Genomic DNA, 133,481 nt, shown 5'->3' with positions numbered 1-133,481 from the left:
GTATTTAACCTGAGGGCCTCTGTGAACTTACACAGTGCCTTTGTCTTGTGCAGCTTCATTTGTTTTCCTCTGAATGGCTGTACCGGAACTGATCTCTTTCCTTAAACTTTCATATTGCCTTATTACAGCATAAATAGCCAGAGGTTTGAAAAGAAACATGACACACATGCAGTTTCAAAATGAAATGAGAATTTCTTTCACTGAAAAAGATTTTGTATATAAAAATTGCTGTGGAATTTGAACTGCATGGCTAATATATTTGTTTTAATGTTTATTTGGCAAATGAGCATCGGGTAATATGAATTTTTGCAATATCTTTAATTAACAAGTAAAACAACTGCCCAAAAAGTAGTCATTGCTTAAGGTCCTTGACAAATTCACAGTTCTAACAAATAGAGGCAGCATATTCATTCAGTAACATGGTTACCTTGCTGAGAACAGTGGGTAGGAAAAGGCGAAAGAGTGTGAGAGAAGATTAATTAAATCTCAAATAAAGATAACTCCTGCAAAACCCAATATTCAGCAATGTTTTGCAGGGGTGTACATGTCCAATAGTGAACTCCAGCGGGGTTAAAAGACAAATGACTCTCTGTTGCCAGCCTGCAGACTGCAGTCTTCCTGAGTAATGTGAGCTTTTCTTCTTTTCCTCTCCCCAGGAACACGCTATTAATTTGATGGAGAATGACGTTATTTTTACAGGCCAAAGTGGGCAAATCAGTCACTGCTGTGGTCCATTCCTACTTCTCAGCTTGACTGCTGATATTTGATAGCATATCCCATTGATTCGGTGTAACAGAACCATAAAGTGCAAATAGTACCTTTTTAATTACAATCATGACAACATTTTATAAATCTTAAACAATGACAGCTCTAGTATATACTCCAGAACCATCAATTATTGCCAAATCCTTGGTGAGAAAATTTTCAGTCATGAATTAGCCATCTACCTTGTGCCAAAAACATGAAAATGGTTAAAAGCAGTCAAATGGATTTTAGTTTAACCAATCTCAAGAACAAGACTGTCAACACTTTAATCTCTAGATATAATCTATATCTCTGCTGTACATTTGAGTCAAGCCAGATAACAATTATGTATTGTTTTGCTGCACTTACCATTTTTCCTTTTTTTTTAGTTGGTTAATTAAAGATGACGGAGAACATTGAATCATCCTCATTACAAGCTGTGCACAACTTTACAATAACTTCACTCCTACCCCTAAGATTTATGTCATATAATTTCAGTTTGAAAAGGGTTGAAGAATACTTTGAAAAGTTAGATTAAACTTCTTGTTTTGTAAATTCATCAAAATGCATGTTTTTCAGGGAATTAGCATCATGCCCAAGCCGAAGTATGGAATTTGTTTGTGGAGTCCTACAGAGAGAAAAATAGCCCATTAATGCAAATTCTGCTTTGTTCTCTACCTTCCCTAGCTCCAATGGCCCTCCCTGACTCAGTCTGATGGAGGGTCTCAACCCGAAATCTCACCTATTCCTTTTCTCAGCGATGCTGCCTGACCCGCTGAGTTACTCTAGCATTTTGTATCTATCTTCGGTGTAAACCAGCATCTGCAGTTCCATCCTACACATTGAGGTTTCTGCAGGTTTAAAGAAGAAACACCCATGATATAACATTGGATACCTATGAGGAAGAAGACCTATTTATGATGAAAAGTTCAAAGATCTAGGAAATGAACGCAACGCAGCCACAGATCCATTCTAGCGTTAGTGTGTGCTAAAATTAATGAAGAAATAGATGCATAACATATTTATACACTGCAAGGGTAAAAATTGTAAATCATATATTTACCACTTCCCACATCTGCAATAGTGTAATCTTTTGTGCAATGACCTGGAGCATTACAGTTACAAATCATGTTGCTAACATATTTATGCAGGGTCATTGACATTACCCCCTGTGATAATCCATAACAGGCATTGGATTGGGCAAAGGCTGGTGCTCTGAAGGTGATGGTGAAGTCTTTGTTATTAGGTACCTCCTGATATATGGGGTGTAATTGACATTTTCCAGTTTTGTTGTAGACTCTTGCTGTGAGGGCAGCATTACAGAGAGGGGCCAGGTATTCAGAGAATCTAAGAGAGAAACAAGGAACTGTAGATGCTGGGTTATGAAAATGGACACAAAGTGCTGGAGTAATTCAGCAGCTCAGGCAGCATCTATGGAGAACATAGATAGATGACCGTTCTTTAGGACCCTTCTTCAGAAATAGGTAGAGAACCTTCATGGATGTTTAATGTATGCCCCATTCTTTTGTATGTTTCACTGAACAAGTGGACGATGACTGGCATCTGTTCCCAATGCACAAGTAAGAACACTGTGCTCTGCAGCTTAATGATTAAAGTTGAAGAGAGTTTGGTTCTGGAGTAGGGATGATGTATGTTCAACTTGTTCCCATTTCACCCCCTGTAGATTAACTTCACTCCACCTGGAAGCTTGTTGGGGGTGAGGTGCAGTATTGTGGAAAGAAATATTGAAAATGTATGGGCAAAGATGCGACCTTGGTTGGGATCCTTCATCTGGAGTGAAAGGGAAAAGATAGTGAGTATAAGGGGATGAATGGTAAGGGTGGGTTATGTGCTGCCAAGCCATAAGTGGATCCAGGTGAGAAGGGGTTGATTAACAGAGTAAGATGGGGGGGGGGGGGGGGGGGGGAGGGGATGCACATAATAGAATCCGTTAGAAAAGGAAGCATGGAATCAAATCAGGAAGGTCAGATGGGTAGGTAGGATCAGTAAGGATAAGGGATCCCAGTTAGGAGAGTGCATGGGTGATTGACTAAGTGGGTGGAGGAGGGGGAAAAAAATTGGGTGATAGGAGACAGGGGAAGAAGTAAAAAAGAAGGGTGTATGAGGACCTGGGTAGACCAGAGGGGCAGAGGAGAAATACGTTACTTGAAATTATTGAGAAAGGACACTTGTCTATGATAGCGAATCTGGGTGAGGATGTGATTTGAAGAGCAATAGAAATCACAGAGGCGGAGCAGTGAGAGAGGGGGGAAGAGAGGAGGAGAACGTCAAAGTGAACATGCCTTACAGAATAACTGCTGGGGTTTTATGCCCAAAACCTATTCCCCATTTGTTGTGTAAACTCATCTATTAGACTACAACAAAAGCAACATTCCTTCAGAAGGTGTAGCTCCTTTCTTAGAGGTTTGTGTTAAATATAAGGAATTTATTAAACTAAAAGTGCCATGGAGATTATTGCAATTATTGAAGATTGCTGCAAAAAGAATATCACTGAAAATCCAAATGAATATTTGCAAGAATCAACATAATTGTATCAAGGAATTTTCAATCACTGGGGCTTCCGCCATCAATCAAAGATGTCGATTTTAACTTTCTAACACCTAAAGTAAAAGTCAACGACAAAGAACAATAGGAACATTCGGAAGGTAAGGGTAATAATTAAAATTTGTAAGAAATACAAAAAATAATATTTTCATGATTGTATAGAATATCTTAATGTTAAAGATATATTATTAGAGTGGAGGTCACCAGTTATTGATACAAATTATATTAATTAAAAGTATCAAGTCTAATATTCAGCTCACTCACCTCATATGGGTGTGTCCCCTTGTTTGCATGTTTAACACTTGATTCCCAAATCAGGCATTCTATTCCGAGCTCAACCCCAACAAGAGATTATTAGGAGAACAGAGAAAATATGTAAGGGATGTTTTCAAAACTCCTTTGAAGAAATTGTAAAGTGCCATTTACTCTTGGGAATCCTGGCCCATGACTGATCAAAACAAAGAAGTTCTTGTGATGACAATATTCATACAAAGCCAGATCAATGAAAGATACAAAATAAATCAACTAGAGGAGCTAACAATTGCTGCATAAGTTAAAACAAAACTATGAAAAGACTGTAGGAGGTAGATGAACCATGATATTCACCTTGAGGACTGATTAACTTTATAATAACCAGGATGAAAGGACAGAGCAACTTGTCTAAGTTTGCGCCCCATGTTGGGCAGCAGAGTGAAAACGTCCATCCGAGAACAAAGTTCTCTTTGGATCTTGAGGGAAAAACAGCTTAAAATATTTTCTAAAAACTGGTGATTTCCCGTTACTGGAGGGTGTGGTGGGTTGCATTCCTAGAAAACAGTCGTATCGTGATTTTTTGTAACAGGAGCCACCTTATTTCTGCATATGCCAAGAAATGTGAGGTTGAGAATTTTTTAAAAACTTTTTTCACACAAAGTTCGTAAGGAAGAATTTCTATTCTGTGTCCCTTATATTAGCAGACTTTGCGAATTCCAGAAAGGTGAATTTCCATTACCTGAACTACAGTAATGTGGGGGTCACCTTGAGTACAAAGCTGGAAAAGATGGAGTAGCAGAATGTTTGAAGGTTTCAAATATCCAGAGCAGTGTACAGATGAAACTTCATAATTAATTAGGAAGCTAATAGTGAACTGATAATACAAAAGGTTAGGCTGGATACGGATGTGATCAGACCCACCTGGAACATGGGATATAGTTCTGGGCATTAAATGTTCGAGTGGATATTATCCACTTTATTATTTCGCCCCATCGTGGAGTTTTACTCATGTTCATTCCTTCTCCCCTTTCACCACCTCTGTTTTGTTAAAATCTGTTAAATTTGTACTATTTTCCAATTTTGACAAATAAATCCAGGCAAGAAATATTAATGCAAGCTAACGTATCATCACCAGAATAGGCAAAATTAGAAAATAAGCACATATTCAATTGCAGAAAAGGAGGGGTGAACAGAACAATGTCAGTGTAAGAGTGGACATTAAGAAACACTGATGGTAAACAGTGGTGATGAGGGCTGCTTCACATGGGAGGGTGTTTGGATTGCTAGAGGTGGGAGGTTGAGGTGAGAAAGGCAGGTGTTGCAGCTTGTTTCAGTTTCATGCCAAGCAAGCAGAATTGAAAGAGTGAGTCAGGGAGTTGCAGAGGAACAGTTCTTTCAGAAAAAGGAGAAGATGTGCCTGATGGTGACCATGCAGAAGATAGCAGAAATAACAAAAGTTGTTGAATGTGAAACTCATGAATTGGAAGGTGAGGACAAGAGGAACTCGGTCCTTTGGATGGGAGGAGAATGAGCGAGAATATAAACAAATGGGATTCATTGCAGAACCCGGCCCTTTGGTCCATCAGTTGCATGCTGGCCATTAACCACACACTTAACACTAATATATTCCCATTTTTAAAATTTCTGTACATTCTCACCAACTTTCCGCAGTAGTAAGGAAATGAATCCAATTAAGAGTCTTGTCAACAATGTGGAAGGAAAGCCATCATGCTGGAAAAATACATCTCCGAAGCATTGCTATGGAAAGGGTCATCATCAACAGAAATGTGACGATCTGGAGAAATGGAAAATGGAATGGAGTCCTTACAGCAAGCAGGCGAGAGGAATATGGTAAGAGAGGCGCAGGAATATGTTGTAATTGACAGTGATGATTAACTTATACCCTGAATGAGAAATTGGGAAGTTGCGAAAGGAAAGGGAAAGGTCAGAGGTGGTGATGCACAGACTCCAGATGGTTCTGAGTTTGGTTCAGCTGAATTGGAAAGGAAAGGCGATTTAGTTTAGAGATACAGCGTGGAACCAGGTCCTTCAGCCCACCGAATCCGCACCGACCAGCGATCTCCGCATACTAACGCTATCCTACACACACTAGGGACAATTTTACATTGATACCAAGCCAATTAACCTACAAACCTGTACGTCTTTGGAGTGTGGGAGGAAACCGGAGATCTCAGAGAAAACCCATGCCAGTCACAGGGAGAATGTATAAACTCCGTACAGATAGCACCCGCAGTTGGGAACAAACCCAAGTTTCTGGTGCTGTAAGGCAGTAGCTCTACTGCTACGCCACCATGCTGTTGAAACATGTTCCAAACAGAAGATTGAATGAATAATAAAATGTGTGGCTCATATCATCTGAAGTGAGAAAATGCTACATTGTGGAGATATGCAATTTTAAGAATCATCTCGTCGATGTATCTGAGTAATTCAATAAGTTTCACCTAGCACTTGACCTTACCACGAAATAACCAAGAGATTAGTGAAGAAGACTGAGTTGGCATATTCTGAAGTGGGACCCTCCATCACACCATCTGAAGAAAGGACCCGACTCAAATGTCACTTCTCAATGTTCTCCAGAGATGCTGCCTGATCCACGAGTTACAGTCTTACAGCATGGAAAAAGGCCCTTCGGCCCAACTTGCCGACACCAGCCAACATCTCCCATCTACACTAGTCCCACCTGCCTGCGTTTGGCCCATACCCCTCTAAATCTGTCCTATCCAATACCTATCTAAATGTTTCTTAAACATTGCAATAGTCCCTGCCTCAACTACTTCTGCTGGAAGCTCGTTCCATACACCCACCACTGTAGCACTTGGGGTGCACTTACTTTCGCACTTTTTATTTCTACTATTCTTAAAATAAATTGACACAGAACTTGATACAAGAAAGTCCAGAGGTGATACCTTCAATGAACTTGTGAAATGAATTAACAATGATGTTAAGTTTCCAAGATCAACACAAGCAACTCCAACAAAACACTTAAGTGCTGGAGGAACTCAATGGGTCGGGCAGCATCTGTGGAGGGAATGGACAGGTGACATTTTGGTTTGGCACTCTTCTCCAGTCTGAAAAAGGGTTCCGACCTGAAACGTCACCTGTCCATTTCCTCCACAGACACCTGACCCACTGAGTTCCTCCAACACTGTGTTTTGTTCAAGATTCCAGCATCTGCATTTCCTTGCATCAATTTGCAACTCCATTTCTGTTATAAAGAATAAGGAAAATTCAAGGCCCAATCAATTGGTTAAATATGTAGATTTGTGAGGAATATTGAACTGGTATCACCTTTCCTCTTTCAAATAATGTGTAAATAATTGCACTTTACATGATATCTTCATCACATATATTTCATTATATTAATATGCACAGTCTGAGGAAACACAAATAAACCAGATCCACATAGTTTCCTATATGTTACTCGACAAACAACCCACTTACTGTATTCAAGCCCAGGAACTCACATAGGTGTGTATCCCATAGAGCCCAAACACCAGCCGGTAACAGTCTTCCTTTTTTGATCTTGTCTTCAATATAATAATAGTGGAATAGGATGAAAACAATGAAGCATAAATTAAGCCTTTTATAATGTGCTGACAGCCTAATTTTTTTTGTGGTCTCCATATCAATGATTTTCACGTCTGATCAAATTTCTATGGTCACATCACTCCACGACGATTAATGCCCGTCTGAGAAAGCTGCAGGTACAACAATGGAAAAATCTTATTGGTCTTTTCACAATGTTCAAAGCTGGTTTATCCATAAATTGATGAGTAACTAAAAAAACCAGAGCACTGATTGACACACACCCAAAGTCACACTCTTGTCTGCAAGAACACACATAATGCACATCAATGTACTTACAGTATAAGAAAATAACTGCAGATGCTGGTACAAATCGAAGGTATTTATTCACAAAAGAGAAGCCCATTCCTTCTCTCCTGAGGTGCTGCCTGACCTGCTGAGTTACTCCAGCATTTTGTGAATAAATACCTTCAATGTACTTACATGTACACACGTGTATGTCTATTTCGAAGATAGGCACAAAAAGCTGGAGTAACTCAGCGGACAGGCAGCATCTCTGGAGAAAAGGAATGGGTGACGTTTCGGGTCGAGACCCCTCTTGCAATCAGCTCTGTAATAATTTGGCTACAATCATTTTTCATCAGGACTTTAATTATTACTTTCCACTGAAAAAAATGTTTTGTGAAAATCTTAAAAGAAAGCTAAGCATTTTAAGCCAGAACCCACAGGGTTTTCATTCACCAGAATGTTGGAAATTACTATTAAATCATAGTTATTGACAATGTAAAATCTGCTAATGTACTTTATGAAAATGCAATTTAAGTTCTAAGCATCAGTTCTTTAAATTCCTGTGATTTTAAAATGGATCACTTGCTGGCAAATGAAGATGTTTACCAGCTTCCAGCTGTAAGAACAGAGTGCAGTGGCTAGCACAGTGGCTATTAACTTCAGCATCTGCAGTTATTTTCCTACACAACTTGTCAGTCTACGGGCAGTGAATATACACCAATAAGCCAAAACATTATGACCACTGACAGGTGAAGTGAATAACATTGATTATCTTGTTACAATGGCACCAGTCAAGGGATGGGATATATTAGGCAGCAAGTCAACAGTCAGTTCTTGAAGTTGATGTGTTGGATGCAGGAGAAATGGGCAGGAGTAAAGACCTGAGCAACTTTGACAAGGGCCAAATTGTTATGGCCAGACGACTGGGTCAGAGCATCTCTGAAACGGCAAGGCTTGTGGGGTGCTCCCAGTCAGCAGTGGTGAGTACCTACCGACAGTGGTCCGAGGAGGGACAAACCACAAACCGGCGACAGGGTGTTGGGCGCCCAAGGCTCATCGATTCTCTAGGGCAACGAAGGCTATCCCGTCTGGTCCGAACCGACAGAAGGTCTACTGTGGCACAAGTCACAGAAAATGTTAATGGTGGTCACGGGAGGAATGTGTCACAATACACAGTGCATCGCACCTGCTGCATATGGGGCTGCGTAGCCACAGACCGGTCAGAGTGCCCATGATGAAATAATGTTTTGGCTCATCAGTGTAGATCAGTAGGTATTTATTTCACAAAATGCTGGAGTAACTCAGCAGGTCAGGCAGCATCTCAGGAAAGGAATGGGTGACGTTTCGGGTCGAGACCCTTCTTCAGACTTCTTCAGTGTAGATCAGTAAATGGGTTAGAGATGCCACTCAGAACAGTAGCATGGTGGCAAGGGGAACAGGAACAAGATACCATAGCACATATGTCAAGGGAATGGCAGCTTCCATTATACCTCCGCTTGATACATTTCAACACACTGAGAGCCTACATATTAAAAAAAATGATTTGACAGCGAGACCCTCAGTGCACTTGGCAGGCTACATTCCAGTTGCAGAGCTCCAACTTGGGTACTGTCAATTTGCTTGGGTCCAAGACCACACTGTCGACTATGGAGAATGGTTTGCACTTTGGGGACTCCAGGGATAACTGCTTTGATGGACGATTGGACTGTTACTGTTGCATCTCTAGGATTTGCATCGTCCCAGCCCGGAGAATGCGGATGGAACCTTTAGCCTGTACATAATCCCCTATGTTCCTCCTTCCTACTTCACAGCATCCATAGAGAATGTGATGAACATCTTGCACACACACACTCTGCACAGAAAACTGACACATTGTTTCTGTTACCAGGGTAGCTTGGTTGGGACCAACAGTCATACCAGGTCTGCTCCGATATTAACTCCATTACTTATTTCATAGGTAATAGACTACATTTCCATTAAAACACAGTCTCAGCAACTCTGTAAAGATCAGGTCTGTCGTAGTTTTGAACGTCCACATGCTGTGTACTCTCCATCTTCTCACAGCCTGAGCAGTGTTTTGCTGCCTTCCTTTTTAATGCTATTCAGCATTGATTCAGGAGCTGCAGTGCCCACCTCACCCCCCCCCCCCCCTTCAGCAATTAATAGATAAAAGTTCAGTGAAACATTTATTGCACCCCCCCACCCCACCCCCAAACTGCTTCATACTGCCGTTATTTAACAGAAAGCAGTTGGAAAACAGCCAAAAAAGCCCCCAAAATGCAATGAAAAGCATGAAGGAAATGGAGAAATGTGAGACATCAGAGTGAGGGAAGATGCAAGTTTGCTGCAGAAAGGTACAGCTTTAATAGGAGTGGATACCACCAATTATCAGGAGCTATAACACAGTATTTTCTTCTTCATGACTTCACCTAACTTCAAACATTTAGATTCCACCCATCCACTATCCAAACTATAGCATTCCTTTTAATTTTCTTTCTTAACTTTCATTCTGGGATGCACTTTGATTTGGGGTGCTGTGGAATTTAGATATGGCTCAGTAAATAGCACTATTGCCCCAAAAGATTTTAATTTCATCTCTCGCTCCTGAGAGCTGTGCACAGAAACCTGGGCTGGTGCCATGGGAAATACTGGGGCAGGAGTCCAGCACTGTCCAACCTACTGTCTTACAAATGGGGCATTAAACTGAGGCCCTGTCTGCCCTCATAGATACAAAAGACCATAGATATCAAAGAACAGCAGGAGTGCTATTCTGGTGTCCTGGCCATTATTTATCCCACAATCATTTTTTAAAAGAATGGTTTAGCAGTTATTTATGCAGGTTTAGTTTGTGCAAATTAGCTGCCACATTTTCTCCATTGCAACATGGCTATGCTTATGTCCTTTGTTTCCATTAACATTTTGTGATATTGTCAAAAAGTTATGAACGGTACTGAATGGTATACTATAAACAAAACAATTTTTTCTATGACCTGCACAGAATTTGACCATTCAGTAAGGATGGAAAATACTGACTATTCCAAGGCTGATAGTGGCAACACATGTGAAGACTTCCAAGCGGCAAAAAGATCATTCTAACCAAACGCGTTAAGTGTGAGGGCAGAGGAGAGCTCCTGTCAAAGAGACATGACTTTGGAGCTTTCCCCAACCAAGGCATGATGAATATATCTCTAGCAGCTTTTGTTTTGGCGACTGTTGACTTTTCCTTGTTAAAAAGTTCTGAATCTTTTCCTGTAAGCCTCTGATTTCAATGCGTTTGCCACATGGATTTCCGAACAATATATAGCATCAGAAGTTGGATGTTATCCATGGAAAATAAAAGAAAGCTATTAATCTAAACTGCTGTAGAATTCCCATTAAATGAGGAGAAAAAACAGAAGTCAGTGCAAGTGAATAAGTCAGAACCGTGTGCATGGAGATTCACTGTACAAGTGTTAAATATCAGGCAAAAACTAAATATGGCAAGAACTGATGTTGGTTATAGACTTTCTCAGCAGGTTTTTGTTTCTCTAGGTTTGATGAATTGCATCGCTGTAAAAAAAAGTCATTGGGAGAGCAAGTGTACAGTGTCTGATATGGCTGATATAACAGAAATTAGTCAAGTAAACAAAATGATTAATTGCATGGTTGCTGAAGCAAAAAAGATTTTTGTTTCATTCAACTTGGCAGCTGGTGAAAATAAAAAGCATTACAGGGTAATAGGAAATTGGTATTGCTCAAAAAAGGTAATTTCCCCACAAGTGCCATATGTCTGTATGTCCAGTCAAGTACATGGATTAGAAAATATATAGTGTCAAGCCCAAGGAGTTTTGTAATAAATCCAGCAAGTGTAATTCATGCAGTTTCACAGCACAGTAGGGAGCAGTCCCATTCATAAGTACTAAATCCCACTGTGCAGGGGAAATGGACATTTTTGCAATTGTATGTTATTTTAGCAAGAAACACATATACCAAAAGGAAATGATCCCAAGCTGGCCAAGAGAAATATTTCTGGATATACTGTATATTAGCTCTTTTTTTTGGAAATGATTACAATTTGTTTGAAAATATCATGAGTGGCAAACTAATTTTAACTCCTGTCAGTACACTGACACAAATGTTGAAATGTCATAGATCTAATGACAAAGACAAGTCATTGATCAGCACATAGGATTATGATATTATTGCGACCACCGAGACATGGGTCACACAAAAAACTGCAGATGCTGGAATCTTGTGCAAAATATGAAGTGCTGGAGGAATTCAGCGGGTCAGGCGGCATCTGTGGAGGGAATGAACATTATGTTTCAAGTCGAGATTCTTCTTCAGACTGATGGAGTAAGAGAGTAAGCAGTGAAAGAGTGGGGCTCATTGGGGAGCAAAGGAACAATTAGGAACAAACACCAATTTTACACTAATCTCTGAAGCTGCTAGTGTAGCCCACTGTTGCAATTTCACTTTGGATTTCACTAACAACTCCCCATCTTCCGCTATCTAAATGCTGGCATATACATTTCTTGTTCACGCAGGGTCATTTGCCAAGAGATTGTATCACGTGAATTGGTTTGCACAGTGATATGCATCCAATATCCACGTAATACAAGGTAAATTACATTGTTGATCATTTCCAAGTAAAATCTTGTCAGCTGCAAAACCGGGGCAATCACTCCTGCCCGTCTGTGTCATTTCTGTAGGTCCCACATTGCCTTCTTCAATCACATCAGGCCCCACAGATCTAGAGTAGAAGCAAATTATCCTTAATCTCGGGGGCATGCCTGAGAAGAGAACACACGTCATGATTTAACACATCTTAGGAAGAAACACATTGACAGCAACTAATTTTTGTGATTTATCTGGTACCGCATGTAATGATGTTTCAGCACATCAAAATACAATGACATCTAACTTCTAGGCATATGAGTTACAGGCATCAATAGACACTACCATCTTTTGTTTCCTTTCCAGAACATACGAACCTTGGAAATTGGAACAGAACGAAGTAATTTGGTCCTTCTCTGCTATTCTATGAAAACATTGATGATCTTCTGCCTCACGTCCATTTTCCCATGCAACCCCAAGATCTCATAATTCCCTCGTAAATTGTTGATTTGTTCTTTTCATACACACAGTGCCTCTTGTAGACATAGCTTCTGATACGTGCCCGATATATATGAGTGTTGATGATGGCCCAATGTGATGGATGCAGCCCTGGGTTCCAAAGGATTCAGTGGCGAATGGCTCCTGCCATGGTTCACTTCCTTTTGGTTAGAAAAATCAGCCCCTAAATCAGATTTGTGTGCTTGCTAAATGGAGACACTCCATGCAGAGCATGGCCAAGTGAGAATTACTTAACATTTACAAAAGAGGAAATTTATAAATATAATCCTGTGTTTAAGTGAGTTTCCCAACCGAATGTTGCTCAATGTTTCAAATTGAAATTATTAAAATTGCAGCTAAATAAGCAAAAAACACAAACTAATACTGTATCAAGAATTTATTATGTAGAAAGAATGAAGCTCAAAAGAAGTGAAGATGTCCATATAAATCTTCCCAGAACAGAAGGGGGGCAAAGAGGAATTTTCCAGGTTCAATCCACATTACCGGAAATAATGATGATGACTTTACTACACTATTACACAGTGCTGTTTTTGCAACGGTGAATATCAAAGTTTTAGAATTTTAATTTGATTTTTATACTTTTTAGAAATTATTTTATTAAATTAGTTGATTTGTCCCAAATCAAAACAGAAGAGGGCGGTATATTGATGAAAAAAAATTGTTGATTGAGCTTAATTTTTAATTGATATGCGTGTCAGCACCTTATTGACAACAAAAATAGCACTGGTGTTACACATCACAAGCTCCAGAGAAAGATTCACCCAATGTAGTGCAGCTAATGCTTCTATTAGCCAATAACAATTAGAAGTATGTACAGATGGATTTTTTGCACTTTAACTTTCACATTTTGGAACCCCCATCTTGGGATAATTCATCCAGCTTCTCGCAGCATTTCTCTTGTTTCCCAGTTGTCCTACTCTAAATGCAGACGAAAAAACAGTATTTCAGAGACCAAAGATGAAACATTTTCAATTAAAGCATCATCCAATATCAGAAGCTTGTCAACTGTTTAATGGAAATAGACTTGACTGATCAGACTTGGCTGGAGCCTTCACAAACGTTTCCAAACCAGTGTCAATGTGGTGTATGGTGGCCATCACTTCTGTTTGGACATCATAAAACAGCAGCAGCCATGCCCAGATTAAATGCTAGCAGTGCTCCAGACAGAGAAATGCCTGAAACCCCTCCACACTCCTCTGCGTTTTCCTGTTGAGACAAAGTGACCAGTCCTTAACTCACACATTTAAGTTACTTTCTCTTTTCCTCCCAATATTCTTCTGCATACTGCTGAAAAATGTAGTCCATACTTAGATAGTACTATGAATAATTGCAGCCCACCACGACCTCATCCAAATAGGTGTTCTCAATGTTTCAGCCAAAGCAGCCAAAATGCTCAGACTATGTGACTGGATTGTAAAGGGTGTGGGTGGATGGAGGAAGATGGGCGGCATGGTGGCGTGGCGGTAGATTTGCTGCCTTTCAGAGCCAGAGATCCGGGTTCGATCCTGACAATGGGTGCTTGTCTGTACGGAGTTTGTATATTCTCCCCGTGACCTGCCTGGGTTTTCTCCGGGATCTTCAGTTTCCTTCCACATTCTAAAGACGTACCGGTTTGTAGGCTAATTGGCTTGGTAAAATTAGAAATTGTCCCTAGTGTGTGTAAGATAGTGTTAGTGTGTGTGGGGATCGCTGGTCGGCGTGGACTCGGTGGGCCGAAGGGCCTGTTTCCATGCTATATCTCTAAACTAAACTAAAACTAAACTGGGCAGTGAGCACTATAAGAAGATACCGCCCCAAGATAGTCATGCAAAAGTGGGGAAAAAAAGGGAAGGGAATTATCACAGATGCAGCTGGTAGTAACTACTTCTTTGGCATGGAATACATCATTTGACCTCCAGTCTTCATGCTGATACATCACAGTCCCTTTGTGCATTTATCTTGGTCAACAGACATTAAAAAGGAACATCTTTGTATTTGTTTGGTGACACTGTTGAAATGGCACCATCTAAATTGTTCTTCTTCTAACAGATGCATATTTGACTTCTTAAAAAATGCAAGGTTAACGTGCTAGGGAATTTAAGGTAGTCAGAAAATTACTTCATAGCATTGCACAGTGGACAAATCAGTGTATCGCATGTTGTTTGCATAGATATCATCAGATATCATCTTAAATAAAATGTATATAATATTCACTAGTTTTTGTCATGAGATTATGGGATTCAGCTACTGAAGCATAATTATTGTATTTAACAGAGCCAATAAGAATAGGTACAACAAACAGATTGTAATAATCTATTTTACTTTGTTACACACTACATGTGTGTTCCACCTTTTTGTTGTAGAACATTTAGTCCTGAATTGCACCTTACCTCAGGATGAAAAGCATGACATGTATCAGGTCGACGTCTTAACTTCTGTGATCGCATACGCTGGCATTTAACAGATGCATTATTTACATTGGAGTTAAGGAAGTAGATTGGGACTAAAGAGATTATTGAGATAAAACATTTAACAGCAATGAGACTTCCAGTTAGTCTGTCTACATACACACCATGTAGGTGCATTAGGAGATGCAGAGATATCTTATGTTAATACATGGCATCATCCCCAAGAGGTTCACATTAAACCAGAAAGAGGCAGAGATCATAAGGTCTTAACTGATAGGAGCAGAATTAGGCCATTCGGCCCATCAAGTCTACTTTGCCATTCAATCATGGCTGATCTATCTCTTCCTCCTAACCCCATTCTCCTACCTTTTCCACAAAACCCTTGACACCCTTACTAATCAAGAATTGATTTATCTCTGCCTTAAAAATATCCATTGACCTGGCCATCACAGCCTTCTGTGGCAAAAAAATCCAGATTCACTGCCCTCTGACTAAAGAAATTCCTCCCCATCTCCTTCCTAAAGAAACATCCTTTAATTCTGAGGCTATGACCTCTGGTCCTAAACTCTCCCACTACTGGAAACATCCTCTCCGCATCCACTCTATCCAAGCCTTTCACTATTTGGCATGTTTCAATGAGGTCCCCTCATTCTTCTAAACTCCAGCCTAGTGCCGTCAAACGCTCATCATATGTTAACCTACTCATTCCTGGAATCATTCTTGTAAACCTCCTCTGGACCCTCTCCAGTGCCAGCACATCCTTCCTCATATATGGTGCCCAAATGTGTCTCGATCACCCATTAGTTACACAGAATTAGCGGGGAGGATTTCAATAAAAAATCTTTGGGTACCAATAATGCAGCTGTCGAAGGGAAGCAACAATAATAAAATGAGCATGGTACAAAGGCGCATGAAACCTAAGTGTAAGCAGAAAATAAAATACTGAAATAGCCTTAGAATTTAGGATGAATCTTCTTACTTGGCTTTTAACAATTGACTCGTACAGCCCACTACAGAGCAACCACAGACAAACAGTATTTTCAGATGGAATTTGGATCTTTTGTTCACCGCATTGATCTAATAATAGTATCACTGCTGTTACAATATTCTGGGCAGTTTCAGCAGGACTTTCCAGCATTTATTCCCTCAGTTTCCAAGCCTTTGGAAATGAAGGGGTGCAAACAGCAAGTGGAAAGTCTATCATCCCATCCTTTTCTATTACCTGTATACTCCAAGGTATTTGTGTCAAGGCATTTGATACAGCATCTGATATATCTGAAATCTGTAGGAAATATGTATTGTGCATGAAATTACTTTAATTTCTAAATGTCATGGTTTATGGAGTAAATTATTAAAGGATTGGACATGCTGGATGCAGGAAACATATTCCCGATGTTGGGGGAGGTCCAGAGCCAGGGGCCACAGTTCAGAATAAGGGGTAGGCCATTTAGAATTGAGATGAGGAAAAACTTTTTCACATAGAGAGTTGTGAATTTGTGGAATTCTCTGCCACAGAAGGCAGTGGAGGCCGATTCACTGGATGCATTCAAAAGAGAGTTAGATAGAGCTCTTGGGGCTAGCAGAATCAAGGGGTATGGGGAGAAGGCAGGAACGGGGTACTGATTGTGGATGATCAGCCATGATCATATTGAATGGCAGTGCTGGCTCGAAGGGCCGAATGGCCTACTCCTGCACCTATTATGTATCTATGTAAGTATAATTTGATTATGAAATGCAAGAGTAACAAATAAACTATTACATCTTTTCACATTTTTGGACCATTGTTGCCTTCTCGATACAATAGATGATTAGGTGGGTGACGGGGCTGATGGAACTCTGTAATTGATTTAACAAACCGACAAACAAATAATTATAAATCCACAAAATTAAAGATTTCCAATGCAGGGGAGAGGGAGGGGTGAAGGGGATGGGGAGGGGGGGATGGGTGAATGGGAGGGGGGATGGGGGGGAGGGGTGAAGGGGATGTGGAGGTGAGGGGGGAGGGATGGGGGAAGGGGTAAAGGAGATAGGGAGGGAGTGGGGGAGTGAAGGAGATGGGGAGGAGGGAGGGGAGGGGATGCTGCACCAATGCAGGAGAGGTTTGGACCCAATGGGTCCACTTGGTCTAGTTACCTATTAAAAATCTGAGAACAAATATTGCAGGTTACTCTAACACCTTTTGTGAAAGTCGCCCAAAGATCAAGAATTTGCAAGATGGCAGAATTTTTTTTTCTTGGATTTGTCTGCGTATTGCTGCAGTGAAACTGATACTGTTGATTTCAGCATGGTGTTCCTTACTCAGCTAAGTGAAGTTTTTGCAGTTTAAGCCATTTAATCCAGTGCCTGTGATCTTTGCAGCCAGCTATTGAAAGGTCATTTCAAATTATAGGCAACATTCTTTTAATGGATGGAAATGTTGTTGCTGAGTGATTTTCTGTTACTCTAGGGAAGGAGGAGTGGGAGAGTGCTTACTAAGGATGCAGCACTGAGACAGGCTATTAAAACAGTAACTACAGGAGGCACAAAGAACTGCAGATGTTGGTTTACAAAAAAAGACACAAAGTGCTGGAATAACTCAGTGGGGCATGCAGCATCTCTGGAGAACTGCAGGAGGCTCCCTAATAAGACTCCCCGAGGGAGGGTGGAAGAAGTTGTCAGGGTCGTGTATAGACTATGGACACAAGTAACAGACCTGCTGAGTTATTTTGTGTTTTTCATGTGTAGATTATATGGTGAAGCTTGCTATACAGAAAAATGGAAAGCCCTGCTGACTAGGCCATAGCAAAACCTCATAGATTCTTCTCTGTGCACGTAAAGAATTCAAATGACCTCCCTAATGTAACAATGAACAGAAACCTGTGAGTTCAGTCCAAGATCAGGAGGAGCAGCCTGGTATGATCCTACGGTTATGAACTTTAGAGTGACTGTGACATTGACCCCCAAGGGCATATTATTCCTGGTAGATATTTGAGACTGCATTTGAGGTCACAGTAGGTTATAGATCTTATAAAGATAATGAAGTCTGGGTTTTGGTCCTTCAAATAGCACAGTTTCAGGGAAATTGTAGTAAGTAAAAGCTGGTTGTTCTATGAAATGATAAAGACTGTTTAAATCTGTTCCACTTGCCCAATTAAAAGAAAGAATGGGTGCAAATGCCGGGTACTGAGATCTAGGGGTTTTCATGTGTCTTTTTAGATACTGTTGGACGTTACCATTTGAAACTGTTCATCCTGGTACGACATATCTTGCAAGTTTAGCTGAGATTGAGAATTTACCATGTAGCTCAGGGATAAACCATTTTAATCTGCATGCAACTATTTAAAAAAAGTTTTAGGTTTACTACAATTGCTATACTTGTAAATTTATTTTAAAAAAATTGTCAAATTGCCTTTGATGGAAGTGAGCTCTTCAGAATGTAAATGTTTTGATGATATCTCATTGTGCTGTCCTGAGCACACATGCTTGCTTTAGATGACGAGATTAATAAAGGGAATATCTATGGGCTCGATCATATTGAGCTGAACATTATGGCCAGCAGTTCCACATTGACCCACGTGCCCTGAGGTAAGTCCCTGACTTATGCAGACAGGCTGTAAATCCAGGATTTCCTGAGTGACTGATGGTGCCAAGAGACAGGTGGTGACAGAGCCCAGTTTTGCTGGGATGCCCCAGATCTATGCTGGGGATCCCCTTTCCAACCGATAACACATCCAACCTTGCATAGTGTTGGAGATCCCACTATATTTAGTGGGATTGCTCAGATTGTGGAGTAGGGAAGGCACATGAATTTTCAGAAATATTTAGTTTAATTATTTGCAAGTGATTTTATTTGCTTTTTTTGGGGACATTTTGGAATAATTTATTGTGAAATTATTTACATCATTTTTAATAGTTTTTAGAGGTTTCTTAGTGTCAGTGTTTAAGAAGTGTTAGATCTTTGACCAGTCTGATAGGTGGCAGAGCTTTCCCTCCAGCTGCCAGAATGGATTTTGGGGCAGGGTTTCAGGTTTGTACTGCCTGAGGTCCAGTCATTGTTGCTAAGTCACTGAGCCTCACTGGACAACTGGAGGATCAGAATCCCCAATGCGATTCCACCTTCATAAGAGGTAACTGTGGTCTTGAGGCCCCTGTGTGGAATGAGCCCAATATGTTGCTCTGCAAGTATAACACTCAGAAAAAAATCACATAATTGGCCCTTACCAGACATGACTAATAGCATTTTAGTCCAAAGCAGTATGGAAATGACAGTTCTGAAATAACTTTGCTTTCATACTTGAGAACAGAGTCAACATTATTACTTTATTCACAAAATGCTGGAGTAACTCAGCAGGTCAGGCAGCATCTCGGGAGAGAAGGAATGGGTGACGTTTCGGGTCAAGACCCTTCTTCAGACTGATGTCAGGGGGGCGGGACAAAGGAAGGATATATCTCACCGGAAATTGGAGGAACAGCACCTCATATTTCGCCTGGGCAGTTTGCAGCCCAGTGGTATGAACATTGACTTCTCCAACTTTAGATAGTTCCTCTGTCCCTCCCTTCCCCTCCTCCTTCCCAGATCTCCCTCTATCTTCCTGTCTCCACCTATATCCTTCCTTTGTCCTTATTTTGTGAATAAATCGATTTGTACCAGCATCTGCAGTTATTTTCTTATACAACATTACTTGCTTTTCACATGTTGATAATAGGTCAATAAATTCACAACATACAACCTCAGATCCCACCAATCCTTACCTCCCACTTCTAACTCCCTTACCTCCCACAACCATCACCATTATTCCCATATCTCAACTAGCCTCACCATTTCTCTTATCTCTGTACTTAGTTAGAGTTATACAAAGGATATATTTCACTTCTGTTGGTTCCAGGAGGACTGGTGGGAAGATACTGCAGTCGCAGTATGCCTCAGTCACCAGAAGAAGTAGATTGCTATTTTCAATCTGCTGTACCACGAACATTCTGAAATATTGAACATAGAGCAACAATTAAGCAAACAATTTATAGGTGCTCTGCGAGAATAGGCAATCCTACAGAACTGTATGGTTCTTTCTCATTGGTGTCTTACTAAGTTTTTTGAATTTGCCCGTACAACTGCAAAGCAATGGTCATCTTGAAAAATGTCTGACTCCTGCCTATTATTACATGAATTCAATGGTTACGTGAAATTAGCTTGTCACAAGACTTGAAGACAAAGCGTCATTTTCATAGTTACAGAATATACAGATTGATGTTCAAGATTTCATGCTTCCATTCAGTAAGTTGGAGGGCTTCTCCATTAAGTCTTTGATGAAGAACACTGTTCTTGCACACATCATCAAGGCCCTCATATGATGCTGCCATTAATTTACATGGAAAAAAAGAAACATTGGTGGTTTACATCCTTTATAATTTCAGTCCAACATTTCTTTGCTTCTTCTTGTGCTGTTGTTCCTTCTACGACGTGTGCCATTAATAAAACATACTGCAGTTGCTCACTGAGTCTTCTCCAAAAGCAATTCTCAAATCTGCCACTGGTATCAAATAAGATGTGGTCAAGTGTGTTTAATTATCACATGTACTGACAATGTAACCATGAAATTTAGGATGTAGATTAAAAGGCCTATAAATGCAATAACACACAGATCATGTATAATAATCAAAAACACAATAAAATAATAACCGTAATAGTTATCAACCATAATAGTGCAAAAAAAATCCGGTCATTAATGCAACCTAAGATATGGCCCATAGAAGATCACAGTTGCTCAGGTTACTGTTGTGTTGTGTTCAAGAGCCTGATCGTTGATGGGAAGAAGCTGTTCTTGAACCTGGTGGCCATGGATTTAAAGCTCCAGTACCTTTGTCCTGATGGAAGTAGCGAAATGAGAGTATGGCCAGGGCATGTGGATCTATGATGATATTGGCTGCCTTTTTAAGTCAGCTCCTCCTCTGGATCCCCACTATGGTGGGAGGTCACTGTCTGCGGTGGCATGGGCAATGTCCACCTCCCTCTGTTTGGGTATATTGCAGTCAGGACTTGAATCTCAGGAAACCACACCTTTTCATTCTCTTCCACTGTTTCAATTTGTTTCACTTTTTTTAATCACTAATTTCCATTTTATAAAGTAGTTATCTTGACAGCTTTGATCTGTACTCTATCATAGACATTACCTGCATTATCGCTCCCACTCTTCAACTTACAATACATTTGTTTTATCATTTTTCCAGACCTGATGTTCAGTCCTTAACTTGAAATAATGACTGCTTCTCTCCCCAATTATGCTGCCTGACTTGCTGGGAGCCTCCATCATTGTCTGTTATTCTTCCAGAGGAGCAGGTGCCTGATCGGGTGCTCTCTGAGGATTTTAATGCTACCAGACATGGGGCATCATCATTTTAGTTCATTAGTTGCCTGGGAAAAAAAGGACTAGAATATATATATTTTTTAATGTGAAAACAAGTTGTTTGTGATTTTACAGCTAGACTTTGATCAGCTGCCCATTGGGACCCATGGTAGCAGGATGTGAATGAAATCTATTCAGCCAAACCCTCTATCAAAGATTTCAGAAACAAATACCATCTTTTACAAGCAAAGATACATGGAAGTTATTTCCTTACAACAATGTGCTGTCCTCAGTTTGGAAAATGCTTAACATTGCAAATATTTTATTGACACCTTTCAACTCAGCTTTCAAAGGGAGTACTTTTGTTGAAAGCATCAATTACTTCTTTCATCATACACATTTACATAACATCTTTCAAGTCTTTTCATAGTGCCTGAAAACACATTGCAGCTAATGAAACGCACTTGCAGAACTGTAGGAAACACAAGAGTCAAGCTATAACAAATAAGGGGGTAATGCCCACCAATCTGCTTTCAGAAATGTTGAAAAATCGGATAGACAATACCCGACACCTTTCCTGCACAGGAATGTGGACATCGGTCTGACAAATTTGTTTAAATTGTTGTTTCTTTAAAAGTAGATATTTGTAGCAGAATTATTACTTGTCACACAAATTTTAAATCTACGTCTCCTTGAATGAGATGATATCAGCAAATGAGTGTACTATTGTTGGAGGGAAAACCAGAAAATGCTGGAAACAGCTAAGAGGTCAGGCAGTATCTTTGGAAAGAGAAGTAGAGTTAATGTTACAGACTCATCAAAATGGGGAAGGAGAGAAAACGTTTAAGTTGCAGAGGGAGGGATTGGACAGAGGAAGTTTGTCTGAAGGAGTCAGATCAGTGTTGCTGTGGGGAATAGTTGTTAATGAGGCAGATGGTGGGTAACAAAGTGTGATGTTTTGCAAAAAGCAGGTCATGGCATGGGGAAAAAAACATAGCCAAAGACAGCACAGTGGGGTAGTGTAGAGCCGCTTCCTCACAATGTTAGAGATTCTGTTCAATCCTATCCTCGGCCGCTGTCTGTGCAGTTTCTTGACTGAAGGTTTCCTCTGGTTTTCTTCCACATTTCAAAGATATATGGGCTGATAGGTTAATTGGCCACAGTACATTGCCCAAAGAGTGTAGTTGAGCAGCTAGGGTTGAGGGTAGTTGATGTGGGCAGAATAAAAAATAAATGAAGGCTGCAACATAACCAGACAGAAGATGAGGTGTTGTTCCTCAAGCTTACATTCGACCTGGGGTCGAATGCCACAAGGAAATGGGCCAGAATGGCAGCGGGATGAATAATTAAAGGAGAAGGCAACAGGACCTCTGCTTGCAGAGTACCTGCATCCAGTCTTCTCTGATTTAGTCAAAGCTGGAGCACTGCATGCTGTTTGGCTGGTTCACTCCAGGATATAAAGGCTTTACAAAGGATGCAAAAGATAGCAATGTGTAATGTGGATAAGAGCTGCTGTGGCATCCTCCTAGGTACTGAAGAGGTTGCAAGGGATCTGACAGAGGTATTTAAGATCATGAAGCATATAAACGTGGAAAGAGAAACTGTTCCTATTGGCAGGAAGGATGAAGAACTGTGGACATAGAATGAAGGTGTTTGACAAATGAACCAAAAGTTGCATTAGTTTACATCGTGTGTGTTAGGGTCTGCAATGGACTGCTGTGGGAAGGAATTCACTGATGCATTTGCAGCATTTAAAAGAAAGCTGGATATGTGCCTGAAAGCAAAGAATTGAAGGCTACAAAGAGAAAGGAGAGAGGAACTAGTTGGATTATCTTGCATAGAGTAGTGCAGACTGAATAGCCAAATAACCTCCTTCTGTGCTGTAATCATTCAATAATTCTGTGACATGGGTAGAGAGGCTTACAATCTGTCCATTATTTTATATGCACTATTAATTTAATACACTCTTTTCAAATAAGACAGGAAAAGACTCTAGTGTTTGTTGGCAGGTTCCCTAGGGTCACACATACTGGAGCCAAAGATTCCACAATCCACTGGTGATCTGAGCTCTCAATCATGCCAGAATTCTTGTAAGTAAGCAATGAAAATAAAGCAAATAAAGGCTTGCATAAGCATCACTATTGAAAACCAGAATCTCAAAATCATTAGCATGATAGAGACCAAAGTTGCTTACATACCGCCTTAAACCCAAGTACTGCCACCCCCACGTGATGGCATTTAGGGTTTCCCAAATTAAACTCTGCTTATTATATTCAAATAAGGGAATGTAAGACTACGCACACCTTCCAAACTGCTGTCACTGATGAACCTGCAATGGATAACCCCACTGTAAAATCAGCAATAAAATACATCTGCTTAAAAAAAATCAAGAAGATAAATTTTATGTACAAATTTTCAGTTTGCAATAACTTATTGCAGCAAAACTGAAGATCACATTAATTCTTACACCCAACAGTAAATAGTTAATAAATTATAATTAATTCCAAATATACAAAATAGCTGGGGTGAAGAATGGAAAAAAAGGCATGTTTTTCTGAGGTTGATTGCGCCCATTTTGATTCCACTCCCTCTCAAGGGAGAACTGAGTGTGCTGACAGAGGAGCTAAACGGAGCATTCAAAGAGGTTTATAAAAGGGCCTCATGTGGTTCAAATCCCCTGCTCTACGGTTGAGAAGCTTCCCAGCTGGCAGACTGTGATCCAGAAACAATACATCGATGTTTTACGTGAGATAGCAGCACAGACTGATGCTTGTTCAGGTGCAACGCAAGCATGATACTGCTGCAGTGAGAAAGTTGTACATCTTTTCTAACTTTAATTAGATGGAGAAAAGCGAATGATATTAAATCATATCACTGCCACCTAAAACAGTGTTATATTTGTACACAAAAGCAGACCAGAATATTTGATCTTCCAGGTAATGAGATGTTGAAACCATATTTGTATAAAGAGTTAGGTGATTCATCGTCTACAGCATTTAGTAGCACCTTGGAATGTTAGGACGAGACAAGGTACAAATTGTTACACTTCACATGTTCAGAAAGGTTTGTTATGTCTTTGAACCCAGTCTGATTGACAGCTCAGTGCTTGGAGAACTCTTGCATTGCATAAACCACACAAGGTTGTTGGCCAGTTCCTCAATTCACATGCTTCAAATAGTACAAGCCATTTTTCAAGTTTAATGAAATATCATTAATTAAATGTCATATAAATACCGTGCAGACACCCCTGACCACATGGTAATAAGCATTGGTTTGATTGATCTGTTCTTGGGCTCGGTGAACAGAAAAGCTGGAAAGAGACAGTGTTCGGATCGGTCCGATGCCTTTTCCAAGTTGGGTTATAGACAATACACAATAGGTGCAGGAGGAGGCCATTTGGCCCTTCGAGCCAGCACCACCATTCAATGTGATCATGACTGATCATTCTCAATCAGTACCCCGTTCCTGCCTTCTCCCCATACCCCCTGACTCCGCTATCCTTAAGAGCTCTATCTAGCTCTCTCTTGAATGCATTCAGAGAATTGATCTCCACTGAATTCCACAGATTTACAACTCTGACTGAAAAAGTTTTTCCTCATCTCTGTTTTAAATGGCCCACCCCTTATTCTTAAACTGTGGCCCCTGTTTCTGGACTCCCCAACATTGGGAACATGTTTCCTGCCTCTAACGTGTCCAACCCCTTAATAATCTTATATGTTTTGATAAGATCCCCTCTCATCAGGGGATCAAATCAGGTGAGCATCAAATCTCGTGCATCTTCGACGCTTTCTGTTCGTAAGGAGGCTGAAGTGGAACTGGCTGTTCTTGCTGAACAAGCTGCGTTCATGGCGCAGAAGCACGAGATTGAGAAGCTAGGCCAAATGGAGGAAGAACAGAGGAGAAGACAACAGAAAGAAGAAGAACAACTGAGAGAAGAAGAACAGAAGAGAAGACGATTAGATTATAAGAAGAGGACTGATCAATTGAAAAGAGAGAAAGAACGATTGGAGCTGGAGTCTAAAATGGCAGGAGCCAAGACAAAACTAAGTGTACTTAGCGCTCCAAGATCAAGAAGCAGCTCGATAGTATCCGATAGGATGAGTTCTTATTCAGGACGAGGAGCTGTCCTTAGTCAGATGCCAGTTGGACGGGAACCATCCACGACTGAACCCTGGCCTGAATGGGAGCCACAGGTTGTTAGACCAAAGCAAACAACCTGGAGACCATTGGTAAAAGCTAGTGGTATGGCACACTTCACACCACATCCTCATCAAGGAAGGAAGACAGGATTTCATGAACCGAGGGATGAGCAGGGACGAGCTCGCACTAAATCCCCGGAACGTCATGATGTAGACCAACGTTATTTATGACAGCTATTACGGAAACAAAGTTTAGCGACCGAACGTCTGGCTAAACAAAATCTTTCTTCTACCCTACCGGCAAGAGACATTCCTGTGTATGATGGTGATCCATTGCAATATCAACCTTTTATCAGGGCATTTGAGAGAGGAGTAGAAAGGAAGACTGACGATGAATGTGATTGTTATCATTTTCTAGAACAATATACGAGAGGACTAGCCAGAGAATAAGTTCGTAGCTGTCAACATTTGCATCCCGACCAGAGCTATAAGGAGGCAAGAAGATTGCTTGAAGAACATTTTGGCCATGAGAAGAAGATTGCTGCTGCTTATATATCCAAAGCATTGGCCTGGCCAATCATCAAGTCAGGTGATATAAAGGCTTTACAAGCGTTCTCATTATTCCTCAAAGGTTGTTGTAATGCAATGTAGCAGCTTGAATACATGGATGAAATGAACGTTCATTCCAATATGTTGACCATTCTTCGAAAGCTGCCTTACAAGCTCAGAGAAAGTTGGAGAGTTCGGTCATATGAAATTCAAAAAACCGAGAAAGGTTCGCCTACATTTCCGGACTTGGAAAACTTCATAAAGGTACAAGTGGAAATACTGACGGATCCACTTTTTGGGAATATTGATGAGGCCAAAACACCAGCAGCTGCTGGTAAGTCAAGAGAGACGCCGAGGACGAAGAAAAGCAGTTTTGCTATGGCTGCCGAACCCATGGCAAAACAGGTCCAAGGGAACCTAACAACCAAAGGAGAGAAAGCTGACTCACCTATCAGCAAACATAGAAACATAGAAAATAGGTGCAGGAGTAGGCCATTCGGCCCTTCGAGCCTGCACCGCAAGCAGCAAGATCCTTGTCTGTTCTGCAACATGAGGGGTCACACACTGGAGAAGTGTCGGCAGATCAGAAAGAAGGAACTAATGGAGAGAAGAGAATTTATAAAAGAAAACAGAATTTGTTTTGGATGTTTGAAAGGTCATATGAGCAGAAATTGCAAGAATCATTTGACTTGTGCTGTATGCAAAGGAGAGCAACTTGAGATACTTCATTTTGAACAGAAGGACAAAGAAGGGAAACCTGAGCAACCAGCCAAGGAAAAGGCGAGCCAGAGTGACGCGACTCTTTCTCCGATGTGTGGACATATCGGGGCCGGTGAAGAAACTTGCATCTTCTCAATCGTACCAGTGCAAGTAAAGAGCTACAATGGGAGCACGGTGTTGCAAACGTACGTTTTCTTGGATGGTGGAAGTTGTTACTTTCTGCACCGAAAGCCTGGTAAGAAGGCTGAAGGTCTCAGGACAAAGGAAGAAGTTTACCCTGCATACCATGAATCAAGAGAAGTCTATAACCAGTTGTGTTATTTCTGGTTTGGAAATATCTGGTCTGGACAGCAATTATTTTGTTCAACTACCAGACATGCTTACCAGTAAGACCATTCCTGTTTCACGGTTAAGCATTCCTAGACAGGAAGACCTGGAGCAATGGCCTTATTTGAAAAATATCAAGATAACTGAAATAGACTCTGGTATTGACTTACTCATCGGAGCTAATGCTTCCAAGGTATTGGAACCTTGGGAAGTGGTCCACAGCAAAGAGGATGGACCATTCGCCACAAAAACCTTGTTGGGATGGGTTATTTGTGGTCTAAATAGAGAGGACCGTGACATTGGAAAAGGCTTTCCTACAGCGGTTGTTAATCGAATATCCGTTGTTAATCTGGAAGAACTTCTGGTCAAACAATACAACCATGACTTCAATGAAGAAACCAGCAAGGACAAGGAAGAAATGTCGAGAGAAGAGCTAAAGTTCATGGATATTATGAATTGTTCGGCAAGGATGACAGATGGACATTATTGGGGAAGCAGGAGAATACCATCATGCCTAACAATTGGTGCATTGCAGAACAGCGTATCCAGAGCTTGAAACGCAAGTTTAATGAAAAGTTTTGCAGTGAATACAATACAATACAATACAATACAATATATCTTTATTGTCATTGTACCCAGGGGTACAACGAGATTCGGAATGCGCCTCCCATACGATGCAATAATTTAAGTAATTAACAGCAACCCAACGAAACGAAACAATTGTAACAGTTTTTAGACAGGGTAAAGTGCAAGTTGATCTATGCGTTGTGGCCATCCGGCTCAGCAGGACCGGTTCATAGCAGCTATGGCCCTGGGGATGAAGCTGTTCCTGAGTCTGGAGGTGCGGGCGTAGAAGGCCTTGTATCGTCTGCCCGATGGAAGGAGTTCGAACAGACTGTTGCAGGGGTGTGAAGAGTCTTTGTGGATGCTGGTGGCTTTTCTGAGGCATCGTGTGTTGTAGATGCCCTCCAAGTCTGGTAGCTGTGTTCCGATGGCCCTCTGAGCTCTATGGACTACCTGCTGTAGAGCTTTCCTTTCTGCCTCCGTGCAGCTGAGGTACCACACAGGGATGCCATGCGTTAGGATGCTCTCTATGGTGTAGCGGTAGAAGGTCGTCAGCAGCTGTTGGGGTAGACCAGTCTTTTTCAGTGTTCTTAATACACGTCTTTCCTCACGGAAATGATCAATAGTGATTATGCTGAAAGCGTACCAATGAACCAGCTGAACCGTAATGATGGGAAACTCTGGTACATCACTCATCACGGGGTGTATCAATTGAAGAAAGGAACCTTAAGCGTGGTCTTTGACTGTGCGGCAGTCTTTAAAGGGACATCACTTAACTGCCAGCTGCTACAAGGTCCAGACCTAACTAACTCACTCATTGGAGTTCTCATCAGATTCGGGCAAGAGCCGGTTGCTTTGATGGCGGATATTAAAGCAATGTTTCATCAGGTCAAGGTATCGGAAAAGCATGTTGACTATCTGCGATTTCTCTGGCGGCCTGATGGTGATGTGCAGCACGATCTTGTGGAATACCGGATGAAGGTACATCTTTTCGGAGCCGTGTCGTCACCAGGTTGTGCAAACATTGCATTGAGAAAGACTGCGGAGGACAACGGAGCACACTTTTCGGAAGAGGTGGTAGACACGGTGAAGAACAACTTCTATGTGGATGACTGTTTGAAGTCCATGCCTTCGGAACTAGAAACAATCTGGATGGTAAGAAACCTGACTGACATCTGCCAAATGCCAATGGGAGGATTTACGCTATCGAAGTGGATCAGTAATAGCCGTGCTGTACTAGCATCCATTCCTCAAGCAAGTAGGGCTAAAGAGATCAAGGAGTTGGACTTGGATCAGGACAATCTGCCGATGGAGAGACCACTAGGATTGTACTGGTGCGTGGAAACCAATAGGTTCAAGTTCAAAATTGCTGTACAGGAACGACCATGCAACAGACGTGGCATCCTGTCAGTAGTTGGCTCTATTTACGATCCTCTAGGATTTCTGGCACAATTTACTCTGCCTGCTAAGTTGATTATGCAGGAACTCTGCAAGGAGAAGCTTGGTTGGGATGACGATATACCCCAAACTTTCCATCAGAAGTGGACAGGATGGCTGACGGATCTTGACAAGATTGCAGAGTTTGAGGTGGACTGGTACATGAAGCCTACCGACTGGTCAAATCAGAAATGTACAGCTACACCACTTCTCAGACGCAAGTGAAAGTGGTTCCGGCACGGTTTCATATCTGAGACTGGAAAATCACAGTAAGAAAGTGCATGTTGCATTGGTAATGGGTAAGGCCAGAGTGGTACCATTGAAACAGATGACGATTCCCAGAATGGAACTTACAGCTGCAGACTTAGCTGTTAAAGTCAATGTAATGCTGAAAAAAGAATTACTGCTCCAGCTAGACAAATAATTTTTCTGGACTGATAGCACAACAGTGCTTAAATACATCAACAACGAAAACGAACGTTCAGACATTTGTAGCTAACAGAATAGCTTTTGTGAGGGATGTTACTGACGTATCGCAATGGAGATATGTTAGCACAAAGGAAAATCCCACAGATGAAGCCGGAGGACTAACGGCAGACCGCTTCTTAAACTGGAAAAGAAGGAGGCTGAAAACTCCTGGCTGATGGGCAAAATATTGGAGACTATACCGGACACACGTGGGCACCTGCGCACCGTTCGGCTGCAGACCAAGAACAATATCTTGGAAAGACCGATAATCAAGATATGTTTGCTAATGGAAGCTGATACCTGAATTAATATGGACTGATAATTTCGTTGATTAACTACTGCTATAGATTAGATGCCAATGTATAGCATGCTTTGATTATGTATGGAGTTTTTTATTTTGCTCCTTTTTTTTGTATTAGTAATTGTTGCGCTATACACATAACAATTAGGGGCCGGTGTGTAGGAGGCATTTTGCAGTTATTAGTTATTTTTGCTTATTGATATTATTACCTTGTATTCTGCTGTAGTTTGGACACTATAGAGTTAATGCAATGCTTACGTAGGGGCCAGAGTACGGGCAGTTGGGTACGTGCTGGCACAGAGTGTGTGAGCTGGGAGGTGCTGACAGAGGGTCAGCTAGAAGCTCCACCATAAGATTTATCAGTCATGATGTAATCACCTGTAAGTTTTATTAACACAAAGATTAATACAAACTGTGTCAAAGTAATATCTGGCAACCAGTGACGATCACATAGACTGTGGTAAGATATGGAATTTTACCTAGCAATTAATAACCAGTCGATGACAAGAGATATGCCAATATGTTTATTGCACCTTCAAATAAAGAAGACTAACTATTAAACGTCAAGGAGGATCTCTGTTATTATTGTTTGAGTCATTACGCTTATCGCTGACCCGGTCTATGCAAGTGGCAGCTTGGGAGCTAATTGATATAGACGAGAAGCTGGCCACTACAGATGTAGTGTATCTGGACTTTCAGAAAGCCTTTGATAAGGTCCCACACAGGAGATTAGTGGCAAAACTAGAGCACATGGTATTGGGGGTAGGGTATTGACATGGATAGAGAATTGTTGGCAGACAGGAAACAAAGAGTAGGGATAGGTTCGGTGCTGGGGCCACAACTATTTACCATATATAGTAATAGTTTGGATGATAGAATTAAAAGTAACACTAGCAAATTTGCAGATGACACAAAGCTGGGTGGCAGTGTACTGCGAAGAGGATGCTAGGAGGTTGCAGGATGATTTGGACAGGTTGAGTGAGAGGGCAGATGCATGGCAGATGCAGTATAATGTAGATAAATGTGAGCTTATCCACTTTGGCGGCAAGAACAATGAGGCAGATTATTATCTCAATGGTGTCAGATTATGAAAAAGGGAAGTGCAACGAAAGCTGGGTGTCGTTGTACACCAGTCACTGCTGGTACAGCAGGCAGTGAAGAAAGCTGATGGCCTTCGTAAGGAGAGGATTTGAGTATAGGAGTAAACAGGTCCTTCTGCAGTTGTACAGAGCCCTGGTGTGACCACACTGGAGTATTGTGTGCAGTTTTGCTAATTTGAGGAAGGACATTCTTGCTATTGAGGGAGTGCAGCGTAGGTTCACAAAGTTAATCCCCGGGACTGTCATATGAGGAAAGATTGGAAAGAGTGGGAATGTATTCAATGGAATTTAGAAGGAGGAGGAGGAATTTTATAGAAACATATAAAATTATAAAAGGACTGGACAAGCTAGATGCAGGAAAAATGTTCCCAATGTTGGGGAAGTACAGAACCAGGGGCCACAGTCTAAGAATAAAGGGGAGGCCATTTCAAACTGCGATGAGAAAAAACTTTTTCACCCAGCCAGTTGTGAATTTGTGGAATTCTCTGCCACTGGCTGAATTTAAAAGAGAGTTAGATAGAGTTCTTGGTGTTAGCGGAATCAAGGGGTATGGGGCGAAGGCAGGCACGGGTTACTGATTGTGGATGATCAGCCATGATCATAATGAATGGTGGTGCTAGCTCGAAGGGCTGAATGGCCTCCTCCTGCACCTATTTTCTATGTTTCTATGTTTCCTTTTGTAGGTTGGTTCAGGAATTCTATGTTATCATGGAGTCAGTTCTGAGTTGGGGCAAATGGCAGCAAGGCAGCAGAGTCTATTAAATATAATGGAAAGTCCACTGGTCCAAAACTGAATAAAGTGCTTTCAGTTAAAGGAATCTCAATTGGAATCCAAATAATGATTTTACAATCCCCAGAGATGAATTCCCTAGCTTGCATGCCTAATGTGTGCCCATTCTATCTTTGTTCACTATTGCCTCCTCCCAGTAGAAATTTTCCATCTACTATTTGTTTTCATTCAACATTTTTTTCAATAACTATAAATCTTTTCAAAGGAACTGGCAAACGCACTGTTTGGGCTGATCAATTGGAATTTTGTGGCTTCTGAATTGGGCTGCTGTCTTCATATCTATATTAACATACCACATGGTCCAAAGGAACTCTGGCATAAATAATTTCTGTTAACACTGTGCCCATTCCAAAATAGTTAAATCCTGCTCACAAAAGAAAGTTATACTTTTTTAGATAAGCAATAGTCAAATTGGATTCCGAATTCGAATCAGAAATATATATTTTCCACTTTTGTTAGAAATCAATAACTCTTTAATCATTTTGAAACTGTTCTCTTCATGCATCAGCATAATTTTCTATATATTCACAACCATGGCATCCTATTTGACTCTGAGCCAAGCTTCAAACATATATTTGACTTTGAGCTGAGCTTCAAATTCCGTACCTTCCTCTCCACCAAGATTGCCTCTATTTGTCTCTGTCGCCTTGTTGGTCACCTTCCCTAACTAAGCCTATCTGCTGCAGAAACCCACAACCATAGAATTTTTTATATCAAGGCATAACAATTTTCATGCATTCCTTGCTGGTTTCCCAACATGTATCCTCTATTAACCTTAGCATAGCTGGATCTCATATCCTAACTTGCATTGCTCCAATCATCCATCATTCCTGTGTTTGCTGATCAAGCTATGGCGACTATACTCTGAAACCAAGGTCATCTGAACCAGGTTGTGGTATGCAGATAGCACTTGTAATGCACATGAGCCTTGCATCCATAAGGAAAAGGTCATCCACAAATTTACTGCACCACATTGTCTTCTGACGATAATGATAAAGGTAAGATCCTGCAAGAAAATAACTGCAGATGCTGGTACAAATCAAAGGTATTTATTCACAAAATGCTGGAGTTACTCCAGCATTTTGTGAATAAATATCTAAGGTAAGATCCTGGAAGATATGGCTACTTTTTGTATCATGGAACAGTCATCAATGATGAAATTCACCACGATCTACTGTGCTCCAGCACAGGATTTGACCTAGGCATGTAAACCCCTCAAAGCCTCCTGGAAAATTTGCAACATCCACACTGACTCATAGAAATATATGGGCCATGACCGTTCAAGTTGGAGATGGAGCATTTGGGATGATTTAAGAACCTTGTGTCCATGCATCAGGAGCACAGAAGGCCTGTGGAAAAGGTAGAAGAGTGTACATCTCATGAAATACGTACCAGCCTGCCCCATCGGGCATCTCTTGTCCCATCTGTGGCTCCAACATTGGCTCCAACATTGATCCAACGATCAACTATCTCAGAACCCAAAGAACCAGAATGGAAGAAGTTATCCTCAATCTGAGGGACAACCCAAGAAAGAGAAAAACTCCTCTAATCCTTTCAAAATTCTAAAATAATTGACACCCAAGATACTGCAGATTATGGAGTCTGGAGCAAAAAACAAACTGCTAGATGAACTCAGTGGGTCTTGAAGCATCTGTGGGAGAAAATGGACATTTGACAGCTCGGTCAAGACCCTTGTGCAATCCCAATATTTTTAGCTATATCACTGGCAATTGCATTTTCAGCTTTTAGGCTTTTAGTGCTGTAATTTTCTTCCTAAATGTCTACTCTGTGTCCTCCTTAAGAGTTTTCACTCAGTAACTCTTGAGAAATTGGTTGATCTGTGAACCCCTTCTCTATTTCCAGAACTGCAGCCGGAAGGCAATTACTATGTTCAAATGTAAAGTTAAAGAATTAAATTGTTACAGCTTACACTGTGACTTCTTTAGTTGTTCTGATAATCCACAGATTTAGGTGATATGAACACACGGTGAAGGGACATAAGAATGCTTGTTGCTATTTAATACTGCCATCCTGTTCCTTTTTTCAATAATGGTCGATATGTGGCCTAAGTCCTTCTACCTGACATTTGCCTATATTCCTTCATACTTTGGCTTTCAAAACTAACTACTGACCTAGATCAAGTTTGCAAAAGGGAGTTTCAAACTTCTGTCACACTTTGTGCATATAAGTGTTCATCTGGTTCTAATTTTTAGACAATGTCTGTAGTCCTTAATTCCACAAACAGCAGCAAACGGTTTCTTTCTAACTACCATTTCAAATCACTTTAATATTTTCAGAGTATGATAAAATCAGCCCTTAATCGTAATAAATTACCTGGAATAAAACCATAACATATAATTGGTTCTGGCAATTAGATGTCATTTTTGTTAATCTAGATGGCATGCTGTCAAGTACAATGTACCCTTCCAAAGGAGTGATGCCCAGGATTGTTCATGATACTCCAGGTATGGCCAAACCAGGCTTTGCATTCCTGTAGCATAACGTCTGTTTTTATTTCAGTTCTCCAGAAATGTAGGCCAAGATTTCATGTGTCTATTTGTCTATTTCTATACCTGTGACATTTTAATGATTAATGTACATGACCCCCATATATCCAACATGGGTTTTTCACCTTTTAAAATGGTATTCTTTTCTATTCTTTTTTAGGTACCCAGAAAGACTCACATTTTCCTGCACTGACTTCTATTTGCCATAGGTTCACCCATTTTAAATTAATTCAATGCTTTTAGTCTGTTGAGGTGCTGTCTCCAGGACTGTCTTTAGGTCATTAGCAACAAGGGTACATGTTATTTAAGTCAAGCCATCACCTAGTAATTAAAAATACGATGAACAGTTGTAGTCCCTACACAGATCCTTGCCTCTGGTTATGTCTTCTAATTTAAGTAACTGCCCATACTTCATCTCTTGCCACACAGCTGATTTCCTAAACAGAACAATAAATTTCTTTCAATTGCCTTAACTTCCAGTTGAGTTAACAGTCTCTTGGGAGGAACTTCATCAAATGCTTCCTGGTAGTCAATATAAAAACATCGGTAGACAATGCTGTGTCCACTATTTCAGTGACTCCTTCAATGATTTAATGTATCTGATGTAATTATTTAACACATTTACCATTATTTATTTCCATTTAAACAGCAGTATTATCTATTCTAAGGGATCCACAGAGTTTCAGACCATCCCTCTTCCTTCAATAGAATAGTGAAAATGTTTGTTTTAACTTGATATTCTTTGCAAATTTCTTCTGAAAGTGTTTGTAGCTTTCACTCTTAGGAACCTTTGTACAGCTTTCTGTCATCATTTGCGATTGTCTTTGCTTTTGCAGCAGGAAATGGCACTGACTCTCAACTTTTTCACTGCTTGCCACAAGTAGTTGTCTCAAAATAGTAGATAGACACAAAAAGCTGGAGTAACGCAGAAGGTCAGTCAGCATCTCTGGAGAAAAGGAATAGACGATGTTTCGGGTCGAGGCCTTTCTTCAGATTGAGAGTCAGAGGAAAGGGAAACTGAAGATATAGACGGTGATATGGAGAGGTATATAACAAATTAATGAAAGATATACAAACAAAGTAATAGACAATAGACACTAGGTGCAGGAGTAGGCCATTCGGCCCTTCGAGCCAGCACCGCCATTCAATGTGATCATGGCTGATCATTCTTAATCAGTACCCCGTTCCTGCCTTCTCCCCATACCCCCTGACTCCTCTATCCTTAAGAGCTCTATCTAGCTCTCTTGAATGCATTCAGAGAATTGGCCTCCACTGCCTTCTGAGGCAGAGAATTCCACAGAATCACAACTCTGACTGAAAAAGTTTTTCCTCATCTCTGTTCTAAATGGCCTACCCCTTATTCTTAAACTGTGGCCCCTGGTTCTGGACTCCCCCAACATTCGGAACATGTTTCCTGCCTCTAACGTGTCCAACCCCTTAATAATCTTGTACGTTTCGATAAGATCCCCTCTCATCCTTCTAAATTCTAGTGTATACAAGCCTTGTCGCCCCAGTCTTTCAACATATGACAGTCCCACCATTCCGGGAATTAAACTAGTAAACCTACGCTGCAGGCCCTCATTAGCAAGAATATCCTTCCTCAAATTTGGAGACCAAAACTGCACACAGTACTCCAGGTGCGGTCTCACTAGGGCCCTGTACAACTGCAGAAGGACCGCTTTGCTCCTTTACTCAATTCCTCTTGTTATGAAGGCCAACATTCCATTGGCTTTCTTCACTGCCTGCTGTACCTGCATGCTTCCTTTCAGTGACTGATGCACTAGGACACCCAGATCTCGTTGTACGTCCCCTTTTCCTAAATTGACACCATTCAGATAGTACTCTGCCTTCCTATTCTTACCACCAAAGTGGATAACCTCACACTTATCCACATTAAACTGCATCTGCCATGCATCCACCCACTCACACAACCTGTCCAAGTCACCCTGCAACCTCATAGCATCTCCCTCACAGTTCACACTACCACCCAGCTTTGTATCATCTGTAAATTTGCTAATGGTACTTTTAATCCCTTCATTCAAGTCGTTAATGTATATTGTATATAGCTGCGAACCCAGCACCGAGCCTTGCGGTACCCCACTAGTCACTGCCTGCCATTCTGAAAGGGACCCGTTTATCCCCACTCTTTGCTTTCTGTCTGTCAACCAATTTTCTATCCATGTCGGTATCCTACCTCCAATACCATGTGCTCTAATTTTGCCTACTAATCTCCTATGTGGAACCTTGTCGAAGGCTTTCTGAAAGTCGAGGTACACCACATCCACCGGCTCTCCCCTGTTAATTTTCCTAGTTACATCCTCAAAGAATTCCAGAAGATTTGTCAAGCATGATTTCCCCTTCGTAAATCTATTCTGACTCGGAACAATCCTGTTCCTACTATCCAAATGCTCCGCAATTTTGTCTTTTATAATTGACTCCATGATGATAAAGGTGGCAGACAGGCCATTGTTAGCTGTTGTCAGATTGCTAATTGCGGCATTTCCGCTGGTCAGGTCTATGAATGGCATTTTTCTTCACCATTTTGTTTTAAGTGTTTAAGCTAAATTGGCAAGAAAATGAAAATAGAAAAGGAACAAAGAGAATCAATGAGTGAAGAGGATTAGAGAAGGAATTAGTACCATATAGTTGGATCAGAATAAAAAGGATTACAAAGCTTACAAAGATAATTTTAGAATGTACCTACTTATGAGCCCCTTGGCTCAGTGACATCAACCTTACCTCTGAGATGTATGCACTCAAGCTCCACACAAACAACTGAGCACTCATTTTTCTGATGGAGTATTGCATTTTTAAAGGAGATTATAAATTCTCAAGTGAAGATAAAGATCCCTTGGCAATACCTAAAGATGAAGTTTGGAGTTTTCTTGGTGGAATAGTTATGATTTATTCCTTAAACAATGCAAAAAACATATGAACATGGTGACTTATTTAATTGCTTTTGTTGTGCTGGCTTCCAACCTGGTTTGATGTACACTCTTGGCTATTTGCTGCCCCCAAGTGCAGCTCTGTGGAACTGATGAATAGGTATGATTCTTCACAGTGGAGTTATAATAGCACAGAAAGCAATGAAATATGATTCTATAAATCAAATATAAGCTATTTGGTTTCTCTCAGTGAGTCCCTTTCAGTAGGTCATACGTGTTCAACTCTAAATACAAGCAGCTCTGCCCATTTTATTTAATTCTTCTGTCCAATTTATTTAATCCCCAGAGGGAGAAACATGACCCTTTCTTCTTTCAAGAATCTGACAATTCTCGTTGATGCCAATGTTAATGAAACTAGGCCTTTGCAATATTGCTCAATGGCTACCATATATAATAATCAGCCCCACACAGTTCCTTTTCCAGATCAAAGTCATGTGATTCCAATATTAGTATTTTACTGTGTGTTTATTTCGACGCCTATCTTAAAGTTGCTAAATCTATCCATGGACATTTACCAATCACAACTAATTGGGAGTTCATTTTACAGAGAAATAATGCCACATGATATAACATTTAGTCACAAACTGACTGTAAACCTGACATATCTGTGTTTTAAATTGCCTATTTCTCGAAGCATGGTGAGATAGCACACCCTGTTGGCAGTTTAACAAAACTGCAGTACTGCAGAAACAATTAATTAAATACATTATATGGCCAATTACTTGAACATGCATTTTCTTTGATGAAATTAGTGATGTCTGAAACCTCTACATAACATGGTACTTTTCCAATACCTGCACATGCTTATGTAAATGAACAAATGAAATAGATAAAGGGGCAATATTAGTCTACATTTTTAAAGTCAGAATAGATGAAAAATCTTTATTAGTGAAATAATGTTTTTATTTATTTGCCATAAAATATATTTTCAAATTTGTTTTTGAAGAGAAAGAGAGAAAAGACCACACTGCATGGAAGAGTGTGCTATTTTTAGCAGCATCTCTCAAGCATTTTTGGCAGTAATCACAAGTTTTTCTCTGTTTAAATGCCAAAATTGGAATAAAACATTATTATTATTTAATAGAATTGGATGTATTGTTTTAAACATTTCAATGAGCAAACATCAGTACAATTATGCACAATATTTGGTTATTTTGAAAATTCTCCTAACACTTGGCTCCTATGATAGAGTTTTTGAGTGGTATCAGGCTGCATATTCACTGTGTTCTAGATGAACCTGCTTTTCATGTTTCAAGATGTTGATTTCTACTGAAGCCAGACTATCTTGATGTTATGAACACTTTCAGAGACATTCTGCATTGTCGAAGCTATGTTGATGTTTTTATTTTCTATATTTTTATTTTAATAGACAATAGACAATAGATGCAGGAGTAGGCCATTCGGCCCTTCGAGCCAGCACCGCGATTCACCGTGATCATCCACAATAAGTACCCCGTTCCTGCCTTCTCCCCATATCCCATGACTCCGCTATCATTAAGAACTCTATCTAGCTCTCTCTTGAAAGCATCCAGGGAATTCACCTCCACTGCCTTCTGAGGCAGAGAGTTCCACAGCTTCACAACTCTCTGAGTGAAAAAGTTTTTCCTCATCTCCGTTCTAAATGGCCTACCCCTTATTCTTAAACTATGGCCCCTGGTTCGGGACTCCCCCAACATCGGGAACATGTTTCCTGCCTCTAGCGTGTCCAATCCGTTAATAATCTTATGTTTTGATAAGATCCCCTCTCATCCTTCTAAATTCCAGAGTATACAAGCCCAGTCGCTCCAGCCTTTCAACATACGACAGTCCCGCCATTCCGGGAATTAACCTCGTGAACCTACGCTGCACTCCCTCAATAGTAAGAATGTTCTTCCTCAAATTTAGAGACCAAAACTGCACACAATACTCCAGGTGTGGTCTCACTCGGGCCCTGTACAACTGCAGAAGGACCTCTTTGCTCCTATGACAACATTCCATTGGCTTTCTTCACTGCCTGCTGTATCAGCATGCTTACTTTCAGTGACTGATGAACTAGGACACCTAGATCTCGTTGTACTCCCCCTTTTCCTAACTTGACACCATTCAGATAATAATCTGCCTTCCTGTTTTTACCATTAAACTGGATAACCTCACATTTATCCACATTAAACTGCATCTGCCATGCATCTGCCCACTCACACAACCTGTCCAAGTCACTCATAGCATCCTCCTCACACTTCACATTGCCACCCAGCTTTGTGTCATCTGCAAATTTTTGTTCTTTTTGTAATTAGTTACTTTGAAATAGAGAAGCACTAATGCTCTTGTAACTTTTATTATGATAGTTGGCATCTTTGAATCTTGATGAGAGTGGTGTGAGCCAATAGCAGGGGCAGTGGAAGTGTTAATGCACAGTAACAGCGAGTACGTATTATGGAGGCAATGTGTTGGGATTAATTGAAAATTGGTTGGCAGATGGAGAAAAGAGAGATCAGTGCTTGAGCCCAGGCTATTCATAATATATGTCAATGACTAGAATGAATAAACAAAATGTTTTATTTCAAACTCTGACACTAAACTGAGTTTCATTGATTATTGAAGAAAGATGTTCTGTGGACATGAGACAAAAAATAACAACCATTCTACATGCGTGAAAGGTTCAGATGGGGAGTAAAGCTCTTCTTGGCTATTAAAACACCTACCATGAATTCAAGTTAATAGGAGATACTTTGCCTTTGCCGCAGTTATCAGCCACACGATGGATGATGGCCAGAAATAAACTTTTGCTTTTGTATGATGGTAAAAGAAACTGGAGCTTCTGAATCTGTAACAAAAAACAGGGGACTGGGAGAACTCAGCAGCTCAAGCAGCATCTGTGGAGGTGTCCGTCAATGTTTTGGATTGACACCCTGCATCATTTGCAATATACTGGCCAGCACTGAATCAAGGTCTGGAACAGCTTTTTGGGACATGAACACCTCCCAAAATAATAATTCTCTTAAAAAGACAGTTGCAAATGAGGTTGAGCTTAGTTCAACTGAATTTTACTAACAGAAATAAAGATTGTCAGAAATTTAAAATGCCATTTCAGGTAAGGATCTAAAGTGACAATATTTCAGGTCAATTATCACAACTGAATTTTGAACGTTCCTGGTAAAATAGACAAAGAAAACCTTTCTGCACATTAATTTTTGTGAAAGGGGACCTAAAAATCTCCTTATGAACAGTAATTCCAAAGAGTCGGAAGTTAAATTCATGGGGACATCTACCACCATGCATCATACCTTAGATGAAGTAAAGACAACTTTAGTATGTCAGATTTTCATGTCAGAGAAAACCATTTTTGACAAACAGAATTTTTCTTGTGAGGAAAAATGTGCCAGACTCACATGGGCATCCCCTTATTTCCTGATGTACAAAGCGAGCTGAACAACTATCAAATTAGTGAAAGACACTTTAAACAAGTAAACGTTGCATGCATTTCCTTCTTTCAGTCTGAAACTTTGTTTGGCAAGTACCTCTTAAAATTACGGACTACTTTAGATAGAGTCATAAAGTTACACAGCACGAGAACAGGCCCATCAACCAAACTTGTGCATGCTGACCAATATGCCTAACTGAGCTAGCCCCTTTTGCCTGCGTTTGGGCCATATCTCTCTGAGCCTTTCATAAAAGATATAAAGCATGATTTTTTCAATCAAAGACAATTGCATATCAGGTTGAGGTTAAAGCAATTGAATTTTACTGACAGAACCTATTGTCATTGAGTCAGAGAGCCATAAGGTGACACAGTGTGGAAACAGGCCCAATGTCCCAGCTACACTAGTCCCACTTGCCTGCGCTTGCTAAATATCCCTCCAAACCTGTCCTAACCATGAACCTGTTTAACTGTTTCTTAAACGATGGGATAGTCCCAGCCTCAGCTACCTCCTCTGGCAGCTTGTTCCCTACACCCACCACCCTTTGTTAAAAAAATTACCCCTCGGATTCCTATTAAATCTTTTCCCTTTCACCTTGAACCTATGTCCTCTGGTCCTCAATTCCCCTAGTTGGGGCAATTCCCCTGTTGGGGCATCTACCCGATCTATTCCTCTCATGATTTTGTATAACTCTATAAGATCCTCTGCACTCCATGGAATAGAGACCCAGCTTACTCAACCTCTCCCTCTAGCTCACACCCTCTAGTCCTGGCAACATCCTCGTAAATCTTTTCTGAACACTTTCAAGCTTGACAATATCTTTCCTATAGCATGGTGCCCAGAACTGAACACAATATTCTAAATGCGGTCTCACCAACGTCTTATACAACTGCAACATGACCTCCCAACATCTATACTCAATATTCTGACTGATGAAGGCCAAAGTGCCAAAAGCCTTTTTGACCACCTTATCTACCTGTGACTCAACCTTCAAGGAGCTGTGCACCTGTACTCCTAGACCCCTCTGCTCTACAACGCTACTTAGAGGCCTACTATTTACTGTGTAGGTCCTGCCCTTGTGCAACGTCCCAAAGTGCAACACCTCACACTTCTCTGTATTAAATTCCATCAACCATTCCTCTGCGCACCTGGCAATCGTTCACAACCATCTTCACTATCTGCAAAACCACCAACTTTTGTATCATCAGCAAACTTGCTAATCTTGTCCTGTCTGTTATCATCCAAATCATTGATGTAGATGACAAACAGTAACGGGACCAGCACCGAAACCTGAGGCACACCACGAGGCACCAGTCTGAGAAGCACCATTACCCTCTGCTTCCGTCCATGGAGCCAATTTGTTATCCATTCAGCTATCTCTCTTTGGATCCCATGCGATCTAACCTTCCAGAGCAGCCTACCATGCGGAACCTTGTCGAATGTCTTACTGAAATCCATGTACACATCTACAGCTCTGCCCTCATCAACCTTTAAGGACATGTCTTCAAAAAAATCAATCAGATTTGTGAGACACAACCTCCCACGTACAAAACCATGCTGACTGTCCCTAATCAGCCCTTGCCCATCCAAATGCCTGCATATCCTATCCCTCAGAATACTCTCCAGTAACTTACCAACTACAGATGTTAAGCTCACCGGCCTATAGTTCCCAGCATTTTGCCTTCAGCCCTTCTTGAAAAGAGGTACAACATTTGCCACCCTCCAGTCTTCCGGCACCTCTCCTGTATTTAAGGACAACTTGTAAATTTCAACCAGGGCTCCCGCAATTTCCTCTCTAGTTTCCCACAATGTCCTCGGATATATCTGATCAGGCCCTGGAGATTTGTCTCTTTAAACACAACCATACCTACAGTACTTCTTCGACAGTAACCCTGACTGCTCTCAAGCTACTTCCAGTGCTCCAATTTCCTCCGTCCTACTGTCTTTCTCCTCGGAATATACAGAGGAGAAATACTCGTTTAAGACCTTGCCCATTCCTGTGGTTCCACACAGAGTTGGCCGCTTTGATTCCTGAGAGGTCCCACTCACTCTCTAGTTACCCTTTTCCCCCTTATGTATTTATAAAATCTTTTGGGATTGTCCTTAATGCTACCCGCCAGAGCTACCTCCTGGCCCCTTTTCTAATTTACTCCTTAGTTCCCGAAACTCCTCCAGGGATGCACTTGATCCCAGCTGCCTATACCTGTCCCATGCATCCTTCTTGTTTTTGAGTAACGTCTCAATTTCCCTCGTCAGTCAAACTTCCTAACACTGGCCTGCTTTGACCTTCACTCTAACGGGGACGTACACTTACTGAGCTTTCTTTAGTACACTTTTAAAAACATCCCACTTGGCCGATGTTTCTTTCCCCTCTAATAACCTGCTCCATTTGAGCGAGACCTTCTCTCATACCCTCAAAGTTGGCCTTACCCCAGTTGAGCATTTTAACACGTGAACCCTCTCCGTCCCTATCCATAACTATCTTAAACCTAATCGAACTGTGGTCATTGGTCCCAAAAGGCTCCTCCACAAACACTTCATTAACTTGGCCTTCCCAATTTCCCAATACTAGATCCAGCGTTGCCCTCTCATGTGTGGGGGGCTCCACATACTGCTTAAGAAAACTCTCCTGAACACTTTTGAGGAATGGCACCCCATCTGAACCCTTCATACTATGATTTTCCCAGTCTATATTGGGAAAGTGAAAATCCCCTACTGCAACAAACTTATTTGACCTGCAGCCATCTGCAATCTCCCGGCACATTTGTTCTTCTAATTCCCGTTGACTATTCTGGGGTCTGTAGTACACCCCCAACAAGATGATCATCCCTTTCCTGTTCCTCAGCTCCACCCATATAGCCTCACTAGACGAACCATCCGTAATGTCACCTCTGAACACAGCCGTGACATCCTCTTTAACTAATAATGAAACCCCCCTTCCATTTCTTTGGTCCCAAAGAAATAATATCTCAGGTCAATAATGCCTGAGATTTGAATCATCCTGATAAGATGGGTGTAGACAAATGAAAACATTTGCCGTTTGTGGTTTTAAATAGTATTTTCTTCAGATTGCAGTGAGGGATAGGAATGACTGAGTTAGTGTATATAACATATAACATATAACAACTACAGCATGGAAACAGGCCTGTCCGGCCCTACCAGTCCACGCCGACCATTCTCCCTGACCTAGTCTCATCTACCTGCACTCAGACCATAACCCTCCAATCCCCTCCTATCCATATACCTATCCAATTTACTCTTAAATAATAAAATCGAGCCAGCCTCCACCACTTCCACCGGAAGTCCATTCCATACAGCCACAACCCTCTGAGTAAAGAAGTTCCCCCTCATGTTACCCCTAAACCTTTGTCCCTCAATTCTGAAGCTATGTCCCCTTGTTGGAATCTTCCCCACTCTCAAAGGGAAAAGCCTACCCACGTCAACTCTGTCCGTCCCTCTCAAAATTTTAAAAACCTCTATCAAGTCCCCCCTCAACCTTCTACGCTCCAAAGAATAAAGACCCAACCTGTTCAACCTCTCTCTGTAGCCTAAGTGCTGAAACCCAGGCAACATTCTAGTAAATCTCCTCTGTACCCTCTCCATTTTGTCGACATCCTTCCTATAATTTGGCGACCAGAACTGCACACCATACTCCAGATTTGGCCTCACCAATGCCCTGTACAATTTCAACATTACATCCCAACTTCTATACTCGATGCTCTGATTTATAAAGGCAAGCATACCAAACGCCCTCTTCACCACCCTATCCACATGAGATTCCACCCTCAGGGAACAATGCACAGTTATTCCCAGATCCCTCTGTTCCACTGCATTCCTCAATTCCCTACCATTTACCCTGTACGTCCTATTTTGATTTGTCCTACCAAAATGCAGCACCTCACACTTATCAGCATTAAACTCCATCTGCCATCTTTCAGCCCACCCTTCCAAAAGGCCCAAGTCTCTCTGTAGACTTTGAAAATCTACCTCACTATCAACTACTCCACCTATCTTAGTATCATCTGCATATTTACTAATCCAATTTGCCACACCATCATCCAGATCATTAATGTAAATGACAAACAACAGTGGACCCAACACAGATCCTTGGGGCACTCCACTAGACACTGGCCTCCAACCTGACATACAATTGTCAACCGTTACCCTCTGGTATCTCCCATTCAGCCATTGTTGAATCCATCTTGCAACCTCACTATTAATACCCAACGATTTAACCTTCTTAATCAACCTTCCATGTGGAACCTTGTCAAATGCCTTACTGAAGTCCATATAGACAACATCCACAGCCTTGCCCTTATCAATTTCCCTGGTAACCTCTTCAAAAAATTCAAGAAGATTAGTCAAACATGACCTTCCAGGCACAAATCCATGTTGACTGTTTCTAATCAGGCCTTGATTATCCAAATAATTATATATATTGTCCCTAAGTATCTTTTCCATTAATACTTGCATTTAGCTTATGAATCAAATTGAGTTCCACTACCTACAATAATGTTTTCAACACAACCACAGTCACCAATGTTCAATAACAACTTAAAGTGTAACAGCAGCAGAGTTAGCCAATCTCTAGTCAAAATGCAAAAGATACAGCACATCCATTGGATATGCATGTTCAGTCATTCAGTCATATTCAGAAGTCAGACTTTTTTCTGATTGTAGAGTTGGAGAAGAGATTAGAGTGGTCAGTAGATCTACCAGAGTTTGTAAACCTATGGCAAGACAGACACTGGAACTTTTTCATGTATCTAGTTTACAAAAAGCATATTTTTAGAAGAGGAATCAATGTGATACATTTCTTTGCCATCAATATTAAATTCTGCTATTGGATGAAGGAATTATATATTAAACATACTCTTGATCATCAGTCTGCACTGAAAACTTGAAGTAAAATTTAATTGTTTAAGAATTTAGCATTCAGCTTTGTTAATAAACCATTATTATTCTTTGAAATCCAATGTGTCCAATTCCATGTGTCAGAATCACACGCAGATGACATTACTTTTTCCAAATTGGCAGAAGCCACAATTTGGCTAGGAATTTGCACGTACTTCCTGCCAGCCATATTGTGCCAACTTAATGAATAAAGTGTATTATTGAAATGAACCTTTAGAAAATATGTAATGTAATTTTTTAACATGTAATAAAAATTATTTGATTACAAGGGAATGGCCACACCATTTTCTAATCTTTCCCCTGCTTCAAGGATTCCTATGTGATTTTTTAGATGGTTCATTATACTAGGATACACTGATTGAAGAATCTGTCACAATAAGAAATGAAAATAGTGCTTAATAGAAATTTTAAATGATTAGAATTAATAGATGGCGCTGCATCTAGCAATAAAGTCTCTCAAGTATGGGCAGATTCATGGACAAAGAGGGCATGAATAATTTTCATAGCGCTATATAATTTTAAACCTGCAGTATTTATTTTACAGAATACATTTGAGAGTCGATTTCTGCTCAAAACTGTCAAGTCTGAGCTGATAGGAGATCACAAAATGCTTTCGCAATGCCGCAGTGACCTACATTCTTAACTTTAAAAAAAAGATTTATGAAGTTACTGGAAAATAGGTCACACTTTTGGAAAATGTTAAGGATTCCTTTAATTAGAATTCTATGATAAAATGCTTTTCATCTTAAATTCAAAGTATCCTAAGAAATCTTGACATTAAATTCCAAGTACAAATCAATCAAATTCACCATTGATACTCTGCTTACTTTGAGACCCACTAAATTGGTGTGCAGGGCTATCAGAGTACCTTGGTCTGGGGTTCATCTAGGTGCATACTCAAAATCCCTTATCTATTCAGAAATGTGGGGCTAACAGTGGAGTAACTAGTTTGCCTGGTTAAAGTTCATTTGTGATCATCTGAGTCATACCCAATAACACACAACAAAAGCTTTTCAGTGTACCTCAGTACATGTGACATTAAACTAAACTAAACTAAGTATATGTGTACAGCTCAAATTATCTCAGATGGATGTTTGACAGACTTGTTTTCTTTTGGGTTTAGAGATTGATTTCCTACACCCTTCCTCAGTTTCTACCTGTTTCAATTATTTTCTCTCATGGTTCCATAAATGCAGGTAGTTTTCAGAATCCTCATAGTTTCCGGAAGTGGCGGCACTGCCCTGCAGCTGCGGCTCGCCGGCAGTCTGTTTGTCTTTCTTCTTTCTTTGTCTATTTGTTAGTGTTAGATGTATGAAATAGCCTACCTTTAGCTGTGTATATGTGGGGGGTGGTGGAGGGGTGGGGGAAACCTTTAAAAAAATCTCTTCCTCAACGGAGATGCGACCCTTTCCGAGTCGTATCTCCGTTTGCGCTAAAAAAAAAAAAAATTTAAACGCGGGGCCTTCCATCGCCCGCGGGGCCTTCCATCGACCGGTGTGGCTCGGCCGCTGGACTTAACAGTGCCCGGTGCGGCTCGGCCGCGGGGCCTTCCATCGCCCGGTACGGCAGTGGGATGGTTCAGCGCCAGGTGCGGCTCGGCCACGGGGCCTTCAATCGCCCGGCGCGGCTCGGCCGCGGGACTTTACATCACTGGTGCGGCTCGGCCGCGGGGCCGTCCATCGCCCGGCGCGGCTCGGCCGCGGGGCCTTCCATCGCCCGGCGCGGCTCGGCCGCGGGACCTAACATCGCCCGGCGCAGCTCGGCCGCGGGACTTTACATCGCTGGTGCGGCTCGGCCGCGGGACTTTACATCGCTGGTGCGGCTCGGCCGCGGGGCCTTCCATCGCCCGGCGCGGCTCGGCCGCGGGACTTAGCTGCGCACGGTACGGCTGCGGGGCCTTCCATCGCCCGGCTTGGCCGCGGGATGTTTCAGCGCCCGGTGCGGCTCGGCCGCGGGGACTTGGGCGTGGGGAAGAGAGCGGAAGTTTTGTTGCCTCCATCACAGTGAGGGGGTGTTTGGAGTCACTGTGATGGATGTTTGTGTTGGGGTTATGTGTCTTGTGTTTCTTTTTTTTGTGTGACTGCTGGTAACGTAATTTTGTTCGGTACCTCGGTACCGAATGACAAATAAAGGCTCTGTATTCTGTATTCTGTATTCTATAGTTAAATCTGTTTGACTTGAGGCAATAACTGTCTTTATTGCCAAATGTCAATATTACCAAATCCAGTTGAGGAGGAACACGAACAGCAAACATGGAAGATTTGTTTCCCTTCCTAGTTAGGTAATCGTGAGGCCAAGTACAATCTTCACCGATTTATTATAAGAAATATCAGCTTAGTCATTATGTACCTGGAATTTAACCTTGTTTTCTGTTGGTCTTCATAACTTTGGAACATTAGAAACGGAAGTAGAGTATTCAACTCCTTGTAATTGCTCGGCCACTCAATGAAATCATGGCTGACCCACACCTCAACTTTTCCTGCTGGTTAGGGAAAAGAATTCCAAGCTACTGCTTTTGTTTCTGTGAAAAGGTACATGCAGAATTCCCTTCCAAATGCCTGAGCTCTTAATGTTATGATTATAACATTGTTTATAATTTCTACACCAGAGAAAACAATTTCTCTTCATGAAACCTGACAAATTATAGAATACTTAGAGTGAAGTCTTTTGTTCTATTGTGTTTTAAGATTCTGGAAAGTGCTGTCCAATTAATTTGATTCCCTAATAATACAAAATTGTCCTTTTCAAATTCTGAACCCATTAACAACATCCTTTCCGACAATGCGTTCCAGGTTTTAATAATTTGCAGCATCAAAATATTTTTGCCTCATTTCTTTTTGGTTTTCTAAACATTTCCTAGGGTTCCTTTTAACATTATAATCACCTCAAATCAGTTCACAATATCCTATACACAAGGGAATAAGAACCAGATTTGTGCAACATCTCTCCACAATTTAACACCCAATATCCTCTACAAGGCATCATGTCAAGCCTATGATACCATACATTAAATGAAAAGAAGTACTTTAGATGGGTCTAAGAAGGGTCTCGACCCGAAACGTCACCCATTCATTCTCTCCTGAGATGCTGCCTGACTGGCTGAGTTACTCCAGCATTTTGTGAATAAATACCTTTGATTTGTACCAGCATCTGCAGTTATTTTCTTACTTTAGATGGAGAATCGCAAGGGTTCAACACATGTGAAGGCTACCTTTATCACACTGTATTGCATTTATCAACAGACTGATTGGATCAGTTCTTCACATATGACATTTAAAAATACAATTAGACTGTTTGGTGGCGAGGTTGGCATAACATAATTCATTAACAAATTAATTACATGGCTTGTTAGGCTTCTGAAAGGTGCTCAAACCCGAGTTCCCACCTCCACAAAGACAATATTAAATGTCAAATGGCAAAGAAATTGAAAGATTAATATATTTATTAATTATGATGGTTAGGAAGATATCTTCTACCAGATATTATATTTCACGTAATTTGTTATAAAAACTCCGGCCACAGCCGATGATTAAATGGAATAGCATGAATAGATAGTTGGATGATAATTGGAAAAACATCTTAGGGTAAGCAGATATTGATTGCTCAAACTTAGGCATGAGTGCTGTACCCCAGTTTTATCCTTGGTTTATGTACATGCTTTGGACTTGGGTAAATGGAGCACAATGTTGTGTTAATTCCTCTGTACGTGTCAAATAAATCACCTTTTATTTAAAATTAAAACTTTAAAGTGAAAACTAACATAATCTCCAGATTCTTTGTGGTGACCTAATAAGTTTTAGTTTTAGTTGAATTTATTAATGTCACATGTACAGAGACACAGTGAAAAGCTAATAGGAAAATAAAACCAAGAAATCTTTGGGACAGAGCAACAATGGGCTGATCATGTGTCTTCACTGATTTCATTGACCATGACCAGTGTTTCCTCAGGGATGACACAAATCTGGTCACAAATGCTGAAGCTTGTTTAGAATATAAAAGTATAGCACATAGCAAACAGATGCTGGACGGATATGAACACATTTATGGAACAGGCTAACAAGCAGCAGATGCAATTTAAAGAATCTAGGATGCAAGCACGAAATGGAGTGAAATATCACTCACAAACCAAACGTTTTGAAATGGTGAAGAGTTTGGTAGTTTTAGGAATAAAGCTGTTCCTAGTTGCAAAGCTGGAGGCAAAGTATTATCAAACTGAAATTATCACCAGAAGACTGAGAACAGAGAAAGGGCTATTTTGATAATGCAGATGATTGTTGGAACTTCAAGAATACCTTTTCACAGTGTAAGATTGAGGTGGACAAAATTGTGCCTTTTCCATAAAGAATGGATAAATATTTGAAGCATGCGAATATATGGTGAGTGAGAAAGACAATGGGAAAACTTTCAGATTAGTCTAACAATAGGGCAGCATTATAAAATCATTTGAATGTCTTTTCTGCGCTGTAGAGTTCTTAAGGTCCACTTGTCAAGCAAAATTAATACAATTTAAAGGGTGAAAATTTATTGATACTGTTTAGCTATGAAAAGTAGAGTATTTACTGATACTGTTTAGTTAAGAAAGTAGAAGGTTAAAATCATACTACAATTTCTTTTGCAGACCCTGTGTCAACTTTTGTGCATATACAGGTTGAAGCTGCAGTTGTATGAATATTACCTAATCTTATTTCAAAGGATGAAAACATTTGCTTTGGTTTAGTACAATGAGACAGTTCCACATTATGGTAATAAACCCTACTGACTGCATTTCAGCTGCAGAGAAAACAATTGCTCAGCTTGTTTGTCTCATAATTCAGAATATTTTTCTACAGAGGGCACTGCAACCCAGGTTTCTACCGGCAGAGCTGCAGTACTCAGATAAACGTCGCAAACATTAAGCTTGTGGCCAGCAGGTGCTGGTTGAAAACCTATCAGAGCAGGAAACAGAAAAGGCTATGAATCCTCCAGGCTCCAGTTACAGCCACTGGAGACCATCAATTAATATTAAATGAAGGCTCCAAAGAGAATTTATGTCTAGGGCTGTTCTAGCTCTGAAAGAAACAAAATAATTCTTTTGGGTAATTATTCTTTGCTGTTACTTGGATAGAATATACAGTATTTAATTTTTGCACATTGTCCTCCATATCCAGCAACTTAAAAGCAAAATATAGGCTGCATTTTTTAATGCTAAATGCAGAGCCTGCTTTTGTGCTTTAACCTTGATTCAGCTTCAGAAAAGTCTGTCACTTGTAGCCTCATATAGATAAACAGATATGAATGATAACGTAATAAAGCACAAAGTGCACATGTCTAATGTTAAAGAAAATTTACTGCAGATGCTTGAAATCTCAGACTAAACAGAAAATGATGGAAGTATTGAAGCATCTGTGAAGACAGTTCCAACAGTCATACTGGCACATGCGTTGTGCACATATGCCATATTTATCACCCCTAAAAATAAACCGTTTACTAGCTAGTGATGATGATCAGGTCAGAAATGTCATGCAATTTGCAGATACATCTCACTCACTCTCCAAACACATTGTGACAGAAGCTGGATTGGTGAATGGGAAGACCTATTCTATAGGCTTCATAAAATTTTGCTGAGCACTTCTATTGATTTTACAGAAACTCTTTTAATAAACATCAGTAATGACCTTGTCCTGAATTTCTTTTGATTTTTTTTTGCTTGCACTTTTGATGCTAAACGCAGAACCTGCTTTTGTGCTTTAACCTAGATTCAGCTTCAAAAATACTAGTTAAGAGATACAGCGTGGAAACAGGGCCTTCAGCCCACTGAGTCCGCGACAACCAGCGATCCCCATACACTAGTTCTATCCGGCCCACTAGGAACAATTTAAAGCAGCCAATTAATCTCCAAACCTACACTTCTTTAGTCGGAGAGTAAGGCCTGTTTTACATTGCATCTCACCCCGTGTCTTATCAATAATAGATTTTCATGAAAAAGTCACAATGTTGTAAACAGTTGTTGCACTCTCATTTTGTGCTGTTTTAATGTGCCTTTTTAGGTGTAATTTATTTCTAGCGAAATTCTGCACTTCACTCTAGCAGAGTGAAGCACTGAAATGAAAGGTCCAACATTTGCTGATATTGGCAGCAAAGGTCTTAGAAAAGAATGACAGATTTTGTCGGGTAATTGTCAATTGATGGAATGTCCTATTACATCCTTGTTCTCATTCTATTTCCCTTTGCTCCATCATTGAGTTGCAGTACAAGTACAAAAAGATACAAGAGAGTAAAAAACATCCTTACTTCTGACAGTCACCACATTCAATATATCCATTGGTTTCTTTGATCGTGGGGTCATATACAAATGCTGGATACTCTGTGTCGCAGGGCTGGAACATATCCAATTTCCGGTGTTTATGACCTGTGATAGTTAAAGTAGCATTAACCAGTCGAAAGGTTCATGATAAAATTCATAGTTGAGTTTATAGAAGAGACTAGGAATCCTATACTGAATAACTCAATTCCTAACTCTGCAAAGTCTGTTCACCTTCTACATGGCTCAAGCCAGAAGAGTGATTAGATATTTACCACTTGCCTGGATCAGTGCAGGTTCAACAACATGCAAAAGGCTTGACACCATACAGCACATTCACTGACTCCACAACAGACGTAAAGTATCAGCAGTTTGTACTATCTGCAGGATGTACTGCAGTAACTCGCCAAGCCAGCACCTACCAAACACATAACCTCTACTAGCTAGAAGGAAAAGAAAGCAAAAGCATCGTAATACCACTCCTGGAGGATGTCTTCCATGAATCAAGAGTGTTTTATTGTCATGTACTGAAATGGAACAATTGCAGCAGCACAACAGGTTTGCCACACAACATCCTGTCTTGGAAATTTATTACCGTTTCTTCACCATTTTCGGGGGATTCTCCAGAACAACATTGTGACTATACCCACACTTCAAGAAGTGCAGTGGTTCAAGAAGGCAGCTCACTATCACCTTCTCAAGGACAGGTATGGGTAATTAAATGCTGGCTCAGCCTGTGAAGCCCACATGCCTTGAATGAATAAAAATGAGCAACATTCTTAGGTGTTTACTAACTGGCTTGCTTCCTAAATGCAGATCAGTTGCCTGATCTTCTAACTGGCTCCATAAAAAGTTACTACTAAAATGAGATGATTGGAGTTGGATTTGAACTTTTCTAAATGCTTACTACATATATTCCCATCTTAGTGATATAATTTTCTCCCATGAATGTCATATACAGTCATGGAATTAATCAGCACTGAAATGGGCCCTGAGGCCTGCCACATCCATGCTAATGTTTTTGCCCATCTAACAGTAATCCCATTTGCCCACATTAAGTCTATATTCTTCATGCCATGTTTATGTAAGTGCTTGTCTAAATATCTCTTAAACATAGTGATTGCATCTAATTATACTGCCTCCTCAGGCATTGAATTCCAGATATCACACACATCCTGTATACAAAAATCATTCTTCTCAAATTCCATTTAAAGCTCCTTCCTATCACTTTAAACCTGTAGTCTCATGTTTTTGATAGGGTATGGGAAAAAGATTCTGAATATATACCACATCCATGTTTCTTACAATTTTGTATACGTCCATCGGTTCCAGAGAAAACAAACCCAGTCTATCCAATATTTTTCCATAACTAAAGACCCATTCCAGGCACCATCCTGGTAAATATCCTTCACACTCTCTCCAGTGCAGCCCCATCCATCCTACAGTGTATTAACCAGAGCTGCACAAAATACTCTAGGTGGGGCCTAACCAGTATTTTGTAAAGCTGCAACACAAAGTCCTGACTTTTACAATGTTTCCATAACCCAAGGCAAGCAAGCCATAAACCTTTTTCACAACTCCATCTATCTATGTTTCAAGCAATTTCAGGCAACTATGAACATGAACCTCAATGTTCCTCTGTTCACCAACATTTGTCAGTGCCCCACCACTTACTATACATGTCCTACACCCTATTCTCAAAATGCATCACTTCAGGCTTGTTGGGATTAAATTCCATTTGGCCATATGCCGCCCAGCTTTCCATCTGATCTATAGGCTACTGTAGCCTTAGTCAACTTTCCTCACTATCCACAACACCATAGGATTTTTAAAGAAATGAATTGCAAGTTGCAATTAGTGAGAATTGATAAAAGATGTTTTAGTTTTCATTTTGAATAAGTACAATATATTTTATTAACACATAAAAGTACTTAGGTATTCTATAATCTATGCAGAATCAAATTAATTTCTAAATGTGAAAAGCGTAATGTGTTATTATAATGCATTTTGGATGTGAATGAGCTGGGAGAGGTTAAATGTACAGACACTTACCAAAATGGAAGACTGACTTGGCTGAGCAGGTCACATGACATGTTGAAAAGGGAAAGCAACAGTTCACATGATGATCACAGTCACACGATGAGTGGCAAAATGGATGATAATAATTTATGGAGCAAATGTGTGAAAGAGACAGAGACAACAGAATTAGAATGAGAATGATATCGTTTGCCAGTCAGAGGCCTGAAGAAAGATTATATACATGTAGGTACATGCAGGAACTGCTGTTCTTACTAAATATAAATGAGCTGATCCTATTTGTGTTTCAGCATATTCGTTGGTATTTTTTGAGTCAGTTTATGACTTAGTATTGTCAACTTTTTAGATTGTTTTATAGAAATCTACAAAATAGCAAATGGTTAAACATGATGATTCCAGTTTTCTTGGGATTCCTTTCATGCATGACCACTGGGCTATTATTGAAATCTATTTCACCCCTTCCTCTTTTCTTTATATAAAGTTATTTTAATCAAGTTACCTCCTTCAGATAGAATTAAAAACAACCAAATATCAGCTCTTTCACATTCACAGAAAAGTTCCATTGCCAACATGAGGGCTTTTATTTCAACAAAGATTTATTTCTAACAAAAACCTGATGATTGCTAAATAACTACAAAAACGTTTTGTTGGCATCTTAAAAGATACAATAGATGAGCAAAAGAATCATAATACCAATTTCTGTCTGGATATTGCAGTTTCATAACTTTATATAACCAAACATCTTTTACTTACCATTTACCATGTTATCAACATACCACAGGCTACAAATATGGAATTCAACCAAAAATCTGCAAAATTTAAGAAGATATTATTGTCTCACAGATTATCAACAACCTCATGTTACAACACCAGTAGTCAAGGGACATATTACAATGCATCACAGAAAAAGCCAACAGCCTGCACTTGATAGAGATAATATGAAACTGTATGGGCTTTTCTCTTCCAAGACTGGATGTTATTAAGAGAGAGTTAGATTTAGCACTAGCTTTAGGGCTAAAGGAATCAAGGGATATGGGGAAAAATCAGGAATGGGGTACTGATTTTAGATGATCAGCCATGATCATATTGAATGGTGGTGCTGGCTCAAAGGGCTGAATGGCGTACTGCATTATCCTCAAGAGCTCTATCTAGCTCTCTCTTGAATGTATTCAGAGAATTGGCCTCCACTGCCTTCTGAGATTCACAACTCTCTGACTGAAAAGGTTTTTCCTCATCTCTGTTCTAAATGGCCTACCCCTTATTCTTAAACTGCGGCCCCTGGTTCTGGACTCCCCCAATATTGGGAACATGTTTCCTGCCTCTAACGTGTCCAACCCCTTAATAATCTTATACGTTTCGAGAAGATCCCCTCTCATCCTTCTAAATTCCAGTGTATACAAGCCTAGTCGCTCCAGTCTTTCAACATATGGCAGTCCCGCCATTCCGGGAATTAACCTAGTAAAGCTACGCTGCACGCCCTCAATAGCAAGAATATTCTTCCTCAAATTTAGAGACCAAAACTGCACACAGTACTCCAGGTGCAGTCTCACTAGGGCCCTGTACAACTGCAGAAGGACCTCTTTGCTCCTATACTCAACTCCTCTTGTTATGAGGGCCAACATTCCATTGGCTTTCTTCACTGCCTGCTGTACCTGCCTGCTTCCTTTCAGTGACTGATGCACTAGGACACCCAGATCTCGTTGTACGTTCCCTTTTTCTAACTTGACACCATTCAGATAATAATCTGCCTTCCTATTCTTACCACCAAAGTGGATAACCTCACACTTATCCACATTAAACTGCATTTGCCATGCATCCGCCCACTCACACAACCTGTCCAAGTCACCCTGCAACCTCATAGCATCTTCCTCACAGTTCACACTGACACCCAGCTTTGTATCATCTGCAAATTTGCTAATATTATTTTTAATCCCTTCATCCAAGTCATTGATGTATATGGTAAATAGCTGCAGTCCCAGCACTGAGCCTTGTGGTACCCCACTAGTCACTGCCTGCCATTCTGAAAGGGACCCATTTATCCCCACTCTTTGCTTTCTGTCTGTCAACCAATTTTCTATCCAATTTTCTATCCAATTTTCTATCCATTGCCCCACCTCCAATACCATGGGCTCTAATTTTGCCCACCAATCTCCTATGTGGGACCTGGTCGAAGGCTTTCTGAAAGTCGAGGTACACCACATCCACCGGCTCTCCCCTGTCAATTTTCCTAGTTACATCCTCAAAAGATTCCAGTACATTAGTCAAGTATGATTTCCCCTTCGTAAATCCATGCTGACTCGGAATGATCCTGTTACTGCTATCCAAATGCACCACAATTTCGTCTTTTATAATTGACTCCAGCATCTTCCCCACCACTGATGTCAGACTCACTGGTCTATAATTTCTCGTTTTCTCTCTCCCTCCTTTCTTAAAAAGTGGGATAACATTAGCTACCCTCCTATCCACAGGAACTGACCCTGAATCTATAGAACATTGGAAAATGATCGCCAATGCATCCACAATTTCTGGAGCCACCTCCTTAAGTACCCTGGGATGCAGACCATCAGGCCCTGGGGATTTATCAGCCTTCTGTCCCATCAGTCAAGAGAGTCAAGAGTGTTTTATTGTCATAAGTCCCAGATAGAACAATGAAATTCTTACTTGCAGCAGCACAACAAAATATGTAAACATAGTACACTGTAAACAATATAATAACAGAGAGAGAACAAAAAGTTCAGAGTGTATATATATATATATATATATATACACATACTCCCCTACAAACTACTCCCCTTCTTCTCACCCCCTTCTTCTTCCCCTCTCTCTTCACTGTCCACCATAATATATAATATATAATATATAAAATATATTATAATGAAAAGATGAAAACAATATCTTTAGTTAAATATTTAGATATTTTATATATTTACATTTGGAATATGGGCATCACTGGAAATTCATAAGATTGACAAAAAAATGCTGGAGGCAACATCTCTGTAGAGAAGGAATGGGTGATGTTTCAGTCGATACCTGAAACGTCACCCATTCCTTCCCTCCAGAGATGCTGCCAGTCCCACTGAGTTACTCCAGCATTTTGTGTCTATCTTTGGTTTAAACCAGCATCTGCAGTTCCTTCCTACACTGGAAATTCATTGCCTATTGCCCATTCTCAGTTGTCCTGGGGGAATTTGTAGTGCACATTTTTAGTGTAGGAATGGACTCGAATGTGGGTTAGAATATGTAGTTCCACGGATCCTTCCTCCCTCCTTTTAGCATGTGTGATGGATGAAAGAACACATCACTCTGCACTGATCAGTTTGTTTTCCAAACAAAAATGTTAAATAACAACTGGAAGTTCTTTAAGATTATGCAGGCCTGATGTTCAAATGCCAAAATAGCACTTTTATTATTTTTGATTTTGGATCAAATGAATTGTGTTAGGGATCAACTGCACGCACCTGTGCCTGACCTCCACATGGCATCGGGTTGGTGTTACATGCATGAAATGTGGGGCCAATTCTTATGCTATAATATCAGCATAGAAGTTTAAACTTCCACAGGTCTGCTAGTCCTAGTAAATATATCAGGAACCTGCTCATTCAGGAACCTGCCGCACCTTAACAAGTATCTAATGTCTTGCACTTATAAAAACTTCTGTAAACAAGGAAACTGCTTATGTAATGTGCCAAAAATGTCTATAGGAAGCCATAACAAAATGTTTGATAAACTTTACTGCATGGAGCAGAAAAATCTGACAGAAATATTTATTATTATAGTCACATTGGTATGAAGTGAAACTAATATAATGACACGCCCCAGTAGAGTTCACATCACAGTGCAGTTGCATGTTCTGTCTGGAAAGAAATTTTACAAATATTTGACAAATAATCTTTCATGAACAACCTGTAGAGTTTGTTTAATTTTATTTGTAGAATTGAATGCATAACAGATAACCATTTCTGAAAGTCATACCATGCCCACATTTGGTTCTAGTATAATATGTACGTACGTGAATAAGTTGCTCAGGAACCATCTCACAGCAGCAAAGAAAATATATAAGGGCTAAAGAGAGAACAAAGAAGACATTTGACTAATACTAAATAATTTCCTTTGTACAACATTAAGTTGAATACTGCATATAGATTATGGAAGAAAATGTTAATTAAAGTGGACTAATTATAGAACAAAGGCTGTGGAGAATGCCTTCTAAATGTCTTACATGAACTGACCGCAAATTATAAAAAATATTGTAATTTTACTTGCCTAAAATTTGGATTGTGTCACATTTTAGTGCACTAAAACATGGCTGCATTAAACTGAATTAGAATGAGAGCATTCCAGATTTAAAAGCATAGCAAAGATCTTCTCAGAGAATTACATATACCCCAGTGAAAACACCCTTGGAAAACGTAACTCATGGAAAATACATTGTTCATTAGGAAGGTCCATGTAGGATATGATGTCCGATAACTTTGTGTGACTAAACTCTTTATTAATGGGCTTGTTTTTGCCTCGTGTTCTGAAGTCTCCTACTCACCCTGAATGTCCAGCCTTGGCCATTACAACACCACTAGCCAAGTTACTGGTGAGACACACATTCAATAAATATCTCAGCAGCTAAGTACTGGAAAAAAATGTTCCTTGTTAATTTGAGCACAGAAGATATCTGAGCAGACTGCAATTACTTTTTAAATTATCTATTCCAATCTCCCAATGACAGCCTGGTATCCTTTAAAAATAAGAAAAGAAACAAACTGATGCATGGGTTTTTAGTTTTACTAAGACTATTCAATGACAGTCATAATGTGGAGAATTTTACTCCAATATATGGTTGGAGGAAAGGAGACAAGTGATGCCCAACAAGGGATGTTATTTAATGTGCTGGAATTAATCAGAAATGCTATTGCGAATCCAAATTTGTGATTGGTGCAATTTCATCTGGAATTGTTCAGAGCGAGATTTACCCCCTGTGAAATTAAAGCTGCTTGTATCTAAAAAATAGCCCGCATGTGATCCACTGTATAGGACTATGTTCCAGTATGGAAACAGTGCTCCCTATAGCACCCTCCACAACTTCAATTCTCCAGCATCTGCTACCTACAACAGCCATTTCTGCAACAGCAGCTGGTGACATACAACTCAAGTAAGTTTCATGAATATTTCACTGATGTTAAGAGTCCTAAATTAAGCTCCAACATGTTATTATGAAGCAGATACTCACACTAATCATTGGCTTTGATCCACTGTGATGATCGTTATGTCCTTTGCACATAGCTTGATTATCATAAAGTTTCACCCTATGATAAGGCCAAGTTTAGTTATTAATAATACATTGGGCAAGAACCAAACCAACTGTTAATTTTGTTTAAATTTCTCGAGAAGAGGGTCTCGACCTGAAATGTCATCCATTCCTTCTCTCCAGAGATGCTGCCTGTCTCACTGAGTTATTCCAGCTTTTTGTTTCTATCTTTGGATTTAACCAGCATCTGCAGTTCCTTCCTAAATGTTATCAAGAAATCTGTTGGTATTTAGCTATTCAAATAGAAGTGGGTACTGGACTTAGCACATGCTGCCAGTCCAGGACTTTGACAAAAATAGAAGGTAAAATCTGTCTTCTGACTCCCCACTGGACTCCCAGTTGACTGCAACAAAGAGGACAGGGGGTAGGGTTGGGTGGGTTGAGGTAATTGGGGAGGAGGAGATTTCTACTCAGCCTTGGGTTGGATCTGAGAACCAATTGGGTTCATTTTGGATTCTAGGGTTCCAGACTAGCAAAATAAGAGGCTGTGGATTAATAATTTATAATCATTTTCCATCAGAATAATGTTTATGTTGTTTAGAAATTAGAATTACAACCCAGCATAACTGGAACTGTGGCATTTTGTGATCTAGTGGGGAGACGCAAGGTTCAGTGCTGGGACCCCAGTTACTCACAATATATATTAACGATTTAGACAAGGGAATTAAATGTAACATCTCCAAGTTTGCGGATGACACAAAGCTGGGTGGCAGTGTGAGCTGCGAGGAGGATGCTATGAGGCTGCAGGGTGACTTGGAATAGGTTGGGTCAGTGGGCGGATGCATGGCAGATGCAGTATAATGTGGATAAATGTGAGGTTATCCATTTTGTGGCAAGAACAAGAAGGCAGATTATTATCTAAATGGTGTCAGATTAGGAGAAGGGGAAGTGCAACGAGACCTGGGTGTCCTTGTACATCAGTCACTGAAAGCAAGCATGCAGGACAGCAGGCAGTGAAGAAAGCAAATGGCATGTTGGCCTTCATAGCAAGAGGATTTGAGTATAGGAGCAAGGAGGTCCTACTGCAGTTGTACAGGGCCCTGGAAAGACCACACCTGGAGTATTGTGGGCAGTTTTGGTCTCCTAATTTGAGGAAGGACATTCTTGCTATTGAGGGAGTACAGAGTAGGTTCACCAGATTAGTTCCCGGGATGGTGGGACTGACATATGATGAAAGAATGGGTCAACTGGGCTTGTATTCACTGGAATTTAAAAGGATGAGAGGGGATCTTATAGAAACATATAAAATTCTTAAGGGGCTGGATGCAGGAAAAATGTTCCCCAATGTTGGGGGAGTCCAGAACCAGGGGTCACAGTTTACGAATAAGGGTAGGCCATTTAGGACAGATGAGGAAAAATGTTTTCACACAGAGAGTTGTGAATCTGTGGAATTCTCTGCCACAGAAGGCAGTGGAGACGAATTCACTGGATGTTTTCAAGAGAGAGTTAGATTTAGCTCTTAGGGCTAACGGAATCAAGGGATATGGGGAAAAAGCAGGAATGGGGTACTGATTTTGGATGATCAGCCATGATCATCTTGAATGGCAGCCCTTGAATGGCTCAAAGGCCAGAATGGGCTACTCCTGCACCTATTTTCTTTGTTTCTATGTTTCTATCTCCAAATCAAAGTACAACTGAAAATGGGATCATTGGAACTTAAATGGCACAAATGATTAAATGGTCAGGTTTTCCTGATGTATCACAAATTGGAGGGGCATAGGCTAAATGCAGGCAAATGGGACTAGCTCAAATAGACATTATGGTTGGCATGGACGAGTAGGGCTGAAGGGAGATTAAAGTTTGCCCTAGTAAGCTAGAGACAAAGAAGAGGTCAGAGACAATAACAGGATGGTCTCAATCTTTTATGACTATGGACTCTTTGAGAAGCCTGCATAGAGAAAATTTCACAGACATGTAAATCTTTCCTAGTTGAAATGCTTTTCAAATTCTGTCAAAACAGACACAAATTAGCAAATTTATTAAGACTGCAGTGCCAGCTTTCAGAGTACAGCTACTTGCCCTGACACTATCTTTTCAGCCAATTATTAAAGAGTTCTCAGATTTAATGAAACTGCACCTTCACAGGGCACACATCTAAGTCTGAATCATGCAACAAATATGAGGAGACAACATCTTACTTGTTAAACATTCCCATGTTCACTAGTTGTGTCATCACCGATCCATCCACTTCTCCCAGAAACTTTCCTGTCTGAAAGAGAAAGGAAAGAAATTAGGAAATTGTAACATTTCCTGTTCTGATTACACTGTTTATCTACTTGTTATCTAGCTATTTTTAAAATTTTAGCCTTTGTCCTAGCCCCCACCCTTCCTCATCTCCATTCCCTCAAGTGCAAAGAATGCAGTCACAAACGGCAATTGTGAACAACTGATAAAGCCAGTCACCAAAGGATTTGCCTCGACCACATAAAGCTTCCTACACTGCCTTGTTTTCTTTCCTCTGCTGCAAACTGTTTCCTTAAACTTACCTTCCCTGTCACTGCACATTACATCCAACAGCTGCTGAGACTCAGTTCTTTGTCATGAAAGATCGAGACCATCCATTATTGTCTCTGTCTCTTCTTTATCCTTAGCTTATGGAGGTAAACGTTTAACCTCTTCCATCTGAACCCTGAACTAGCATTTTTCTCTCATATGTTCCTACTCTTTCTCCAAGCTCAATGTCGACAAGATCATAATAAAGCTGAGTCAGACTGTACATAACTGTTTCCATTCTTATTTATTCAGTAATGGCAGGAGAATCAATCCCTTCCCACATCATTATATCTGGTGTCACTGGAGATCTATGTTTAGTTCCATCTTCTTTCTCATCTATATGCTTTCCCTTGATAATATTACCAGCATCAATTTCTATGTATGCTGATGAGACCCAGGATACCACTTCTTTAGAATCACCTCTTGCTTCATTCATTTCAGTTTGTCAGAAAATTCAGGATAAACAGAAATTTTATCCAACCTTGTGGTTCTAAGCCACTATCTTTGGTCTCCACTACAAACTCTTCCCTAATTAAATCCTTCCTCCAATTCCTCCTGCTAGCTGTCTGAAATTGAATCAATCCATTCATTTTAAACCAGGGTCGAACTTTGGATCACTTTGGATTGCCTACTTTCACCTCCACAACTTCACTTCCTTCTGATCCAGCATCAACTCCACCTTTGTCAAAACACATCCATCCCATTGTTATCTCTAGACTTGATTATTTCAATAGATTCCTTCTTTTAACTTTGTAAACATGAGGTTATCCAAAACTATGCTGCCCATATTCTAACTTGCAGCAAATTGTGTTCCCTGAACTACACAGGTTCCTTGATAAGCAGATCCTCAGATTTAAATACTTATCCTTATGATCAAATCCCTTCACCTTCTGAATCGTTTTTGTTATCCACTCCGACTTTCGAGCGCTCTGAGAGATATATACATATATATATATATATATATGTATTCTTTCCAGTCTGGACCTGATCATTGCTGAATTTAATTAGTCAATTATTACTAAGACCCTAAGTTCTGGAGATCTCTCCCAAAATTTTTCTATCTTCCTACATCCTTTTGCTCCTCCAAGGCAGAATACAACTTCTTCACCTCTTTTACATCCCTCTCTAATTGGTGAGTTTGTGGATAGTGAGGAAGATTGTCAAAGGTTACAGAGGGATATGGATCAGTTGGAAATTTGGGCAGAGAACTGGAAAATTGATTTTAATCTGTAGAAGAGTCAGGTGATACATTTCAGAAAATGGAAGAGTAAAGGATACAGTAAATGTCAATATCCTTAAGAGTACCGATATTCAGAGATTACGTCTTAGTAAGATCACAATGCTTATAGGTCAATCTTTTCAACCTCTCTTCATATCAAGAATCTCTCTCTTATCTCATCTCAAGAATCAATCTACTAAGTCACTCATTCTCTTGGTATGGGGACTAAAACTGCATTCATTTTATCTTTCTACTTCAATGACTTGCAACAATGGATATCTCGACTACATGTTTACATTCAATATCATGGTCAACATTCTATAGTTTCTCTCCATTTAACATCACATTACACGATATACTCCATGTAGCACTTAAACTCTCCTTATTGATTTCAGACTCTTTGCATGCTCCACTTAGCTTTGTGTCATTGTCGAGCTTGAATGCTTTACATATTGTCTTTTCAGCTTAGTTATTAATATAACTCATAAATAACTGATGGCCATGTGTTAAACCTGAGTGTCAAACTGGAAAGGACTTGTTTCTGTTTTTCTTATCTTCTATCCCATTTATATATTATCTGCAGTCCCATGAGCCATTTTGTATGGTAGCTAATCAATTTGCTGTGAAGGTCTGGATATACATCTTGTACTTGCCCCAACCCTTCCTACCCCTTCATCTCCTTTGACTCTATAATTATGTTGACTTTATCTAATCGTATTATGACTTTTTAAGTGTTTCGATATTATTTCCTTAACGATGTATTCCAGCATTTTGCCGACAACAGATGTCAGATTAGCTGATCTGTAATACCTGATTTTTTTCTGTCCTACCCTTTCTAAAATGGTCCACTTATGTGCTATGCAGATCCTTTGCAACTCTCAGGGCACTTTCGGCACTTTGTGACCCATTAAATTTATTGTGGAATCTATTTGATATCATTACATTACAATAGTTACTCCTGCAGAATATATATGTACATCAAAATAATATTTTTAGTGATGGGATGCAAGGATTACAGAATGGCTGTTAATAATACATTTGCAAATGAGAGTACGTGTTATGTGCTGTTACTTCACTGCTTGTGAAAGAGTTAGCATCCACAAGTAAAGGTTTTGACTTACGAAGCTACTAATTCAGTGCAATTGCAGTTTATCACACATCGCTGCATTGCCATGGCAACCACCAATTAGACATTCCCCATTTTGCTTCTGTAAAGTTAGTTTGACTGAAAGTGTGAATATTCAGAGAGGCAGTGATCTTAATTTACATACTTTACGATATACACATCAATTATTTTTGCACATGAAGTGAGAAATAGTTGATGTGTGTCTATGGTAACCGTTAATTTCTATTTAATCTCCAGAGGGTCTGATGACCCTTCGGAAAATGTTTGGAAGCCTAATTATCCTTGCTTAAAGTATTCCGCAACTACTTTCCTCACATATGAGTACAGAAACATATTATTACATTCCTTCACTGACAGCAGAAATGCTAAGAAATTCCTTTTTTTAAACAAAACCATCTCCATGTGCTCACTAAACCTGACATAGTCATCACTAAACCTGAATGTTTGTAACATTGAAAAGAATTACTAATAAACATGTGCAATATGTTATGTATTTATAATACCAGTGACATACTCCTTTCACATTTCAAAGTGGATTTGCAAGAACATGAATTAATACATACAACTGTTGTAAAATATCTCACCATGTTAAATTTACCTTCTTTCTGCTTCATATTAACAGAACACTTACATCTTCCACTTTGTTGGAGATCAGAATGAATCCATTGTTATCCACTAAGAAACAGTTTAGTGCCTGCATGACAAATATAAAATTATAGTTCATTTGAGATGTTTTTTGATTTTTTTCAAAACATATTAAAAAAATCCTTTGTCCAGCATAATAACGGATGGATTGTAACTCACATCATCCTCACAGCTGATGGGACATCTTCCTTCAATTTCGCTGCACTGAAAATGCGATGTGAAAATATAAATGAGTCAATATGTTGTTCTAATTTAACAAATCATTTGTTCTTTTATTAAAATGTAAAAAATCTTTTCCAAATCTATAAATGGACCAACATTGTTTCATTGTAAGAAAAATGAGGCTTGACCTTTCTTTTTAAAAATCGATAAACAAGATAATTTTTCAATAGCCTTTATCAACCATGACCAGTCTGCACCCAATGTTTACATACGGTTAAGAGACTTGCTGTCTCTAAATTATGTTATTTATGTATGGTAGTTGTTATCTGTCCCAGTGTGCAGAAATACAGCCTATTCTGGCTAAAGTAATCAAAGGGGCAATGTGGTGGCTTGGTTGCATCCACGTGTGTAGGTTTGAAGATGGTCAGGCCAAATTATACCCTTTTGTGCTAAAATATAGTTTCTAGCTGTAATGTGGAATTATGTATTTTATTTCCACGTTTTCCTTTGAATTTGTGACTATTATTTTAGAATTACTGGTCATCATATCTTTGGTGAATAATTGCGCTGCTATATATCATTATCTTAAAAATCCCAATTGATAATGTTGGGAAAAAGTTACTGAAAAAGACTGTATTTTGACAAATACAGTCCGAGCATTGCGTAGCTTTATAAAAAATAAATTCTAGTTAATAACACAAATAGAATTATTGTAAACATAAATGCATTTGTTAACTTATTTTAATAAGTATTCTGCAGCAGCTCGGATTAAATAATCTGTCTTGTAATGCTACTTTGTCATTAGATAGAAGGGAGAAAATTGAGATAAATTTGAAATTATAATGAAATATATGTAATATCTCAGTCATCTGGGATCATGTCGCCTTGCTTCTATTCCAGTTCTCTTGGATGGAACTTATTTTTACTTTGGCTTCATTGACATTAACCAGCAGTACCAGATTAAAAACGAAACTATAGCTGTCTCAGGCTGCAGCTCTGTTTTTCCTGGTACACATTTATTCCACCAAAGATAGACACACAATGCTGGATCAACTCAGTGGGACAGGCACCCTTCTTCAGACCCTCGACCCAAAATGTCACCCATTCCTTCTATCCAGAGATGCTGCCTGATTTCCTCCAGCATTGTGTGTCTATCTTCAGTGTCAACCAGCATCTGCAGTTCCTTCCTACACATTTATTCCACAAAATTTTCACTTACATCAGTGTCATTGTACTGCAGTGCAGGAACAGGCAAGGTAAGCAGTAGGATGCAAGAAGAAGAAAACAAGTATAAACCAGTTTATAGACCAGTATAAGTCAATATTATCTACTATACCAACATACATGAATAGACACAAGTATACTTCAAAGCAAACTATCACAGCATATTAATCAAATATAGAGTTAAAATCAAACATGCACCAACACAACGTTCCTCAACAAGCATTTATACAACGCTCATCAAGTGTTCACTAACATCAACATATCCGCCTTGGCGCAGTTCCAACAACATTGGAACTCTTCTGGGGTTGGGGTGACCTGTACAAAAGGAATGGGTTACACCTTAAAAGCGGGGGACCAACATTCTGGCAGGCAGGTTTGCTAGTGCTACAAGAAGAAGGGTCTCGACCCGAAACATCACCCATTCCTTCTCTCCCGAGATGCTGCCTGACCTGCTGAGTTACTCCAGCATTTTGTGAATAAATTGCTAGTGCTACACGTGTGGGTTTAAACTAAGTCGTGGGGGGAGGGGTTGACAAATTGGGAATATGAAGATGGAGTTAAAGGGGAAGCGAATAGAGGAGAAATTGCAAAGGACTCTCGAATAAATGGGAATGGAAGTTCTAGATGGGATAAGAGAGTAAGGTCAGGGCCAATTGTGAATGGTGTGAGAGGGGAGGTGAATATCGAAGTTAAAGTGTTGTATTTAAATGCCCGAAGTATAAAAATAAAGTGGATGAGCTTGAGGCCCAGTTAGACATTGGCAAGTATGATGTTGTGGGAATCACAGAGACATGGCTACAAGAGGACCAGGGCTGTGAACTGAATATTCAGGGGTACACAACGTATAGAAAAGACAGACAGGTGGGCAGAGGGGGTGGGGTCGCTCAGTTGGTAAGGAATGATATTCACTCCCTTGCAAGGGGTGACATAGAATCAGGAGATGTAGAATCAGTATGGATAGAAATGAGGAATTGTAAGGGTAAAAAGACCCTAATGGGAGTTATTTACAGGCCCCCAAACAGTAGCCTCGACATAGGGTGCAAGTTGAATCAAGAGCTAAAATTGGCATGTTGCAAATGTAATGCTAGGGTGGTTATGGGAGATTTCAACATGCAGGTAGACTGGAAAAATGAAGTTGGTAATGGACCCCAGGAAAGAGAGTTTGTGGAGTGCCTCCGAGATGGGTTCTTAGAACAGCTTGTACTGGAGCCTACCAGGGAGAAGGCAATTCTGGATTTAGTGTTGTGTAATGAATCTGATCTGATAAGGGGACTCAAGGTAAAAGAGCCATTAGGAGGCAGTGATCATAATATGATAAGTTTTACTCTACAAATTGAGAGGGAGAAGAGAAAATCGGAAGTGTCAGTATTACAGTATAGCAATGAGGCAGAAGCTGGCCAGATTTGACTGGAAGGAGGCCCTAGCAGGGAAGACGGTGGAACAGCAATGGCAGGTATTCCTGGGAATAATGCAGAAGTTGCAGGATCAATTTATCCCAAAGAGGAGGAAAGATTCTAAGGGGAGTAAGAGGCACCCGTGGCTGACAAGGAAAGTCAAGGACAGCATAAAAATAAAAGAGAAGAAGTATAACATAGCAAAGAAGAGTGGGAAGCCAGAGGATTGGGACTCTTTTAAAGAGCAACAGAAGATAACTAAAAAGCCAATACGGGGAGAAAAGATGAGGTACGAGGGTAAGCTAGCCAATAATATAAAGGAGGATAGTAAAAGCTTTTTTAGGTATGTGAAGAGGAAAAAAATAGTCAAGGCAAATGTGGGTCCCTTGAAGACAGAAGCAGGGAAATTTATTATGGGGAACAAGGAGATGGCAGATGAGTTGAACCGGTACTTTGGATCTGTCTTCACTAAGGAAGATACAAACAATCTCCCAGATGTTCTAGTGGCCAGAGATCCTAGGGTGACGGAGGAACTGAAGGAAATTCACATTAGGCAGGAAATGGTTTTGGGTAGACTGATGGGACTGAAGGCTGATAAATCCCCAGGGCCTGATGGTCTGCATCCCAGGGTACTTAAGGAGGTGGCTCTAGAAATTGTGGACGCATTGGTGATCATTTTCCAATGTTCTATAGATTCAGAATCAGTTCCTGTGGATTGGAGGGTAGCTAATGTTATCCCACTTTTTAAGAAAGGAGGGAGAGAGAAAACGGGAAATTATAGACCAGTTAGTCTGACATCAGTGGTGGGGAAGATGCTGGAGTGAATTATAAAAGACGAAATTACGGAGCATTTGGATAGCAGTAACAGGATCGTTTCGAGTCAGCATGGATTTACGAAGGGGAAATCATGCTTGACAAATCTTCTGGAATTTTTTGAGGATGTAACTAGGAAAAGTGACAGGGGAGAGCCGGTGGATGTGGTGTACCTCGACTTTCATAAAACCTTCGACAAGGTCCCACATAGGAGATTAGTGGGCAAAATTAGAGAACATGGTATTGGGGGTAGGGTACTGACATGGATAGAAAATTGGTTGGCAGACAGAAAGCAAAGAGTGGGGATAAATGGGTCCGTTTCAGAATGGCAGGCAGTGACTAGTGGGGTACCGCAAGGCTCGGTGCTGGGACCGCAGCTATTTACAATATACATTAATGACTAGGAGGAAGGGATTAAAGGTACCATTAGCAAATTTGCAGATGATACAAAGCTGGGTGACAGTGTGAACTGTGAGGAAGATGCTATGAGGTTGCAGGGTGACTTGGACAGGTTGTGTGAGTGGGCGGATGCATGGCAGATGCAGTTTAATGTGGACAAGTGTGAGGTTATCCACTTTGGTGGTAAGAATAGGAAGGCAGATTATTATCTGAATTGTGTCAAGTTAGGAAAAGGGGACGTACAACGAGATCTGGGTGTCCTAGTGCATCAGTCACTAGCAGGTACAGCAGGCAGTGAAGAAAGCCAATGGAATGTTGGCCTTCATTACAAGAGGAGTTGAGTATAGGAGCAAAGAGGTCCTTCTGCAGTTGTACAAGCCCCTAGTGAGACCGCACCTGGAGTACTGTGTGCAGTTTTGGTCTCCAAATTTGAGGAAGGATATTCTTGCTATTGAGGGCATGCAGCATAGGTTTACTAGGTTAATTCCCGGAATGGCGGGACTGTCATATGTTGAAAGACTGGAGTGACTAGGCTTGTATACACTGGAATTTAGAAGGATGAGAGGGGATCTTATCAAAACATATAAGATTATTAAGGGGTTGGACACGTTAGAGGCTGGGAACATGTTCCCAATGCTGGGGGAGTCCAGAACCAGGGGCCACAGTTTAAGAATAAGGGGTAGGCCATTTAGAACGGAGATGAGGAAAAGCTTTTTCAGTCAGAGTTGTAAATCTGTGGAATTCTCTGCCTCAGAAGGCAGTGGAGGCCAATTCTCTGAATGCATTCAAGAGAAAGCTAGATAGAGCTCTTAAGGATAGCAAAGTCAGGGGGTATGGGGAGAAGGCAGGAATGGGGTACTGATTGAGAATGATCAGCCATGATCACATTGAATGGTGGTGCTGGCTCGAAGGGCCGAATGTCCTACTCCTGCACCTATTGTCGTCTATTGTCTAACATATCCTCCTTGGTGCAGTTCTTTGGCACATGTCTGGATCCACTTATCTGAAGACTACTATGAAATTCTCAGCAGTCAAATCTACTGACAGATATTTGTGCCCCCTGTTGCCTTTATAGTGTCAACTCGATCCACACCTTCCCATACACGTACGAATGGACCTTGCCAATTTTTTATTGTAGTATTAATTTGTCCATGTTTGTGTTAACTGCTCTGTTCACTTGCATGAGGCATCTTCATGGCTGAACTATTCCAATCTTAAGTAATTAAGACAGCAACCTCTGAGAGCAATGTTGTTACTTTTACAACTAACCATTTTCCCCTGATTGTATGAAATCTGGAGATGAGGATACAAAATTAGATATTACTAACATGATTGAGGAGGTTTTGCAATTAAATCAACACTGAAGAAACTGTAGAAATAAATTTGGCCAAGGCAGATTGTTGAGATCCTGCATGTTTCAGTCGTGATGATTGCTTTTTGCTCAAGGAGAGAAACTCCCACTCTGCTCAGTGTAGTCATTACCACAGATCATAGGATCAGCCTTAATTACTCATGCACAACACAATATTACATTACCAGCAGCCATTCCCATGGAAACTATTTGGTTTCAAAAGCTTATGTACATGCCTTAATAAGGTTCTTTATTATCTTCCATTTTTAATGTAATCATTTTTAAAATAGAAGCATCATAAAATACCGCACATCAGGGATTCAGACTTCAAAATATGCTTTGGAACATCTTTAAGATAAATAGCTAATGGATCTTATCGTAACGGAGCGAAGAATTCCATGTTATGTTTTCTGTATTGCAATGAAGTAAAACGATATGAAAGTATTCAGAGTTCTGACCATTTGAAATGAAATATTATAATATATTCCTGAGAATTTCATTTCCAAAGGAGAAGTCAAATGAATGAATACAGTGGACCAATAACTCTGAAGCTGAAACACAAGATGGTTTTCTCAACAAAAACAGAAAATTCTGGAAGCACTCAGCAGGTCAGGCAGTATCTGTGGCAGGAGAATCGATTAACGATTTGAATCTGGGGCTCTTTGTCCAAATGGCTTTTTACAAAACCTTTAAAAAGAGGAAGCTAAAAAATAATTTGGCTACGATATGAAGAACAGCAATCCCTGTAAAGTAACATTTCGCGATCCAGTCAAAGGAGAAAAAAACGAGGAAAACTAAAGATGACCTATTTAGAAAATATCAAGCAGTGGCAAGGAGCCACAGTACGAAAATATTTCAGAAATCCCAAGGCAACACATGCTGGAATATATTAATTGAAGGGGCATCTGGAAGGGTACCTGATGAATGAAGTGGTCATGGCATTAATAGCACCGATGGTACTAGCAGGAACATCTACTGCCTTTAGAAGCTGGAAGTTTTATATTGTTACCATTCTTTGTGTGAAGAACTATTTCCCAGCTTATTTTTTTTGTTTGTCTATCTCTGATTTCAGGTTATTATGTCTTTTTACACTAGACATGCCGCGTATGGTAGTGCATATCTGCTCTAACTGCTTTAAAAATCTTGAAAATCTCAATCATATTATTCCTTTACTTTCTACATTCCAGGAACACAAAGCTCAAATCTAGGACACCTGGTAACATCACACTGGCCAAATTATAGACAACACTCCAGGTATGGTCTAACCGTGATTTCTACAGCTGTTGATATTGTTATTATTATTCTCTCACTTTGAAAATAAGGGTTCTTCCCAGCATTATTTTTTAAATGATTTTTTGCCCCTAACCAGTACTTTGTAGGGACCTCTGCGCATGGGCCCATTGATTTCTTTCACAGTTCCTAGCTTTTTTACAATTTAAATAATACAGTATTGTACTTGGATATATAATGACATCACTGTTGAAATCTATTAATCACAGATTTGTCTATTTGCCTAAACTATCAATTTTGCAATATAATGTTATGTTCTTAACTATACTGCTTACTATTCATTCAATATTTGTGGAAATGCATAAGGATATATAACGATTATACTAATGTGTCACGTATTTCGAGCAAAGGATTTCACCTCAATGTGTTGAGCATGTTAAGCATGGAATCGTACATCATTGTAAATTGATAATATACAATAGTATAATTTCAAATATTTGATGTAAAATATATAAATTTAATGTTACAATCTTTGAAAATAATGTCTAAGACGTATACACGATCATTCTGTGATACGTTAAACAATCCACTCATTGTTACATATCAACTCAGGTATTTGTCTGTGCACCTCTGTCAAAAGATCCAGACACTGTAGAAATATTTAACAAGCAATGTTTTCTTTCTCTCTCTCTGCTTTGTTTAATTGGTTGGGACACTCTGATTGTTATGTGTACACATTAAACAACAAAGCCCTAATACAGATTTGTCCGACAAATGCAATTGATAAATCCACAGCTCTTGAGGTTCAAGTCCATAACTCCCTGAAGGTGATAACACAGATATATCGAGTGGTAATGAAGGCATTTGGTGTGCTTGCCTTCAATGGTCATGGCATTGAGTATAAGAGTCAAGAAGTCATGATGCAGCTTTATAGGAGTTTGGTTAAACCGCATTTGGAGTGTTGCGTGCAGTTCTGGCTGCCCCATTATGGGAATGACCTGGAGGCTTTGAAAAGGGTGTCGTGGAGGTTTTCCAGAATGATGCCTGGATTAGGGGGTATTAGCTAAATGGAGAGACGGATTGTTTTCTCTGGAACGCCAGAGGTTGCAAGGAGATCTGATAAAAGTAGATAAGATTAAGAGAAGCAAGAATAGGGTAGACAGTCAGAACCTTTTTCCTAGGATTGAAAAATAATTAAATACTTGAGGCATAGCTTTAAGGTGAATGGGCGAAGTTTAAAGGAGATGTGTGGGACAGTTTTTTTTACACAGAGGGTGGTGAGTGCCTGGAACGCGCTGCTGTGGGGGGGGGGGGGGGAGGGAATGATTGAGGCAGATACGATAGTGGCATTTAAGAAACATTTGGACAGGCATATGAATATGGATATGAATGGAGGAATGGAGGGATATGGATTATGTGCAGGCAGATGAGAGTTGGTCTTGGCATCATGTTCGGTACTGTTCATGTGGGCTGAAGGGCCTGTTCATGTGCTGTACTGTTCTAGCTAATATGCCTTCATTGGAAATATTGTTATTTCATTATTTTGATACACAAAATAGCACACAATGAGAAAAATCTATATAATCAAGGAATCAGGGTCTTTTTATACATTTACAAGATTACAAATGATATAATTACTATTTTAATTACTAATTACATTATTAGTTATTTGTGAATCACTGATTCTGAATATGACTGATCAGTCAAATTTAATTTATTGAATCAATAGATTATAAGAATGGTGCCTCATACAAATTAAATTAAAAATGTCCACTCTGTGACAACTGGATAAAATTAGCTAGAAATGATCCTCAGGCCTTTATTAGAGCAGACTAAAAATTAAAAGAAATACAACCTGTATGAAGTAACTGGAGGTGTCACATAACTACTTAAAATTCGCTTTTTACCTGTTGTGTAATTGTCCAGAATTTCCGCCGCATTAATGCGAGGTTAATCTGTACACCGACAGCTGAAAAATAAGATTTAAAAAATAATCAAAGCTAAAAGACAGTTAAAAGACACTAATCTCTTTCCTTCCTGTAATGATTACAGGCTTTGACAGCACAGGATGAGAGAAATAATTGACACCTGGGGAAGAGCGGCAGGGCTGGTGACGGAAATCACTGCTGTGCAGTTTGAGAAAACTGAAGCAGGTTTGTCTTATTCGTAGGCAGCCACTTGGGATCAAGTGTGATTTTCTTTCACTCCAATTTTGTGGGAACTGAAATGGCAGATGAGGCCAATGTGGGAACTGCAGATGCTTCACACACTGGACGAGAGTTGTTTGAAGAGACGTGTAGGTGCTTAATTTGTCGGGTAATGCATTCTTTGCACCATTTATGCTGGGCTTCTTGCTAGTCCTAAACTTACTTTTTCAAACCAAAATGGTCACAAGGCAGAAATTCTTAAGAGTCACCTGGGATTTGGTGTTTTCTCAAAGATGCTATGAATGTACTTTAGTCTTTTCCACTATCTGTCCGGTAATGTCTTGCTATTTCTGAACTTAAAGTGTCAGCATGAGGAGTCTGGTGTCAGGCCTAAAATCTTGGCCCCGGAAGCCAGCTTGTAAAGGATTGTATGCGCATTGTAGCAGCACTGTTCAAGCCAATGGTGAATGCTGCTAGTCGAAGAAAAGTGGTTACAATGGTGGGAGAAGGGAAGAGATTTGGTGTTCCCAGGCCATGAAAAACCAGAGAAGCTGATGTATAACAATACTCAGTGAAGGCATGTTCTATGTAGAAGAGGACCATGGGGATCCTCCGGGAATATAACCAGGCATTTCTGGGAGGTTGACTGGATATGTCTTTAAGAAGTAACAGTAAAGTATGTAGTCTATTTTAGCAATCCCTGGAAAAATATGAAAATAAAAATCAACCAAAAAATGAGAAAATGTGATATCTGCCAAGTACTAGGGCATCCACAAATGTGCGCAAAGTTGTTCTACTTCATGATAACCCTATTATCAAATGTACAGACTTTTGATTTGGAAATTAAAAAACTGGAAATGCTACAAATATTAATGAAATCAGAAAATACAGGAAACACACATGTCAAGCAGGATTTATGTAAAGGAAATGAGTTAACGTTTCAGGACCGATAATAGACAATAGACAATAGGTGCAGGAATAGGCCATTCGGCCCTTCGAGCCAGCACCGCCATTCAATGTGATCATGGCGGATCATTCTCAATCAGTACCCCGTTCCTGCTTTCACCCATACCCCCTGACTCCGCTATCCTTAAGAGCTCTATCTAGCTCTCTCTTGAATGTATTCAGAGAATTGGCCTCCACTGCCCGCTGAGGCAGAGAATTCCACAGATTCACAACTCTCTGACTAAAAAAGTTTTTCAGAATTTTTTTTCATTACGGGTACCAAACACAAAACATTAACTGTTTCTCTTCCAAAGATGACCTGTCTGAAGAAAGGTCCTAACCCGAAACGTCACTGATCCATCTCCTCTACAGATTCTGCCTGATCCATTGAGATACTCCAGCATTTAGTTTTTTTTTGTAAACCAGCATCTGCTGTTCCTTGTGTCTCCAACTGGCCTGCTGAGTGTTTCCAGTAGTTTGTTTATCCTTTTAATTTGGAGCTGTCTGACCAAAATCTAGCCCTCTTTGTGAAATGAGTTTACCTATTCTCAGCATATTTTATAATTCTATAAACAGGTTTAATTTTGCTCATTGCATTATTGATTGTTGCCCCTCAATTTTTTTTTCTTCAAGATTTAGTCCACAGGGCAAGAAATAGCATTATTCTATTTGAAAATAAATATCATTACTCCATTTGAGTGGAGCGTATCAGATATATTTGTCAAACTAAAATCAATCAAACATTCGATCAAAACATTTAAAAATAACATTTTCAGAAATTAAAGGAAGTTCAATAGTCCACCCGAGGAATGATAAACAATTCAGCTTCACATCACAAAGTTGTATTGAGACATAGAAGAATTTTCCAAAATTAGGCAATTTTGATGGCCCAGATTCTCCCTAATGAGGCCTGCTGCCTAAGCTTATCACCATGTTTGGCATGTTCTTGACCTTACCCTCTTCAGATCCAGAAGGCCATCTCACTATTGCAACTGGTCGCAGATTCATACATCAGTACCCAAGGTGCTAGGCAAAATCTCCAACTCCGTAATCATGTAACATGGATGGTCCAGAACAAAGCAAACCTTTCATTGGAAGTGAAGTTTTGCCTTTAACTTATCCATTCTCAAAACTGTCAATGATTTTGGAGCCTTAATCAACATTTTATTTTGCACATATATTCCACTATGCAAATATATGTTTTGGCACTATAAACAGATATAAACAGGGCAATGAGACTGATGGGTGGGTGCTGGGTGTCACAAAGATTTGATGGACCAAATGGCATCCTTCGATGTCCTAATGAATGATCAGAAAACTTGTCAAGTAGCAGCCATCAATATCCTTTCACAATGCCAAAGAAAGTGATCTATCCTTGTCACCAATTTGTAATGGTTTCACAAAGATCTCAAGGCATAGAAATTTGTGATTTATTTGTGAAACAGAACACTAGTTTCTCAGTAAGATGGGTTGCCTACCACTCAACTTTCCTACCATAATCTGATGCCAAAATTCCTGAAGAAAATTCCCTTTAACCACAAGCTATCAAGTAATGGTTAGCCTGAAGGTGCTGAGAGTTCTCAGCATTATTTCTCAAATTATCACTATGTAATATGAATGGAATAACTTCAAATACACAAACCATTACCAGTGTTTGTAAGAATAATACCAACAAAAATATTTTGTTTAAAGTTAAGTATTTTTATTTAAAAAATAAGGTTTAACAGCCTTGATGCATAATTCATAGTCCACATAAATCCACACTGTGATCCTCCACTTTTCAGGTGTCCTTTAAGGCTGGTTCAGACAGAAAACAGGCTCTTACAGTGAAGAAGCTCTACCTCTAAAATACCTTTGACACACAACAAAGCTACATGAATTGTGATGGTGGAGATTGGTGATTTGTAAGCTTTAACATTGTAAGCTTTAAACCTTTTTTTACACCAAGATGGCGGCGCGCACGGACGCAGCGGCTCACAGCTCTCCCTTTCGGTACTTTTTATGTGTGTTATCTGTGTTATGTCTGTTAGTCAATTTTAGTCATGCAAATCAGGCAAATCCTACTTACAACCGCAAGGATCTTCTGATCATAGGATTCCAGTGCAATCGGGACCTTACGAGCGAATTGCTACACCCACGAAATATACCGGAAGAGATAGCCAGGACACCGGGCTCTCCGTGGATAGTTGTCGGCGCGAACAGGCGTCGCAGGCGGAGGAGAAACAGGAAGCAAAAGCGAGGACGCCGGTCCGGTATACTTGCCAAGCTAAAGAGACAGCCACACAAACCACCGCTACCTAGCATGTTTCTCACCAACGCCAGATCCATCATCAACAAAATGGACGAATTAAAACTACAGATATCAGAAAACAAACTCGTGGAGGACTGTTGCATTCTCTTAGTAACAGAGACATGGCTTCATCCACTTATCCCAGACGGAGCCATTGAGCTAGCCGGGCGTACAGCGTTTCGCTGGGACAGAAACATCGACTCCAGTAAGAGCAAGGGGGGGGGGGGGGTTATGCATTTACGTGCACAACAACTGGTGCACTAACATCCAAATCATGGATAGCCATTGTTCTCCTGATCTGGAGTTCCTAACAGTTAAATGCAGGCCTTTTTACCTTCCTCGTGAATTTACAGGGGTTATAGTAACAGCAGTCTACATCCCACCGAATGCTAACGCTAGCACAGCTTTAGGCTACCTGCTCGGTGCAATAAACTCACAACAGAGCACATATCCAGAAGCAGCCCACATCATAGCCGGGGACTTCAATCATGCAGACCTAAAGTCAGTTCTCCCGAAACTTGAACAACACATAAGATGTGCTACCAGGGGGAAAAACACACTAGACAAGGTTTATTCAAATATTAAGAAGGGTTTCAGGTCAGCACCACTACCACACCTGGGGCAGTCAGATCACCTGTCCATATTCTTAACTCCAGCATACACCCCACTCAGGAGGAAAGCTCCAGTCACCATAAAGACTGTTAAGACATGGCCTGAAGAAGCTTCCTCGCAGCTGCAGGATTGCTTCGAAAGGACCAACTGGGATATTTTTGAGGATCAGTACTTGGAGGAGTATACATCAACTGTACTCTGCTACATCCAAAACTGTGTTGACAATGTCACCGTCGACAAACGTATCCGGTTGTATCCCAATCAGAAGCCCTGGATGACAAAGGATGTCAGGTCTCTTCTCCTCAAGGACCGTAACACCGCCTTCAGGTCTAGTGATAGAGCTCTATACAGTGCTGCTAGAACCAACCTGAAGAGAGGCATCAAGGATGCCAAAACGTCCTACAAGAGGAAGATTGAGGACCACTTTACCAACAATGACCCACGGCGGGTATGGCAAGGCATCCAGCACATCACCAACTACAAGACCAGCAACCGCACGACTGCCGACGGCGACGCCTCGCTGGCAGAGGAACTTAACTGTTTCTTTGCTCGTTTCGAGGTGAAAGCTGCAGTGGCAGACATAACACCCTCTCCAGCACCTGACAGCAACACCTTCACTGTGCAGGAGTATGATGTCAAGCGCGTGCTCAGAGCAGTGAATCCCAGGAAAGCTGCAGGCCCCGATGGTGTGACGGGCAGAGTGCTGAGAGAATGTGCAGACCAATTATCTGAGGTTTTCACAAAAATCTTCAACCTGTCCCTTTTAAAATCCACCATCCCTCCCTGCCTGAAGTCCGCCACAATCATCCCACTGCCGAAAAAGTCTGTCATCAGCGGCCTTAACGACTACCGTCCGGTAGCACTAACACCGGTCATCACAAAGTGCTTCGAGAGACTGGTCCTGCAGCACATCAAAGCCAGCCTCCCACCCACCTTCGACCCATACCAGTTTGCCTACAGAGCAAATAGGTCTACAGGGGATGCCATCGACATTGCTCTTCACACTGCACTGACCCACCTTGAACACCAGGGGAGCTATGTGAGGATGCTCTTCCTCGACTTCAGCTCTGCCTTTAACACGGTCATCCCGAGCAGACTGGTCACCAAACTTTCTGACCTTGGATTTTCCCAAACCATCTGCCAATGGATCAAGGACTTCCTGACCAACCGCCCCCAGACCGTCAAAATAGGCCCTCACCTCTCCTCCACCATTACACTGAGCACCGGCTCACCACAGGGCTGTGTGTTGAGCCCCATCCTTTACTCCCTCTACACTCACGACTGCGCCCCCACCCATCCCACCAACACCATCATCAAGTTCGCGGATGACACGACTGTGGTTGGACTCATCTCAGGAGGAGATGAGACAGCCTACAGGGATGAAATCCAAAGGCTGGCAGCATGGTGTTCAGTGAACAATCTTGTACTGAACTCCTTCAAAACAAAGGAACTTATAATTGACTTCAGGAAAACCAGTGTAGAATACGACCCACTCTACATCAATGGGGTCTGTGTGGAAAGGGTACCCGCTTTCAGGTTCCTGGGTACACACATCGCAGAGGATCTTACCTGGTCTACCAACACCATCACCACAGTGAAGAAGGCACAGCAGAGACTCCACTTCCTGAGGATCCTCAGGAAAACCAACCTGCAGGAGAAGCTCATGATGTCCTTCTATCGCTGCTCCATCGAGAGTGTGCTGGCATACTGTATAACCACATGATATGCCAGCTGCTCAGAAAAGGACAGGAAGGCCCTTCAGAGGGTCATCACGACGACCCAGAAGATCATCGACTGCTCACTGCCCTCCCTGGAGCACCTGTTCAGCCTACGCTGCCTCAGTAGAGCAGGCAAAATAATAAAAGATCCATCCCACCCCGGCCACCGTCTGTTTGTTCATCTGCCCTCTGGTCGACGTTTCAGGTCGATCAAATCCCGAACAAACAGACTTAAGAACAGTTTTTACCCCAGGGCCATACGAGAACTGAACACTACCTTCTGCACTAGGCAACACTGTTAAAAAACCTTTTGTACTTAATATAATTGTATTTATTTGTTTTTGCATTTATTGCATATATGTTTTTACGCACCGTCAGGATTGGCTATTTTTTAAATTTCGTTGTACTCGTTGCAATGACAATAAATGAATATTATTATTATATATTATTATTATTTTAAAATGTTCAAAACTGAGATTGATGTTTTTTTAAACCGTTGTAATTGCACGTGACAGGCTTTTAAATGTCTCAAATATTCAGACATTTAAAAGCTAATTGAGTTAATTGGAATGAATGGATATTGAAAAACAAATGGGAATATTTATAAATAATTATACCATTAAAGGTTAAACATTAAAGCAAACTTAATTTTAAAAAAATCTTCTTTCCCCTTTGTTGCTCTATTATCCTCATTGAAATCAATGGGGCCTTGAATTGAGCACCAGACCTGACCTGGCACAGGTTGCAAGAGCAATTCCAAAGCATAATGCTGGGGAAAGCCAGCAAGAACGTGACTCGACACAGAACACAAAGGCTGTGGGTGTTACAATGAGGAGCCAATGACTGTTTCAATTTCTGGCCTCCCCCATGCACACTTTACTCCCATATAATTCCCTAGACCTGATGCTTAAACAAAGGAGCATTATACATGATCTTAACTGAAAATACACCATCCTGTGCTGTGGATGTATAATGGAGGAAGATCAGTGTTTATGGGTGAGGGTAAGGTTTGGGGAATGTATGAGGATGCTGGAGAGAAGTATCATACTCTTTGCTGTGAATGTGTGGGAAAGAAGGCATTTGACCTCTGTGACTGTAGGGGACGGATGGGGTGTGGAAGGAAGAATTGAAGCAGATAGGTATGTTTGTGGGGGTTGGAGTAGTTTGGTGGAAGGGAGTGTCAGAGCCATGAATGGATTTGTAAGGGATGGTGATAGGAGAGAAGCAACAGACCCACCCATGTGCTGTGTGTGGGCAGTGTGTTGTGGGATGTATTGGATCTCATTACCGAGGTTGAACTGGAGAAAAGAACAACCTGAGTCTATGCTGTGATAGCTCTAGGGGTGGTGTGGCGTGGCAGCAAACATAGATGTTAGAATGCAGCAAGAATCCCATGCTCCTGTTTCTTGAGGCAGGAGCAAAGAGGTCCTTCTGCAGTTGTACAGGGCCCTAGTGAGACCGCACCTGGAGTACTGTGTGCAGTTTTGGTCTCCAAATTTGAGGAAGGATATTCTTGCTATTGAGGGCGTGCAGCATAGGTTTACTAGGTTAATTCCTGGAATGGCGGGACTGTCATATGTTGAAAGACTGGAGCGACTAGGTTTGTATACACTGGAATTTAGAAGGATGAGAGGGGATCTTATCGAAACGTATAAGATTTTAAGGGGTTGGACATGTTAGAGGCAGGAAACATGTTCCCAATGTTGGGGGAGTCCAGAACCAGGGGCCACAGTTTAAGAATAAGGGGTAGGCCATTTAGAACAGAGATGAGGAAAAACTTTTTTAGTCAGAGAGTTGTGAATCTGTGGAATTCTCTGCCTCAGAGGGCAGTGGAGGCCAATTCTCTGAATACATTCAAGAGAGAGCTAGATAGAGCTCTTAAGGATAGCGGAGTCAGGGGGTATGGGGAGAAAGCAGGAACGGGGTACTGATTGAGAATGATCAGCCATGATCACATTGAATGTTGGTATGTTGGCATTCATAACAAGAGGATTTGAGTTTAGGAGCAGGGAGGTTCTGCTGCAGTTCTACAGGGCCTTGGTGAGACCGCACCTGGAGTATTGTGTGCAGTTTTGGTCTCCTAACCTGAGGAAAGACGTTCTTGCCTTAGAGGGAGTACAGAGAAGGTTCACCAGATTAATCCCTGGGATGGCGGAACTTGCATATGAGGAAAGACTGGATAGACTGGGCTTGTACTCGCTGGAATGTAGAAGACTGAGGGGGGATCTTATAGAAACATATAAAATTCTTAAGGGGTTGGAGAGGCTAGATGCGGTAAGATTGTTCCCAATGTTGGGGGAGTCCAGAACCAGGGGTCACAGCTTAAGGATAAGGGGGAAGTCTTTTAGGACCGAGATGAGAAAACATTTCTTCACACAGAGAGTGGTGAGTCTGTGGAATTCTCTGCCACAGAAGGTAGTTGAGGCCAGTTCATTGGTTATATTTAAGAGGGAGTTAGATGTGGCCCTTTTTGCTAAAGGGATCAGGGGGTATGGAGAGAAGGCAGGTACAGGCTACTGAGCTGGATGATCAGCCATGATCATATTGAATGGCGGTGCAGGCTCGAAGGGCCGAATGGCCTACTCCTGCACCTATTTACTATGTTTCTATGTTTCTATGAATGGCGGTGCTGGCTCGAAGGGCCGAATGGCCTACTCCTGCACCTATTGTCTATTGTCTATTGTCTATTGTCTATTGACTAGGGGAAAACGGATCTGGATGATATTTCCCAAATCAATGGGGGAGCACAACACGGGAAAGGTACGAAATGAGCAAAGGATTGTTCTGAGGATTGGAACCATTGGTGAGGTAAGAAGCGTGGGAAGAAACATAGAAAATAGGTGCAGGAGGCCATTTGGCCCTTTGAGCCAGCACTGCCATTCATTGTGATCATGGCTGATCATCCACTATCAGGTAACCTGTGCCCAACTCCCCATATCCCTTGATTCCACTAGCCCCCAGAGCTCTATCTAACTCTCTCTTAAATTCATCCAGTGATTTGGCCTCCACTGCCTTCTGTGGCAGAGAATTCCACAAATTCACAACTCTCTGGGTGAAAAAGTTCCTTCTCACCTCAGTTTTAAATGGTCTCCCCTTTATTCTAAGTTTGTGGCCCCTGGTTCTGGACTCCCCCAACATTGGGAACATTTTTTCTGCATCTAGCTTGTCCAGTCCTTTTATAATTTTGTCATTGGAGATTGGCTCCATTGGTTGCCTTAAAAATTGTAGGATGGGGACATCAGGTTTCAGCCTTGGAGAATTATGTGATCAGATTGTCAGGAGATGAGGCCTCAAGGAAGTTGGGATTAATATTTGGGAGTGTCTGTGAAGGAGAGCAAGGAGTAGAAGTAGGATGAAATATGCATGGCAGCTACTTGATGGGGGTTTGAGTTGGGTACTGAACTACATAAACAGGTTGACCCAGGTCTGTCCAATGACAGTGGATCATATTGTCCATCCTAGGACAATGTGATCCATGCTTTATTAATGGAAATCACGTCAAAGTCACAAGTTCAGAAGTACTTGACCGAATTACAGGAGAAAATGAAATGATCTGAAAATGGTCAGTATTACGTTTTGCTCTGCAAAAAAAAATGGTTTTAATTACAATTGAATTGAACTCCACAAATAGTGAATTTGGAAGATGTATCTACAAGATGTACCCTGATGAAAATTATGTCAAATGGATCTGTCACTCATCGGATTCTCTTCCATCTAACCGGGTTACTTGGGTGAACACATCTAATTTTTGGACATCACCAAATATTTGTGAGCAGGTCTGATTGGGCTAGGGTGCTCTTTGTGTGCTTTGGAAATGAAAGTCACAATTATTTATTCATTGATTATTTTGTTCCATAGATTTCAAATAGTTTGAAATAATCACCATTATTTCTAAAGGCCATTCTGCAGGACAATGATAAAATTCACTTTGTCTCACTTAGAGTATTTGCAGCCATTTAACAATTTGCAAATTGGGCTACGCTAGAAATAGAAACTGCACAAATGACAGTCTAAGTAGGCCAACCATAAAACTGAGATTTCCCTGCAGTCACATTTGTTAACCTCAACTTGGCAGTCAGGAGGAAAGAATGAAATCTCCGAATGGGGAAGGGGATTCCTGCAAACATCAATATTTGCCTTGAGCAGGTGTCTGTCTGATCCACTGAGACAAATGAGGTCTGAATCTTCCTAAACTTTCATAAAAGAGAGCACGGATTTAATATTCCATACGGTTGTGACGAAGAAAGAGAGGAATAAAAGCTCACTTCAAAATTCAAATTGAGGATAAGATATTCCACCGAGTTGTTCAATTTTAAATCTTGCATCACTGTGGCTGTTATATATGCAATATCAATTTAGCACACAAACCCAGTGTCACAGCCGAGTGTTTCAGATTCAACCTGATTACAGTGTTGTAACACATTAGACTCCGGGGAGAGTAAGATTTGCTCAAAATACAAAAGAGATAGCTTGTATCTCCCCAGGTTATTTTATCTGCAATTCATCAGTATATTTAACTGTAATGTTATTCAACTCAGCAACAGGAAAAAAATCTGCACTCGTGATGTAGGATGAGTGATGACAGTCTACGGAAAAGGTAAGGCAATATATTTATTTATTCATTTATAAGGACACACATTTTGCATTTATCAAGGGATTAAATAACACTGTAATTATCAAAATACAACTAAAGAGAGATCTAAAAGTATATACTTGCTTGAAATTTGGGAGAGAGGTATTTTATCAAATGTGAGAGAAAAATTATTATTTTGGTTTGTGGTGGAGAGAGAATGTTCTCTCTGATATATATTCATTTCAAAAGTGTGGTGTCAAGGAATCTACGTTCGGCACTTGCCGTAAATCTCTGACTGAGGTCTAAATGTAAAGCTTAAAGAACAAGTACCTCAATTTGAAGAAGGGTTCCAACCCAAAATGTCGACTGTCCATTTCTCTCCGTAGATACTGCCTGACCCGCTGAGTTCCTCCAGCAATTTGTTTTTTGTTTGTACCTCAATTCACTCTCCAGTCATGTTATATACTGTTTCCAAAAGCAAATGGTGTTTAAATGTTCCATCCCAGGTGTATTTCAGCTGATTGCCTCCTTATATCTAAATAATATGTGAGCAATTTGGTTTCACAGAATTCACAGTAGACTGGTTTGAAGATTATCTGAGGGTATCTTTTCTCAAATACCTACATTTTTATGATCCACAAATGTAATTGCATAATGCATTTTTAGAGTTATGCTATTGAAAATTATTTTCAACTGGAGTGAAACATGAAAACAATTATTTTGGAGTTATTTAATCCATTGTGGAAGGATGGTACTTTTAGAACAATGTTTTGGAATTTTAAATAAACTGTCTTGAAAGCAAAATTTTGATCATTTTCCTACAAGTAAGTCCTTCCAATGCAATGCTGGACCAGGATCCTTATTGGATATGTCTCTCACATCTTTCTGGCCCCTACTTAGACCCACACTTGAACTTGCTGCCACCTTTCTGAGATCAAGATTGCAATTCCTCAATCCTTCAGGTTTATGATACGACACAATCCCAATGATCTTCCAATCCTGTGATTCTCCTGATCATAAATGCCCCTCTGATTCTCTTGATCCCTGATGCCCCACCAGTATCCCAAGCACACAACCCCATCATATCCAAAGGATCTGATTGCTGCCCTCGATTCACAGAAAAGTTTTTTTATATTGATCCTTGGGCGTAATACTGGGATCACCACCCCACGCCCGATCACTCCAATTCATGGCTTCTTCAAGCCCAACACTGGCCTCTCAACTGTGATCATGGCATCAGTCTTGATAGTTCTTCCAACTGCACCATCACTACAGAACAGGTTCCACACATTTTCATCCCTGATTCTGACTCTCAGGTGACACATTTCTTAGGCTTTGAACCTCTAGTGCAATTAAAATTTCTAGAGGGATACCCATGAACAGAATGGTTATTAAGGCCCCATTACATTGCTGGTGCAGACCCATTGGATGAAGAGCAGGAAATCCTCCCACTGCTCTGGCTAAGAATTCCCCCCACTCCCCACCTTAACCAATAATAGCTTCACCTCCTCCAATCTCGCCTATTACATTTGGTGGATACGATAGAGTCAGAGCGTTATACAGCATGGAAATAGGCCATTCGGCCCAACTCGTCCATGCCGACCAAGATGGCCAACTAAGCTAGTCCAATTTGCCTGTCTTTAGCCCAATCCCTCTGAACCTTTCCTATCCATGTACCTAGCCAAATGTCTTTTAAATGTTGTTCTATACTTGCCTCAACTACTTCATCTGGCATCTTGTTCCATATACCCACCACCCACCGTGTGAAAACGTTGATCCTCAGGTTGCTATTAAATCTTTCCCCTCTTTAAATCTTTGCCCTCTACTTCTTGAATCCCCTACCCTGGGAAAAAAGATTCTGTGCACTCACCCAATCTATTCTTCTCATGCTTTTATACACATCTATAAACTCCCCTCAGCATCCTTTGCTTCACAGAATAAAGTCCTAGCCTGCCCATCCATAGATCAGGCCCTCAGGTCCTGGCAACATCCCTGTAAATTGTTTCTGCACTCTTTCCAGCATAATGGCACCTTTCCTCCAGTAGTGTGACACAAACTGAACACAATGCTATGGTCTCATCACCATCTTGTCGTCAGTGTCCTCAAGTGCTAAAGTGAGGCCACATAGTAGCCTACAATGCATGAACGTTGAGTTCTCCAATTTCAGATAACACCCACCTCCTCCCCTGATATTCTACCTCTTTCCCCCATCTCTTGCGCACACCTTTCTTTCCACTCCCTCTACCCCTGTCACCCAGTTCCTTTTTCCTTTTCCATCCAATCATCTCCCACCCCTGCCTTCTTTGAGTCCCCTATTTCCCTACCCACCCTCTTTTTCTTGCCCATTCCCTTTCACCAATCTATCATTCTGGTTTTACATTTCACTCCTCCTCTTCAATCTTCATCTTCCACATCTGCGCTCTTTTTTCTCCATTTTATTTTCATCCATCCTCTAAGCACAATTCCTCACCTGAATCCAATAATCATTTACCAGTTCTTGCCCCATCCCATCCCCTCACCTCTCTATACTAGTATACTAGCTTTCTCCCCACCACTCTATCAGTCGAAAGAAGAGTGCAACGCGAAACGATATCTATCCATTTCCCTCCACAGAAGGTGCCTGGCCTGCTGAGTTCCTCCAGGACTTTCGTTTTTGCCATAGATTCACCAATCTTTCATTTCACTTTCCTTATATAAAAAAACCCTTATATTTAAAAAATAAACGTTACTCTGTTTCCATTCAACTGTGAGGTGATTCCAGCTTACATTTAGCTCCAAGTCAAGCTGGCAACAACTAATCAGTGCACAAGACCAGCAATTAAACTTTATAATTTAGAAAGCATGTCATGTTCTGCAGTAGCACTGCAGAAGTGAGTTTTGAACAACTGAGATAGCATAAAGAAAAAAATAGCAATTTATGGTTTAAGATGGCGAAGGACAATCACAGATAGATTGAGCCATCTATGTTTTAAAGCATTATAGTAAAAAATGTGAAAACATTGATGGTGCTGGTTTCAGATGTAATCTGCTGAATTTGAGCAGCATTTAGATGGTTAAATGTTTGCTGGTTCTTTGTCCTTCTGATCACTAGAGCTAGATTAATGCTGCTTTAGCAGCTGATGCAGGCAGCCAGAGATAGTGCACTCAGTGGGAGCTACAACATTGTAACTCCCATCTGTCGCACCATATTCCTTTGTTCGATATTTAGAACAAAGTGGGGGTGGGGTGGCATCATGTTTTGCTGGAGATTGTACAAGGCATCACTGACATGACAGTTCCATAGCACATCAATGCTGCATCACCTAACCCAGCAACAGGCAAGTGACTGTTGACATCGGATGTGCGGGGGGGGGGGCTGGGTGTCAGGGGACATACTGACTCAGAGACTGAATGCCATTATGACTACTTGTTAGCTATTGGTAAACAGTCATATGTGGTTGGTGTGAATGGCAACAGAGTGACAATGATTCATCAAACAATAAATCTTTGGCCAAATGTGTAAATATCCAGGTTCAATCAGACTCTCCTTCTGCTACTGTGAAGCTTTTGTGGCAGGTTTGGAAGGTAGTGCATCTGATAAGATGCAAGAATCACTCACACAGTTATGAAATGTGAGGCTGTTCCTTCTTTTTCATTGAAGCATTTTACTTAAATTGTCATTTAAGGTTTAAGCAAGGATGGTAAGTGACTCATTCTTTCAAAGCATAATAGCTGCTTAAATAAAATCAGCCAATAAATTGAAATATGGTGACTGATTCTGCAAAGCTTTTAAATTGTTAACTTAAAACAAGCCTGTGCTTGGTTTAATTGTGGAACTCTGCAAGTTAGGCAGCATCTCTGGAAAGGAAACAGGGTTAACATTTCAGGTCCGAGACCCCTGGTCAGAACTTATTTAAGATTTCCAGGATCAATAGTTCTTTTGATTTTCAGTCAGTTTCAATGCCACAGACCTGAATTCCTACAGTGGTTGCTCCAATCACCAACCATAACTTGAGAAAAAGATCAGCAAATCAATAGGCAAAAATAACATAAAGGTAGAATATTACAAATAATGATTTATGTGCCGAGTACTTAATGTTTTTTTGATGAAAAGTGATTTTACCTAGAGAGGGACACATTTTGATCTTTTCCAACCAATACAGACAGCACTCTCAAAAATCAACCAGCCATTTCTGACGATGACAGTTTCTGCTCAGACACACAATAAATAATAACAATCCTTGTGCATGTGCTAGTTGAAGTTAGATGACGTTGGTCCAATACACAATTATAATCAGGTTTTCTTAATGTTCTTTGTTCCCATAATAAAACATTACTTTTATCTAGACATTAATTGAGACATTACTGCAATTGTCCAGACACATATGCAGAGTATGACCAACATTTCAGCTTTTGGAAACTGATTATAATGATTATTTTAGTGTCAAAACCACTGGCAGAGCTATCTGACTGGGAGTTTCAGGCCTGACACTGGAGACAAGTTCATAGATCCTAATGAATGAAATGCAGAAGTAATCACATTTGAAGTCCCTAACCCCTTAGTCTATAGGGAAGCCCATTCCTCTCTTGAGATCGCTGAGGAGCAATGCCTCCATATGCTGAAGGTTTAAAGCAGTCACAGAAATATATGAACATCTCAGGCAGTCCTAAATTCTTACACTCATGCCGAGACTAATCTGCCTCAACAGGTCAAGGTCACTGGTACAATTTGCTTCCTAGCCACAAGAGCATTCACGGACTCCCCTAATGTATGCCATACCTCACAATTTGGTACTCGTCACAATTCCGTAGAGGTCATTGATGTTCTATTTCCCCTGAAAAAAAATCAAATTTCTCCTGAATGAAGATGAAACTGAACAAGCTTGTAAATTTGCCAGCAATGCTGATTGCCCCAAAGTTCAGCCTTAGTAGACTAGAATATTTTGTGCTCCCTTCAAAACCCAGTGCTCTTCCTGAACCATAAGAGCTTATTTTCCTTGAATGTTCAAGTCCCAGTTGATAACCAAAACATTTTCTCATGGTCAACCATGTGTTCACGAAAATCATATGATTCCTTAATTCTGGAGGATTTTATTTTGAGGGACATCTTTCAAGCTAGCATTGCCCTGAGGTTAGAATCTTGTGGAAAAAAGCTAGCGATCTTTCCATGGGTTTACACATCTGCCTCTGCTCCATCAGCTCTAGTTGTATACCAATACAATGAAAGCTATGGAACCACCTGTACTCCAGTCTAGAATGCCATTGGTTTACTCAAACTGAGATTCCACCATCTGCACTAGTCCAGACTCAAGCTGAACATGTCTTCATCTGCTGCATCTAACATATCATAGCCAATAGGAAAACTCAGTCACTGCCTGAGGGACTACACCAAAAGATAAAATGCTGGAGTAACTCAGCGGGTCAGGCAGAATTCAGACGGAAGGTCTGAAGAATATATTAGACATTATGTGCAACCATTTTTTTAAGTGTTGGACTAGTGGGCTCTGTGTGTTCCTTGACCTGTAGTGTAGACTTCTGTCAGGCAAAGTTCTTTATTGAGATACTCTTTCCAGTGCTAATCTTCCTCCCTGTGATAGTACTGTGATAGTGTTTTGAAGTTGTGATCTATTTGTGTTTTATACAGTCCCAACCTAACATTCCAGCTCTAGATTGAATTCCAAAAAGGATATTTTTCTGGTCTGTGCATCTCAGCAATACATCAAAACGCGATGGTGCCTTCCAACCAGGCAATATGAAGAGAATGGATAATCTTGGCTCATAGTGATTTGAAATACATTTGTTGTTTAGAATTTTCCATTCAATTTAAGACAGATTATTGTACTGATATATTGAATAAAATCTCCTTATTTGATTGAGTATAAATCAGCTTCACTGTCATTAGAACTTCTGTTCTAAGTAAAGTTATCAATTTAGTTTATATTCTTAAACGTTAACTGTTTCTCTTTCTGCAGATGTAGCCTGAGCTGCTAAAAGTTACCAACTTTCTAATTTTATTTCATACTTATAGTATCTATAGTATTTTTGGTTTGAATTCATTGTCATTAGAACTGTACAAATTTAATGAACAATATAGCCTATCTTTTCCTAATTAGATGCTACAGAGCAAATAAATGACACAAGCTCAAATGGAATGCATTGCCATTCAAACTGTTCCAAGCATTTGCTTCCTATTATGGTCCCTATCTTTTATTACTCCATTTCAACTCTGTATGAACCATATTGCAATGTGCACCATCTGATTCACAGGTGTTTCTTCCACATAACCTACAGCTGCTTATAGGTATTTCATTTGTAGTGGGATGAAACACATAAAGGAGAAATTTAATTCACTGAACAGAAAGTGGAGTGCAGTCCAAGACCTCATGGGACATATCATTTATCCACATATTGATACCCCAGCTGTAATAACAAAGGAACATCTGAAAATTCCACTGAAATACACTATGCACAGAAGGCAACTGTAATGAAAGACCACTTGGGAATATTTGCATGCTTTGGCTAATAAACAAGCAACCTGACAAACCACAGTTTCCATGGTTACTTGAAAGGCAGAAATCTAACAGAAGCTGGAAATCCGAAAGAAAAACAGAAAAAGCAAGAAATGCACGGTAGATCACCCGGCTTCTGTGGAAAGAGAAACGGAGTTAACTAAAGTAAGTTCTGATGAAAGGTCACCAATCTGAAACATTAATTCTGTTTCTTTACCTTTGCTCAGTAGTTCCAGCATATTTTGTTTTTATATCCGTTTACTTTCCTTGGTTTCAAAGTATCTCTGATTAAATAGCATTGAATATGGAGGGTGTCTGGCCCATACATGGAAGGATTTAAATTCAAATGTTTGTACTACTGGAAATGCAGTGCATTAAGTTTCAAGAAATATCCATTCTTATTTAGCTCAGCAAGTCAAATATAAATATGAATGTGAAATCATTCATCTTCTATCTTTATGGAAGGAATTGTTTTTAAAAAAAAGTAGCAGTGGGGTCTGCTTATTTACTTACAAAGAAAATTAGAGAGTTCATCAGAATGGGATTGTTATAAAAGGAATACCTGTGTTTTCTTTCATATTTATTCAAAGAATATGGGTTTTGCAGGTTGAGCCAGCATTTAATTGCACATGCTGAATTGTCCTTGAGAATGTGGTGGTGAGCTGCCTTTGGAATCATTGTGATCCTTGAGGAGTGGATATGCCCACAATGCTGTGAGGGAGAGAGTTCCAGGATTTTGACCCAGCGACAGTGAAGGAACGGCGATATATTTCCAAGTCAGTATGTGGCTTGCAAGTGTGTGGCTTGCAGTGTACCTTTCAAATGGTCGTGGCCCTAAGCTTTTTCTGTCTTCCAGCTGGTAGAGGTCATGGTTTTGGAAGGTACTGTCTAAGAAGTTGGTGAGCTGCTGTGGTGCATTATGTAGATAGTACAGTGGTGGAATGAGTGACTAGTTATGGATGGGGTGCCTATTGTGCGCTGCTTTGTCCTTTGAGGTATCGAGCTTTCTGAATGTTGTTGAAGCTGCACTCATCCAGGCAAATGGAGAGTATCGCATCGTACTCCTGACTTGAGCCTTGTAGATGGTGGAGAGGCTTTAGGGAGTTAGCAAGCGAGCTACTCGCTGCAGGATTCCTAGCCCTAACCTGGTCTGTAGGCATTTTGTGTACATGACTACTCCAGTTCAGTGTTTGCTTCTTCCAAATGGTGCCACTTTACCTACAGCCTATGAATTCTGTGACCTCAGAAGGAAAATTTCATGATTTGATCTGGAAGATATTCAAAGGTATGATTGCATTTGCCACAACTTCCTAAAGTGAGAGGTAAAGTGAGATTCTCCAATTATATCATCATGGATCCAGTGAATCTTTGTTTGAAACCTGCTTGAGCAACGGAATATGCTGGTTGATCAATCTTCCAACAAAAAGCAGAAAACAAGAAGCTGTAAAACAGATAATAACATCAATGAGAGTGAGTAGCTGATTTGGAAGTTAACTTTGAACCATTTGTCCTGGGTTTGGTAAGCAGGATCCTACAAAAATACACTTTAAAATAGCTTTCAGTGTAAGATAAGAGAAGGGAAAGGAAGGAATAAGCGAGAATCATTCAACAGCAACATGATTATCACCATTCAGCAACATAACAACAAATTCAATGAACAATAAAACTTCTGCTAAGTCCTCATCCAATACTGGCTTTCACAATGTTTTCACTTCCCAGAATTTAACACAAAACTACCTCAATAAATTTGTCTACCTGTATACTTCAGCAGATGTACGATCCCATTGGATGGCATTGGAATAAACAAACATTTTCACACTTCTTTTGCCAACTGTCCCATCCACTAACAGTCGATGATTGGAAAGATATGTTAAATCTGGCTGCACAAAGAGTTTTTAAACTAATTCAGAAACTCTCACTTCATCTGTACCTTCAGTACTTTAAATGGGTTTCTGCAGATGAATCTTTTTAATCCTTTGCTCATCTCATCTCATCTCAGCTTTCATATCGATTCCTATTACACTTGGCGATTCTCTCCTATTCTTTCGTGAACTTTCTGTCCTGTTAATTCTGTGGTCTTTCTTACTTTATCCTATACTTTTTTTCTCTTTAACTCCATCCTTGTCTATCCCATTTGAACGTTAATTTAAATGAGTTTCTGCAGATGAAGGTACTATATATTCATATGTACCTTCATCTGCAGAAACCAATTTAAATTTGTAAGATAGGAGAACTACATTCTTCCTGGTAACACCTTCACCTCTTGTCACTTTGGACAGAGGTTTAATGGTCACTGAAGACGCAACTAACCTCACAAAGAGCTGGAGTAACTCAGTGGGACAATTAGCATCTCTGGACGATACGGATAGAAGATGTTTTGGTTCAGGACACTTCTTCAAGACCCGACCCAAAAGGTCCCTATCTACGTCTTCCAGAGATGTTGCCTGCTGAGTTACTGCAGCACTTTGTGTCCTATGCAAGATTCCAGCATCTGCAGTTCCTTGCGACTACAATTAAACTTCCAAAGTCTGCAGGACTAACTATGCCGATGTTTGCCTCGGGAAGAAATTAAGCTCTGCATAAACACAATTTCCTTCACATGCTTTCCTCCCTCTTTGCTTTTGTTATGGACTAGGTTAAGGCTCAGGTTTAGTCCTGCTGATATTTAATACCACCTAACTGCACAAAAAACCACAATGCATCTATAAAGAGAAAACATACCATAAAACATACTAGTGAAAATAATACAATATGGTGTGTAATTGTTCTTGAGTTCTTGAAGCCACGGAAATATTAAACTTCACAAAGCAATTGATCAAAGATGGATAATGTAGGATGTAAAGTTAGATGGTTGATATAGAGTTTCATTTGAATTGTATTTGTAGGAAACTTTGCTGAGGTGATAAATATAAGTAGATGGCATCCAAGAGCCAGATATTAGTTTCTAGCATCCAGAAAAACGGATGCTGTGTCCTTAACTCCGAGCATCAAATGCCTCAGCTGAGCTCAAACATCTAATTTTGTGCTCCTACTTAACTTAACATGCAACAAAAATTTTGCGGAAGAGTTATGTCACTGGACGACTTTTCACTTATATCATTCAAATAGTCACCTTTTAAGAGGAGAAGAGATATCCACTGGTGTCCAAAAATTACTGTTCCTTCATTCCACAGCATCATAAGTAAATAAATACAGCATTATTTTTTATTGCGCTTGTGGTATTTTGCTGTACATTTCATTGCAAGGGTCTTTGAAATGTTTGAAGGTCGCGATAAGATGCAACATAAATAAAAACTTAATAGTCTCCTGTGAATGGAAAACTATATTACGTCCAAGTTTAAAAAAATCTAATTCATTCTTTCTTAAATTCTTGAAATAAATGCATAATGCCTAGTATGGGCATCCACCATGTGAGCTATTAGATGTATAAATGTGAACAAATGGGATCTGGAAAGAACTGAAAGTAAGCAAAATTAATTTAAGTATCTCCTAATGTTCTTTGTCAACAAAATATTAGCAACTGACCAATTCTTTTGTAAGGTCTCAGGTTTTGTCAGCTGATCAGCAGTAAGTAGAGCAGTAGCTCTCAAGTTTCTATCTATAACACAGCAGCAGCAGCAGCAGCAGCAACAGCAGAAGTGCTGCACAGTCCTTCTAACATCAGAGCTGGGTATGTGCCATAGAATTCATTGCTTCACAGCCAACACCTTAAAATATGGTTAGGACAAATGGCAATAAGTGTTTATGATCAACAGAAAAATTGAGACATCAAGGTGCCATGTAAGTGCATTAAAAACTTCGGTTGAAATTTGAATGGTTTGGAGACTAAACACAGGGCTGTAACAGGGTCTGTGCTTCTCAGTATTTTATAGTGAATTCCTAAAGTGGAAAACATTCTTGCCCTGCGCCATTAAGTGAAATATGTTGATTGAGCATGAAGCTGTGATGCAGGGATGAGTGACAAGTTCTAAGTATGTCTCGTCAGAAGTATATTTGTAATTGTTGCCCAGTATTTTCTGCAAGCTTGAGATATTTCTATGAATTGGTACTACTATTTGCTGTTATATACTTCTGTCACTTGATTTATTAAAAAAGATATCTTTAAATATATTTCTACTTCAAATATATGTATCACATATCGTTTCCTTAGAGTCTCTGTGCATAAAGATTTTTTCATGCCTATTTTTACTGTATTTACATAGTATCTACTTATGACAAGCAAATCATAAATTGCTGCATAGATAAAAGTCATTTGAACAAATTGGATTCGGAAAGAATAATGAAGGTGCTCATTATAAGCAAATGAAATATTAGTATTCTATTCCTTCTATCTTATTAAATATATGCACATATGAAGTATAAATCCTGCTTACAAAAAATGTGTATATAAGAGAGCATAAACATCCAGAGATTTGGGTCAATCACAATAAAACCATGCAGAATTTTCTTTTGTGCTATAGCTATCCTCTTACTTAATTAGAAGAAAAGTAGCAAAGCCCCATGTATTACTTCATGCAGTTTATTTCATCTTAACAGTCAGATCTGCTCAAGTAACTCTTAACTAAATTCAGATGCTAAGCCCATGTTTGTTCTCAACATATCCATTTGACCATCAAACTGTTTGCATCTTCATGATCAAAATACAAATTGCCAGATGAACTCATCTGGTCAGGCAGCACCTGTGGAGGCAATGGATAGATAACATTTTAGGCAGTTGACATTTCTTCAGACCGATGCTCCACAGATGCTGCCTGACCTGCTAAGTTCTAACAGCAGATTGTTTTCTGTAGAAGATTTCAGCATCTGCAGTCTTTTGAGTCTCCATTGTAATGCACCTATATGACCATCTGAGTCCATTGTAATCCATTGAGCCAATCTGTGGCCACCACTTGGTGCTGAATTAACGCAGAGGGCCAGGCAGCATCTGTGGAGGGAATGGATAGGTGAAGTTTCGGGTTGGGACCCTTCTTCAGGCTGAGGGTAGGGTCTTAACCCAAAATGTTCCCTATCCATTCCCTTCATAGATGCTGCTTGACTTGCTGCTTTACTCCAGCACTTTGTGTTTTGCTCCAGATTTCAGCATCTGCAGTTCCTGGTATCCCTCATTAGCTAACCAGTTGTTAGTTTACTTATCTGTCAAGGTAGTCTGTCAGGCTATCTATATCCTCCTGTAGCTAACCAGTTGTCAGTCTGTCAATGCCAGTTTATTGGTTATACCACATTTCGGCACCTTTCCTCAATATATTTTTTTATATTTTTGCTTCTTCTCTATAATAACCAGTCGAATTTCTAATACTGCATGGTTTCTCTACCAGCATCTTTTTCTATTTTTATTAACATTAGTGTGTCTGCTAAACTCCACCTATTTTTAGCTGTATCAATGCCTGAGTGCATTTCAGTCTATCTATTATCTGTGTTTATCTTTTAACTTCCACCATTGCTTGCAGTTATGTCTAAGTCCTCTATATACTCTTCATATCCATCCATATCAATGTCTGAAATCTAATTGGTTGATTTATTTTGATGAAAGTTTGATGCATTATTACAGTGAAAACAGTGTTATCAGATGAATAGTTTTAATGTTATGATAGACAAGTAATAAAAACATTCTCTATTATATGAACATGTTATAATGAGAAGCAGTATACAACTCGTATCTCACTAATTTATGATTTAGGCAGGGAGTGCAGCTTGTGTCAGTTTTCATTTTGACAGAAAGCACAATACAGACTTTTGGTGTAATAAATAATTTGAGTTATAATTGTTGCTACATTTGACAATATATTTGCATTCATTCTGCAAACAACACTTCAACATTAAAAAACATATCGGGAGTCTTTTAAGCTCACCATGAATATCGAACAGAAGGACTAATGGAAGCACTAATCAGGCCAGAGCATATACCATCCATTGGTATGATGTTGAGGAACAGAGGGCATTTGGAGTAGGTCCATAGAGCCTTGAAGGTGGTAATACAGGTAGATAATGTGGTTAGAAAGGTATGCTGGCCTTCATTAGTTGGACCATTGAATAGAGACGTAGGGAAGTTACGCTCCAACTTTATATGACTTTAGTCAGACCTCAGCTGGAATACTCCATACATTTCTGGTCACCAAAGTTTACAAACAATGTGACAGCACTGGAGAGGGTGCAGAGAAAATTCACCAGATGTTTCCTGGGATGGAGTAGTTCGGTTATTAATGGAGACTGGAGAAGCAAAGTCTGTCCTCCCTGGAGTAGAGGAGGTTAAGGGGAGGACATTATTAAGGTATATAAAATTGAGGGATATAGAGTTGGCTGTCCGTGGATTGTCACCTTGCTGTGGTGGAGAAGCTTGTGTGGTCCTGAGATCCTGAGAGCGATGCCGTCTGGAGTTAGGCTCCTGGTAGGGTCACCCATGGCAGTAAGGTCAAGGGGGAGGTCCCTGACAAAGAGCAATCCAAGCAAGACCTCAATGGTGAAACAGATGGAGGATTGCGGCTGACTTTAGTGGAGCGTCACAACGGCTGGGAAGGCGGATGAGGGCTGCAGAGGGCAGGTACTATAGACGGGAAGGTAGACGCACGCTCCCATCCCCACGAGTCTCGGGCAGATGAGGCTCGTCAGCCTGGGAAGGCAGTCCATCTAGGAGAGAGAAAACTCTGATCTAAAACCTCCACTGCCTTGTGGCCATATCCAGTCACGGAAAAGGCTCCAGGAGTAAACCTCAAGAAAAATCCGGAGTCAGAGTCCCTAAAGCAGTTCGTCGTTGTCTACAACCTCATTCTGGCAGCTCCTGCGATGGCGCTGGTGCCAAACTGTAACGGCTCTGCTGTTCCTTTGGATCGATCAGCGATGTGGAGAGGGGGGACGTGCTGCACGGGCAACAGCCTGTCCTTCATATGACATCAGCCAGGCTTGCATCCGACCACACATTGACGCTGCTCTAGCTGAGGTTTGGAGCAAGCAGCCAACAACAAGGATGCATCACCCATGGTCAGCCATGACTGAGAGGGGCCTTAGACTTAGACAGAGTAGAATGCAGGAAACCTTTCTTCATATAAAAAGTAGATAAAACTAGAGGACAAAGGTTTAGAGTAAGGGGGAAGAATTTGGAGGAGATTATGGGATTAGGGTGGTAAGCAATTGGAATGGAATGCCTGAGAGAGTGGTGGAAGCTGGGCCAGTGATAGCATCTAAGAAGTGTCTAGAAGTTGCTTCAGCATAGATGGCTAAGTGCTGGGCTTGGATTAATATGGAAGAATGTTCACAGGTGTTTCCAGGTGGTACAATTCTCTGATTCTATGAGGAAATTGCTCTCTTCATAGATTTAAATTACTTCTTTGAAGCAACTGTTCAATTAGTTCAAAACTTTCAATTTTTTCTCCATGCATTGCAAACTTTTCTTATCCAAGTTTAGATATTACCATCTTGGAATCTGCTTCCTCCACTCTTTCTGGTAGCATAATTATGCAAAAGGAAATCATACTCAGTTCCCTCCTCCTCATGCTAATTATCTTAAATCAATGTCCTCTGATTACTAAACCTCATAATACTACTCCATCAAACACTTCATACTTTAAATCTCTCAATACAATACAATACAATACAATATATCTTTATTGTCATTGTACCCAGGGGTACAACGAGATTGGGAATGCGCCTCCCATACGATGCACTAATTTAGGTAATTTAGACAGCAGCAACCCAACGAAACGAACAGTTGTAACAGTTTTGGACAGGGTAAAGTGCAAGTTGATCTATGCGTTGTGGCCATCCGGCTCAGCAGGACCGGTTCATAGCAGCTATGGCCCTGGGGATGAAGCTGTTCCTGAGTCTGGAGGTGCGGGCATAGAAGGCCTTGTATCGTCTGCCCGATGGAAGGAGTTCGAACAGACTGTTGCAGGGGTGTGAAGAGTCTTTGTGGATGCTGGTGGCTTTTCTGAGGCATCGTGTGTTGTAGATGCCCTCCAAGTCTGGTAGCTGTGTTCCGATGGCCCTCTGAGCTCTATGGACTACCCGCTGTAGAGCTTTCCTTTCTGCCTCCGTGCAGCTGAGGTACCACACAGGGATTCCATGCGTTAGGATGCTCTCTATGGTGCAGCGGTAGAAGGTCTTCAGCAGCTGTTGGGGTAGACCAGACTTTTTCAGTGTTCTTAAGTAGAACAGTCTTTGTTGTGCCTTCTTGACCAGCGCAGCAGTGTTATTGGACCATGTTAGGTCCTCCGAAATGTGAGTGCCCAGAAACTTGAAGCTGGACACTCTCTCCACACTGACCCCATTGATAGAGATCGGGGCATATTCCCCGTTATGTGACCTACGGAAGTTGATGATCAGCTCCTTGGTCTTGGTGGTATTTAGGGACAGGTTGTTATCCGAGCACCAGTCCGCCAGGTTCTGCACCTCCGCTCTATAGTTTGTTTCATCCCCGTTGGTGATCAGCCCGATCACCATTGTGTCATCTGCAAACTTGACAATGGTGTTGGTGTCGAATGCAGGAACACAGTCGTGTGTGAAGAGGGAGTAGAGCATGGGGCTCAGAACACAGCCCTGTGGTGTGCCGGTACTCAGGGTGATAGTGGAGGACAGGTGCGGGCCCATTCTCACTGCCTGCGGTCGTTCCAGCAGGAAGTCCAGGATCCAGTCACATAATGACGAGCTAAGGCCTAGCTGGTGGAGTTTGGTGATGAGCTTGGTGGGGATGACCGTGTTGAAGGCGGAGCTATAGTCTATGAATAGCATCCTCACGTACGTGCCCTGTCTCTCTAGGTGAGTCAGGACAGTGTGAAGAGCCAGAGAGATGGCGTCCTCTGTAGATCTATTTGCCCTGTATGCAAATTGATGTGGGTCCAGTGAGTCAGGGATGCTGGATTTGATGTGTGAGAGGACTAGCCTCTCAAAGCACTTCATGACAATCGGCGTTAGGGCAACCGGGCGGTAGTCGTTCAGGTTGGAGATCTTTGCTTTTTTCGGCACCGGAACTATGATAGCCGACTTCAGGCACTTGGGGACCGTAGCCAGAGATAATGACAGGTTAAAGATCTTGGTGAATACCTCAGCCAGCTGTTCAGCACAGTCCTTCAGTACCCTTCCTTGAACACCATCCGGTCCTGCAGCCTTGCGTGGGTTGACCCTTTGCAGAGCGCGTTGTACCTCCTGTGTGCTCAGTTGCAAGACCTGTCCCACCGCCTCGGCTGGGGTTCTTTCACTCAAGGTGGTTTTGCCAGTTTCAAAGCGGGCAAAGAAGGTGTTAAGCTCGTTGGTCAATGCCATATCGCTGTGGGGGCAGGCAGGGCTGCTCTTGTAGCCAGTGATGTCCCTGACACCCTGCCACATGCTTCTGGTGTCCGTGGTGTTGAAGTGGTCTTCCACCCGTTGCCTATGGGTGTCTTTGGCCCTTTTAATACCTTTGCTTAGGTGTGATCTGGCAACACTGTATGCTGAAGTGTCACCAGATTTAAAGGCATTGTTGCGTGCCCTCAGCAGGTTCTGTACCTCCTTGTTCATCCAGGGTTTCCGGTTTGGGAACATCTTTATCACCTTGTCCTCCGTGACATTTTCCACACAGCAGTTGATGTAGGAGAGCACAGTGGATGCGTATTCCTCCAAGTCTACCTCTATCTCTGAACCGTAGGTGGCCTGTTGTGCAAACAGGTCCCAGTCGGTGCGATCAAAGCAGTCCTGGAGTTGTAGGGTGGCATTCTCGGGCCATATTTTGACCGTCTTTATTGTGGGTTTGGTCTTGCGGATGAGGGGTTTGTATGCGGGCAGTAGAAACAGTGAGAGGTGATCGGATTGTCCCAGGGGTGGGCAGGGGAGAGCTCTGTAGGCGTCCTTTACATTGGTGTACACCTTGTCCAGTGTGTTTGAGCCCCTGGTAGGGCACTGCACATGCTGATGGAATTTGTGGAGCGAGGCTCGTAGGTCGACCTGATTGAAGTCCCCTGCAACAATGAAGGCACCGTTGGGGTGGGCATCCTGCTGCTTACTGATGGCCGAGTGCAGCTGTGCTAATGCTAGGTTAGCATTAGCCTGTGGGGGAATGTATACGGCCATGATGATGACCACCGTAAACTCCCGCGGCAGATAGAACGGCCTACATTTGAGCAGTAAGTACTCCAGGTCTGGGGAGCAGTAGCTCTCTATTGCAGTGTGGTTGGTGCACCAGTCATTGTTAATGTAGATGCAGAGCCCACCGCCCTTGCTCTTACCGGAGTCCTTTGTTCTATCAGCACGATATCAGTACTTTACTAGATAAAAGGAGACTGATACATGTTCTTCTAGTCTTTCTACTTCAGCAAAATTCCTCATCCTCATTACCGTTCCAGGCGAGCTGTTCTGCACTCTCTGTAGGTCTTAATATGCTTACTATAATGTGCTATTCAAATTGGACAATTCTGTACAAGAATTTATCAACTCATGTATTGAGGTTCAGCATAACTTCCATGATCTTGTGCTGCATGACTCAATTTAGAAAGCACAGATTCCCACATTTTAAAAGCCATAACAAAGCCTTGGAGTGTCTTCCTCTTGATACCCACTGACTTCACTTTTATCAGGGCTTCTTAATGCCACGTATAGTCAAAGGCTGCTTGATATCATTCTCATCCTACCATTGGAATTCAACTCTTTGGTTGAATTTTATTAAAAGTACAGATCAGAGGCCTGGTATAATGTTATCCCCAAAGCCTTTCCTTCATTCATAAGTCGTTTGGTAAGTAATATTCTCCATTTACCTTGAGGAATGCAGCTCCAATCACACTCAAGTATGCAGCAAAATGCAGCCCATTGCACTGCCACATGTTCCGCCATTCCAAACATTCACTCCCTCCACCACCAATACACTGGGGCTGCATTGTGTACCATCCACAGAAGATAATTTTATTGCACACCTGGTCAATTGTGAGAGCATCACCCTAATGCACAACCCTCTGCTACCAAGAAAGACAAGGGTAGTAGATACATGGGAACACCACCAACATTAAGAGCTGCTCCATGTCACATGTCACCTCATTTGGAAATATATTAGCATTTTTCCACTGTTGTTGGGTCTAAATACTGGAACACCCTATTATGTGGGAGCCTCTTTTCCTACTGAGTTTCAAGGTAGAAGTTCACCAGTCTTCTAAAAAGAAGTTAAGGATGCTAAAAGTTGGCTTGCCAGCAACCCGCACATCCTGTGAAAATGCATAAATTAAAATAAAGTATATCAATTCAAAAAATCAACTAAAGTTACTTTGTAATTTACTGCTGCAGGGTAGGTGTGAACAGATCAAATATAGGGTGAATTTCCTACATGGTGTGACTCTTGTAGCACTCCTGTGCTCATCAGTCTGTTCAAATATAGCGCTCGGCATCTGATGGTTCAGCATATAACAGCTTGCATACATCAAGAGATAGCAGAGGTTTTCACTGTTGCTATTTACCTTACACCAGTCTTCAGTACTGTGTAAAGGCTATACAAATATAACTGATACAATTGCACAACCATTTGTATTTTACAAATTTCATTTATAAATAATTAAAATAACAATGTCTTATTGTCTTGGAGTCCCACTTGTCAATTTTATCACTAAACTGTGACCTTGGACACTACTGCAATTCCTATTTTGCAGAACACCAGGCACAAGGCACGAACCAACATCACTAAGAGGGAAGTCAGGATATCATATCAAATATGTTAATGATGAATGCTGTAACAAGTACAATTGTGATGAAGGGGAGAAAGGTTTCACGGACATGTGAGTATGGATTACCTTTATCATTTATCCTGTTGTAAAGTATTTCTCATTGTTGGCTGTAAAGAGATTTGAGAGGTTCTAAAAATGGAGGTGGAGATAAAATTTGGGTGCGAAGGACACTATTCTTCTTGTCATACCTGTACCTTTTCCTAGCCTGATATTGGGCCTAACTATACCACTTTTTTCTGTCATTTTCTTCAGATATCATTCTTCCTTCAAATTCCTGGTTAATTGCAGAATTAACTAAACTTTAACAGCTAATTATCTAAAAGCTTTACATATTAGTATTTTATGAAAACATCCTTTCAGTTCCCCGTGTTTGCTTCTAGGATATAGTCTACATTTTAATCTACATTGAATGCCTCAGAAACAATGTTATTTAGTCTCAAATGTCAAAAATGGAACATCTTTTCTACCTTGATTGCTCAAACATAATCCTAAGTATAAATATCTAACAAAAATGAAAAGGGCTAACACGTGGGTACAGTACTATTGAATATTTGAACAATAGAAATGTACGGTTACAGCAATCTAGGACCAGTGACAGTGTTATAGATTTCACTATAGCCATTGTCCCATGCATTCCTCTATTACAAATATATATCTATTAAAATAGCCAATATTCATTGCATGACTGTTTCATGACAAAGTATTCAAGATTTCTGACATAATGTGTGAAGATTGTAAGCATCTTTCAGATCTTTCTTCATTCCCCTAGTGATAATTTTAACTTGATGATTCATCATTTCTGACTTCCAACCATGACAGTTTTTTTCCTTATATATCCACAAACACACAATTTTCCAGGCCTCTTTGCCTTGCCAGCCTCAGCAGACGTAAATCCACTATCTCATATCTCTCTGATTTAGAAGATGAAACTCTGACAAGAGAAATAAATTATCTGAGATAAGGAACACAAACGGTTGCAGGAGAGGAAAAAAGAGAGAGAGAGAGAGAGAGAGAGAGAGAGAGAGAGAGAGAGAGAGAGAGAGAGAGAGAGAGAAAGAAAGAGAGAGAGAGAAAGAAAGAAAGAAAGAAAGAAAGAAAGAAAGAAAGAAAGAAAGAAAGAAAGAAAGAAAGAAAGAAAGAAAGAGAGAGAGAGAGAGAGAGAGAGAGAGAGAGTTTGAAGTTTCGAAGCAACCTTTTCGTCGGAGGGACAGAGGCAGTGAGATTTCGAAGTTTGACTTAACGTCAGACTGAGGAAACTTTACTTTGTTAAAGGATTTCTCCACTTAGTGAGGAATTCCAGTGCTTTTCTGGAGTGCCATGGGAGCAGCAGTGGCTGGCGAATTGCCAATTGTAGCTGGAGACCGGGAGTTGGAAAGAGGCGGTGTTTATGTCGTTTCTAGCACCGTAACCCTGGTCCCATACTGTTTTGCCCAGACCATGTCACCTGGGCTTTAACGAAGATAAGGTGCTTTTCAAATCTGGCAGTTTCCGGAGGTTCGTAAGGTCTGAAAAAGGCCCTGAAAAGCTGCTCTCGGCAGTGAAGTTAAGCGTGGGTGTTTTTCCTTGCTCGGCTGGAGAGAACTGCTTCTGCTGCTCTTTTAGACTGAGACTGATACTGACTCTGAGATTGCTCTTGAGCTGAGACTGCTGTTGTCTCTGGTGTTGGTTTGTATCCCTGTGAGGATGGCGGCAGCTTGGGCTCGGGCTCGGAGCTACGCAGCTGTGGTTTCGGCAGCGGCTTCGGGGTCACTCGAGGAGCCTTATGTTGACTTGGGGCGATCAAACACGGGATTACGGTCCAAACTGGGTACCGGTGAACCAAAGAGGCAATTGAATTGGGTCTGCTTGATCTTTTCCAGAAGAACGAGATTGCCTCTTCCGAGATTGGAAGGGGGAAATGTCAGTTTATACTAAAGTGACAGCAGGATGTGGTCCTGGCTTTGGACAAGGGGCTTTCAGTGGGGGGGGACCTTTGTACCGGTAGAACAGTGGGTGTCCACCGTGAGACTGCGCTGTGTTCCCACTTTAATCCGGGATGTGCTCCTTCTTCCACGCCTGGCAAAGATTGGGGAGGTGCGGTCCAGGCAGCCCTGGCGCGACCCTCGTCTTACAGGGATCTTAAGTTTTAAGAGGTGGGTGTTCATGAATGTGGGAGCGAGGACGGTCGCAGAGGGGAGCTTCTTCGTCGAGCATGAGGGATCCCCTATCGCGTGTTTTGGAGTTGGGGGTATGTACAATGTCATGCTTGCAAAGAGGTCGGGCACTTCCGCTGGGATTGTCCCAATGACCGGGCTGCTGCGAGAAATCCCAACGCAGCAGCCCAGGAAAGCATTGCTGGCCCATCCAGGGCTGCCAGTTCTGCCTCGGTGACCCAGGGCAGCACTGCCCCCCGCCTCCGACGTCCGGTACCTGCGGCGGCGGGTGACGGCGGGGCGCAGGGGGAGGGCGAGAGGGAGGGGGAGAGATGTCAGAAGCACGGGGGAAGAAGACCAAGAGAAAGAACCAACAACACAAAGCAAGTCACCCTCAAGCGGATGGGCCAACACCCACACCTGAACCCACCCAAAGGGTGCCTGTTGGACCCGGACAGGTCCAAGAGGTACCTGGCGGGGTTCAGCAAGAAACTGAGGAGGTTCAGAAGGGGGCAGCGGAGGTTCAGACGGGAGCTAGGGTGGCTGAACAAGGGGATAGAAAAGATGAAACTGGTAGTGTGGAGGCGGAGGACTCCTCCTTTATGGAGGTCACTGTACCGCCGCACATCAGTGGAACAAAATGAAGGCGTGGGCCTCTTGAGGGAGAGCATGGCCCTGGGCCCAAAGTCAGTGGGCAGCCTACCTCGAGACCCTCCACCCCTGTCCAGGCTGGTGGCCCAGGACTAGTGTCCCTTCGTTTCAGGAGCTTTCCGAGGGTGTTATCTCACCAGTTGTTGGAGTCGGCTTCCCTGGAAATGTGTCCCCTGGGATGAAGGATGAGCAGAGCCAACCCAAAGGGGGAGTCTCGGTTGTAGGGGTGGTTTCCCAGCCTGTGCTCCTCATTAGAGCTACAAGAGTAGCTGAGGGGTGTGCTGCCCCACTGGCTGAGGACGTAGGGGAGACTCCGGAAACACCGGCTCCTTCTGTGGGCCATAGTGAGGTTACTCCCCTGGTAGAGGAGGCCGGAAACTCTCTGGGTGATGCTGTTGGAGTGGGTTCCCTGGGTGCGGAGGGGACGGGGCTGTTTCGGGTCGTGTCCCTCAATCGGATTCCGGGGGTGCATGCGCTCCCGGGCCCTGCCGATGCCTCTTGTTTTTTTTTTCCCACGCCCAGTTGTAAGGGGCAGTAAGAGAGTGCAGGACGCTGTCCATTCACTGGCTGGCTCATTACTGACAAAGGTATCGGGACCCTCCTTCGACACTGATCCCGGGGGTGGGATCATGCTGGAGGAGGGGGAGCGTGATGTAGCCAGCTTATGCAGTGAGGCGAGCGAGCTGGCAGCCAGTGGCAGTCCTCCGAACTCAGACGATGACCTTGAGTGTAGTGAGGGGGAAGATGTTGCTTCAGGTTTCAGTGAGTTGGCAGAATGCCCGGATTTCAGTGCTGTGCCTTGAGGGGCCGGTATCTGGGAGATACGGGAGTTTCTGAAACCACACCAGCGCAGTAGGAGCAAAGTTTGGAAAGCTGTCGATCAGTGGCCGGAACTGGCAGGACTTATCCGGACACTTGATGCTATCCTTCACAGTAAGGATAGTGGTCTTCCCGAGCCTGAGACGTATCAGTTCGGGGACTTTTTGAAGCTCCTAAGAGAGAGGAGCTCCACTCCCGAGGAGTGTGAGGAAAAAACCCTAATGTGTCTTTAACATGAAGCTCACAGTAGCTAGCCTAAACATAAATGGCGGAAGGGGGGACCTTTGTAGATTTCACCATCTATCAGTCCTCAGAGAAGGGAAGTATGCAGTGAGTTTTCTGCAAGAGACGCATACTGTTGTTAGTGATGAACCCACCTGGCTCCTGGAGTGGGAAGGGGGGCTCTATATGAGCCACCTCAGCACAAATTTGAGTGGGGTGGCCTTCCTGTTGGTCCCGACTTTCCAGCCAGAGATTCTGAAGGTGCAGGAAGTTGTGCCAGGCCGTTTGCTCTATTGGCTGTGAGCCTGGATGGCGTGTCGTTACATTTCATTAACGTGTACGCCCCCAGCCCCGGCACGATGCAGGCGTGTTTACTTCAGGAAGTAACTGCTCTGCTGAGCACTATTGATTGCGGAGGGGAATTTCAATTGCACCCTTGATAATCAGTGTGCCCCTGCAGTAGCGAAGAAGTTGAGAGGTGTGATTGATTCTTTTGAGTTGGTTGAGTGGCGGAATCTGCACCCCGATTCCAACGCTTTTTCGCGGAGGTCTGAGGGGGGTGGTTCCCGCATTGATCGCATGTACATCTCCAGAGCATATGTCTCTTGTGTCTCAGCGGCCTCAATGCAGCGGTGCCGTGCTCGGACCACTGCCTGGTGCGACTGGACTTTATCCTAGCGCGCACAGGGGCTGGGTCCGCGTACTGGCACTAATAACCGGTTGCTGGAGGATCGCCGATCCCAGGAGTTATTCAGTCAGTTTTGGATGAACTGGAGAGGCAGAGGGGCTTTCCTTCCCTTAGGCAGTGCTGGGATGTGGGAAAGGCTTACATCCATCTCTTTTGTCAGGAGTACACGTGGGGGTTGACCAGAAGGTGGGACGCGGCAGTCGAGCGACTCGAGAGGGAGTTACTCAACGCAGAGTCTCGCTTGGGCCAGATTGGTGAGGATTCCTGTGAGTGGGGGGAGTATCAGGAGAGGAAGGAAGCGCTGAGGGACCTGCAACTTGAGCAGTCCTGAGGTGCTTACGTGAGGTCGCGGATCCAGGTGCTGCACGATCTGGACCGAACTTCACCTTTCTTTTTCTCTCTGGAGAAAGGGCGGGGAGCCCGCAAACAGCTCGTCGATGGCTCCTCTGTCAAGATCCAATGAAGATCAGTGCTTTAGTTCGGTCCTTTTATGGGACTCCGCAGGTTTCAGCGGGGAGGCTCAGCGGGTCCTGTGGGGGGGCCTACCGACTATAGATAGAGAGGTGTTTGAACGGCTTGATGACCCCTTATAATTGGAGGAGTTAACTGATGCCCTGCACCAGCTCAGGAGGGACAAGTCCCCTGGGCTGGATGGGCTGACGGTTGAGTTTGATAGAGCCTTCTAGGATGTCCTGGGGGGTGGCTACATGAACGTCCTTGGGGAGAGCCCCCTCTCGTGGCGCAGGGCAGTCGTCCTGCTGCCCAAAAAGGGTCAACTCCGCCTGTTGAAGAACTGGTGCCTGGTCTCTCTCCTCTCTCCTCTGCACAGAGTACAAAGTTTTTGCACGGGCATTGGCAAATCGCCTGGGCTCCATGGTGTCCACCCGGACCAGTCCTGGCCGCTCTATCCAAGATAACATCCACCTGGTTAGGGACCAGATTCATCTATTTCAGGGAACTGGTCAGTCAGCTGCTTTTGTGTCCCTCGATCAGGAAAAGGCTTTTGACAGGGCAGATCATGATTACCTCTTCGGGATGCTGCAAGCATTCGGATTTGGACCACATTTTGTGGCCCGGGTCCGGCTTTTGTATGCTGCAGCAGAGTGTTTCTAACGGTGCATTGTTGGCTCCCATTCACTTTGGGAGAGGGGTATACCAGGGGTGTCCCATGTCTGGTCAGTTATACTCGGTCTGTGTGGAGCCGTTCCTGTGTCTTCTTCGAAGGCGGTTGACAGGCCCGGTTCTACCAGGAAGGGGGGTGGAGGTGGTTCTCTCGGCCTATGCCGACGATGTACTTCTTACGTTCACTGACCCTGTTGACCTGCAGAGGATGAGTGAATGCCAGCAGGTTTTCTTGGCTGCATCATCCACCAGGATCAACTGGAGTAAGTGTTCCGGACTCCTAGTGGGCCAGTGGCAGGTGGATTCCCTGCCGGAGGAGATGATAGATTATGCATGATTACGCACCTCCTCTACCTGGGGGTCTACCTGAGTCCCTCTGAGTAGGAAAATAACTGCAGATGCTGGTACAAATCGAAGGTATCACAAAAAGCTGGAGTAACTCAGCGGGTCAGGCAGCATCTCAGGAGAGAAGGAATGGGTGACATTTCGAGACCCTTCTTCAGACTGATGTCAGGGGGCAGGACAAAGAAAGGATGTAGTTGGAGACAGGAAGACAGTAGGAGAACTGGGAAGGGGGAGGGGAAGAGAGCGACAGAGGAGCTATCTAAAGTTAGAGAAGTCAATGTTCATACCGCTGGGGTGTAAGCTGCCTAAGCGAAATATGAGGTGCTGTTCCTCCAATTTGCGGTGGGCCTCACTATGACATTGGAGGAGGCCTACGACAGAAAGGTCAGACTGGTAGTGGGAGGGGGAGTTGAAGTGTTGAGCCACCGGGAGATCAGGTTGGTTAAGGCGGACTCCGCGAAGCTGCGTTTGGTCTCACCGATGTAGAGAAGTTGACATCTGGAACAGCGGATACAACAGATGAGGTTGGAGGAGGTGCAGGTGAACCTCTGCCTCACCTGGAAAGACTGTTTGGGTCCTTGAATGGAGTCGAGGGGGGAGGTAAAGGGACAGGTGTTGCATCTCCTGCAGTTGCCTGGGGAGGGGGTGGTTTGGGTAGGAAGGGACGAGTGGCGCAGGGAGTTCCCTCCGTAGAGGGAACTGTCTCTACGTAAAGCAGAAAGGGGAAGAGATGGGAAAATGTGGCCAGTAGTGGGATCCCGTTGGAGGTGATGGAAATGTTGGAGGATAATTTGTTGTATATGTTGGCTGATGGGGTGGAAGGTGAGGATAAGGGGGACACTATCTTTGTTACGAATGGGGGGAGTGGGAGCAAGAGCGGAGCTGCGGGATACAGAGGAGGCCCTAGTAAGAGCCTCATCTGAGGATGCTTGGCCTGCGAATTGGCAGGAGCTGGAGATGCAAGTCGTCGCTCGGCTGGGATGCTGGTCAGGCTTCTTAGAGTTCTTTCTTTCCAGGGTAGGGTGCTGGTCATAAACCAATTGGTGGCCTCCATGTTATGGTACCGGCTGGCCACTCTTGTCCCGACCTCTATCTTTGTAACCACAATACAGAAGAGGAGAAGTCGAGGAGCGGCGTGTGCTTGGAGCGATTCCGACCGTGCTTATCCCCGCTCCACCGGAATTACTCATCGGGCTCAGGCTCCAGAATACTTCCCGGGAGCCGGCCCTACACAACATGAGACGCCTTTCCGAGATGCCCAGCGTGCCGTTTCGTCATGCGGAGAGACGTGTACTGTACAGGATGCTCCTCGCCTTTATTTTCCGTCCCGACACGCCTTGATGTTACCATCTGATGGGGCGGGGGCGGTCCCCAGTGGAAGTCTTTCTACAAGGAAGTCCTCCCTCTTTACATCGGGGACCTGGGGTAGAGAGTGTTGCACAGAGCCGTGGTGTGTAATAAACTTTTGAGTCGGTTCACGGACTCGCCGACTGCCTTTTTGCGGCGGGGAAGAGACCGTGTTCCAAGTGTATATGGAGTATGTGAGGTTGCTGCCCCTGTACGAATATCTCAAGGGGCTGCTCCTCAAGTTTTGGTTGCATTTTAGTCCCACGATCCTGGTGTGTGGGCACAGGACAGAGAGTGGGGGGGGGGGGGGGCGATCAGGAGGGTGGGATCCCCCTGTCAGTTTGCTCCTGGGCCTGGCCAAAATAGTCATTCGTGGGTCCAGGCAGTGGGCGGTCGATGGTCACACCAGTCGGCTGCCTACCCCTCTTCTGGGCCTATGTCCGTGCTCGCCTGTCCCAGGGGACTGGAGGCCTTCTGTGAACGCTGGTCACTGCGGGGGGGTGGGGGATGGGGGGGGGGGGGGCATTGTAAATAAAGATTACACCATTGTACTATAATGATTGCTTGATGTATTGTGACCATTGAGCGTTTTTATACTTTTTGGTACACTGGACTTGAATAAAGTCCTTGGAATGGAAAAGAGATAGAGAAAGAGAGATAGAGAGATAGAGAGAGAGAGAGGTTAAAAAAATAGAAAAATAATCACATATGGCTATAGACTGACAGCAATCCTAATTGTACAGTTCACAATGGACACATAACTAGTTAACATTGGGTGGAGATTAAAGTATCTAAAATGAGGGCTAGTTATCTTTAATGTTCTTGATAAACAATCAAGAACATTAAAGGATGGAAAGTACTATAATATCAGACAACTCAGTTTTTTGAATAATAAATTATAAATGCATAATTGAATGCAAAAATAATGAGTTAAAAAAATAATTTGAAGATCATTCCCCAAAGGAACTAATCCTCTTTTCCTCTGACAACAAAATAGGCGTCAGCTAGTTTTCTGTAGTCTGCATCATGTTTCCATTTTACTCAATGACTAACATATCGAGTACAAATAAAAAGCCCGAAGAATGTCCCTACGATAAATCACAAAGCCTTCAATATTCTGGAAGTCTCTGGAGTATTTCAAATAGTAATTTTTCAGGACAGAAAAAGAACTGTCCAATTTTCCAAAGATTATTGAAAGATAAATATTGAAAGACTCAAATGCATTCAGTAGTTATTGTCTATTTTTTTCAACTAGTCTTTTTACCCTGTATAATGGAAGACAAAATGTATGACAGACTAAAACATCAGGACACTAAGGCCAAAGCAGTGCTACACTATACATTTTTAATAATTAGAGGAAAATAATTTGAACAAGGTAGTGCAGTTCTGGTCACCCCATTACAGGAAGGATGTGTAGGCTTTGTAAAGGGTGCAGAAGAAGATTAGCAAAATGCAGCCTGGATTAGAGGAGTGGTTGGACAAACTTAGATTGTTCACTCTGGAACTTTGGAAGTTGAGGAGAGACCTGATAGAAGTACATAAAATTATGAGGCACAGATATGGCAGACAGTCAGAACCTCTTTCCCAGGGTGGAAATGTCAAGAACTAGAGGACATAGCTTTAAGGTGAGAGGGGCAAAGTTTAAAGGAGATTGTAGGACAGGTTTTCTATACAGAGAGTGATGGGCGCCTGGAATGTGCTGCCGGGGCAGTGGTGGAGGCATATATGATAGTGGCATTTAAAAGGGTTTTAGATAGGCATGTGGATATGCAGGGTATGCAGTCACCTTTCCATTGTGACATAGAATATGCAAGTATCAGTAAGTACTGAAATTTCTGATGTTTCTGCTTCTCCACAGGTCCCCCGTTCTTGGTCTTCATGGTACTAACTATTGTTGATGACTTGTTAGCATGTCCCACACACTGTTCTTGTAAAAATTATGAAGTGGATTGCAGCAATCTTGGCCTGGTGACGATTCCAACAGACATTCCATCAAACACCAAATTTCTCTCGCTCAGTAACAACAAACTTAGCACCTTGCAGGCACTCACATTTACTAATTTTACCACACTGGCGAAGCTGGACCTGTCCAACAACTACCTGGACCAACTACCAACAAATGTATTTGATTACATCAGGAACCTGATCGACCTCAACTTACGAAATAACAGCATTCGAAACCTGGATAAAAATATCTTCTATAAGACCACCAACTTGCAGAGATTAGATCTTTCTGTTAATGGTATCTCTCAGATTCCACTACTCTTATTTGATGAGATGCAGAACTTGACCTGGTTGAACTTGGAAGAGAACAGGATGCCAAATCTTGAAAGAGAGATCTTTGAGCCACTTGAGGTTCTTCAGCAATTACAACTTGGTGGAAATCCCTGGGAGTGTGACTGCAGTCTGAGGGATTTCAAACACTGGATGGAATGGTTCCAGTACAAAGGTGAGAAGAACACACCAATACAATTACAGACGTGAGTACTGCCCACAGTAGCTAAAATTCATTTCCTCCAAAATCAAGTTAACATGAAGATTAAAACTGAGCACAAACATATATTAATGAACCTAAGAAGCAAAACCATAAGCCTCATCACTACTCTTTGTGATAGATAATCACGGACAGAACAGCAATATGACAAATTGACCTAACAATCATTTAACTCTTTGTGGTCTCTGTGCTCTTCTAATTCTTGAACACCCACAAATCTTTTCATCGCACCATTGTTGACCAAGCCTTGAACCATCATTGCTATCCCTCTGGAATTCACTCTCTAGATCTCTAATCTATACTATTTTATCCTTTAAAATGCTGCATAAAACCTACCTCTGTCACTTAGGCTAATTTCACTTCATGTGATTAAATTTCAAATTTTAGACGATAATGCCACAGAGCATTAAAATAAACCACTTAACTATGTCAAAGGTTATACAGAAATATAACTTCTGGTTATTAAATCTGGTAGAAGGTGCATTTCCATGAAGACGTACAGGACAGCAACTGATTCATTGGTGAATACTGAATCCATGTTTCCACTAGAGAACACCATATACAGGAATTATAATAAATTATTTCCTTCCCAATAAAATTATGGAAAGTGCCATGGTAAATTATGGGCCATGTTCCCATGATTTCACATGTTGCATACCTGGGGATAAAGAATTGACTAGGTGTGACCACTCCAATCAAAAATCAAACAGGATATGGCTGAGTTAAAGGAAAGAGAAAATGTTTGTTGCTAACATAGCCTAACATCGGTAGTGGGGAAAATGCTAGAGTCAGTTATTAAAGATGTGATAGCATTACATTTGGAAAGTGGAGAAATCATCGGACAAAGTCAGCATGGATTTACCAAAGGCAAATCATGTCTGACGAATCTTATAGAATTTTTCGAGGATGTAACTAGTAGAGTGGATAAGAGGGAACCAGTCGATGTGTTATATCTGGACTTTCAGAAGGCCTTTGACAAGGTCCCACATAGGAGATTGGTGTACAAACTTAAAGCACACGGTATTGAGGGTTCAGTGTTGAGGTGGATAGAAAATTGGTTGGCGGACAGGAAGCAAAGAGTAGGAATAAACGGGTCCTTTTCGGAATGGCAGGCAGTGACTAGTGGGGTACCGCAAGGCTCAGTGCTGGGACCCCAGTTATTTACAGTGTATATTAATGATTTGGACGAGGGAATTGAATGCAACATCTCTAAGTTTGCGGATGACACGAAGCTGGGTGGCAGTGTTAGCTGCGAGGAGGATGCTAGGAGGCTGCAGATTGACTTGGATAGATTAGGCGAGTGGGCAAATGCATGGCAGATGCAATATAATGTGGATAAATGTGAGGTTATCCACTTTGGCGGCAAGAACAGGAAAGCAGAGTATTACCTGAATGGTGACCGATTGGGAGAAGGGGAGATGCAACGTGACATGGGTGTCATGGTGCACCAGTCATTGAAAGCAAGCATGCAGGTGCAGCAGGCAGTGAAGAAAGCGAATGGTATGTTGGCATTCATAGCAAGAGGATTTGAGTTTAGGAGCAGGGAGGTTCTGCTGCAGTTGTACAGGGTCTTGGTGAGACCGCACCTGGAGTATTGTGTGCAGTTTTGGTCTCCTAACCTGAGGAAAGACGTTCTTGCCTTAGAGGGAGTACAGAGAAGGTTCACCAGATTGATCCCTGGGATGGCGGGACTTACATATGAGGAAAGACTAGATAGACTGGGCTTGTACTCGCTGGAATTTAGAAGACTGAGGGGGGATCTTATAGAAACATATAAAATTCTTAAGGGGTTGGAGAGGCCAGATGCGGGAAAATTGTTCCCGATGTTGGGGGAGTCCAGAACCAGCGGTCACAGCTTAAGGATAAGGGGGAAGTCTTTTAGGACCGAGATGAGAAAACATTTCTTCACACAGAGAGTGGTGAGTCTGTGGAATTCTCTGCCACAGAAGGTAGTTGAGGCCAGTTCATTGGCTATATTTAAGAGGGAGTTAGATGTGGCCCTTTTTGCTAAAGGGATCAGGGGGTATGGAGAGAAGGCAGGTACAGGCTACTGAGCTGAATGATCAGCCATGATCATATTGAATGGCGGTGCAGGCTCGAAGGGCCGAATGGCCTACTCCTGCACCTATTTTCTATGTTTCTATGTTTCTAAACTTGTTTTTAAAAAGATGGTAATTTTGTAATGTTATTCTGATTTGAATTAGGTACAAACCTATGTTGTTTAAATTGATTATTCTCTGCTAAAACTAGGTGGAAAACTTGATGGAATTGAATGTTCTCTGCCAAAAGGCCTCCGTGGGAAAGATCTCAGAGTAATTCCAATCGAGATGTTCAACTACTGCATCCAACTGGAGGATGAAAATAAATCTTCGGCAAATGGAAAAACAGTCCCTGCACCTCCCTGTGTGAAGCAAGAGGTTGTCACTGCAAGACCACACTACATTCATACTACAGACTGTATAAGACAACGCTACCGTCCAGTCAGTGTTAGGCGAGCCATTGGGACAGTCATCATTGCTGGAGTCTTATGTGGCATTGTTTGCATCATGATGGTGGTGGCTGGAGCATATGGCTGTATATATGCCTCCTTGATGGCAAAATACCACCGGGAGCTTAAAAAGCGCCAGCCATTGATGGGAGATGGTGAGCAAGAGCAGGAGGAACAAAAGCAAGCCTCCTCCATGGCCTGAGAAGCAGGTACAAGGAGAGCTCTGGTTTGTATGGAAAAATCTACCATCTCTTTTCTCCAGTTTAGGCCTCTGTGTGCTTGTTGCAGTGCTAATACAAGTGTTGATGTTAAAATTCTCACTGAGGTGCAGGGAATCAATCAAAATCATCTAATCAAAATGTATTCTACAGGCTTAAATCCATCTGTGTTTATTTTCTGGAGCCTCAGGAAATGTAGCAGCCACTGATACATGGGCTACCGCCAAAGGAAAGGAGGTGGTCTTCAAAACTTGACTGCATGCCATTTATTTGATAGATATGTAGAACTCAAGACAGAATGGCAATTTCCATCCTTTGTTTGAAGTTGTTTTTTTTAGTTGAAGGAACAAGAATTGAGCCTTTTGCTTTCATTTAGGTATTTTTATATTTTGTGCGATTTGCTGCCCAGTTAGTTTTAACATATAATATAAACATATATTGTCGAGAAAGATGACACATGATGGATACAATTGTAGTTTATCTCAGTATAAGGGTAGTTGGCTTCAAGTACCAATGCATGCAACAACAAGGTTGATTACTTTGCAAGGCTGTCAACCAAAAATATTAAAACCAAAATTGAAAACTTACTTTTGCAGGGTGAATTTATTTTAAATTGCTGAATGCAACACAATTGCTTGAGAATCATTAGATTTTTTTTTAAAGGAAAATAGTAACCTCCAACAAAGTATTACTAAGAATAGTTTCATGGCCCGCACCAGCTAATTCATAAGGTGCATTCATTTTATCACAGCACCAACATAGTGAAATAACAAAGATCATTTGGACAATTTGCATTTTAATGATTGGCAAATCATAAATAATGATAATGATAATTCATTGGAAAAGCTGATTTCTAAAATTCAAACAACAACTATTACACATAAGTGGTAAATTTTATGATAAACAGTCATCAATGTTAATGGAACAAGATGTAATGTGATATCAATAAGACCATTTGGATTTGAGAAAATGTAAGATGTCTTAAATGTAAGATGTTTCCAGCCAGGAGTACTTATGATACTATTGGAAATTTTCATGAAAATGGGAATTCTTACAATAAACTGTATTAACATGTTTTCATTAATATTTGCTGAAGTACATGAGAATGAAAGTAGGAAAGCACAAACCTGGGGGAGTTGAGGGAAACGTGGAGAGAATAAAATGGGATTACTGTAAATGGGTGCTTGATATTCAGCAAGGACTCAGTGGGTCTATGACTTTATAGGGAGTAAAATTTACAGACAAGTTAGGCAGATGCAATTGAACATTGATACATCAAATATGTTTTGGGGAATTGCCACACAACCTTGAAGACATGAAATAATTTTCAAAATTTCTTCTTCAAAATTAATGTGTTTGGTTGTATTCTCATTAATTGGATGAGGATGGCACTTTGATTGCAGCAGCCAAATTGAAATTGAAACAAGCAGCAATAGAATCAAGATTCTTAGTTAATTGCGAATGTTATCTTATTGTATTTTAAGACATCTTGAAATTGACACGAGTCAAGAGTCAAGAGTGTTTTATTGTCATATGTCCCAGATAGAACAATGAAATTCTTACTTGCAGCAGCACAACCAAATATGTAAACATAGTACACTGTAAACAATATAATAAACAAAAATAAAAGTTCTGTGTGCGTATATATATATATATATATTATATATATATATATATAATATATATATATATATACGCACACAAACGTGCACATATAAAACAAACAATAATTGTGCAATAATCACAATCATAGTCAATGTGGTTCAAAACTAATTGGAGGTTGCAGTTTTTAATAGCCATTAATAAAAACGTTGCTAGGATTTGGACCCAGTAATGACCAGCAATATATCAGCATATATCAACAATATATATGCGACTAGGAGCAAATCAGCATGTAACTGCTTTCTTGATTGCTGTTGGAAATCCAATTGCATAGACAAGTGCAAATAATTCCAATGTATATTTGTACAAGGTATGATTCAAGGCATTGCAATATTTGCCTCATGATTTGATTTGATTTCAGCTTTACCGAAGTTCTTTAATGCCATACTTGTTCAAATGTAGCCTTAATGTCAGTTCCCAATTCACCCCTCGAATTCCACTCTTTGATCCATGGACCTAAGTGACTTGATGAAACTCAAACTCGGCATCAGTGGGCAGGTAATCAGTGGGTAAGTGCCTTATTATAGCACAGACAATGACATCTTCCATCACTTGGATGATGATTAATAATATCTGACAGCAAAAAAATTAGATTAGATGTGTCCTTTTTTATGAACAGAAAATACCTGATGAAATTTCCTCATTGTTACGATGCCAGTGTTGCACTTGTGCTGAAACAGCCTGGCTAGGAATATGCCTAGTTTTGGAGCACAAATGTTCAATGATACAGATGGGGTGTTGTTTTGTCCCATTATGTTTGCTGTATTCTGCAGTCTCAGACATTTTTCCATGTGACATAGGGTGAATAGAAATGAATACATTCTCTTTGATGGTGGGGATCTCAGGCGGAAGTGGAAATAGACAATAGGTGCAGGAGTAAGCCATTCGGCCCTTTGAACCAGCACCGAAATGAATCATTCACTTGGCATTTCTGGCTGAACACAGTTGATAATGCTTCAGCCTTTTGTACTGAAAATCACATCTTTATTGCCTCCAAAGTTCTTGGAGATTCCTCAGCTGTTTGATTATCTATCACCATCTACACAAGCTGCAGAGCTTTTATTTGAATTGCCGGTTGTGTGATTACTTAGCTGTGTCCACTACATGTTATGTTATTGTTTGGTACATGGCTTTACCAAGCTGACACCTTATTTTATATATGCAAGGTGTTGCTCCCAGCATGTCCTTCTGAACTTCTCGCTGACCCAGGCTTTGTTCTCTCCCCTGACAGAAAGGATTGCGATGGAATATCTTTCCATTGCATTAGATGGTATATGGAGGCCTAGTTTTGAGTTGCACGGTATGTACCGGATCTATCCCATTTAGCATCTACTAGGTCTATCACAGGTAGAAAAGTCTATGCCTAGTAGATATTTCTATTTTCTCTGTCTTGACTTGTGCCTCCTGATTGTTTTCTTTATGAGGATTCTCAGTATCTATATTGTCATTATATCCATGTTTTACAAAGCTTTCAAGTAAAAGTATTTCTGTATTCCCCAGAAATGTATTCTCCCAACTCAAAAATATCCATTATGTACCAGTTTGACAATTATTAGACCAATCTGATTAAAAGCTTATTTCAATTTAGGTTAAATTATTGGTTTGACATTATATTATCTATAAAGTGAAGTAGAATGGACTGGCTTGGTTTCTGTCTGCACAGATCTACAAAGCTAAATAACTCACAACTGACTGTCAATATTAGAGAAGTCAAAAAGATAAATGAGTTAAAACATGAAATTGAATGCTAGTACAGGAGAATACTAGAACTTCAGATGAATAATTATTTTGAACCTGTTGGATCTACCCTGTGGATGTGTGATCAATGCCAATCTTGGAAACAAGTACAAGAGGCCATTGGCATTTTTGATCAAGAAAAATGCATTGACTTAGTGGAATTTATTCTGGCAACATCAGGAAAATCATTCATGTGGCTGGATGTCACATGAAGAACATTTATGTTCTCATCACTTCTCATCAGTCAGTGGAAGTATTTAGCCAATAAATCAATATTTTATTATTAGTTTGAAGACATAGTTTGCAGATGTTTATACTTTTCAGGCTCATAGTTATCATTGTTCTAGGCAAATAGGGTATACAAATATAATTTAGATATTTTATTCACAAAGTAAAAAAAGCTTTTTTATTTGTTGATGAATATTTGTCTGCTTTTCTTCGATACAATGGCCCTGTTTATTACTAAAGCATTGGCTATTGATAGGGTGTGGCATAATTAACCTAAAATGGCAGATTGATTATAGAAAAACAATACCCATCTAAATTCCGCTAATTTAGCATGTAGATTACCAACTCTTTTAATAAATTATTTATTTATAGTAATTAGGCTGTGTGTGTCCGAGTTGCAAAAATTGATCTTCTTGCTGATAAATGCAATAGAGTGTTGGAGAACTTATTGCTTTGTATCAAGAATTTTGTTAAGGTTATTCTTTTCCAGGGCAGTGATAATTATAATTATATCCTTTTTTCGAATGTTCTGGATTTTGTTAAACTATTAAAATTTCCATTTATTTCTTGATGCATGTTGGTTGTTGTTTTTTAAATAGTTGGTATCACAGCATTCAATATGGGGAATTGGACTTGCAATATAGTTTCTGTGTGAAAGGTAAAGTTCCTGTAATGGGATACAGCTTAAAAACAGAAATATCTAAGGAATTTCATGGCTGCATTTTATTTCAGTGTATTCCTTTTGGAAGCTTTGAATGTCTTCTCAAACATAAGGTCTTCTGCGAGCAACTATGGACTTCCTTCTGCCTTTAACAATGTACTTTTTCAAAACTTTAGTCGCACCCTTATAAGCCAGGTGTACATAGGAGTGCTTATTTTTTGTATCAATACAGTCACAACAGGACAAGAACAGGTGCAGAATACAGAAAAGTAGAAAATCAGCAGCATGCACAGTGGTGGTGGTCAAATATTGGGATTCCAAAGTCCAGGTTAAAGGGATTAGCAGTGTCGGGGAGACGGTTGGATGGGGATCTAGGCCATAGGTGGCTGTCCCTCAGAGAAAAATTAGATGCCAATGATGCTGGAAGATGAAATTCATGAATACTGCAGAATGGGAGCGAAATATATAAATACTGTAGAATGGGAGCGAAACATATAAATTGAAAATGTCTGTGCGAAATGATAATACTGAAATGTTTATCATCAAATTATTTGCAGTTGTCCTTCTGAAAGTTGAAATCACCATGCAGTGCTACCTGGTAGCCTGAGGGGGGAACTGCAACATCACAGATGTTCATGATTTGGACTGTCCAGATTTTCTTCTAAATTTGACTGAACTTTGTACAATTAATTTAAAACCTCTAAAACAGCAACAACATTGGACTCATTCCAGTTGAGGTGTAACCAGACCAGCTGTAAAGCTCCTATCAAGTCGGAAGGATTTTCATTTTTGGATCTTTGGGTACAAAATAAATATTGGCAGGTAATTAAAAAAAAAATGAGCATTAGATATTATATGAACAAGTAAAGAAACGGAGGATATTAACAGAACACAAAGTCCCTACTGGAGTCCAAACCATTAAACTAGATAAGGGGCAGAAGACACATATAAAGCTCAGAATGAATATTTTATATCTGCCTTCACAGAAAAGGATGATACAGAAATTTACATCAAAGGGGAAGAATGTGAAGTATTGGAATTAATAAATATAGAGAGGGAGAGAACATATTTAAGTGTCAAGTACCTTTATAAGTGTATAAATCACCAAACCATGGCAATTTGTCCCAGACTCCTAAAAGGCACAAGGAAATAACTAGTACAGGCTCTGACAATCGCATTATAATCCACCCTGGCTGCAGGTCTGGTGCCAGACCTTACTGTAGTCATAAAGTCAGAAGTCAGGATGTTTGCTGATGATTGCACAATGTTTAGCACTATCTACAACTCCTCCGATAACAAACAATATCCAGGCCTGGGTTGGCAAGTAACATTTAAGCCACATAAATATCAGGCAATCAAGAAAAGAAATTCCAGCAATCATTTCCTGATATTCAACGGCACTACAATCATTGAATCCTCCACCATCAATATTCTGTGGGTTACCATTGACCAGAAACTGAACTGGAGTAGCCAAATACACAATGTGACTCCAAGAGCTGATCAGAGGCTAAGAGTCCTGCAGGGAGTAATTTGTCTTCTATTTCCACAAAACCTGTTCCCTATCTACCAGGCTTATTTCAGGAGTACAATGGAATGCTTCCATTTGCCTAGAGGAGTGCAGTTTTAACAACACTTAAGAAGCTCTAATCCTATACAGGACAAAGTTGCCTGCTGACAGGCACCCTACCCACAATAATTCACTTATTCCACCACTAATGCACAGTAGCAACCATTTGTGCCATTTACAGAATGCACTGCAGAAACTCACCAAGGCTCCTTAGACAGCACCTTGCAGTCATTGAGGTGTAGATATACCCACAATGCTGTTAGGAAAATTCCACAAGCCAGAAGAGCAAAGGGAAAGTCACTCCCTGGAAGTTGTCCATCCAAGCCACATACCATCCTGCCTTGGAAATATATAGCTGTTCCTGACGCTAGACAAAATTCCGGAACTCTCTCCTTAACAGCATTGTGGTATATCCACACCTCAAGACTGCAGCAGTTCAAGAAGGCAGCTCACCACTACCTTTTCAAGGGTAGTTAGGGATGGTCAATTAAATCCTGGCTCAGCCTGGATAGCCTGCATCCCATGAACAAATAATAAAAGTATCCAAGCACCATCAACAGAATTGTTAAGGGAAGGACATGCCTGTCTAACTTTATAGTTTTTTTCACCTGTTGCTCTGTAGCTCGCACTTCAGACAAAGACATTGACTCCATTGCCCTGCACCTTCTTCCATTGCAAACATAGTCAGGTAGAACTAGACAGCAACACATCAAAGTCTCAGTTGGGACCATTTAATCAACTTTCCATGGGGTTTGGTCATTGCCTTTATAAAGGAAGATTGTAGGTCACACATTATTGCTTCAAATTCTGTCATTAAGGCAAACATAAGTATTACACATATTGGTAACATCAGCACATGCACAAATGATAATGGATGAAAATACATCATACTTAGGTCAGGACTTCCACATGCCTTAATATGGCTGGTACCACATTAAGGCAAGTGTAAAGATATTGGAGGGGCAGAACTAGGTAAATCTGTCAAGAAAGTTTTCTCAAACAATATGTAGATGGCCTTACAAGAGATAGAGCAACAATAAACTTCTGATTGGGAAATGAGAAGGACATCAAACATCGCTACTTCTGGCCCCCAGGGTAATCAATAACATGATTGTGAAATCATCACAGCTGTAAATTTTCATGGAAAAGTAGCAAGTAGAAATACAGTACAGCTCAGTAAGGAACATATGGGGTGGAACAGATTTCCACTATCTGCTTCCTTCTGTACTGCCAGCTGGCAAAGAAACTGTGGGCCTGATACTCATATCAGCATAAAACATAAATTATTCAGCAGAATGTAACACTTAGTATGGTATTGAGTGTTAGCACCAAAGCAGTTTTCTTATGTATAAAATGATGCCCTTAGTGGCTTAGAATATGATTTTATGATTACAAGGAAGCTTCTAATTATGAAAGATAGACACATAATGCTGGAGTAACTCAGCGGGACAGGCAGCATCTCTGGAGAGAAAGAGTGAGTGACATTTTGGGTCGAGACCTTTCTTCAGACTGCTATGAAATATGAAATGAAATATGCTATGAATTATGAAAGACAGATGAAGTCAACAGAAAGGACATGGTACTGGATACGATTTGCAATCCATGCTAAACTGACCAACAAGAATAAGATTAAGATTTTCTTTATGTTACTATGTACCCACAAGCAACTGCTTATTGACATTAATAGAAGCAAGTGGAGTTATTTGTTCAAATATTATTAATTCAGTCTGAAGAAGGGTCTCGACCCGAAACGTCGCCCATTCCTTCTCTCCTGAGATGCTGCCTGACCTGCTGAGTTACTCCAGCATTTTGTGAATAATGATTAATTCAGTCAATCCAGCAGATAGACACAAAATGTTAGTAACTCAGCGAGACAGGCAGCATCTTTGGAGAGAATGAATGGATGCCTGTCCCGCTGAGTTACTCCAGCATTTTGTGTCTATCTTCGGTTTAAACCAGCATCTGTAGTTCCTTCCCACACACTAACAATCCGGCAACAGATTGCCTAACATTCTCTGTTTGGCTCACAATACAAAACAAAACTCACTGAAAACAAAGAATGCAAAACAGCATGGAAAAAATAGTGTAAACTTTCAATGTGAGTTAGGAACGTGAACATTTAGTACAGGACGAGGGGGAAAATCTCACAAAGGACTATTCCATAGCACTGAATCACGCTCATTTAATGAACAAATCTATTAAATATGACCAATATTATTCTTGTTTTGCCTCAATACTGACGCTGAGCCATCACAGGCTTTTAAAATTCAATACTAGTCAGAATACCACTGTATTCTCTATTGGTGTGGAAGTATAAAATCAAAATCACTATCACTTCTGCATCACCAGGCAGACCTGAATAGCACCTCACCTATTGTACTGTTGCTGATAGAAGATGACTGTGGCGTCAGTAGTTTCAAGTCTGCTACATTAAGATTGTACAGAGACTGAGCACTTGAAAGTACCCTCCTCATAGAAATATCTGGAACACTGAAATTAATGATTAAAAAAAGTATTGTATTTATATATTTCCTTTCAAATCCTCAGGGTTGCCAACGTATTTTATTGCAAATAACGTATTATTGAAATGAAGTCATTTCTAATGAATAAGTTGTTCCAGATCAGATAATGGAGGAGGACTGTTCATATTTGTGGGAGTATACAGAAATTATAAGAGGAAAAGGAAAATAATTATTGATATACAAATATTTTTTGGTGACTGGCTTTAAGTCATTTGCATGGAGAAAGGCTATGCCAGGAATGCATGTCAACTCAATTTAGCTTTTGATCTGAGCTGTGGTGATTGGGACACAGGGAGCTGAGATTGCAGAGACTCCCTGCAGAAAGAAAAGAGCTTGGGAAGAGATTCATTTTTAGACTATATCAAGCAACTCTTGCAATAAGTTACTGGGATAGTAAACATAGGTGAATAAATGCCTCCCCTACCTACAATCACTCAGTTGCAGGAGTCTCAAAGGCAAAAAAAAGTATATTTCAAGTAATTCAGGAAACGAAGTTTTAAATATCATGAGAAATAAGTACAGTGTGACAAATTATATTTATAAGGTTTCACACAGCAAAACATGAAAATCTCTGTATTTTGAAAATGTTGACATTTGGAAAAAACTGCATTTGTAGCTTCCCAGAATTGCATCCAAACATATTCTTTACGTGTGAAACTGGATTAAGATTTCCAGCATATTATTGATTAAATAGAGCTCATTTAATAATTTTCCTTCAATTAGCCAATGCCAACATAATAACAATAATCAGTGGTGCCCACAGATTTTTTTCTGATCTCCCTAGCCAAAGCATTTTGTAATCACATTAATGCCCCCCATTTACTACTAAATGGAGAGAAATAGGAAAACATTATAAAATCATATATTGGCTGGCCCTCATTGACAACTTATATGACAGAGAAAATAAAACTTGGGCTGTATTTGGGATGTGTCATTCTCCAACTTCCAATCAGGCATTTGTACTTCATTTTCTCACTGAAATTTTCATTTTTCTCCATCCCCTCATATCCTATTGTTACCTCTATCTCTTTCCTCATCCTAGCAATATCTCTCACCCAAATTCACTGGTACTCACTCACTTTACCTACTTGCTAAGTGAACTCCTTTCACAAGGACCAGTTTCCTTCCTATTTACCTTTTCTGTCAAGCAAGTTTGGTTTGTTTTCAAAATTCAACTTTAAAAAAAGAAAATTTTAATTAGGATCAAGAAAAATAATTCCCCTGCTTCCACAAATTAAAAAATAAAATTTGAGCAGTGGTTTTCCAGGCATTTTTAATCTATTTTCCTCAAGAAAACACAGGTGAGTAATCACTAGCTTCAAAATTCAACTGCAGATGTTTTTTTAAACAGCATCTTTAAAAGAAAACACATCACTTTCCTCTTATCATCCACTATCTCAAACCAGTCTATTAGGTTACCCTGTTTCATATAATAGAATCCATGAAATATAGAGACTATCGAACAGTTAGATCATTTATATGCATAAAAGATGCATTTTTCTTCTTTTCTGTCACATGCAGAAAAGACTATTAGTTAGTTTCTATGAGGGAGAATTGTACTCACCAACAAGTTGCTGCAATGTTACCTCAGCTTAACTGCTCAAGAACGGCATAACCATCATCACTCCCCTTTTGACAATTTTGCCTCTGTTTTAAAAACTGCTGATTTAAGTCTCATTCTAAATGGATCAATTCACAATCTAGGCTGTCACCTGAATGGACAAATAAAGGGAGCGATGCACAGTTTGAAATAATAACTTTTGAATAAAATGCTAAAGGTATCTGTCAGCCAACACCACTAAAGACATGCGGGTTACTTGGTTAATTGACCACGGTAAAGTTTTATTGTTTGCCTGTCTTCTTTCGTCCTTTTACCTTTCAGCCTTGTTAAAAACCACCAATACTTTGAAATCTCCTTAGCTTTCCTTAAATCTGCAAGTATATTTATTTATTATGGTTCGCTTCCACTAGTCAATATCACTTTAAATTTCACTTGTGTTCAACTTTCTTCATCCACCAAATATGTAGTCCTTACCTATCTATACCGCATGTTACTCAGAATTATAATAGCGAGCTTACTCTGAAGAGAAATAAAAATATGCATGCCAACAGCAGTATTCACTGGAGTTTGTACAATATTCATTCCAATTCATTGCAGTTCAAACTGAGTCCATAAGAGCAAATCAAAATAAACTACACATTATGGAAATCTAAAATGAGAACAAAGGATGCTATGATACTGTAACTCTGTGGTGTTCATTGTTTACTTGTATTGTTCCTTCACAGCTTCCAGTTTCAATAGCACCAGCTGCTATGCACATTGTTTTGCTCTTTTCCTTAGGAATTAAACAAGCTATTACTAACGCTCCTCTGATGTTATTCTGAGCCGTCATGCACAATTTTATTTTATCTGGTAATACTCTACTTTCTTTAAATTTAACGAATTAAATTTGACTTTTAACTAATTCATTACATTCAAACTCTTGCTTATCCAGTTGAATCTAGATTGGATCATAAAGGCTGAAATAATATATTGCATGTTTCAAGTGACACAAGATGCAGAAAATGCAAAGTTCTTTCAGAAACATTATATGAAGAGCACGGTACAGGGTTTCATTAATGCATTTCTACTAATAAGAGCAAATGTGCGAAATAATGTAATTGGATAAACTTAATGAATCCATAGAATCCATCCAACCCGCTGCAGACCTTTCACTGTCCGGCGCGGCCTGGAATGTGGCAACTTCAACAGCCTGACCACGGGAGAAGACGGCAGGGGAAGAAAAAAGACATTCTGGCCTTCCATCACAGTTAGGAGGTGACTGGAGGAGACTCACTGTGATGGATGTTTCTTTTTTTTGTTTTGTGTTGGTTTGTGATTGTGTGTGTTATTGCTTATTTTTATTGCTCTTATTGTTGAACTGTGGGTAGGAATTTCGTCCAAAAGACTTGTTTTTTTGGATGACAATAAAGGTTATTCTGATTCTGATTCTGATTCTGAGTTAGTCACAGAGAAACAAATTACTAATTTCCAGTAAAAAGGTGAGAATGTTTCATACTTGCAGAATCAAATATAATTCTAACCCATGCCCAATGTCCTACCTGCCGCATTGGCAGTCTTTCTGCTCACAGTAACCGTCACTGAGGTACTGGCCGTCACCATTTTCTTTCTGTTTTTCTTTCCTGAAAGAAATCATATTACAAAACAATAAAAAATAAATAAATCATAGAAACGGGAAGTGGGTATTCAGTCCAATAAATCTGTATTCATATTCCATTTACCTCTTCTCGGCATTATACCTGATCTTTCTATTCCTTTTATCATCGTTTGATAATTAATTCACATTACTTTTGAAAGCACTTAACCTTCAAGTCAAGTCAAGTTTTAGATTCTGTCATAGGTGGAAACAATAGATTTCTTAAAACATCTAATAGACCACCTCTAATTTCTCTTTCTTAAGAAATCTGCCCAACCTGTTCAATCTCTCACAACTGGTATAATCTTCCAGTTCTGCCACTAATCTTATAAATACATTTTGAACTTTCCCTGCAGCGTCTTCACATTTTTTATAGCATGTAGACTACAGTATTTTATATGACAGTGCATCACCTTACATTTATCTACACTTTCCCCTTGTCTTGCTCTATCTGTAAATTTGTTTAGAAGTAGTTGAAATCTCCTATAATTAATTAATGCCTCTGCAACAAAATTTTCAAAGAAGGCTGATCTTTCAGACTATACAAGTACTGTACATTTAGATAACTGTCAGTACAAACAGGTACACACACAAATCAAGCAAATGCATACATGTTGGCAGGAGTATTTACAAATAAGCAATGTGATAATACCAGAGATAACCTTGTGTAGACACAAGGAAATACAGATGCTCATTTACAAGAAAGCCACAAAGTGCTGGAGTAACAAAGAAGCTTCCAAACCTGAAACATCACCTATCTATGTGCTCCAGAGATGCTGCCTGATCTGCTAAGTTACTCCAGCACTTTGTGTCTTTTTTAGAAGAGGGTCTTAAAGCAATCGTTGTCGGTAGAGGAGAAGATAAAAGGCCCAACAAAAGATGCAGTGTTTCTTTGGGGATTAAATGCAGAGATTTGAGTAAATATGTTTTGCTAAATACTAACCCATGTCAGCCTCAGAGGCTATGTAGTAAACAAAATGTCCTGCTGGGTGCTCAGCAGCCCGCCTGTACCATAGAGGAAAATGATCCATGGTGAAAATACTACGTTTGTCCTGATTTGTGAAGAATTTTCTGTAAAATGAAATCAAAGACAAATGAAGATCAAAGACAATTCAGAAAGCAGCACTGATTGCCCTAAATTGAGATGTGAGTATTGACTGGATATTTTCAGCTTGTTTCAGAAATTAAAAACAGAGTAGCATAGAGGCCCCCGTAGAGAAAACATCAGAGGAGGAGAAGGGAAGACCAGAGTAGAGAGCATAAAGTGTTTCTTTGGGAACTTACAGGTGCTCTTATGGACCAAGTGACCCACAGGATAGCACAGAGAACAAACAAAAAAGAATTTGGATTAGCCTAGTAAACTCTCATGGAGAGTTCCTTCTCCACATTGGTGTGACCAAGTGCAGACGAGGAACTGTTTTGCCAAGCACCTGTGTTCTGCCCGTCTTTGCCACCTGGAGCTTCCTACTGTTAGCCATTTTAATTCCCCTCCCTATTCCCACACCAACCAGTCTCTTCTCAGCCTCCTCCACTGGTTTAGTTGTTTGCAGTCAGATAAAGAATCTCTAATGGTAATATCGTAAAAGATGATGTTCGATCAGTCTGAATTTTGGATATTTTTATTTCAGATTTTTGGAAGATTTAATTTAGGAAGAATTGACAAAGCGAATGGATCTTCCTTACTTTGTAAATAGTTTAAGGGAAAGAGGATGATGTGATGTTGACATGTGTCAAATTAATAAGAACATAAGATCATAAGTGATACGAACATAATTAGGGCATTCGGCCCTTCAAGTCTGCTCCACGATTCAATCATGGCTGATCTATCTCTCCCTCCTAACCCCATTCTCTTGCCTTCTCCCCATAACCTCTGCCACCTGTACTATTCAAGAATCTATCTATCTCTGCCTTAAATACATCCACTGACTTGGCCTCCGCAGCCTTCTGTGGCTGCGGAATTCCACAGATTCACCACCCGAATGATTACTGAACACTGTTTTAGATTGGTTGTAAAGGCATCTCGTATCAGGTGTCTAATCTGACTGAACTATCATCTTCCAGATTCCTGTATTCCAGATTTCTCTTTTAGCAATTCATGTGGATCAATTCATTGAAAGACCCCTCACTAAACAAGTTTACTCAAAATCCCATAAGTATCAGTGACAGTTACTCAATGTTCTGCTGATATAAAGGGGTTGTGGAAGTGAACTTGCAGCATCTGTACTAAAATCATACAAAACTTGAAGTCGATCACATTATGGATTCCTTCGAGTGAAAGGGGTCATTAGTCTATGTAGAGTAGATATCCCTTGACATAACAAATGAATATTCACTTATTGAAAGGAGTAGAAATTTTAATAAAGAAACAGATTTTTTAAACTTCTAGCACAATTAAAATTGTTATCTGTGAGTGGATTTACAGCCAAAATCTAAGGGCTGTGTCTCAACATATTAAGAGAGAAGGATAAGGTAGGCAATTATAAGGTTTAGAAAATCCAGTTGGGACTGCATCCTTCGTAACAGAATCGCAGATGTTGATCGAAGGAAAGAGATCTCTGCCTGATTCCCCCTCCCCATTGTACGCATCCTATTCAGTAACTTGTCAAAAGAAATATGTTCAGCTAATTATTATACCCAACTTTTGCTGTTAATATTGAGCATTTCCTAACTTTGCATATGGTTATAAAAATGTAAATGATTCCTTCTTCACAGACATGTATTATTTTCCTAAAAATAGTAAATCTGGAAAAGCTTTCTCAGTTGAAACTAACTCAATATCATGGTGTCATGTGAAATTGCCAGCAATATCAACGGTTGCTATGAATATTCAATTAACTGTTTTAATGATCACGAGAGCTGTCAGTCAATAGAATTGACTGCCATCCAAAGATTGTCACTCCTTTTTTCTGTAAATCATGCAATTGTGTTAGGAAGTCACTGCTATTTTTCTTATTTTCACGAGGAGGTGAAGGTGAGGGTACACATGTTAATGATTTGTACCTACTTGTTTGAGCGCTTCTCCTTTCCAACAAAAAGATTACTTCGCATCAGGCCTGCACGAGTGCCTAGAAAAGCCATTTCAATGCCATCCTCGTTATTTCTTTTACAAGATAAAGAAAGAAATATCAGAAGTTGTCAAAAAATATTCTCACCTGTACATAATACCAGAATAATTACAATTGATGAACCGCTCGGAGATTCTCATACATGTTAAATAATAAGTGATGATAAACTAATAGCATGGAGTATTATCATTTATTATCACCATGAGGGTAAAACAGAATGGTATACTTGGTAAAAAGAAATATACTGAGTTTTTTAATTTTACAAATTATTTGAATAATAAATTATGATCTCAGATGTGAAAGTAAACAAGAAAGAAATCTCTCTACTTTTCCATTAGTTCCATTAGTTTAACGGAAACAATGAAAAAATAAAGAAAATTGAGTGTGACTTGGCAATTCACTTGCAGATTTTCTCATTCTCCTGCCTTAACTTACTTTTGGTTTTTTTTAACCAAAATATGATTGAGGATAATAAAATAACAATGCCAAATGTTGTATTATCCATCAGTCCTAAGTAATTCCACATGCTTCTCATGCAAGCATTTAGCAGATGCAAGCATTTGAATTAAATTTAAAACAGCAGATACTATAATGGAGTGAAGGAAATATATCCCTTTATTATCGCCTTTTCCACAGCCTACGATGGACCATTGTGGGCTCCACCTTTCCTTGGTCATCGGTCCCACCTCTGATTTGTTCTGAACCTTTCCATACCTCCAGTTTCCCCTCTCCCCTGACACTCAGTCTGAAGAAAGATCTTGAGCTAAAATGTAACCTATTCTTTTTCTCCAGAGATTCTGCCTGAACTGCTGAGTTACTCCGGCATATATAGACAATAGACAATAGGTGCAGGAGTAAGCCATTCGGCCCTTCGAGCCAACACCGCCATTCAATGTGATCATGGATGATCATTCACAATCAGTACCCATTCCTGCCCTCTCCCCATAACCCCTGACTCCGCTATCATTAAGAGCTCTATCTATAGTGCTCTATAGTTTCTATCTTCGGTGTAAACCAGCATCTGCAGTTCCTTCCAACACTAAGTATGTCCTTATTAAAGGAAGAGGGTGGTGCAATATTGTGAGAGCGCATCATTGTCTCAGTAGAAGAGGTTTTTAGTCCATAAGCATCTGCAAGTACTCGAAACCTGAAGCAGTAGGTGTACCTCACCTCCCACTTTGTCACCCAGCAATAGGAAGGATGTCATTAAGCTGGAGAGAATGCAGAGAAGATTTACAAGGATTTGCCAGGATATGAGGGCCTGAGCTATAGGGAGGTATTGGGCAGGGTAGGACTTTATTCTTTGGAGTGCAGGAGGTGCAGGGTTGATCTTACAGATGTGTATTGAAAGGGCAAATGCACAGAGTCTGCTACTAGGTTAGGGGACTCAAAAGCAGTGGACATAGGTTTAAGATGGAAGAGGAAAGATGCAATAGGAACCCGAGTGGCAACTTTTTCACTTAGAGAGTGGTAGGTATATGGAATGAGCTGCAGAGGAGGTAGTTGAGGCAGGTACAATAACAACATTTAAAAGATACTTGGACAGGTACATGGATAGGAATGGTTCAGAGGGATATTGACCAAATACGGGCAAATGTGACTAGTTTAGATAGAATATCTTTGTCGGATGTGTTGGGCCATAGGATCTTTTTCCGTGCTGTGACCTATGACTCTCCCTTCACTCTCCCCCCTCCACCTCCCTATCCAATCTATCCCCTACCGAGACCCAAATACAGGTAAGGATATTTTGGCTCTAGGGAGTTTGCCATTGTTAATTAGGCTTGTTTGATGAGAAGAAAATAACGGCTATTGTGTCCAGTGAGAAGTATTACATTTCAATTCTTCCAGTTTGTCCTTGACCTTAGCAAATTAAAAAAAAATTGTGTAAATGATAAACATGTAGTACACCGACAAATCAATAAATTGATAGAACAGAGACCGGAAAAACAAATTAATAAAATAATAGTGTAGAGGGCACCTTTGCCAATGATTCTATGTAACAGTAACACATCAAAGTACGGCAAACTACAAATTAATAAGCAGTAGATAACAATTAAATAAACAACTATGAATTACTTGGCAGAATTATGGAACAGCAAGAAATATAACAAATTACAAATGGGCACATCAAGAAACGCATAATTAATATAAAACAACAACCAGTAATAATTTAAGAAATTCATGGTACAGCAGGCATATCGGCAAATATGTTTATATCCAGTAAGCACACACATCAAAATGAATTGTTTTGAGGATAGAATTAAATTAATAAATTTGTTAAGCAGAAAAACTCTTTAAAAATCCTGATAATATCTTCGTTTCAACTTCCTTTTTTATATAAACCTGAAGGGCTGTTCAATTCCGATAAATGAGATGTTTACAAATCTGTCTTTCTATCTATCTATCTATATACATATATATATATCTATTTCCTAAAACTCTCGTTTGTTTGTTTGTTCTTGAACTACAGCCAAAACGGTACACGATAGCGCGGCAATTTTAGGCCCACCTTACTCACCGTTGTCCCTTTGGTGCTAATAGAAGAAGTTTCATTGAAATCGGTGTTATATTTTTAAAGTTATTCACATTTTAAAGTTTAAATCTATCTCCTATGGAGGGAGGGAGGGAGGGGGGAGGATAAGGGAGGTTGAGGGGGATGGGGGGGGAGGGGAAGGAGGGTGGGGAGGGGGAGGGAAGGGGAGGGGGAGGTGGAGGGAGGGGGGGTGAGAGGGGATGGGGAGGAGAGGGTGATGCACCAATGCAGGAGAGGTTTGGGCCCAACGGGTCCATTTGGTCTAGTATCTATATACTAAAACTCTTGTTTGTTTGTTTGTTTGTGATCGAACTACAGCAAAAATGGTACACGATAACGCGACAATTTTAGGCCTGCCTTACTCACCGTCATTGCTTTAATGGTAATGCAAGTAGTTTTATTGAAATCGGAGTTATATTTTTAAAGGTATTCACATTTTAAAGTTTAAATCTATCTCCAAGGGAGGGAAGAGGGAGGGAGGGGGTGGAGGGGGGGAGGAGGGAGGATGGAGTGATTTGCTCCTGCCATTCACCCCCATGTGGAGTCCATTGATTGGCTACAACCTCCCGCTTGACCGCTCTATTTTACATAGGATCTTTATTTCCTTGAGATTCATTTCATTAAAACAAATATATATATATTTTAAAGAAAGGGTGAGTGGGAGGGAGGGGGAGAGGATGCTAGACCAATACAGGAGAGGCTTTGGGTCCATGGCTCGCTCTGGCTGCAGCGCTGGCGTCATGGGGCCGAGGTCAGTGCCACCCTCTTCCCTTCACTGTCCCCCCTTGCCTGCCCACAGCCCCGAGAGACACTCCCCACCCGGCCGCCCATTTTTGGAAAAGGCCTCGGATCCATCTCGGCCTCTTTATTTTACATTGCATATTTATTTAATTGAGATTTTTTTTTTTTTTAAAGCAATTTATTTTAAAGAGAATTGCGATTTTCCCAAGTCACAATGGAAACCGTTCGAGGAATGGGCCCAACGGGTCCACTTGGTCTAGTGTATTACTAAAACTCTCTGTTTGTTTGTGCATTTTATTAATTGTACATAGTTTGGGGCTTGACACAGCCAAAACTGTACACGACAGCGTGACATTTTTAGACCCACCCTACTCACCATTCCTCCGTGCTCTCAATAAACCCACATTTGTTACTTTTTATTAAAAATTTACCTTATAAGCTTTAATAAATGTGCTCCCCTACCCCCCCCGGGAGGACCGCTGCCCGCGTGTGACTTTCCTCCCTGTGGTGCAGCGCGCGGCAGAGGCTGCGGCAGAGGATCCACAAGATGGCCGTCCCCGCCTCTCGCAGTCGAGCTGCAGGGGAGGCTTCAGCTCCACGCCCGGCCACCAGGAAAAATAGGGCCGAGGTCAGTGCCTTCTCCCTGTCCCCTTTCGCCCACCCAAAGCCCTGGGAGACACTCCCCGCCCGGCAACGGGTCCATGCAATCAGGAGACACTTCGGCTCCACGCCCAGCCCACAGGAGAGGCCCGCAGGAGAAAAGGGGCCCAGGTCACTGCTTTTTTCCGTGACCCCTTGCCCACCCATGGCCACGGGGGCATTCCCACCCGGCAATGCCTCCACGGTTGGGCCGAGTGGGGAGTAGTAGCAGGGGGGTAGGGATGAGGGGTGGAGGGGAGGGGAAGGAGGGGTGAAGGTGATGAGGGAGGGGTGAAGGGGAGGAGGGGTTGCTGCACCAATGCAGGTTTGGACCCAACGGGTATCTATCTATCTGTCTGTCTGTCTGTCTGTCTGTCTGTCTGTCTGTCTGTCTGTCTGTCTGTCTGTCTGTCTGTCTGTCTGTCTGTCTGTCTGTCTGTCTGTCTGTCTGTCTGTCTGTCTGTCTGTCTGTCTGTCTGTCTGTCTGTCTGTCTGGTCTGTCTGTCTGTCTGTCTGTCTGTCTGTCTGTCTGTCTGTCTGTCTGTCTGTCTGCCTGCCTGCCTGTCTGTCTGTCTGTCTGTCTGTCTGTCTCTTATTATTATTATTATTATACTACTAAAACAGATCTTGTATATATATATATATATATATATATATATCTATATACTATTAAAACTATATATATTCCACTGATGTCGGCTGAATACGGCAATTCCGGCAAAATGGTGAACCGTAGCGCCACGATTTTTGTACCGCCTTAATCAGCATGCGGTTCGCTGATGGAAAATGATATTTTTATTTAATTCGGACGCATATTTTTTAAGTTACAGAGGTTTAAAAGTGCTGCCTCCCCCTGATTTATCGAAGTTTTGACAGAAGGGGGGCGCTGCGGTGCGGATTTATTCTTCATTGT

At 40.9% G+C, this 133,481-nt stretch overlaps 3 protein-coding genes across 7 annotated transcripts in view; 2 read left to right on the top strand and 1 right to left on the bottom strand.

The window, feature by feature from the left end:
* Window positions 1-12,877: 12,877 nt before the first annotated feature.
* LOC144603514 (voltage-dependent calcium channel subunit alpha-2/delta-4-like) lies at window positions 12,878-128,684 on the bottom strand. 2 transcript variants are annotated; one of them, XM_078416800.1, is made up of 16 exons: window positions 128,595-128,684; window positions 126,534-126,661; window positions 125,496-125,576; window positions 72,956-73,017; window positions 65,857-65,871; window positions 64,635-64,679; window positions 64,462-64,524; window positions 61,131-61,201; window positions 58,915-58,990; window positions 57,703-57,755; window positions 54,447-54,502; window positions 53,709-53,729; window positions 51,647-51,764; window positions 19,741-19,853; window positions 14,880-14,962; window positions 12,878-13,716 (listed from the first exon to the last, which is right to left on the bottom strand). In XM_078416800.1, the coding sequence occupies exons 1-16, from the start codon at window positions 128,666-128,668 to the stop codon at window positions 13,624-13,626; spliced, it is 1,152 nt and encodes a 383-aa protein (XP_078272926.1). In that variant the 5' UTR covers window positions 128,669-128,684; the 3' UTR covers window positions 12,878-13,623. The 2 variants fall into 2 exon arrangements, with proteins under 2 accessions (XP_078272926.1, XP_078272927.1); XM_078416801.1 differs by lacking the exon at window positions 53,709-53,729.
* Window positions 70,190-115,632, top strand: LOC144603515 (leucine-rich repeat and transmembrane domain-containing protein 2-like). Of its 4 annotated transcripts, XM_078416804.1 has the most exons (6): window positions 70,190-70,890; window positions 71,006-71,072; window positions 83,299-83,357; window positions 101,416-101,541; window positions 110,675-111,265; window positions 113,561-115,631. In XM_078416804.1, the coding sequence occupies exons 4-6, from the start codon at window positions 101,478-101,480 to the stop codon at window positions 113,998-114,000; spliced, it is 1,095 nt and encodes a 364-aa protein (XP_078272930.1). In that variant the 5' UTR covers window positions 70,190-70,890; window positions 71,006-71,072; window positions 83,299-83,357; window positions 101,416-101,477; the 3' UTR covers window positions 114,001-115,631. The 4 variants fall into 4 exon arrangements, with proteins under 4 accessions (XP_078272930.1, XP_078272931.1, XP_078272929.1 ...); XM_078416805.1 differs by lacking the exon at window positions 83,299-83,357 and having other exon boundaries at window positions 113,561-115,632; XM_078416803.1 differs by lacking the exons at window positions 70,190-70,890; window positions 71,006-71,072 and having other exon boundaries at window positions 82,832-83,357.
* Window positions 128,685-132,476: 3,792 nt separating the features above from the next.
* Window positions 132,477-133,481, top strand: part of LOC144603752 (mRNA-decapping enzyme 1B-like) — a 57,779-nt gene continuing 56,774 nt past the window's right edge. Inside the window, exon 1 of the mRNA XM_078417458.1 lies at window positions 132,477-132,557. Coding sequence (XP_078273584.1) covers window positions 132,477-132,557 — 81 coding nt within the window. The remainder of the gene's footprint in view (window positions 132,558-133,481) is intronic.

The sequence above is a fragment of the Rhinoraja longicauda genome, chromosome 20 (genome assembly GCF_053455715.1).
Source record: "Rhinoraja longicauda isolate Sanriku21f chromosome 20, sRhiLon1.1, whole genome shotgun sequence".
Lineage (NCBI taxonomy): Eukaryota > Metazoa > Chordata > Chondrichthyes > Rajiformes > Arhynchobatidae > Rhinoraja > Rhinoraja longicauda.
Note: the sequence above shows the minus strand (reverse complement) of the source record. Positions and strands in the feature narration are given on the sequence as shown.

Coding starts and splice junctions, on each gene's coding strand:
- LOC144603515 (XM_078416805.1), top strand. CDS start 101,478: ATGTTAATGATGAATGCTGTAACAAGTACAATTGTGATGAAGGGGAGA. Junction 101,542..110,674: donor GAGAAAGGTTTCACGGACAT/GTGAGTATGGAT, acceptor GCTTCTCCACAG/GTCCCCCGTTCTTGGTCTTC. Junction 111,266..113,560: donor GGAATGGTTCCAGTACAAAG/GTGAGAAGAACA, acceptor TGCTAAAACTAG/GTGGAAAACTTGATGGAATT.
- LOC144603514 (XM_078416800.1), bottom strand. CDS start 128,668: ATGGCTTTTCTAGGCACTCGTGCAGGCCTGATGCGAAGTAATCTTTTT. Junction 126,662..128,594: donor AAGGAGAAGCGCTCAAACAA/GTAGGTACAAAT, acceptor TTCATTTTACAG/AAAATTCTTCACAAATCAGG. Junction 51,765..53,708: donor CAAGTCAGTCTTCCATTTTG/GTAAGTGTCTGT, acceptor TAACTATCACAG/GTCATAAACACCGGAAATTG.